The sequence below is a fragment of the Polypterus senegalus genome, chromosome 3 (assembly GCF_016835505.1).
Source record: "Polypterus senegalus isolate Bchr_013 chromosome 3, ASM1683550v1, whole genome shotgun sequence".
In the NCBI taxonomy this organism is placed as follows: Eukaryota; Metazoa; Chordata; class Cladistia; order Polypteriformes; family Polypteridae; genus Polypterus; species Polypterus senegalus.
In genome coordinates, this window is record NC_053156.1 from 33,156,416 (window position 1) to 33,290,556 (window position 134,141).

A 134,141-nucleotide genomic window follows, 5' to 3' on the forward strand; every position below is an offset into this window, starting at 1 on the left:
GGGAAGGGGAGAAGATAGTAGATTTTGTCATGGCATCTGATTTGGAAAAAGTTAACAGAAAGTAAATCAGCTTGTGAGGAAGGGAAAGCCAAATACACTTTTTAACGTGTAGAAGAATGAGATAAAGAATTGTAAGGTCATAAATGGGTAGAGTGTGACAGTGTAGTATAAAGTGGTGATGACTGGGAGATCAGAATCAGCAGGAAAGTAAAACCAGAGCAAGCAGCAGCAATGACAAAGGGGAAGAGATTAAAAGAGAAAGGGCTTAAGAACAGGTTTGGGAGAAAGTATTAAATGAAGTGCAATCAACTGAGAATGTGGAGGAATGAAAGGAGAAGAACAGCAAAGTTATATTAAGTGCAGTTGTAGAGGTGTTATGAAGGACAACAGGTAGGATCTCACCTGGGGACAAAGAGATATGGTGGTGGAACAGAGAGGTGCAGGGTGTGGTAATGGATAAGAAAGAGGCAAAGAAGACATACCAGTCAGGCAGGGAGGAAGACAGAGAAATCTATAGGCAGACAACCAAGGAGGTAAAGAGGGCAGAGGCACAAGAGACAAGGCACAAGTTTTGGAAGTAGGGTATGAAAAGTTGGAGACAAAACAGTAAAAGAGAAGGAATTTTAGAAAAGCAGAGACTAGGAACACACCTGGAAAGGCTGACAGATAAAGCAGATGAAAGATAAACAAGGTGGAGTCTTGTGTGAGCATGGTAGGATCAAGAATAGATGGGAAAGGCACTTAGAAAACCTGTTGAATAAAGAAAATCCAAGGGTTAAGGATGGAGTCCCAAGTGAAGGGCTAGCACCAAGAATAAGGAGGAAGTAAAGGAGACATAGAAAAGAATGAAAAATGGAGAGGGAACAGGACTGCATGATATTCCAGCAGACACATGGAAGAGTGTAGGAGAAGAGGGAGTAGATGTGTCATGGGGTCTAATGCCGAAGATCTATAAAAAAGAGAGAATACCAGAGTTGGAGAGGCACCCCATTTATAAGGAGTAGAGGGGTATTAAGGATTGTGGAAACTATATAGAGATTAAGCTGAAATGAAAATTCGGGAAAGGGTTATAGAGAGAAGGCTTACTGAAGAAATCACCATAGAAGAGGAGCACTTTGTTTTTATTCAAGGGAGAAACAGCTCATAGAGAAGAATTGAAAAACATAAAAAGGTTTGCATATGGTGTTTATTGATTTGGTGAAGGCTTACAATAGAGCACCACATCAAGAGGTCTGGAGGTGTACGAGAGAGAAAGGAATACCAGAGAAGTGTATGAAGGAGTGAGGACTCGGGCTTAGAGCAGTGTTACGGTAACAAACAAGATCCCAGTTAGAGGAGGTCTAACCAGGAAACGTCTTTAAGTTCCTAACTCTTTGATCTGGTAATAGTCATGGGATAAAAGATCAATCCCTTGATGCATGGTTTTTACTGATGATTTTTGCATTGTGTAGCACTGCAAACAAAGAAGTTGGGAGGAAGTTGGAAGAATGGGGAAGGGTTTTGGAAAACAGAGAATTAAAAATTAATAAGAAGAACAATGATCAGGATCCAGAAGTTAGTCTATAGGGACAGCTCTTGAAAAGAGTGGCTATATTTTAATGACTAGGGTCAGGAGTGGGCCAAGATGGCGAATTACATGCAGAGATAACACATAGAGTGCAGTGTGAATGAAACAACTGGAAGAAGGTATCAGGAGTATTGTGTGATCGAAAAATTAAGGCAAAGGTTAAAGGTAAGATTTGTAAGACTATTGTAAGACCAAGATTGATGTATGGTGCTGAGACATGGACAGTAAAGGAAACTCTGGAGAAGAAGTTAGATATGGAAGAAGCGAGAATGTTAAGATAGATGTGTTGAATTTATAAAAGGACAGAATAAGAAATGGGAAATGCACAGGTACAACAAAAGTGTGTGTGATATCTAAGAAAGTACACGACAGCAGGTAGAAGTGGTATGGACATGTGACGAGGAAAGACAATGAATGTGTGTGCAAAAGAGTGATGGGAGTGGAATTACAATGGAAGAGAAAGTGAGGGAGGCCAAAATGAAGGTGGATGGATAAAGTAAAAGATCTGAAGGAAAAAGGTACTTACTGTGGAGGATATGCAGGACTGAAGAATGAATGTTGATCAAGGATATGCAGGACTGTATGAAGAATGTTGATCAAGCACATGGACCCCACACAGAAGTGGGGAAAGATGAAGAGGAAGAAGAAGAAGGTGAAATACAGAAGCCCCTAAGGACAAGGCAGTTGTCCCAGTAATTGTACTTTCTTTGTTGTGAGAAGGGCTGCCTCTTTGAAGCAAAGCTGTGAAGGATCCCTGTTGAAAATATATTAGAAAATGTATGTGTGGTGTAACCTTAAGGTGTGTTCAGCCATGTAGTTAACTGTTAGAGAATTTTCCATTTTGTTTATCTGCAGTGCCTATAAAAAGTATTCATTCTCTTGGAAGTTTTCACATGTTAGTGTTATACAACATTGAATAACAGAGGATTTAATTTGTCTTTTCTGGCATTGATTAACAGAAATACTCTTTAATATCAAAGTGAAAACAAATCTTGCTATAGTTTTCTAATTTAATTGCAAATATAAAACAAAATGCTGTCTTTGGTCAAATATCTCTGATTTAATGTCACATGTCCCTTTTTCTAAAATTCTGTTTCCCCCTTGAACTTTTCTCTTAAGGTCATGTCACATTATGCAATTTTTTCCAGGTATTTTCATTCATAATCTTTGAGAGTTGGTGGCAGTCAGTGGCATGATCCTGTGAAGCTTGCTGCATAACGTGACGTGACCAGAGCCAGTCAATCCATCAGGCAATAAAAGCATCATCTGAGGGGACGCTATTAATAAAAGTTAAGGAAGTGCGCTCTTCGGACAATGAAGGGAGAGTGTCAACCGACTCTGATGATTCTGAGTGGGTGCTGCTACCTGATGGATGCCATTTGTTCCTGCTCCACACAAGAAAAGGCGCATGCTCCTTCAAGTCCATGGTGTATGCACAAATGGGTGCCATTGGTGCTACTTTATTGTCACATGCTACTGATACAAAGGGGAGCTCGAAACCCCTCCACTAAAGGTCATCGAAGCCTAATAATATCGACTAGCTATTATGGATAACGAGGGGCGACATCTGTCCACCCTTACCAGGAAAAACAGTTTTAGAAAATTAAACGAGATGAGATGAAATCAGCACTGAATCAGTAGCAGTAGGAGCTGGCATTCCATTATTATTATTATTATTATTATTAGGGCTAAAAAGGGGCTTCAACCAGCAAGCACTCCACATGTCCAGCAACTAATAAATATTCCCTGACTCATCCCTCAAACAAATTCAATTTTGTCTTGCGTGTGAGAGCTGACAACCAGCGAATGCTCATCCTGAAGTGCAATTCATATAATGCAGCAACTCTGAAGAAGGAACATAAAAACAATAGAGGCTTGTCTGTCTGAAGTCTTATGTTTTATGTACCACAACAGAATGGAAAAAGAAAAAGGGGTAGAGATTGCGGCTGAACTCACTATACCCTTTAACCTTTCATAGAGTGTCAGCTAAATAAGGCAGCTGTCAGATAAAGGGATGAGCACGACTGTGCTAGAAAGCATTGCCCAGCAATTTTGCACTCTTTCAAACTGACATAGTCTTGAGATGAGATCGGCAACTGTGTTCAGCAAGTCTGACATACCCAATGACTAGGAGTCATGTAATGTGACATCGGATTTACTGGGCCACTCCAGTTTATGCCTACATTTTACTCAACTGTCTGCATTTGCCTATTTTAAAAGAAACTTTAGCCTCCTGTTGCGAGTCTTCAGATCCTATTCCGTTTACCCAATGGAAACGTAATTAAAATAAAAGGCACTACATTTTGTCTGAGAGGCGTAGTTGGGTCGTCAGGAGGACGGGCGTTGATGCCGCCTTCTGCAAAGCAAGGCATTGTGAGTAGCAGGAAATAGAAGAGAAAGGCGTGCTTTTCCTCACTATCTGTTTAAAGTATTAGTTACAAGGTTACATTGTGAGAAACCTCCCTATGAGTAATGTGCATCAAATGAAGTAACATACGTTCTGTTCATTCATTCTTGTTTCTATTACATTGTTTTCTTATAAAACTGCTAAAAAATTAAATGAACATTTTTAATGAGAGTATAGCATCAAGTCAATGATCCTTCTGGGTTATTAATCTGGTCAGTTAAGTAGCAGAGGAGGTTGTTAATCAGTTTCAGCTGCTGTGGTGTTAATTAAATAAACAACAAGTGCACTAGAGGGGCAACAATGAGATGACCCCCAAAAGAGGAATGGTGTAACAGGTGGAGGCCACTGACATGTTTTACTCCTCATCTTTTCTGACTGTTGTTTCACTAGTTTTGCATTTGGCTATGGTCAGTGTCACTACTGGTAGCATGAGGCCATACCTGGACCCTACAGAGGTTGCACAGGTAGTCCATCTTCTCCAGGATGGCACATCAATATGTGCCATTGCAGGAAGGTTTGCTGTGTTTCCCAGCACAATCTCAAGGGCATGGAGGAGATTCCAGGAGACAGGCAGTTACTCTAGGAGAGCTGAAGAGGGATGTAGAAGGTCTTTAACCCATCAGCAGGACAGACCAGTATCTGCTTTGGACAAGGAGAAACAGGATGAGCACAGCCACAGCCCTCCAAAATGACCTCCAGCAAACCACTGGTGTGACAGACATGAAAGGGTCTGGAGAAGCCGTGTTATGCTGCCTGTAACATCGTTCAGCATGACCGGTTTTGTGGTGGGTCAGTGATGGTCTGGGGAGGCATATCCATGGAGGGACACACCGACCTCTACAGGCTAGACAACAACACCTTGACTGCCATTAGGTATTGGGATGAAATCTTTGGATACGTTGTCAGACCCTATGCTGGTGCCGTAGATCCTGGGTTCCTCCTGGTGCAAAACAATGCCTGGCCTCATGTGGCGAGAGTATGCAGGCAGTTCCTGGAGGATGAAGGAATTGATACCATTGACTGACCCCGACGCTTACCTGACCTAAACTGAATAGAACACCTCTGGGACATTATGTTTCAGTTCATCCGACGCCACCAGGTTGCACCTCAGACTGTCCAGGAGCTCAGTGGAGATCCCCCAGGATACCATACGTCGTCTCATTAGGAGCATGCAACCCCGACGTTATCAGGCATGCATACAAGCATATGGTGACCATACAAACTACTAAGTACGATCTGGAGTGGCTGGAATGAAATTTCTGCAAAATGGACTAGCCTGCCGCATCATTTTTTCATTTTGATTTTTGGGGTGTCTTTAAATTCAGCCCTCAGTAGGTTGATAATTTTCATTTCCATCAAACAATGTGGCATCCTTTCATTCCTAACACATTACCTGGTCCATATCAGTATAGATATCCAGCAGGATTTTTTTCCCACTGAGATCGGATATGTTTTCAAAGTGTTCCTTTAATTTTTTTGAGCAGTTTATATGTATGTGTACTTCAGAGCCAGTAAGTTATGTCCTTGTCAAAGTTAAATAAGTAAAAAAACAAAGTAATTTTGTTATATTTTTGAGAACTTGAATTACCTCTACAGTTCTTTTAAGGCACTATTATCTAAGAATATTTAATTGATTAATAACATTTATAATTCTTACGTTAGTAATATTTTTAACGCAGTAAAACGCTTCTCAATAGTGCCTTCAGTAACAATGGTGCCATCTACTGACCAATTTCAGTATTGCAACTTTGCAATAATAGTACTGTATTTGTTTAAGACTTTGCAACGTTATCTATAATTTTCTTTTGTGTGTACTTTTGGAATTAAGAATTAATAGTTTAATTTCTAACTTTCTGTTGTAGACCACACATATAGTATATGTACACCAATATCTGCATATTAAGGTTTGGATCTGAAATCTAAGGAAGCTCTGAACCGCACAGTGAAAAAAAATTATGGGATAACCCTTATCTCGTACGTACGTGAAAATATCTCGTACGTACAAGATACTTTCACGCACGAGATGTTTTCACGTACGTACGAGATACTTTCACGCATACATACGAGATGTTTTCACGTACGTACGAGATACTTTCACGTACGTACGAGATGTTTTCATGTACGTACGTGATAAACTTAGAGATAAACTTAGATTAAAATATTACAAAAGTGTGCTTCGGGGCTTGCTAATTACGACCTTACCAAGGCTGTGGTGCTTCAGTTTGACGTCACTTCCAACGCTTGTAGCGCGGTGATATAAAAAAGCAGATGGATGAGCTTTTATTTATTAAAGGAGTGTGGGATGGTTAGAGTTGGGTTTAACAGCAGAATGCAATAACTACATCAGGTAAAGCCCAGAACGTCAGTCACGAAATGCCCATTGCATACCCCATTACACTATGGTTAATAGTAGGCTTGTGGGAGGGTAAGGGTTTAGTTTACAGGTATTCGTCTGCACCTGAGGAGATATGGTGTTTTGTTTCTTCCTGGGAAACAATTTAGTACAACTTACTATCTCGTGCCCACCACTTACGAGTTCATTTTGCACAATGCAACGAGTGACCCCGTGTGCCAAGTTGGCCAGTGGATTTCACTAGGATATTCAAGTTTGGCTTTTTAACAAGGGTACATTTCTTGTCTGAAAACAGCGGGAGTTAAAGTGGCCCGATTTGGATTTAACTCTTTAGATGTATGTTAAATCCCACAGTTCACTGGTGCAGATAAGCGATCGAGTGTGCCAGGTTTACCAGAGAATTAAATTAGTGAACCCGCTTTGAACTGGGTAAACTTCACACGCAGTAAATACATGAAATATGAATTCCTTTCGTAACTTGTGCGAATAACGAGCTGCGGGCTAGAAAGTAAATGGCTAACTAATGTAATTTCCTTTTACTATAAATTAGTGCATTGGTTAGCGGTGCTGCTTCGCGGATTTAACGATCTGGGCTTGAATGCATAGCCTGATTTTATAAACTTGCCAATATTAATTTCTGTGGACTGTAACTGTATGAGGAAAACATCAGACTGTTCAGTGATATGTCCTGTAATAAGTTCAGAAGCAGACAACAAAAAGGTTTGGGGTTTTCCAGCCCCTTATATTGTCGACACTCCAGATTTTCACAAAACAATAAATCGGTCAAACATAAACAATTCAAGCCGGAAGTGCAGGAATGCTGGGAAGGAGTGATGGATGATGGGAGACAATGACGTCATCAAAGATGGCGGAGGGAGGGCAGAAGTAAACGTAATGCGGTCAGGTCTTATGGCGGAGTGTTTTTGGGTCTGGAAAACAAAGAAACAAGGTTATTACCCCGCCATTCCCCGCCGGCGAACATCCTTCGATGTGTTCTAAGATCAGTCCGCGACCTCCTACTCGCGCATGTGTGACATGACCCCCCCCTCAGCCCGAAACCGTCAGGACCGGCGGACCGAACCGAGAGGTCGTGGATACGGGAGAGAGCATCGGCATTGGCCTGAAGGCCGCCACGGCGATAAGTGACCGTGAACTTATAAGGTTGTAAGTCCAAGAACCACCTAGTGACCCGCGGATTCGACTCTTTATGTAAGGACATCCACTGCAACGCAGCGTGGTCAGTCACCAGAGTGAACTCGCGACCCAACAGGTAGTACCGGAGATAAGTCACAGCCCACTTTATGGCCAGGGCTTCCCTCTCCACCGCCGCATACCGCATTCCAGCAGTTTCCGGCTCAGGTACATTAGGGGGTGTTCAACACCATCGATACTCTGGCTCAACACGGCACCCAAGCCTGTGTCCGAAGCATCGGTCTGGAGAATGAACGGAGCTCCAAAATCCGGAGTCCGCAACACCGGTGCCGACGTTAGGGCCTTCTTTAAGTCACTGAATGCATGTTCTGCCATATCGGTCCATACCACGTGGAGAGGAGCACCTTTCTTTGTTAAATTAGTCAAGGGTGCTGCTCTTTCGGAGAAACGGGGTACGAACCGGCGGTAATACCAGCTAGCCCCAAGAAAGCCTGCACCTGTTTCTTGGTACTCGGACGGGGCCATTCCAGGATGTCTTTAACTTTGGAGCATTGTGGTCTCACCTGTCCTCGTCCCACTAGGTACCCTAAATATTTGGCCTCCTGTAAGCCAAAGAAACATTTTCGGGGATTAATGCGGAGGCCGGCGTTAGCCAATGTCGCGAGGACAGCTGAGAGCTGCGACAAGTGTTCCTCCCAGGCGCCGGAATAGATGACTACGTCATCGAGGTAGGCGGCACTATAGGACTGGTGGGGCTTCAACACTCTATCCACCAGACGTTGAAAGGTAGCCGGTGCCCCGTGCAGCCCAAATGGGAGGACCTTATACTGCCAATGCCCGCTAGGGGTGCTGAAGGCTGTTTTTTCTTTTGCGGATGCCGTTAAAGGAATCTGCCAATACCCTTTTGTCATGTCAAGGGTAGTCAAGTATCGGGCGGCACCTAGCCGCTCCAGAAGGTCATCAATGCGGGGCATCGGGTAAGCATCGAATTTGGAGATCTGATTCAGACGTCTAAAGTCATTACAGAACCTCCATGAGCCGTCAGGGTTGGAAACAAGGACGATTGGACTAGACCAAGGGCTGTTACTTTCCTCGATTATGTCCATATCCAACATCCGTTGCACCTCCAATTCCACTTCGGCGCGTTTTGCCTCGGGGAGTCGGATGGCGTGGACAGTTTTAATAATCTCCTGCCGTTGTGAGGGGGTAAGCTCTTTACCGAGGTTAAGGGCGTTCCCGCCAGCGAATAAGGAGAGGGACCTACTAGCATTGGGAGGCTCTTCCCGGTCTTTCCAAGGCTTTAATAAATTAACATGGTAGATCCTCTCGGTTGGACGACGATTAGGTTGGAGAACCAAATAGTCGACCAATCCTTTTCTCTCCTTAACCTCGTATGGCCCTTGCCAGTAAGCTAACAATTTAGAATGGGATGTGGGAACAAGTACCATCACTCGATCCCCCGGACGGAGGACCGAGTTACGGTTGTAACACCGGACCTGAGCTGCCTGCGCACGAGTCACGTGATCTTTTAGGATTGGTTTAATTTTTTCGAGCTTGTCACGCAGTTGCGCAACATACTCGAGCACATTTGAGGAGGGCAGAGGTTCTGCCTCCCAGCCCTCTTTTAGGATATCCAAAAGTCCCCGGGGCTGTCGCCCATACAATAATTCAAAAGGGGAGAAACCCGTAGACGCTTGGGGTACCTCCCTGTAGGCAAAAAGGACGAGCGGTAGGAGCTGGTCCCAATTCCTGCCATCGGCGCTGACTACCTTACGGAGCATCTGTTTGAGCGTCTGATTAAAGCGTTCAACCAACCCGTCCGTTTGGGGGTGATAGACAGACGTCTTCAGGTGCTTTATCCTGAGTAATCTGGCAACTTCCTTGAACGTATCCGAAGTGAATGGTGTACCCTGGTCCGTGAGGACTTCTTTGGGAATACCCACTCTTGAAAATAAATTAACCAATTCCCGTGCGATATTTTTTGTAGTAGTGGAGCGCAGGGGAACCGCCTCTGGGTATCGGGCGCATAATCAACCATGACTAATATATATTTAAAGCCACGGTTTGAGGGTTCCAGGGGTCCCACTAAATCTACCCCTATTCTATCAAATGGGACGTCTATTAAAGGAATAGGGACGAGAGGAGCACGGTCCCTCCTCGGAATCTGGCGAATCTGACATTCCGGACAGGACTGACAGAAACGCCGGACCTCCTCATTTATCCCAGGCCAATAAAAGCGGAGTTTAACTCTCTCCAATGTTTTTTCGGCCCTAAGATGGGCGCCTAAGAGGTGAGCGTGTGCTAGTTCACACACCTCCCGCCGCAAGGTACGTGGCACTAGCAACAGTTTCCGCACCTCACCCACGTGAGTTGCCACCCGATACAACAGATCATTTTCTAACACAAAGAAGGGCTCGCGTGGCATGGAACCATCAGCATGTGTGCTACCAGGAAGAACAACTGCATTCCGGGCAAACCTTAGGGAATCATCATTCCACTGTTCTCTTTTAAAGGACGCAGGTGTAGACCGAAATTGATGATCCAGGTTGCTTAACGGATCATGAGATGGGTTTGGCGGAAGTGTCCCCCGGCTTGTCCCTTCCCCGGCGGATACTTCCGGGTCAGAGGATGTCACTCGAGAATCCACTCCCGACACGCCTGCGCCATCTTGGCTTGCCCCTGTGCATGGCGTGGAGATCGCGGGAAGGGCACCTCGTCCCCTCATGGCTAGACCCAAAGAGGCTCTGGGAGCGGCGTTTATCCTACCGCTGCTAATTTTGGACCAGTCTTGCCCCAAGATTACCGGATAGGGGGGATCAGGCAACACCGCGACCATCAAATTGGACACCTGCCCCTTCCAGGTAACGTAACACTGGGCGGATCGATACGTTCTGGTCTCACAGTGTACACAAGTGACTTGTAAATGTTTCGGGAGCCACTGTCGTGGTAAGACAAAACGGCGAGAAACAATGGTAATGTTACTGCTGGAATCGAACAAAGCCACCACCGAGTGCCCATTAAGCAACACCACTCCCGTATTCGGACTTGCCAGCGGGTGAGACGGAGTACAGTACCTTTCCTTCGTAGCCCAGGTGCAGTCCATCGGCTCCGATGATGTGTTGAGGGGGCAGGTTGGCAGCAGATGGCCGGTCTCTCCACACTTGTAACAGCGTGGGGAGGCCGGCTTTTCTTTGAATTTCTGCGGCGCTTCCGCAGCGCGTCGAGAGGGCTCGGGGTGGGCCAACCGTCCCTGTCGGTTCCCACGCGCTTGCCGTTCCGATCCCCCGGATCGGTAGACCGCCAGTTGACGTTCCAATACCTCCAGGAGACCTGACATTTCCTTATAAGGATGTGACCGGACCTGCTGGGCGAGAGAACTAGGTAGGGCGTTAACCAGGCCTTCACAGGCCACTTGTTCTACCACTTTCCTGGCTTGGGGGCCCTCTGGCCGTAGCCACCTCCCGATCTTACCCCAGAACTCGAATGCCTGCGCTTGGGCCGGCTTCTCTGGGTCAAACTGCCAGGTTCTCCATTCCGCCGCCTGCTGGCCCGGTGTTATGCCGTAGCGGGCCAGTATCTCCTTCTTAAGGACGTCATATTTGGCGGCCTCTTCCTCGGGGAGGTCGTAATAAGCGCGCTGCGCGGGACCCTTCAGGTAGGGCGCCAAGATGGACGCCCACTCGGACCGCTGCCACTCGTTCCGGGTGGCCGTCCTTTCAAAGATCCCCAGGTAGGATTCCACATCATCGGATTCCGTCATAGGTACCAGGGGTGGCGGTGTATGGCGCGGACGCTCCGCTATAGCTCTCCGGGCTTCGGCCAGCTGGGCCCTTGTTAAATCCAACTCCCGGTTGGTCGCGGCCTGGGATTGTTGCAGTGCCGCGAGTTGGGCGCTCATGCCCTGTAAGACTGCATTCAGGTCTTGTCCTTCCGACATTTCCCTCGGACAACGATCCTGCCGACTACGCCAATGTAATAAGTTCAGAAGCAGACAACAAAAAGGTTTGGGGTTTTCCGGCCCCTTATATTGTCGACACTCCAGATTTTCACAAAACAATAAATCGGTCAAACATAAACAATTCATGGCGTCGCGGCCATTTTTATAGGGGAGGAGCCGGAAGTGCAGGAATGCTGGGAAGGAGTGATGGATGATGGGAGACAATGATGTCATCAAAGATGGCGGAGGGAGGGCGGAAGTAAACGTAGTGCGGTCAGGTCTTATGGCGGAGTGTCTTTGGGTCTGGAAAACAAAGAAACAAGGTTAGTACCCCGCCATTCCCCACCGGCGAACATCCTTCGATGTGTTCTAAGATTCGTCCGCGACCTCCTACTCGCGCATGCGTGACAGTCCTGTTTCCAGAAAATGATGTACAGTAGCACGCGATGGCATTTGGTGCTCATCTGAAAGAATGCAGTGCACACGCAGTATTGGCAGATGTGACCTTAAAAGTTCCTGGTGCGCAGGCTATGGTAAGTGGTGGGCACGAGATAGTATGTTGTATGCATGAAATTGTTTCCCAAGAAGAAAAAAAAAAACCAGATCTCTTCAGTTGCTCCGTACAAGTGTGCAGACGAATACCTGTAAACATAAAGCACGTAACTAAACCGTTACCCTCCCACAAGCCTAATCTTAACCATAGTGTAACGGGGTATACGATGGGCATTTCGTGACTGACGTTCTGGGCATTACCTGACGTAGTTATTGCATGCTGCTGTTAAACCCAACTCTAACCATCCCACACTCCTTTAATAAATAAAAGCCCATCTGTCTGCTTTTTTATTTTACTGCGCTACAAGTGCTGGAAATGACGTGAAACTGAAGCTCCATGGCCTTGGTAAGGTCGTAATTAGGAAGCCCCGAAGCACACTTTTGTAATATTTTAATCTAAGTTTATCTCGTACATACGTGAAAGTATCTCGTACGTACGTGAAAACATCTCGTACGTACATGAAAGTATCTTGTACGTACGAGATGTTTTCACATATGTACGAGATATTTTCATGTACGCATTTGAATAAGGGTTATCCCATAATTTTTTTCACTGTGCGGTTCAGAGCTTCCGTAGAAATCTGCTTTCAAAGTGTTTTAATCGACAGCACTGCACAACAAAGATTTTTCTGATTGTGACAGGTACCCACTGGGTATGCACAAATATAGTTTTGGTTTTACTGCATCACATAGTAACTCTGAGAAATAGACATTTATATGTTTACTGACAATAACGTATTAAGTCACGTTTATGTTTCGCATAAGCTATTGAATTCAACAGAATTAAAAATGTTTTGCTCCTGATTTTCCTTTGTATTCAATGACTGGTGCATCACGTTGCAGTGTCCAACAGTAGTCAGCAAGCACTGTTGGATTCCAGTTGCCCTGGTATCGTTTCTTCATCGTAGCAAACCTTTCACCGTGTTCATCACTGACAGCACCGAGATTTGCAGGGAAGAAGTCCAAGTGTGAGTGGAGGAAATGAATCTTTAGTGACATGTTGCACTTCATTGTCTTGTATGCTTTGAGAAGTTTGTCTACCAGCTGAATGTAGTTTGGGGGTCTGTAATTACCCAGAAAATTTCCAACAACATCTTTGAAGGCTTTCCAGGCAATTTTTTCCGGCCCATCTAACAGATCTTCAAACCACTCGTCACTCATAACATGTCTGATCTGGGGGCCAACAAAAATGCCCTCTTTGATCTTGGCATCAGGTATTCTTGGGCACATCTGTCTTAAATAATGAAAACCTTCACCTTCCTTGTTCAGTGCTTTCACGAAATTCTTCATTAGTCTCAGTTTTATGTGAAGAGGAGGCAAAAATATCTTTGCCGGGTTGACAAGTGATTCATGTACCACATTTTTCTGTCCTGAAACTAACTTTTTACAGAGTGGCCAGTTCTGTCGAGAATAGTGCAACTCTTTGGCATGGCTGTCCAATTCACAGATGAAACAACAGTACTTTGTATAGCCGAGCTGCAGTCCTAGTAACAGAACAACGACTTTAAGATCTCCACAGATATTCCAGTTGTACCTGCTATACTGGACATGCTTCAGCAACAGTTCCATATTCTCATATGTTTCTTTCATGTGTGCTGCATGGCCAACAGGTACTGAAAGATAAACGTTGCCATTGTGCAACAGAACAGCTTTCAGGCTTAATATTGACGAATCAATGAAAAGACACCACTCTTCCGGGTTGTGATCACAACCCAAGGCCGAGAACAATCCTTCAATGTCACAACAGAAGCAAGAGACTGTCAACTTTTGCAAAAAATTTGGTTATATCATGATGTCAGCCTTGAAACACAGACATTTTCATACCTGGTGACAGCAAACACCATTCCTGTAGTCTCAAAGCCAGCAGCTCGGTTTTTGCTTTTGACAGACCCAAATCTCTGACCAAATCGTTCAATTCGGACTGTGTTATCAGATTTGGATCGCCTGATGAGCACAGTTCAAAATCTGGGTCAATGTCACTGTCGGTACCCTGCATTGCAGTTTGTTTATCTAGTTCGTCTAAGGTCCAATCCTCTGGTGGTTTCGGAATTGGAAGACTGTCGTCATGTGGCACGGGTCACATTGCTGAAGGCAGATTAGGACATTCAATTGACTTCTTGTTTTTGGCAGAGAAACCAGCCACATTAGTCACACAGAAGTAACAGTCCGTCACATTGTCTTTCTGTTCTTGCCATATCATCAGAACAGCAAAGGGCATCGTCTTTCGAGTGTCTCTGAGCCAGGCTCTTAGACTGACAGCACATGTCGCACAAAAATGTGTGGTGCCCATTCCTTGTCTTGATCACCAGTTTTGCAGCCAAAATACAAATGATAAGCTTACTTCACAAGAGCAGTCATCCAGCGACTCTGAGTCACAAGTGTATATTTGCCACAGATATAGCAGAATGTATCACGGCTGTTACGACATTGACAAGACATATCGGCCAACACCAAAACGTCTACGAGTATAGCATCAAGCTTACTTACTGTTATATTGCTACAGATACTATACTTTACTATACTGATACTATACAAACACATTGACTATCTATATTAACCAAATGAGCAGGTTCGGTGTATCCAAGCCACCTTTATAGCATGCTGAGACAGCGTTAAGCTCGTTCAGACCTGCCCAGGATGTCAACTTCCATAGAACAGCTTCCAACCTGGCCTGATTCCATGCTTGGACATGCCCAGGCTGCAAAAACCATTGTTGGTAAGTCACTTACGGGTAGAGGTGGGTGGTAGTGAGTTACATTTACTCCGTTACATTTACTTGAGTAACTTTTTAAAAAAATTGTACTTCTACGAATAGTTTTACTGCACCATACTTTTTGCTTTTACTTAAGTACATTTGTGAAGAAGAAACGCTACTCTTACTCCACTACATTGGGCAACCCTCAACTCATTACTTTTTTCCATTTTCACATTACACTGATTTTGCAAGAGAGAAGTCACCAGTGGATCTACTTCATGACTGTTTCACCAATCAGACTTAGCAACAATAATCACATGACTCCATTTCACCATTCAGACATAACCACGCAGTCACATAACCACACACAAACTTCCTGCGTCTGCCCCCTGTGAGAGACTTTTTAGTCATGCAGGGCTCCTGTTCACTGCTAAACGGTCACAGCTTCACTGCAGGAATCTTGAGAGCCAACTCCCACTGAAGTTTAACCATCACTTCACTGAGTGAAGAACAAGCACATTTTAACCAAACATGCACAGACAGTCACGGTAAATTGAGACTTCTTGTATGTGCACAAGTGTATGATGATGCCAGTCCCCTACAGACTCCCTCTTCCCACATGGGAGTCTGCTGAACCCACACTGTCGATAGTTATATAAATCCATAAAAATCATTGTGAAAAGTAAGGATAAAAAAATTAATAAATAAATCCGTTAAAAATCCAAAGTTAAAATGCAGACTAACTCATCTTGATCTCAGCCCACCTCCTTCTCATTTTCCTGGCTCACCCATTGCTCGTGTAACAGGTGGAGACTCAGCAAATAGAAGCTCCTTTCGGCTGCCTTCAGGCATCACAGCCAGACCGTCCGAGGTCAGCTCTCCTTCCTTCCTTCCTTCCTTCACACTTACGTTATCGCACCTCAGAAGCCTAGGGAGGGTACCTGCCTTGCTCGCCACACTCAATATATATATATATATATATATATATATATATATATATATATACATACACACACTCCCATCTCAGTGGGCCTTAATCACACGGTGCAGGAAGCCAATGAAGCAATTGAGAATGATTGCACCCACACATGGAGGTGCGACTCGCTCCAACTACCTTATTAACTCCCCGCGGTCATGCAATTGCGCCCACGGCTACACCACAAAGTGCATATGCAGTATTATACTGTAATGTAGTGTACAGTATATCTTGTCACTGTAAGTAGTTTGCACTGTTCAAACATACATGTTACCTACTGTAGGTATTGGCTTCAAGAGCTTTGTTGTGAGAAACTGAGATTTGGAACTTTGTGTTATTTGTGTATCTTTATTTTGTAAAGATGTTATTTATTTTTACTCATTTTTTTACTTTATTATTTGGAAATAGGAGAATTTGCACATTATTTTATATTTTTGTCTGTCTTATTACAACATTTCTAAAAAATAAATAATTTATTATGTTCAAATAGTTACTCAATACTTGAGTAGTCTTTTTACCAAATACTGTTTTACTCTTACTTGAGTAATTTTTGGATGACTACTTGTTACTTCTACTTGAAGTAACGCTACTCTTACTTGAGTACAATTTTTGGCTACTCTATCTACCTCTGCTTACGGGAGCAAAAATGTTTGGATACAAATATAAGAAAAAATCATGACAAAACTGAAATGGTACTTAATGGGTAAATTATGATGTGATATTCATGATCAGCACCCAAGAATCTATAAGAAACACCCAGCAGTGTTCGAGAAGCAAAAACTTTGTTGTGCAGTGCAGTCTGCTGTGAATGCCAACTATTGCTGCACAACCAGACAAAGTCCTTGAATTTTGCTCTTCTACACATTTAGAAGTTTCAGATGCAAAGATAAGTAATAGAAAGATGTGACAACAAATATGCAACAAATTTCAATATATATCCTTCCATGCCTCCTGTTATCTCCTTGCATTATCAAAGAAATAATTGCAAACTTCTGTTTTTTCACACGGCTCATTAGGGACGGGTGGGACCTGAGATGGGTGTCTGCAGGCTGTTCATCTTTTGTTTCTTTCCTTTATTAGTGTTAAATTGTTTTTAAGAAAATGGAACCTGTTAGTTTCTACAGTCGTGGCCAAAAGTTTTGAGAATGACACAAGTTTTGGTTTTCATAAAGTTTGCTGCTTCAGTGTCTTTAGATCTTTTTGTCAGATGCTTCTATGGCATAATGAAGTAGAATTACAAGCATTTCATAAGTTTCAAAGGCTTTTATTGACAATTACATTAAGTTTATGCAAAGACTCAATATTTGACGTGTTGGTCCTTCTTTTTATTCACCCTAGCATGTTTTCAATCAACTTCTGGGCCAAATCCTGACTGATGGCAGCCCATTCCTACATAATCAATGATTGGAGTTTGTCATAATTTGTGGATTTTTGTTTGTCCACTCGCCTCTTGAGGATTGACCATAAGTTCTCAATGGGATTAAGGTCTGGGGAGTTTCTTGGCCATAGACCCCAAATTTCAATGTTTTGCTCCTCGAGCCACTTAGTTATCACTTTTGCCTTTTGGCCTGGTGCTCCATCATGCTGGAAAAGGCATTGTTGGTCACCAAACATTTCTGGGATAGTTGGGAGAAGTTGCTCTTGGTTTTGGTACCATTCTTTATTCGTGGCTTGGGATCTGGGCATCACCAGTGCAGAGCTTGCTCAGGAATGGCAGCAGGTAGGTGTGAGTGCATCTGCATGCACAGTGAGGTGAAGACTTTTGGAGGATGGCCTGGTGTCAAGAAGGGCAGCAAAGAAGCCACTTCACTCCAAGAAAAACATTAGGGACAGATTGATATTCTGCAAAAGGTACAGGGATTGGACTGCTGAGGACTGCTGGGCTGAAGTCATTTTCTCTAATGAATTCCCTTTCTAATTGTTTGGGGTATCTGTGAAAAAGATTGTCAGGAGGAGAAAAGGTGAGCGCTGCCATCAGTCCTGTGTCATACCAACAGTAAAGCATCCTGAGACCATTCATGTGTGGGGTTGCTTCTCAGCCAAGAGAGTGGGCTCACTTACAATTTTGCCTAAGAGCACAGCCATGAATAAAGAATGATACCAAAACATCCTCCGAGAGCAACTTCTCCCAACCATCCATGAACAGTTTGGTGACAAACAATGAACAATCCAGAATGATGGAGCACTCTGCCATAAGGCAAAAGTGATAACTAAACGGCTCGGGGAACAAAATATCGAAATTTTGGATCCATGGCCAGGAACCTCCCCAGACCTTAAAACCATTGAGAACTTGTGATCAATCCTCAAATTCTGACAAACTCCAAGCTTTGATTATGCAAGAATGGGCTGCCAACAGTCAGGATTTGGCCCAGAAGTTGATTGACAACATGCCAGGGCGAATAAAAAGAAGGACCAACACGGCAAATATTGAGTCTTTGCATAAACTTAATGTAATTGTCAATAAAAGCCTTTGAAACTTATGAAATGCTTGTAATTCTACTTCAGTATGCCATAGAAGCATCTGACAAAAAGATCTAAAAACACTGAAGCAGCAAACTTTGTGAACATGTATACTTGTGTCATTCTCAAAACTTTTGGCCACAACTGTAGTGTCTTCTTCTTTCTAATTGTATTAATGTATAGTATACAGTAATCAGAAGCCAATTAAAGTCTAACAGAATGTCAGGTTATATAGGATCCAAGGAGGTTCTGTTCAAGCTTTATAACACACTGGTGAGGCCTCATCTGGAGTACTGGGTGCAGTTTTCATCTCCAGTCTACAAAAAGGACATATCAGCGCTAGAAAAGGTCCAGAGAAGAGCGACTAGGCTGATTCCAGGACTACAGGGGATGAATTATGAGGAAAGATTAAAAGAGCTGAGCCTTTACAGTTTACGCAAAAGAAGATTAAGAGGTGACATAATTGAAGTGTTTAAAAATTATGACAGAAATTAGTCCAGTGAATCGAGACTGTTATTATAAAATGAGTTCATTAAGATCACGAGGACACAGTTGGAAACTTGTTAAGGGTAAATTTCACAGAAACATTAGGAATTTGTTCTTTACACAGAGAACCAAAGGCACTTGGAATAAGCTATCAAGTAGAGTGTTAGACAGTAAGGCGTTAGGGACTTTCAAAGCTTGACTTGATGTTTTTTTGGAGGATTTAGGTGAGCTTTGTTGGGCTGAATGGCCTGTTCTCGCCTAAATTGTTCTCGTGTTCCCACTGTGGTGAAGCCGCAGTGGACAGAAGAAAACAACTGAATGTAATGAAAATGCGATTGCAAAAGAAAAAAAAGAAACTACACATAATTATTAAAACTAACTGCTGGTTTTATTTACTAATGTCAAAAATGTCTATCATTTTCAAGCTTTGTCAAGCACTGTGCTTCTGTCTTTGGCAAATTGCCTGGTCATTGAGATGCTCCTCCTCCCATGGCAGCCATGTAACACCAGACTTCTTCAGGACCTGCCCTACAATCTTCCATTAAATGTAACAAGAGTTCAGTATGGACTCACATTTCCAGCCATTAAGATATCCAGCAAGGCTTTCAGTTAGTTTGGTGGGTGCTCATGCGAAAGGAGAGTCTGGGCTTTGGTTGAAGCTCGCATCCAAAAAGATAGCAAGGGTGCCAAATGAAGTAAAAATGACAAACAGCCAGAGGAAAAGTCGGTCAACTACCATGGCTATATAATGCCAGTCTTCTTTCAGCTGAAAGTCAAGAAAAGAAAGTAGAAAAGGGAAGTCAATTGGACTTGTGAAAAACAACATGAAAGAATTTTGTCTTTATTTATATATTGTGGTCGACATGTCTGTTGAGTATTACTTGTCCATCACCAAGGAAACTTCAGGTTCATGAAGCCACCAAGACAACAGGAAGTTTGCAACTCATTTGTTACCCGATGGGTGATGTGAGGAACATTCTAACCTGGCCACTGACCTGGCCCTGTTACTGCTTGTTTGCTGTGTCTTTGTATATTCAAGTGGTCGCTCCTGTGTGAATAAACACCCTGTCTGTTTCTGACTGGCATAAAGTTGGTTTTTATGAAGTCTTTGGACTCAGCGTCTTCTCTTGGGTATAAGACAAGGACTCACACGTCACAATATGTAAAATGAAAAAGTAGACCCTTAAAGTGGTAAAGTTAGAGTATTTACTTGGGTCATTCTCCATGAAAATCACTAATCGTAGATGAAATAGAACACACGCGTAACAGAGTCTCAAGCCTGCATAAAAGGGACTCAACTTTTCAGTAAGTATACAATGACAGCTCTTGCTCCACAAATGCAATGACCAAATGGCACTCAGCAGTGTCCTGAAACCACGTACTCTGTAGCAACGTCCACAAGATACCACAGGTTACCTGATCATGTCTGCAAAGTACATGTGGACAGGATTAGTAGCTCCCAATAAACCCTTAAAGATCCGTGCAATTAAAAAGAGATGGTCTTGTCTTCTACAGCCAGGACCTCAAAGTTAAATCAGTTTTCAAACCTACTTAAACCGATCAGTAACATCTGAATCAAAACCTCAACCAACACTTAATGGACATACTAGGCCATTTTGGCTAGTGCCATTAACTCATCATGATCATGTTTTTATACAGAGTGAGTTTCCCACAATTACTAAGTAAGTTATCTCATGATTTACATAAAAATGAACAGCTTACCGTATCATGGCTCTCTTGCTTCTTGAGCTGGTCTCCCATGTCTATAACAGCATCAATGGCTGACTTGAGGTCGGGAGGGAGTATTAAGCAATAGTGGTGGCCATCAACATACTTCTGCAACTCAATGGAATTCCCTAACCTTTGGACAAGAAGAGAAGTTATTTTTAAAGGTATAATGCATACTACAACCAACCCTGTCAGCAAAGAAGCTTCTTCAACTTGATTAGCAGTTGTAGGATTATACAGGTAGCTGGCTATGAACTGAAAAAACTGTGTAAAATACAAGTAAGTTCGAATCATGACCTATATTCATTAATTTAACAGACGGTTCTGTCAAGGCAGTGGACCAAAGGTATGACACAGGGACAGTAGAAGGACCAGGAGATGACTATAGCCAAAAAGAATAAATTTGGACGTGAGTGTCAGTAGGCTTTGTGCCCTAGGAACCAAGTTACCCAAACTATTCTATAACATTTCAGTTATTTAACACTATGAAGCTGATCTTTCTGATCATTAAATAGGTCGTTACGATAGCAATCGATGAGAAGATTCATAATTAATTGCAGAATTTACGGTATTTGAGGGTTCCTCTAAAATTCCTCTTTCTTTTACATGATTTGGCTTAAAAATAATCAGCACATTGTCATCTCATAACAGGCTTAAGTTTCGTGTTTGGTATTTTTCCATCTAGCCGGAAACTGTGACACATAAACAGACACACACACAAAGATACAGACACACACACCCATCATTGAGATATCAATGTTTTAGGTATCAGAGGACCCTAAAACACCGAGATCCGTTGAAACTTTTTTGACAAATCTAAAGCTTTTGCTACTCCCCCATCAACGATAGGTTATGGTGGGTGAGGGCACAAAACTAAAAAAATCAAAAATTGAAAAAAGGAAGTTAACAGATCAATCATCAAAATCAATCAGTAAATGAATGTCTTTTACACAAAATCCTAATAAAGTGTCACACTTGTGACAACACACTCCTAGCAATGTTCTGTCATGTAGAATCACCACAGCCACAAAATGACAGCATCCACACAAAGCAAAACTGTGATATTATAAAATACAAATATAATGATAATAAAAAGAAACATGGTTATAAACAAAGTATATCACAAAATCAATGCTAAATGTGATTTCACTGAAATTAAAAACTTTATGTAAATGCAATGGTGGACAGACTGGCATCCTGATTGGGATTCATACAAATACCTGTCAAATTATACAAAGAGTATATGACATGTGTTTAGCCCTAATTGGGGCTCATCAGGTGTTAATATATATACACATATATAAATATATATATATATATATATATATATATATATATATATATATATATATATATATATATATATATATATATATATATATATATATATGACATGAGCTTTGTTAGTTCAGTTTCTCTGTGTTGTTTGTAGTGATTTCTACACAGTGCCTTTTCACTAGTGCTAGCAAAAGCATAATGTCCCCAGAGTTGCAGTGCGATCTTTTGCCTTTTAATTACAGCTAAGAAGAGATAACATACTGTACATTTGTTTAATGAGACTCTAGGTGTCTTAGGCTTTTCCCACATGCAATATCATTAAAATATATTCAGAGTTCCATTGCCTTTTAAAGCTGACAAGAATCACAGATTCCAGAAGTAGAATGTTCTGTTTCATTCTCAGGAGAAATCAAGTTGAGTGTAAAATAGCTCAGATTACAGAAGGGGTTCCTGCCAGAGTTATCAGTCAATAAAGCCCTTATCTTATTACATTCAGACAACTGACTCACTGCCAACATTTACAGAGTATGCTGTATGACCATGTCAGAGCGCAATGGTGGCATGTTTTTGCGGCACTGATAGATGTGGCAGCCATTAAGGGCAAAATGAGTTTGACTAATGAGGTTACTGACAGACACGAGTTAGGATGTGCTGTTAACAATGAGCTCTTGAAGACCCCGAATGGCTGCCAGTCAAAGGATTGTAAAAGATACACAACCAGCAGGGTCGTATTTCTCAACAGTAAATAACCCACTCGCTATCTGAAGTGCTTTATATTCCAGTGGAACCTTTTGTCTAAACGATAGAAGTGCTAAAGGAGGACCTGAGGTTAGTACATAGCCCAGACACTATCTGTGAGCTTCATTCCACATCTTTCTTTTCCTGTCACATCGCTCAATAAGATCAAAGACATTTGCAGGAATTGACAACTCTGTTCTATTTGTATGGTCAGGAGTATGAGAGTGCCCTAAGGTGGATTAATATCACATTTAGGATTAGACAGGCCCTGTACAAAAAACGGAATTATTGCCAATCTGTTTTTAATATCTGACAATATGTTTAGTATATATATATACTCAGCAAAAAAAGAAACGTCCCTTTTTCAGGACTGTGTATTTCAACAATAATGTTTTAAAAATCCAAATAACTTTACAGATCTTCATTGTAAAGGGTTTAAACAATGTTTTCCATGCATATTCAATTAACCATAATCAATTAATTAACATGCACCTGTGGAATGGTCGTTAAGACCTTAACAGCTTATAGAAAGTAGGCATTTAAGGTCACAGTTCTAAAAATGCAGGACACTAAAGAGACTTGTCTACCAACTGTGAAAAACACCCAAAGAAAGATGCCCAGGGTCCCTGCTCATCTGCGTGAACGTGCATTAGGCATGCTGCAGGGAGGCATGAGGACTGCTGATGTGGCTAGGGCAATAAATTGCCATGTCCGCACTGTGAGACGCATAAGACAACGCTACAGGGAGACAGGAAGGACAGCTGATCATCCTCGCAGTGGAAGACCACGTGTAACAACACCTGCACAGGATCGGTACATCCGAATATCACACCTGCGTGACAGGTACAGGATGGCCACAACAACTGCCCGAGTCACACCAGGGACACACAATCCCTCATTCAGTGCTCAGACTGTCCGCAATAGGCTGAGAGAGGCTGGACTGAGGGCTTGTAGGCCTGTTGTAAGGCAGGTCCTTACCAGACATCACCAGCAACAACGCCACCTATGGGCACAAACCCACCTTCGCTGGACCAGACAGGAGTGGCAAAAAGTGCTCTTCACTGATGAGTCACGGTTTTGTCTCACCAGGGGTGATGGACGGATTCGTGTTTATCGTCAAAGGAATTGAGCACGTCTGGGACCTGTTGGATCGCAGGGTGAGGGCTAGGGCCATTACCCCCAGAAATGTCCAGGAACTTGCAGGTGCCTTGGTGGAAGAGTGGGGTAACATCTCACAGCAAGAACTGACAAATCTGGTCCAGTCCATGAGGAGGAGATGCACTGCAGTACTTCAAGCAGCTGGTGGCCACACCAGATACTGACTGGTACTTTTGATTTTGAGCCTCCCTTCATTCAGGGACACATTGTGAAACATTTTTTAGTTTATGTCTTATGGTGTTGACTCTTTTAGTGTTCATACAAATATTTACACATTAAGTTTACTGGAAGTAAAAACAGTTGAAAGTCAGAGGATGTTTCTTTTTTTGCTGAGTATATATAATTCACTAAGGCAAGACAACCATGGAAAGCACGCCGGAAGGGGCGTGGATTCACTAAGCCGCCGATAAGTGAGACACCTATGGCGCACGCAGGAAGGAGCCACGCCCACCAACTCCAAGACCATTGGATACGACGACAACTCACAGAGCCACGCCCACCAACTCGGACGCGACGACACAGAAAAACCGGCGTCATTTATATTCGTCTGTCGTAGAGGTCACACGCAGCTCCGACCCACGTTGACTGTTAATAGAGGCATGTTTCACGCGGAGGTGAATCGCTATGTGCGGCGTGTAATACTGTTTGCGAGGGGTATCCCATGGGATCCTTAAAATGTTCCTTTACAACTGAGGTTAAAACACAATGAAGTGAGCAGTCTTTAAAAGCCGAGTTTTCAGTTACGACACATGACTGCGTGCACCATAGCAAACTGTTTTACATGCTACATACAGCAATTCGCATCCGTGACAAACATGCATCTTTTTAGATACTCCTGCACTTTGTACACACCCCCCTCCCACTGTGGTTGGGTGTCTTGGTGGATTATATATAGAAAGGCAGCCAAAACTGCACAGAGCAATGAAAAGTCTACGTGAGTCACAGGTGCATCTGAACTGTACAAAGACGACAACGACTCGAGTGACGAGTTGGAGGTGGGCACATGAGCAGGCGGTGTATACTGAACGAGAAATCAGCAGACTAGCATGACGGAGGGAGCGGAGTGGATGTCCTTCTCCTCTCCTCCCGTTCCATCCTGAGCGCCGCACGGACGATTGTGTGTTGGTTCGTTCCGTGCATTGGTTAAAACCCAATGAAGGAAGCAGTCTTTAAAAACCAATAAGCCCTGTGCCTCTGTTTCATTACCGTCTCACCTGCTTCACCAATGCAGGCCCCGCAACATGCGATCCGGCAGCCAACCGGGTAACCAAAGTCTTTGGGTTTAAGGGGGGAGTATGGTTACAAAGCTGAAACTTAAAGGAATTGACGGAAGGGCACCACCAGGTGTGGAGCCTTTCGCTTCATTTGACTCAACACAGGAAACCCCACCCGGCCCGGACACGCACAGGATTGACAGATTGATAGCTCTTTCTTGATTCTGTGGGTGGTTGTGCATGGCAGTTCTTAGTTGGTGGAGCGATTTGGCTGGTTATTTCCGAAAACGAACGAGACTCCCGCCTGCTAAATAGTTACACGACCCAAAAACGGTCGGCGTCCAAATTCTTAGAGGGACAAGTGGCTTTCAGCCACGTGAGATTGAGCATTAACAGGTCTGTGATGCACTTGTAATTGAGGAACTCCAAGCACTTGATGAACAGATTCAGAAACTCCTGTCCCGACGGAAATGCCTGAGAAATCTGAAGGCCCGGCTGTTGGATAAACCGTCCTTGCCATCTGGAACCGGCGAAACATCAACCCCGCGTTGTGCCGACCTCACCCCAGCGTCTCGTAGGGCGCGCCGCTGCTGACCTCGGTGGATTTCAGCTATGCAGGCGGGGTTCAAGGCCAGAGCACCTCCATCGGCACAGGCGAGCATTTTATCTCAGAACCGGTTTGACCCTCTCCGCGTCCCCATTTCGCCTTCAGCACCTGGTGATGTATTAGTGGTAGGTGATTCTATCGTTAGAAACCTTAATGTCGCATGCCCTAATGCAAAATCGTTTGTTTCTTGTTTTCCCGGTGCTCGTGTACGAGATGTAATGAAACGTGCGCCAGCAGTCTACGAGAAACACAAGGAGAGGGCAGTTGGATCAATCGTCTTGCATGCCGGCGTAAACGATATAAGGCACCGACAATCAGAAATCCTGAAGGCTGACTTCGCAGCTTTGATTAAAGACACGAAGGAGAGGACCCCATCGGCAAAGATCTTCGTTTGGTCCACTACCTCTCGTCAGACGATCCAACGAGTACTACAGTCGTCTGCTAGGATTGAACAACTGGCTACAGGGTTTCTGCAAGAAAAAGGATGTCGGTTTCATCAACAATTGGAATCTCTTTTGGAAAGGCGCGTCTCTTCAAGCGTGATGGCCTGCATCCGAACAGTTTGGCGCCGGGTCCTCTCCGAAAACATATCGAAGGTAATTCGTTTTCTTGACTATCTATCTCTGCTCTTAACCCCTTCCGAAATAATACTGCTGTGCCAGGACATGATGAATGTTTAATAGAGTCTTCCGTTAAAGTGCACACCATTAATACTGTAATAAGCAATCTCAATGCACGTAGAAAACCTAGGAAATACGGCATAAACTCCAATAATCTAATTAAAATCACTATTTTAGAGGAACAATGTATTAAAACTATAAAACAGATCACAGATTAAACAAAAATACACACAGAGCGGCTAATAATAATAATTTAGTTCCTATTCCAAATAACAATAACGCACATAGTACTCATCTCTGCACCTCGAAACATTAAATATGGCACTATTAAATGTTAGAGCTTTAACTAACAAAACGTTTTTATCAACGATCTTATTAGTGATAAAAATAGATCTTATTGCACTAAATGAAACATGGCTTGAATTCAGATGCGGCAGTTTTAATCGAATCTGCCTCCGGATTACAGTTTTACTCGCAAACCGCCAGGGAAAAGGGGGCGGATTGGCTAACATTTACTCGAGCCATTAAAATGTAAAGATGTCAGTTTTGGTAAGTTCAAGTCCTTTGAGTATCTCGCCGTTGTTATTCATGGAGATTCTCAAGTTCTAGTACTATCCGTGTATAGACCTCCTAAATATAACGCGTCGTTTTTTGAGGAATTCTCTGACTTAATGTCAATTTTAATTACTAACTATGACACACTCCTAATAGTTGGCGACTTTAATTTTCATATAGATAATCAGTGTGATCTAAAAGTAAAAGAATTTATGAACCTCCTGGATTCTTTTGATTTGAGACAACTCATAAATCAGCCTACACATAAAGCAGGTCATACATTAGACTTAGTGATTACTAAAGGACTGAAAGTTGATATAAAACAGATCATTGATATTGGTCTATCAGACCATTTTCTTCTACTTTTAATATAGAAATAATGATAAAAACACTCATGAGAAGCATATTGTTAAAAACGCTTCTTTGATTCGCAGCAGCTTTAAAACTTACAAACATTTTAAGCAATCAGTCCGTTTATAGTGCCAGCTATAATAGCGAGGACAATGTAAATAGTAAGGTGGAAAGATTTAATTCTAAAGTGAGAGCTGCTGTTGACATAGTTGCACCTGAAAAGACAGTGAAAAAATCTTCTAGCATTGTATACCATGGAAGACCCAAAGAGTGTCTGATTTAAAGAGAACATGCCGTAGAGCTGAGCGTCAATGGAGGAAGACTAAACTTACTATCCACCACGAAATATTAAAAGTCAAAATAACAGAATACAATCACACTGTCCGTCTTGAGAGACGCTGCTATTTCTCAAGATTATAAATAACAATGCTAGTAATCCCAGAGTCTTATTTTCAACAATTGATCGCCTACTAAACCCAGGTAGCTCAAAGGAATGCCTCCTAAGTGCTTCCAGTGAAACCTGTGAGGCTGTCGCTGTATTTTCAATCAAAAATTAATGATATTAGAAATAACATAGTATATCTCCCCAACACTAAGGATCCCCCTAAACCCCAACATCCTGTTATAAACAAATTAAACTCTTTCACTAGGATAGATTTACCTGATTTACAAAAAATAATCTCTCAATTAAAACCCTCCACCTGTCCTTGACCCGATACCAACAAGGTTTTTCAAAGAAGTATCAGGCGTGCTAATTGATAATGTTCTTGACATAGTAAATTCGTCACTAGATACTGGGGTCTTCCCAGACTGTCTTAAGACTGCTGTAGTTAAACCCCTACTTAAGAAACATAATCTTGACCCTCAGCTCTTGAAAATTTTAGACCCATCTCTAACCTGCCTTCTTAAGTAAAGTTCTGAGAAGGCAGTCATTATGCAGTTAAATGACCACCTAAATAAACATGCTATTCTTGATAAATTTCAGTCAGGTTTTAGAACAAATCACAGCACAGAAACTGCACTCGTTAAAGTAGTAAATGACTTGCGGGTAAATGCAGACAGAGGCCATTTATCTGTTCTCATCCTCTTAGATCTGAGTGCTGCATTTGACACCATTGATCACAACATTCTTAGAAATCGCCTTAGTCAATGGGTGGGCCTCTCTGGCAGTGTCTTAAATTGGTTTGAATCCTACCTGACAGGGAGAAAATATTTTGTTAGTTGTGGGAATTACAACTCGAAGACACATGATATCCAATATGGTGTTCCACAAGGCTCTATCCTGGGTCCGCTGTTATTCTCAATCTACATGCTTCCGTTAGGTCAGATTATCTCAGGGCACAACGTGAGCTACCACAGCTATGCTGATGACACACAGCTGTACTTATCAATAGCACCTGATGACCCCGATTCTATTGATTCACTAACACAATGTCTGACTAGTATCTCAGAATGGATGAATAGTAATTTTCTCAAGTTAAATAAAGAGAAAACTGAAATTTTAGTGATCAGCAATAATGGATACAATGAGGCTATTAGAAATAAACTGGATACATTAGGATTAAAAGTCAAGACGGAGGTAAAAAGCTTAGGGGTGATTGTTGACTGTAATCTGAATTTTAAATCACATATTAATCAGATCATTAGGACAGCATTTTTTCACTTAAGAAACATAAGTAAAGTTAGACCGCTTATATCACTGAAAGATGCTGAGAAATTAGTTCACGCGTTTGTTTTCAGTCGACTAGATTACTGTAACGCACTCCTCTCAGGACTACCCAAAAAATACATAAATCACTTGCAACTAGTGCAGAATGCAGCTGCTAGAATCCTAACTAGGAAAAGAAAATCAGAACACATCACACCAGTTTTGATGTCACTACACTGGTTACCTGTGTCATTCAGAATTGACTTTAAAATTCTGCTTATGGTTTATAAAGCCTTAAATAATCTCGCCCCATCTTATATATCAGAATGTCTGACACCTTATATTCCAAATCGTAACCTCAGATCCTCAAATGGGTTTTTTTCTCTAGGGATGCTGCCTACTGGGGTTTTTCCTTTCCTTTCCGCTGTTATCATATGGCTAAAGTTAGTCAGTCAGTCATTTACCAACCCTCTATATACTAACACAGGGTCACAGGGGTCTGATGGAGCCAATCCCAGCCAACATAGGGTGCAAGGCAAGAACAAAGCCCGGGCAGGGTGCCAGCCCACCGCAGGATGCACACACATACACACACCCCCACCCACTAGGGACAATTTAGGATCGCCAATGCACCTAACCAGCATGTCTTTGGACTGAGGGAGGAAACCCACACACACAGGGAGAACATGCAAACTCCATGCAGGGAGGAACCGGGAAGTGAACCTAGGACTCCGTACTGGGAGGCAGATGGGAATATGATGGGATATTACTTGTATCCAATGTTACATACCCTGCTGTTTTTTTTTTTTTTTCCCTGAGACTCTGTGAAGCACCTTGAGTATGGGAAAGGGGTTGGGAGCACAGATTGATACAGCAAACTGCCGCACCCACCACAACAAACCACCTCAAGATCCCAATTTATCCCAAGTGGAAAGGTGCTATAAAAATAAAATGGATTATTATTATTAAAGACATAAATCGTTTACAACTAATGCAGAATGCAGCTGCTAGAATCCTAACTAGGAAAAGGAAATCCGAACACATTTCTCCAGTTTTGATGTCACTACACTGGTTACCTGTGTCATTCAGGATTGACTTTAAAATGCTTATGGTTTATAAAGCCTTAAATAATCTCGCTCCATCTTATATATCAGAATGTCTGACACCTTATATTCCAAATCGTAACCTCAGATCCTCAAATGAGTGTCTCCTTAGAATTCCAAGAACAAAACTTAAAAGAAGTGGTGAGGCGGCCTTCTGCTGTTATGCACCTAAAATCTGGAATAGCCTGCCAATAGGAATTCGCCAGGCTGATACAGTGGAGCACTTTAAAACACTGCTGAAAACACATTACTTTAACATGGCCTTTTTATAACTTCATTTTAATCGTAATTTAACTTAATCCTGATACTCTGTATGTTCAATTCATCATAATAACTATTCATGGTGGTTCTAAAATCGGTACTGACCCCTACTCTCTTTTCTGTTTCTTTTTCCGGTTTCTTTGTGGTGGTGGCCTGCGCCACCTCCACCTACTCAAAGCTTCATGATGCTCCAACAATGATGGACGGATTAAAAGGAAGAATTCAACGTTTAACAACAACAACAACATTTATTTATATAGCACATTTTCATACAAACAGTAGCTCAAAGTGCTTTACATATTAAAGAATAGAAAAATGAAAGACACAATTATAAAACAAAATAAATCAACATTAATTAACATCGAATAAGAGTAAGGTTCAATGGCCGGGGGGACAGAAAAAACAAAAAAACTCCAGACAGCTGGAGAAAAAATAAAATCTGTAGGGATTCCAGACCATGAGACCGCCCAGTCCCCTCTGAACATTCTACCTAACATAAATGAAACAGTCCTCTTTGGATTTAGGATTTTCACGGAAAGGCTTGATGATGATGGTCACGTAGACTTCTGCCTTTTAATCCGTCCATCATTGTTGGAGCGTAGCGTGTTCGTAGCGTGCATTGTTGCAATGTTACTTTTCTTGGTGGTTTATTAAATTACGGATTTTCAAATGTTTATTTTTTCCTCTGTGCTTAAAAATCATTTAAAAAGCGGCCTGATTATGCGGCTTATGCTACGCCACGGGTTGGCTAGTATTATATACTTATGTGTTGCTGTTATCATCACTCACATTCAAAGTAGTAACAGTAGTAGTACTGTAGAAGTCATATTGTTGCATGCACAGAGTACAGTGAAATTCTTACTTGGTTGTCAGTCCACCATGATTAACTCTTTCAGGGCTGATGTTGAATTTGGTCGAAATTCAGGGGTAGAGGACGGTAATCGGCTGTAAACTGCGAACAAAACTTGCTCTTACTTTTTAGTTCAACTCTCTTTGCTTGAAGGAAAGTTAAGTAGCTTTGCTGATTTGACCTCGATTCCCTGTGATTGCATTATTACCAAAGAGCAAACAGCCTCTAAAATGGCATTGACATCTGGCAAGACTAAAGCAAATGTGCAAAGCAAAATTCTCCATGGACGTTTTACGTATTATTGCTGAATTGGACTCAAAGTTTGATGCAAGTGATCTGGACGAAAGTGAGGTACCAGCATCAGCCTATTGGTCCCCAGCTGATCATGGTGCTGAACATGTTCATGTTAGCTGATACGCCTATAGCAGCATTCACCTAGGAGGACCACCACTTATGATGACAAGAGGTACAAACCATATTGCGTCACACCTCAAATGCTGTGTGAAGATAGAGAGGTAGCTGGCCCACCGTGCATTTCTACTGGGCATCGAGCCACCCTTGCGCAGCCACTGCTACCAGAGAGAGAACATAGCAATAGATGTTTTATGTTGATTTATATGTGAAACCTGTGCATTGTGTGCTTTACAGAAAACTGAGTTTTTTGAAAAAAAAATATCCAACCCTCAAAGAGTTAACAAGAATCTATCAATTTCTTATCCTGAACTATATCATTACGATGATAGGATATGATAGGAAACACAAATTAACCAATAACTCAATTTACAAACAACACTCAAGAAAACCGCATAAAGATACCTTGGAAAATGGGAACCACGTAAGAGGATGTTTTAGAAATTATATCTCTCATCACACATACGTGTCTAAGTGTCACCTTTCAGGTTCATCAGAGGAAAACAATACTATTTAGGGATGCCACGGGGCACAATCACTAACTCTTCTTTTTCCTGTTTCACCCACAGCTCCAAGAAAAGACCCAATGAAGGCAACTGATTCCACCCCTTCCTGCCCATGCACTGTAAAAGCAGGTCATAACCAGAATGAGGCCTCTCATTTGATAAATAAGCCACCTGCCCGATGGAGCTCTGACCCTAACCGCTCTTAAGAGCTATTTACCCACAGGCTAATAGCTAAATTGTCCTTTCACTTGTTATTTCGATTCACCTTATTATTTTGAGTAGCCTGGCTGGCACCCAGACATTACATCTGAAGTCTTCTATTGCTGACAGTCAATGACACTCCACACTTCAGCTAGTTATGTAGCTGTTGCTATCATGATATGTTATGGCAACACAACCATACGAGATAGATAAAAGCATCTAGAGGAGTTTGTCCAGCACATGAGAAGGTTCAAAAACAGATCTTGTCACTCAGAGAGAACATGCCACAAACACCTGGAGCATGATGGAACATTTTGTACTAAACACTTAATTTTTGTCATGGTACCTGTTAAGCTTGGGTAAGATGAAATCCTGGTCAAATTTGCGGACAAAATACTTGTCTGAGCTGCACTTAGTAAAGCGAAGGAGATTGTCCTTTTTTGATAATACATTCTCTTTCTCCTCTTCTTCCAAAGGCTCCTCTGGTCTTGGACGCTGCATCCCCAAATATTTGGGCAAAATATGAATGAAAACCTTTGAGAATATGATAGGAAGAAGTTAGGTCTGAATCATTATTTGTACCAACAGTTCACACCCTATCTGATAAATGTAATACTTCATATCACTAGTTAACATTTCAATCAGCATCTAACAGTGCAATGGTCTAAAAAAAAAAAAATTCTCTCCCGTCAAAAATAGAAGGTGTCCTTTATAGATCTGAGGGTTTTGAATCAAAATCTGGAAACAGAATTTCTCTGCCACATCCAGTTTTTGAGAGATGAAGGTTTAAAATAAAAAATGCACTATTTTAGAGAAAAAATAATGAATTAAAATGAATTAGATTTGAAAAAAATAATTACAGTTATAATTGATTTAAGTATAAAAAAGCAGTGATTTTCCTATTATAATCCTCTGAAGGTATTTCATAGTAGAATGACTAACAGACGTCTGCTCATATACAACAAACTCACTCCACTTTCCATTATAATATTGGCAGAGATAATATAATATAATATATATATATAATATTTCCTCCATTTAAATGATGTCCTGGAAGAACCTCTCCTCATGTTCATCAGAGAACATCCCCATGCTCTCAGGGAAAAAAATCCAAATGAGAGGTGTAGGAAGTGGAGTTTTAAAGACTTGTTGCACCCAAGTGTTAGTTTGGAAGAGACAAGCTCCTCACTTAGTTCCTCTCCGTTTTCTCCCTTTGTATGACAAAGACAATTGTGGCACGTGCTTTTTTTTTCAATGAAGGAAGTGTGTTTAATCTTTTACCATTTATTTCCCTGTGACCTTGTCAAGACAATGGATGGATTAACCCAAGCTTGTGCTTCCTGTAAAAAGCATTTTTTGGACAAAAAAAAAGAATATTTCAATTTAAATATAAATGGAATATATATATATATATATACCACTGCGCCACATATGGGCGGCACGGTGGCGCAGTGGTAGCGCTGCTGCCTCGCAGTTAGGAGACCCGGGTTCACTTCCCAGGTCCTCCCTGAGTGGAATCTGCATGTTCTCCCCGTGTCTGTGTTGGTTTCCTCCGGGTATTCCGGTTTCCTCCCACAATCCAAAGACATGCAGGTTAGGTGGATTGGCGATTCTAAATTGGCCCTAGTGTGTGCTTGGTGTGTTTGTGTGTGTCCTGCGGTGGGTTGGCACCCTGCCCAGGATTGGTTCCTGCCTTGTGCCCTGTGTTGGCTGGGATTGGCTCCAGCAGACCCCCGTGACCCTGTATTCGGATTCAGCGGGTTGGAAAATGGATGGATGGATGGATATATATATATATATATATATATACAGTATCTCACAAAAGTGAGTACACCCCTCACTTTTTTGTAAATATTTTATTATATCTTTTTATAGGACAACATTGAAGATATGACACTTTGATACAATGTAAAGCTTGTATAACTGTGTAAATTTGCTGTCCCCTCAAAATAACTCAACAAACAGCCATTAATGTCTAAACCAGTGCAACAAAAGTGAGTACACCTCTAAGTGAAAAAGTTCAAATTGTACCCAATTAGCCATTTTCCCTTCCTGGTGTCATGTGACTCATTAGTATTACAAGGTCTCAGGTGTGAATGGGGAGCAGGTGTGTTAGATTTGGTGTTATCTCTCATACTGGTCACTGGAAGTTCAACATGGCACCTCATGCTGCCTCGCAGTTAGGAGACCCGGGTTCCCTTCCTGGGTCTTCCCTGCATGGAGTCTGCAGGTTCTCCTCATGTCTGCATGGGTTTCCTCTGGGTACCCTAGTTTCCTTCCACAGTCCAAAGATGTGCAGGTTAGGTGCATTGGCGATTCTAAATTGTCCATAGTGTGTGCTTGCTGTGTGGGTGTGTGCCCTGCGGTGGGCTGGCACCCTGCCCGGGATTTGTTTCCTGCCTTGTGCCCTGTGTTGGCTGGGATTGGTTCCAGCAGACCCCTGTGACCTTGTAGTTAGGATATAGCAGGTTGGATAATGGATGGATAGATATATTTATATATATAAATATATATATATATATATATATATATATATATATATATTGTCACACATGTGCGCTTAGGAGACAGACACAGGTGAGTGATTTATTGACAGATGGGGGTTGTTTTATGGTACTGATGCCTCTCTCTCAATAAACCAAACATACCTGCAATAACCCACATCTCAGAAAATGGCAACTCCACTTCCACATTTCAAATGTCACTTCTGGCTTCGGGTGATGACGCCACTTCCGGTCCAGCTCTGATGAGATCACCTCCGACTTCTGATGATGACGTCACTTCCGGCCATCTCTTGAAGACATCACTTCCGGCCTCCGATGATGATGATGATGTTACTTCCGGTCCACCCTTGATGACGCCACTTCCGGTCCCCAATGATGATGCCACTTCCGGTCCAACCTTGATGACGTCACTTTCACACTTTCACCTTAATCTTATCCGGCAGCCATTTTCTGCATAAATAGCCATTTAACATCCTCTGCAGTTGCCAGATGTTTAGATTTTTTTCATCAATTGACCAACCTTTTGCTAGAAGCAATATACGGGGCAATTCCCCAACTCTTTATATTTGTTTTGTGTACGTTCATTCGTCACAATGTATATGTATATATATATATATATATATATATATATATATATATATGGAATGAGAAGAGAGAAAAATAATACTAATTGAGAACAACAAAATGTGTAGCAAAAACTTGATTTTTGGCTGTTTTCACCTCAACAAATATTAAGTACAGGAAGACTGTCATTTCTCAGCTCAACAAATACAGTACCCTCATAATACTTGGGACAGAGACATATGTTGCTTTAATTTACCCCTCTGCACCACAGTTTAAAATAAAAAAAATCAGATTTGATTAAAGTGCACATTGCAGACTTTCATGTAAGGGGATTTCATACATTTCAGTCACATCATGTAGAAATGACAACACTTCTTCTACCTGGTCCCCCCATTTCAAGGCAATATCATTTTTGGGATGTTTGTGATTCCTCAGGTGTGTTTCATTGCTTTATAAGAATCCTTGGCTTACTTTTACCCTTTGGGGTCTGTAGTTGCCATTGTTCAACATGAGGACAAGAGCTGCACTGATGAAAGTCAAATAAACCATAATGAGGCTGAAAAACAAGAATATAACCAATGGTAAAACCATAGGATGGCCAAAATCACCTGTCTGGAATATCATTATGAAGAAAGAAAGCACTGATGAGCTCAATAATCACAATAGGACTGGTAGGCCAAGGAAGACCTCCTCTTCTGATGGCATGAGAATCCTCACTATGGTAAATAAAAAGCCTCTAATGCCAGTCAGACTGATCATAAACAGTTTTCAGGAGGTAGATGGGGATGCGTCAGAGACAACTATCAGCAGAACACTTAATGAACAGAAATATAGTGACCACACTGCAAGATGCAGGCCACAAAATCAGGATGATTATATTGCAGTTTGTGAAAAAGGACTTAAAAGAGCCTGCAGAATTCTGGGAAAAGATCTTTGGGCAGACGTGGCAAAGATGAACCTGATCAGAGTGATGGCAAAGCAAAGTGTGGAGACAAAAAGGAACTGTCCAAGACCCAAAACAGACCACCTCATCTGTTAAACAGGGTGCTGGGGGTGTTATGGCTTGGACAGGTGTGGCTGCCACAGGTACTGGCACACTTCTCTTCATCATTGACAGAACTGCTGATGGTATTTACACATCAAATTCTGAGGAGTACAGAAACATCTTATCTGCTGAAGTTCCAGTAAATGCCTCCAAATCCATTGGGTGGTGTTTCATCCCACAATAACCTAATGATCGTAAACTTTCTGCTAAGGCAACACAGAAATTCTTCAGAGCTAAAAAAAAAAAATAATAAGATGTAAATGAAAACCTACAAGAATATGATAGGAGGAAGAGTCATGAATCATTCTCAGCAGCAACAGTTCATAACCCATCTGCTAAATGTAATACTTCATATCAGTAGTTAACATTTCAATCTGCATCTAAATTGTGCTAATTACACTGCACATTCCATTGATGGTGCCCTGAAATGGGGGGCCATGTATAAAAAGTGTTGTCATTTCTACATGGTGTGGCCAAAATGTATGAAAATACCCTTAAGTGAATGTCTGCAATGTTAAACTGTGGAGTAGAGGGGTAAATCAAGGAAAAATGTGTCTTTATTCCAAACATTATGGAAGGCACCATACTTCAAATAATATTCTAAGCAAGAAGCACAGTTATACCATCCATCCATCCATTATCCAACCCGCTATATCTTAACTAGAGGGTCACAGGAATTTGCTGGAGCCAATCCCAGCCAACACAGGGCGCAAGGCAGGAAACAAACCCTGGGCAGGGTGCCAGCCCACCACAGCAGTTATACCATAAAACAAATATTTTCTTTAAAACAGCCTTTTTCATTGAATCTGTTTTCTCACAGAAACAGTTTGTGGTAAAGGAACTCAAATTTCAGAAATGGATTCAGCGCACCCAAATCTATAGAGCACAACGATTATTTGAACAGGAGGATTTTAGTACAGACCGGTGTTGTTATCTTTCACTGATGTATTTAAACACAGCTTACAAAAATGAGCTTATAATCTGTCTTGATCTTACCCATTACACTTTGTACAACCTACCTTGCGCACCCAAAGAGACATGTAGTGGGTATTAGATGAGCGATGATGTAAGTTGAGCACTACCACACTTAGGATGACTGAGAAGGTCACGAGGATCATGGTGAACATCAAGTAATTGACAATAATTGGAATGCCTAAGGAGGTTTCAGGGACTTTGTTTGCCAAAAGCAAGAGAAAAACAGTGAGAGCCAGCAAAACCGAAATCGATAAAGTCATCTTCTCTCCTGCAGGTTGGAGACAAAAAATGAGAGCAATCAGAACATGAAAGCAAAGTTATGAGGGATGGGACTGCAGGGCTAGGTATTAAACGGGGATCTGTGACACTGCAGTTCATATTACTTAGATGTCAGCACTGGAAAATTGAGCATTCCTGTGTGCTTGGGTCAGTTAGAATAAAGATGTTAGTGAGTAGAAATGCATAATATGAAACCTTTCTTTTAACAGTGGCAAACTTTTGACAAAAGAATAAACCCAATGAAATGTATTTGTGAGTACAGGCTTAGCACATATTAATGACTATAATGTATTAACAGTATACTGCTAAACTATATTTACCGTACATACCTAAAGACACAATTTACATTAAACACATAGTGAAACAGAAGCAATCTTAATGACTGATAAAATCAAATCCATTAACATTCTATTCATAGCCAAAGATAACACTACTGAGATCTTCCATAGCACCATATTACAGTTGGCTGAAAATTAGAAAATAATCATTTGTCTTTTATAGTCTCTAGATTACTTGTTTTATTTTCAGTATTCAGATTAAATAATAGGATAGCACAGTGACGCAATAACAACAACAATTGTTGTCCTCCCGGCATGGAGTTTGATTGTTCACTCTGTGTCTTGTGTTTGCGTGGGTTTCCTCCCACTTCCCAAAGACAATGCTAAATTGGTCCGAGTGTGGGGTTGGTATGTGGCCTTCCCATAACTTCACTGTAATTAAAATCCTGATAAACTCTATATCCGACTCATTATAATAACTATTCATGGTGGCTCTAAAATCTGTACTAACCCCTACTCTCTGTTCTGTTTCCTTTTCTGGTATCCTTTTGGTGGTGACTTGCGCCACCACCATCTACTCAAAGCACCGTGATGTTCCAACAGTGAATGATGGATTAAGAAGAAGTCTGTATGACTATCAACATCAAATGACTCCGTGAGAACCCTAAATCCAAAGAGGACTATTTAATTTATGTTAGGTAGAATGCCCAGAGGGGACTGGGTGGTCCCGTGACCTGGAACCCCTGCAGATTTTATTTTTTTCTCCAGCCGTCTGGAGTTTTTTTTTTGTTTTTTCTGTCCATTCTGGCCATTGGACCTTACTCCTTTTCTATGTTAATTAATGTTGTCTTATTTTAATTTCTTATTTTGTCTTTTATTTTTCTTTTCTTTATTATGTAAAGCACTTTGAGCTACTTTTTGTATGAAAATGTGCTATATAAATAAATGTTGTTGTGTGTCTGTATGAGTGTGCATGTGTGTGTGTGTGTGTTCGATCTGCAATGGACAATGGGTTTGTTCCTCCCTTGTGCCCTTTGCTAGCTTGGATAGGCTCCAGCACCGCCTGCCACCCTATTCAGGACTAGGTGGGTTAGAAAACGACTGACTAACTGATTAATTAACAGTGTAGATATCCATACCACTTCCCAAACCAAGATTCATAAACAGCAGGTCCATCGCATAAAGGGATCATTTTCCTGCAGATCATCTAATGTGGTCTACCTAATTCTCTGCATGAAATGTCCTGACACTGCACTCTATCTGGGAGAAACTGGACAAACACTCCACCAGAGAATGAATTTACACAGGTTCCACATTAAACGTGGCAACACAGATGTTCCTGTAGCGGCCCACTTCAACAGCCATGGACACTGTGAGAGGGACTTTGAAGTCACCGTGCTTATGAGTAACTTCAGAACACAGCAAGAGAAAAAAGAATGGAAAGTCAAACTCATGCTAAAATTTAATACATTACAACATGGTTTGAAAAGAGACAAGAGTTTTATGACCAGGTATGAGGATTGTTTCCATCACTGAATCAGACAACCTGTCTATAGACCCACATTGTATGGAAAAACTCATCAGAAACTTTAAAAGACTTTGTTGGACAGTTATCTTGTCCAAAGATCTTGACCATACATTGTTCTTCTCTCTTGTTAAATGAATCTTTCATGAATTTTTTACATTTAAGATGTCTCACTTAAAGATTTATCAATGTGGTTACTTGTCCTAGTGTGTATATTAACACAGGGAACTCCAGTTTCTGTATTACATTTTGCCTGAAGAAGGGGCCTGAGTTGCCTCGAAAGCTTGCATATTGTAATCTTTTTTGTTAGGCAATAAAAGGTGTCATTTTGCTTGACATTTTCCAAGACAAATTTATTTCTTCAGATTCATTATATAAATTCATTTGCAATATAAATTATAAATATAATTTATAAATAAATATAAATCAGCAGTGTGTCTGTCTGCGGAGAGAGTGTCGACCTCGTCAAGAGGTTTGCTTACCTTGGCAATGACATTCATGTCTCTGGTGACTCTTCATATTGAAGTCAGTAGACAGATTGGGAGAGCATGAGGTCGCTAAGAAAGGGCTCGTAAGACCCTCATTGTTGGGGACCAGGCCAAGGGGTCGCCCACGTAACACCTGGCTGTGGAAGATAGAGGGTCATTTCCAGAAGGTGGGACTCGACCGTGTGTCTGCTTGGGGGGTTGCCAACAGGGATCCTGAGTTGTTTTGTCATGTAGTGGGTGCGGCAACGCACTGTACCAGTGCATGCTCCCCAAATTGACTTGACTTGTTATTAACACTCACCTATTCTGTTCCTTTTCTCTGTATCCTCATATGGCACTTGGTGCCACCTTCTACTGCCTAGTTGTGTGTCTGCCTATGGAAAAGTCAACTCAGATAAAGGAGCACTGGAATCATGGAGCAGAAGAGTCCTTTCATCAGATTGGCCAGCCAAACACTGACTCTGACTCTAAGCTGTAGAATGACAAATGGAGGGAGTTGGCTTGTGGGCCGAAGTCACCAGGACTCTGACTGTGTATGGCATGGCTGACTCCATTTCTACAATCTGGTTTTGGTTCTACAATTAGCTGATGGACCAATGTTGTTGTTTTTGTTAATTTGTTTCTACTTTGCTTTTGATGTATTTGAACAAATCTGTATCATCATGCAGTATGTGATTGTTCTGCATTTATTTTTACATTTTGCCTTGAGAGTTGTCACGGTGGTCTGTGCCTGCTCTTGGTGACGAGAGCTATACAAGAACAAAGTAGTTTGTACTGCTGTATTGTATTCCTGGTGTGGCCATGATAGATTGGCCATCTAGCTTTGTGATGAGGATTACTTGTGTTCTGTTTTCTGTATTGTATTTACCCCATTTGTCCATTGTCACAATTCATGGCAGAACATAACCGCTGCAGAGACAGAATTCAAGAAGCAAAACCAGGATTAAAGGCAGAATATGGTATAGTGCTGAGGGCTTGTTGGGTTGTCATAACTCCACCAATGATGGAGGTTATGAGTAGACAAGTGAACAGGAAACAAATTCTTACCTCAAGAAAAAAAAAAGTTACAAGAATCTGTGATAAAATAATTATTTCTAGATTTATTTCATTATACAGTAATAAGGATTCCTCATAAATATAGAACACATGTTTTCTTGAATTTAAATTTTTGCTGCTTTAAAGTGGACATGTACCAGTTTTAAGGCTTTTTCATTCACTTATGTACTGTTTAGCCCCATTGTGAGCTGCAAGTACAGACAAAGTACTTTTAAAATTCTCACTTCTATGTTTACTTGTGTTCTGTTTAGCAGTTGCATAATGGAGGTAATCTGTCGCACACCATTACAATCAATGCTAGTTATGACTCTTGTCCACATCAACAAGGAGGATACCGTGTCTTTTTTTAAAATGTGATATGTTGTATTTTTTTCACCTGAAGACATACGAAAATACACCATTGTGCAAATTGCAGGGGTTTCTCAACAGAAAAAAAGCTATTTTCATGCAGATGATTTTCAAACGCTGCACCTGCTACAGAGTTTTGAGTAGGTATTTGATCACTAAGATTGTCATCATAATTAGCAAAGTGACTGTCCTTATACCAGTACAAACACAACACACGTCTGATGGCTCAAGAAAATACCTACATGTGACAGGGAATGAATCCGGTTATTTTTTTTTTCAATAGATATCTTTATATAAAGACTAATTGACAGATAGACGCATGAAGAATTATTACACAGAAATGGCACCAGAGGGGAACAAAACACCCTTTCTTTTGTGTCAAAGGTACAAAGGTAGGTGGAAGTGAAACACCATTTGTGAAGTTACTGAGATCTTAGGCTTGGAGAAGTAAAACAGTTAAAATAACTCCTCTGTCTGGATTATGGGATTGTCTTGCATGAAGTGATCATAAAGGAACTCCTGAAGCAGAAATTATTAATATTGCTAATAAATATTGGTGTTGATTGGCAAAAGTGTTTTTTGCAGTACATTTGATTGGTTCGCTGGTGACCTTGTCCACTGAATTTTTCTCGGAAATTTGCCATGCTGTCAGCTTATTGGAACATGTTTTTTCCATGCCCCATGATGCCTTGAAAGGCCAGTGTGACATTATAGAGCTGTTGCAGCCAATGTTGGATAAGGATGTCACTACTTGATCCATGCTACCTGCCTGATTTGTGTTGTACAAACAGTATGTAGAACTTTCATGAATGCAATCACATTTTACAGGTTTGTGCATGCATGCATAATTTACAACACACAAATGCATGATGCCACGGTGTTCTAGCTGGATATGTAGCATTGATTTTTCATTTAAAGGGTACTCTAGCTGATCATAATGGCAATATTATGAAAATACTTAATTGTTCTGCATAGATTAATTGTACGTTGTGTTTTCAGAGCCCAATTAAATGTTTATTCTCCTCGCCATATAGTGCAGACCAGGAGCTTCATGCATAACGGTGTGCGTAGAATTCACACTAAAACATGACGTATGGACAAAAGTGGAAATATGCGTATGTACAAAAAATCCAGATGCATAAATCTGTGAGTATGCTAACCTCCATGTTCTTCCGCTACATAAATCCCAGTCAGTGTGAAAAGTAACGCATGTGCACGCACACACACCTGCTGTCTCACCCCATCTCCTCCCAAAATTAGGCTTCTTTGAATATGCAAATCAATATAAATAGCCCTTAATTTCAGCGTTCTGTGCAAAGACAATTGTAACAGCACTGGGAAAAATAGAAGAATTTCAGCGAATACCAAGTGGAGGCAAGGAAAAGCACACTATTTGTTGGTTTAAACAGTGATATAGACAACAAAAGGAAGTTGATCAAGTGACATAGAGTGTCGGAGAAACTCAAAAGTTCACAAAGTCGCACAGTGCCCAAAATAAAAAAAAGTTGTCAGATATCAAAGTCACTGTTAAAAGGCGAGTTGTAGCCCACCATCTGAGTGTCATGTGGAAGCTTATTTAGGTACAAAGAAAAGAAAAAAAAATAGCCACATAGTGGGAAAAAAAGCTTGAAATGTCAACTTTAATCTCAAAATTTCCACTTTAATCATGTAGTTTATTTTGTCATTAAAGTAGAACGTGATAAACTTCATCTTAAAATCATTTAATTTACTAGATTCTCAAATACCACTGTAACTAAAGTAGCACGTTAAATGTTTTTTTTATTTGATCTTCTACGTGTTCTATGTGTGTGAATTACTACGTGTTTCTTAAATGGAATTTCTCTTCCTCTGACAGGACACAAAATCCATTACATTCATGATATTACAATTATCTGAATAATTTAAATACTGAGATGTATACTTGATATCATTTTCATGATGACAGGAATTAAAGCATGTTATTAAAAATTAGAACACGATAGCACAGTGATAGTGACGAACTGGCACCCCGTCCAGAGATTGTTCCTGCCTCCCGCAAGATGCTTGCTGCGCTGTGCGTGACCTTCAATGAAATAATTTATTGCAGCAGTACTGTCTCTCTCAAATGTACTAACCACCAATTCCTGTCCTTCCTTTTCTTTCTCCAAGTACCCAATTGCCACATAATTAGCTCTGTAATAGATGTAAAGCAATCCGTAAGCTGAGAATGCAGATTCTTCAAAACTTTTAAGGAACATTGAAATATCTTCGTAGTATACACTCACCTAAAGGATTATTAGGAACACCATACTAATACGGTGTTCGACCCCCTTTCGCCTTCAGAACTGCCTTAATTCTACGTGGCATTGATTCAACAAGGTGCTGAAAGCATTCTTTAGAAATGTTGGCCCATATTGATAGGATAGCATCTTGCAGTTGATGGAGATTTGTGGGATGCACATCCAGGGCACGAAGCTCCCGTTCCACCACATCCCAAAGACGCTCTATTGGGTTGAGATCTGGTGACTGTGGGGGCCATTTCAGTACAGTGAACTCATTGTCATGTTCAAGAAACCAATTTGAAATGATTTGAGCTTTGTGACATGGTGCATTATCCTGCTGGAAGTAGCCATCAGAGGTTGGGTACATGGTGGTCATGAAGGGATGGACATGGTCAGAAACAATGCTCAGGTAGCCCGTGGCATTTAAACGATGCCCAATTGGCACTAAGGGGCCTAAAGTGTGCCAAGAAAACATCCCCCACACCATTACACCACCACCACCAGCCTGCACAGTGGTAACAAGGCATGATGGATGCATGTTCTCATTCTGTTTACGCCAAATTCTGACTCCACCATTTGAATGTCTCAACAGAAATCGAGACTCATCAGACCAGGCAACATTTTTCCAGTCTTCAACTGTCCAATTTTGGTGAGCTTGTGCAAATTATAGCCTTTTTTTCCTATTTGTAGTGGAGATGAGTAGTACCCGGTGGGGTCTTCTGCTGTTGTAGCCCATCCGCCTCAAGGTTGTGCGTGTTGTGGCTTCACAAATGCTTTGCTGCATTCCTCGGATGTAAAGAGTGGTTATCTCAGTCAAAGTTGCTCTTCTATCAGCTTGAATCAGTCGGCCCATTCTCCTCTGACCTCTAGCATCAACAAGACATTTTCGCCCACAAGACTGCCGCATACTGGATGTTTTTCCCTTTTCACACCATTCTTTGTAAACCCTAGAAATGGTTGTGTGTGAAAATCCCAGTAAGTGAGGAGATTGTGAAATACTCAGACCGGCCCGTCTGGCACCAACAAACATGCCACGCTCAAAATTGCTTAAATCACCTTTCTTTCCCATTCTGACATTCAGTTTGGAGTTCAGGAGATTGTCTTGACCAGGACCACACCCCTAAATGCATTGAAGCAACTGCCATGTGATTGGTTGATTAGATAATTGCATTAATTGCATTAATGAGAAATTGAAAAGGTGTTCCTAATAATCCGTTAGGTAAGTGTATGTTTAATTATTCTATCTATCTATCCATCCAGTGTCGCACCAGCTCCAACAAGTGTACAGTGCGAGGCACGAACAATACCTGAACAGGGTGCTAGCTCATTGCTACCGCTGTCCACCATGTCCTCACATAATTATTAACAATATAGATTATTTAAATGATGTTCAAATTTTATCTGTATAATGTAATAAACATTTTGCTGCATTTCATCTTAAAAATGATATTGTCATCATCTATACTAATAAAAGGCAAAGCCCTCACTCACTCACTCACTCACTCATTCACTCACTCACTCACTCATTACTAATTCTCCAACTTCCCTTGTAGGTAGAAGGCTGAAATTTGGCAGGCTCATTCCTTACAGCTTACTTACAAAAGTTAAGCAGGATTCATTTCGAAATTCTACGTGTAACAGTCATAACGGTCGACAACGTCTGCCATGTTGAACTTTCTTATTCATGGCCCCATCTTCACAAAATTTGGTAGGTGGCTTCCCTGCGCTAACCGAAACCAATGTACCTACTTATTTCAGTGGTATGACGCCACTGTCAGCTGCCATATTGAACTTTCCAACGTCACTAATTCTCCAACTTCCCGTGTAGGTAGAAGGCTGAAATTTGGTACTATTTCGGTGGTATGATGCCACTGTCGCCCACCATATTGAACTTTTCAATGGTCTTTGGTACTTATGGGCCCATCTTCAAGAAATTTGGTACGTGTGTTCCCAACACTAACTGAATCCTACTTACGTACATATATACGTCCATAGCCTGCAGCTCAGTCACCGTGTGAGGCGGCATTGGGTCCCCCATTCCAACGCCTCCCACGTTGTTGGCTGCCTGCCTATATAAGGCCGTCCATCGCTCCAGTCTCTACATTCCCTTCCTTGCTTCGCCACAGGATTCACGTCTCCCTGCTGATAACTACAGCCTTTTTATTTAATCCACGGCTTCTCCGCTGTCTTATTGCTCATTTATTACGATTATAGTTATTGTGTAAGTATTTTAGACTTACTTTACATTGTTCAGGTACCCATTTCCTTTATCATTCCAACCGTACCCCCATTAACATGTCTATCGAGGTGATCACCATCGATCAAAGAACTGTCACTTACCGAGTGGTTTCCATGCCTGGAGATGGCACCTACCTTTTCCATTCTCTTTGTTACATATTGAACGGCCAAATCAGGCTCACTCTTGATATCCGGAGGAACATTGTGTCTTATGTATTGAATGACTGGGACAGGTTCAAGGTGTGGACTGACGACGGTACAGGAAGATAATTATACTACACAGGAGCACTATAAGAGTGAAATGCATCTGCATGTGAGGTGATAGTGGCCGCTGAATTGTTCGGTTGTCGCTTTCAAGTGTATCGAAATGGCCAAATATTTTACACCTTTCGACAACCGCCAATGCCTCTAAAACATCTTAAATTGACAGGTGACGATTTCAGTAGTCGACACTTTGATGTTTATAAATGTTTAAACTCTCAAAAGCTGGATGTGAAGTTATCGATGAAATCGGTTGTATACTTACAACGCTTGACAGATGCCGAATGTCTCTTCCACACAAGTCCTACAAATACTATCATAATTAAAACAAACCATGAAACTCAAACCCATTATGACAGCAGCAATCCAAGCTGTGAGATTTGAAACAAGATTACTGTTCACATGGCCAACTGTACGTTGCATGCTTAAGTGTATGCTCAGCGCACAGCTTGGTCATATTACAACAGGAGGGCCGAACTCACAATGTGGTATACAAACAGATCCTTAACAAATAATTATTGGTATATTTTCCCTCAGTTTAGGTTTAATTTTCTTCTTAATAAAAATTTTAAGGCAGTACTTTGCCGCTGCGAAACGCGGGTATTTTGCTTGTATGTAAATATGCGCCTCATAAAGTGGGTAATTGTACTTATAAGTGCAAACAGTTCTACAAGGAGCACTTGACTGATTGAGTGTGTTTATAGTTCTTGAGATGAAACTGTTTCTGAACCGCAAGGTCCCTACAGAAAAGGCTCTGAATCTTTTGCCGTATGGGAGCAGTTCAAATAGACAGTGCGCATGGCAGAGGCAGCGTGTGCTTGATGCTGTATCCCGATAATTCTCTTTCTGATCAGCTGCTGTAGAGCTGTGATTCCATACTCAGATACAGTGCAATAAATACCCTGAATAGTTTGGCCATTCCATCGTTCATTATATTGTTACAGGTTAATTACAATCAGATTCCTTATGTAGATCTGCATACACCAAGGATTTAGCTAGCATGAAAATGTGCTACATTTCAATTTTAGTTTTTATATATCACGATATGAGCGTGGAAACGGGAGCATGCAACATTTTTGTGCGTATGCACTTTTTATACATGAGGTCCCACGTGGTGACAGAGACAGCCTCCCCGAGTATATAACAGTATAGTATGATCCCTTGCATTACAGGCTCTGTGAGTGTTAGTTAGTAGTAGTGACAAGAGCACAGGGAAAACAGACAGAAATAAGGAACTTTGGCCACACAATAGTTGGTCCAGCATAGTTGACACATGCATATTTAACCTTCAGGAACACTTAAATGACTATCGCACAATTACAATCCATTCAGAACTAGCTCAATTCTGCCTTCTTCTGTGACTTTAATGCATTTTGCTGAATTTGTCAAAATTCCAGGACATTTTTGTGTATATGACAAACTCAAGGTAAAGCAAATTAATGGGGCTTACTCATCACTACAGGTTTCTAGTCACATAATATTTCACAGAACACACACTAAAATTTGTTACGCAGGTGATTTAGTAACCAAAAATAATTGTTTCAAAAATTAAAAGGTTTTCTTTTTTTGGAGTGGAAAACAAGCAATACTGCTTCCTAAAGCCTTGTTCACACTTTACGTGAGTTCTATTCCACAGCTGCGTAGCACATATAATCCACACTACACCTGTAAATTCAGTTCTGTCTAGGCCTTTTGTTCACTTCACCACTGGGGAGAGCAGTACATTTTTGTTTAAATGTAACATGCTGCATATTTGTTCACCATAGATCTATATTTAATCACTAAATGACAGGCAGTGGCATATGGAATTACTGCATTGTGATTGGTACAAATTTCACTGGGAGTGAAATGCAATTTATTTCTCAATGCAAAACACTGCAGATTCAGTTTTGCATGAAGTATAAGGTGGAATGCGGGCTTGTAATTTGGAGTGGTGGCTCTCTGGCTAAAGGATTTGGGCTGGTAACTTAAAGGTTGCTGGTTTAAATCCCAGCAGTGACAGAAGGAATGCTAATTGGTTGGGCCCTGGAGCAAGGCCCTTAACCCTGCATTCTGCCCCCAAACTCTTTGAAGAGTAAGTTGGGGTATGCGAAAAATGACAAATATCTAATTCAAGAAATTATATATAGTTATTAAAGGATAAAAAGTCACTAAATTTTGAACACTACTATTAATGAGTGATAGATTGATTGTTTGAAGCAGTTATTACAAAGATATAAATCTGCTAAAACTGTTTTTCATCATAGATATAATAAATAGCTACAGTATTGCTAGTTTTAATACATAAGGAACCACATTGCGTATTGCTGCTACAGAAATACATGAGGAAACAATCCAAGCTAAGAAAACAGGACCATATTTATAAAAGTTTTTTGGTGATACACACAAAAGGGTTATCACCTGCGTCTGGTGGAAGGTAGAAAACGAAGATTGCAAGGATACTGATGAGGATGCAAGGTGCTATGATGTTAATGATATAGAAGAGGGGCTTCCGCTCAATGATGAGGTAGAAAGTGATGTCCTCATACAGATTTTCTCCAATGTTCTTTCGAGAAGGCTTGTGACGAATTTGCCACTCACCATTTTCTAGAGAGCAAAAGAAAAAAGAGCTATTACAATTAAATTGTCTTTATGAGTTCTCATGTGGTGAGAAGTTAAGCAAAATGACACCTTTTATTGGCTAACTAAAAAGATTACAATATGCAAGCTTTCAAGGTGATCAAGCCCCTTCTTCAGGCAAAATCTAAAACAATATCCTTACACTCATTATTTCTACTTTTAAAATATACAATATATATATATATACACTCGCCTAAAGGATTATTAGGAACACCTGTTCAATTTCTCATTAATGCAATTATCTAATCAACCAATCACATGGCAGTTGCTTCAATGCATTTAGGGGTGTGGTCCTGGTCAAGACAATCTCCTGAACTCCAAACTGAATGTCAGAATGGGAAAGAAAGGTGATTTAAGCAATTTTGAGCGTGGCATGGTTGTTGGTGCCAGACGGGCCGGTCTGAGTATTTCACAATCTGCTCAGTTACTGGGATTTTCACGCACAACCATTTCTAGGGTTTACAAAGAATGGTGTGAAATGGGAAAAACATCCAGTATGCGGCAGTCTTGTGGGCGAAAATGTCTTGTTGATGCTAGAGGTCAGAGAAGAATGGGCCGAATGATTCAAGCTGATAGAAGAGCAACTTTGTCTGAAATAACCACTCGTTACAACCGAGATATGCAGCAAAGCATTTGTGAAGCCACAACACGCACAACCTTGAGGCAGATGGGGTACAACAGCAGAAGACCCCACCGGGTACCACTCATCTCCACTACAAATAGGAAAAAGAGGCTACAATTTGCACAAGCTCACCAAAATTGGACAGTTGAAGACTGGAAAAATGTTGCCTGGTCTGATGAGTCTCGATTTCTGTTGAGACATTCAAATGGTGGAGTCAGAATTTGGTGTAAACAGAATGAGAACATGGATCCATCATGCCGTGTTACCACTGTGCAGGCTGGTGGTGGTGGTGTAATGGTGTGGGGGATGTTTTCTTGGCACACTTTAGGCCCCTTAGTGCCAATTGGACATCGTTTAAATGCCACGGGCTACCTGAGCATTGTTTCTGACCATGTCCATCCCTTCATGACCACCATGTACCCATCCTCTGATGGCTACTTCCAGCAGGATAATGCACCATGTCACAAAGCTCGAATCATTTCAAATTGGTTTCTTGAACATGACAATAGATAGAGTTGGATACAGCCCTGTTGGGATCCGGGGTGGTGCAGCTGTTCCTGAGCCCGTGTGGGCGGTTCTTCTGCCTCACCCGGAAGTGCTACTGGAAGTGGGGCAATGAGCACCTGATGCAGATCCAGGTGACTTATATAAGGGGCCAGCAGACATTACTCGGTGAGCCAGAGTTGGGAGGAGGGAGACAAAGCTTGCCGAGAAGGAGTGGAGAAGAATAAGAAAGAAAGAAAGAAAGAAAGAAAGAGAATATGTTGTGCCTGTGGGAAACAGGGAAGAAAATAAAAAGCATTTGTGCCTCTTGCATCTGTCTGTGTCAGGTTGGGTGGCTGGTACACCCTCTAGAGTTGTCACTATATATATATATATATATATATATATATATATATATTTAATGCATTGAATGTAATTACCCCGATCTACAGACTGTCAAATAAACGAACCACACGGCGTGGTGCAACGTAAGAGGCTTTGCCACTGCCACCTGAGGTTTGATTCCCGAGAGGGATTGCAGTGAGTGTATACGCCTGATGACCCCAGAATTAGGGCGAAACATGTGCCGTGTACTCTTTGTATTATTTTACAGTTAAAACTATATATATATTTATATATATATATATATATATATATATATATACAGTAATCCTCGCTATATTGCGCTTTGACTTGTGTTTCACTCTATCGGATTTTAAATGTAAGCACATCTAAATATATATCACAGATTTTTCGCTGGTTCGCGGATTTCTGCACACAGTGGGTCTTTTAATTTATGCTACACGCTTCCTCAGTTTGTTTGCCCTGTTGATTTCATACAAGGGACGCTATTGGCGGATGGCTTAGAAGCTACCCAATCAGAGCATGTATTACATATTAACTAAAACTCCTCAATGCTATAAGATATGCATCCCGCGAGGAGCTTCATTGTTTGCTTGTCTCTGCCTCTCTCTCACCGTCTCTGACATTCTCTGCGCCTGACGGAGGGGGTGTTTGCACAGAGGCTGTTTGCTTAAAAGATACTGACGCTCCTCTAAAAAAATGCTGCTTTATTGCAGTGCTTCGGCATATTTAAAAGCACAAAAGCACACGTATTGATTTTTTGATTGTTGCTTTAATCTCGCTCTCTCTCTCTGATGTTCTCTGCGCCTGACGGAGGAGATGTGAGCAGAGGGGCTGTTTGCTTAGAAGATACTAACGCTCCTCTAAAAAATGTCGGGCAAACTTAAAAGCACAAGTATTGATTTTTTGATTGTTTGCTTTTCTTTGCGAGCGCGAGCTCTCTCTCTCCCTCTGAAATTCTCTGCTCCTGAAGAGAAGAAGATCTATTTGCATTCTTTTAATTGTGAGAAAGAACTGTCATCTCTGTCTTGTCATTGAGGACAGTTTAAACTTTTGACTAAAGGGTGTTATTTCATGTCTAGAGGGCTCTAATAATGTTAACAGTGTGGGAGAGTTTATAAGGGCTTAAAATATATAAAAATAACTACACAAACATATGGTTTCTACTTCGCGGATTTTCATCTATCGCGGGGGGTTCTGGAACGCAACCCCCGCGATCGAGGAGGGATTACTGTATATATATATATATATAATATACAGTATATACATACATATATATTGTAAGCTGGAGGGCTGATCGCACCCTCAGAGGACACAGACGCCCCTGGGAAAAACCCAGAAACACAGTCTACCTTCACATTACTCCTTACCCTTCTTACTTGCACTGTAATGCGTGATAAACCCTTCGCGCGGTACTCCGCTTACTTAAAAGCCTTGTACAGCGCCTGTCAGCTTTGGAATTGATTTGTTTTGTTTTCTCTCTCTCAGACATTTCCTGCTCCTGACGCATACTCCTTTGAAGAAGAAGATGCATATCATACCTTTAATTGAGAGACGGAATTGTCATCTCTGTCAAAGAGCAAGTTTTAAAATCTTTAGGTTTAGAGACAAATGTTTGTTTACAGTGTTTGCATAAAATTCTTCTTGTCTCTACAACCTCCTGTGTTTCTGTGCAAATCTGTGACCCAAGCATGACTATATATATATATCTATATATATATATATATATATGGAAGCGAAGGTTTGTGATACGGTTTGCATATTTGTAGTTGCAGATCCACAAAGGGAGAGAATGAATCACGTATTATAGAGTAGTTTTTTATTCCTCAGCTTTCAGCTCCTGCCAGGAGGCGTCATCAAAGGATAATAATTACACATACAAGAATCAAAGGTAATACATAGCAAAATTAGGTGGGGCGTGGTTTGGGGGTAGGTAAGTGTGTGGTGCGGGGGACAGGGGGTAATGAGGTGGGATTAGGAAGGTGTTGGTCGTAAAGTTTTATTTATTATGAGGATGTTCTTCTTCTTAAGTTTGCATATGCTGGATTCAAGTCCAAATGTCTATTAATGCCGTTTTCGTTTGATAGCCAAGATTCAGCCAGCTCTCTGGCACTTTTAGTACTGGTCTTAAATCTTACTTGTACATTGTCCCAGTTAAATTCAACAAATTCAACCGGACATACATTTAAAAGGTGAATCTCTCGATCTATGTTTTTACCCTCACCTATGGTGAAAAGCTCTGGGTAGTAGTCAAAAGAAGTAGATCATGGATGCAAGCGGCAGAAATGAGTTTTCACCACAGAGTGTCTGAGCTTAACCATAGAGATAGGGTGAGGAGCACAGACTTTTGGGAGGAGATCAAAGTAGAGCTGCTGCTCCTCTACATCAAAAGGAGCCAGTTGAGGTGGTTCAGACGTCTGATTAGAATGCCATCTACATGCCTCTTTGGGGAGGTGGTTCAGGTATGTCCAACTAGGAGGAGTTCTCAGGGCAGACCGACAACATGCTGGAGATATTCTATCTCTCAGCTAGCATGGAACTTCTTTAGTATCCCCCTGAATGAGTTGGAGGAGGTGGCAGAGAAAAGGGATGTCGGGGCATCATTGCTTAGACTGCTGCCCTTGTAACCTGGAACTGGATAAGCAACAAAAAATAGATGGATCAATGCCTTCTTCTTCTAAACTGCATTTAATACTGCTTTGTATCAGTTACAAGCAAAGGTGACTTGTACTTTAAATAACAAACCTCATCACCCATGGGCCTTTTGAGAATTATTGATCCATCCATTTATTTTCAAACCTACCTAATCCATTTCAGGGCTGTCTGGGCTAAAGTTATTCCAAGCAACATTGAACTCAGGACATAAACCGTCACTGGACGGGACACCAGTGGTTTTACTTTTCATGAGGAAAATTTGAGAATGCTTGTGAGAGTACCATTGAGCGTTCAATGTGATTCACTCACCAGTAAAGGCATTCTCATCAATGATAATCTCTCTTATCTCCTGTTTGTTTTCATCCAAGGCATGCTGAAGATCCACTTCTGAGGCATCGTAGGTGTAGGAACGAAAAACCATAGTGCAATTCTGCCAGTCAAAAGGAAAGTATGTCACCTGTTCCAAAATCAAAAGGTTTAAAAAAATAGAAATGAACACCCAATGTAATTAATACAACATGTCACCTTGCAACTTTCCAACCAGTTAGTACAAGGGACCTCCAATATAGACAACGTGAACTCAGTCCATTTTGTAAACACTTCAAGGGCTTTGACAACCACTGCACTGCCAGCCTACTTGGAAAGGGGTCTCTCTTTTAACTGCCTTTCCCAAGGTTTCTTCCATTTATTTTTCCCTACTAGGGTTTTTTTTTTGGGTAGTTCCCTTGTCTTCTTAGAGAGCCAAGGCTAGGGGGCTGTCAAGAGGCTGGGCTTGTTAAAGCCCATTGCTGTACTTCTTGTGTGATTTTGGGCTATACAAAAAATAAATTGTTTTGTATTATATTGTATATTTTAGTGGTAACCTTGGTTAAGCAAACAATGTGCCTCGAATAAGTAATTCCTCATACACAGCTATGCATATACTAGTTAACTCGTATGCTGATCTACCTGTTTACTTACAGTAGGTGCAAGTATTACATCTTTGTGGTAAATTACACCTTTGTGATAAAAATCTCATGATAGAAGTCAATCTGTTCATATCAGAAAAATCTAAAAATACATTGTCTACTTTGGCAATACCTAGTATGCTGTAGAATATGTTGTAATATTTCAGACAAAATTAAATACATAAATACAGAAGTAAATAAAAGTATTCTACTGTGAAATGTGAAAACAAATAAAGAAAAAGAGCATGAAATGTGAGTGTAAATAAATAAATGCATCAAGAAATATGTTTTTGTTGCTTTTTTATTTATTTTTATTTTTATCAATAATATTCCTCCAAACACAACTTGAAAATGATAATGAAGTGCTTCGAAAAGTTAGTCATGTCACACATAAAGACTAATCTCCCTGCCTCCCTTGACCCTCTTCAGTTTGCATACCATTCAAACAGGTCAACTGAGGATGCCATATGCTCTGCCCTTCACCTCTCCCTGAAACATCTGGATAAAAAAGACACATATGTCAGGATGCTATTCATAGACATTAGCTCTGCCTTCAACACAATCATCCCTCCAAAGCTGGTTGTAAAACTGAGCAGGTTGGGATTGAACACCCTCCTCTCCAATTGGATCCTGGACTTCTTGACAGAAACGCCCCAGTCAGTTCGGATAGGCTGCAACACCTCCAGCAACATCACACTGAGCACTGGAGCTCCGCAGGGTTGTGTGCTTAGTCCACTGCTGTTCACCCTGCTGACTCACGACCGCACAGCCACGCACAACACCAAACACATCATCAAGTTTGCAAATGATACAACGGTGCTGGGACTGATAAGCAGGGATGATGAAACAACATACAGAGATGAGGTGGAATGACTGTCTGCATGGAGTGAAGACAACAATCTACCTCTCAATGTTGACAAGACTTCAGAAAATCACATCCTGCCCACATTCCACTTAGCATCAACGGTTTAGATGTGGAGACTTGTTAGCAGTACCAAGTTCCTCGGTGTGCACTTAACTGAGGAACTTACGTGGACACATAACACCTCATCACTAATCAAGAAAGCCCAGCAGAGACTACACTTCCTGAGGCAGCTGAAGCGAGCAAGTCTTCCCCCTTCCATCCTCATCATGTTCTACAGAGGTACCATTGAGAGTGTTCTGACCAGCTGCATCACTGTCTGGTATGGCAACTGCAACATATCTGACCACAAGCGCCTGCAAAGGATAGTGAAGACAGCAGAGAACATTACTGGGGTGCCTCTCCCTTCACTACAGGACATATTTTACAAACGCAGTGTCCACAAGTCCTGCAGCATTGTAAAGGACCACTCACATGTAATTTTCACACTTCTGCCATCCAAGAGAAGATACTGCAGCATCAGGGCCAGATCTGGCAGGCTGCAGGAGAGTTTTTACCCCCAAGATGTCACACTCCTTACCACCATGCTGCCCCCTGGGATCTTCCACACTGCCTCAACCACCTCTAAAAACAGAACTTTTATACATGAAAACCACTGTCCTGCAAAGATGAGTGGGCATGTAGAAAAGAACTGAAAATCTCATACTGACCTTTAAGTATTTTGACACTCTTGATATCCTTCTGCTGTGAAACATTCTGACCTGTCATTGATTACACATGTCTTAAACAACTATTATCATACACTGATAATTTCTGTATTATCTATATCTATTATTTATTTATTATTTTACATATCTATTGACTATATTTATGTATCTAGATTGCAAATACCATACATCGCATCAATTTTCATATTGCTAACTACACGTCAAAATTGCTGCTACTTCTTTGTCTTGTCTTTGAATAATGTCTTGTCTTGTTTGTGTTTTAATTTTTAATTTTAATTCTATTTTTAATTTATTATTTGCACGTCATGTTGTTACACTGTGGATCCTGAGCTTCACAATTTCATCTATCTGTATACTTGTATATGGTTGAGATGACAATAAAGTTCACTTCATGTTCAAAAACGGGGCACTCACTGTGGACACCAAGGAGGACCCCCCTCCACCCCACCTAGGACTCCAAACGGGCTTCAGCTGGTACTGAGTATGATGTCATAACTTTCTTCAGCCATCTTAACTCAATTCACAGGCCTAGAAACCTAAAACACCAGCAGTGCCTTTCCTATCTATCTATCTATCTATCTATCTATCTATCTATCTATCTATCTATCTATCTATCTATCTATCTATCTATCTATCTATCCATTATCCAACCCGCTATATCCTAACTACAGGGTCACAGGGGTCTGCTGGAGCCAATCCCAGCCAACACAGGGTGCGAGGCAGGAATCAAACCCCTAGGGACAATTTAGAATCACCAATGCACCTAACCTGCATGTCTTTGGACTGTGGGAGGAATCCGGAGCACCCGGAGGAAATACACACAGACACGGGGAGAACATGCAAACTCCACGCAGGAAGGACCTGGGAAGTAAACCCAGGTTTCCTTACTGCAAGGCAGCAGCGCTATCCACTGCGCCACCATGCCGCCCAAAATAAATAATAAAATCTATCTATCTATCTGTACTGACCATCTAAGACAGGTTGTAAGCTAATAGGTTGATTTCTGGAAGTCACTTTCCATTAGATGTATTCATCATTAGTGTTTCCACTACACAATCTTTTGGAATGCATTTTGTAATGCATGTAACAATTAAATGCATTGCATTTTTGATTCCAACAGGTAGTGCAGCATAAACATTAGTGCTGCTTTTATGAACCCCATACCAAACAGCATATAACATAAACATGACAAACTGAAAGACAACAGATAATCAGACAAACACAAACAGACATTTGTCTATTTATAAAGTTGGCCTTTTGTTATGTTGTTGTATAAAGGGGTTTATTCTCTGAAAACAGCTTAGTAACTTTTTCTATGGAGCTCTGAGTCTTTTTGATGGAAACTTCGAATAAGGTTGACATTTAAGTTCACACTCAGGGTGACATTTGCAAGTAATCTATCTATCTATCTATCTATCTATCTATCTATCTATCTATCTATCATATAGTGCCTTTCACATCTATCTATCTATCTATCTATCTATTATATAGTGCCTTTCACATCTATCTATCTATCTATCAATAATAATCAATAATAATGATACATTGAAGTCATCACAGTAAGTTCTGAACAAGGATCATACATAAATCATAAAGTGTTAGGTGGACAGCTAAGACAGTATAATAAGACATACTTGCATAGTGGATGAAGCTCCTACCTTAATCGAGCATGAGCTCCGGTAGATGGCCGGTGGAAGCCAGTTTACTGTCCCGTCACTGGAGACAAGTACGTTAACATAGAGTGCCACATCAAATTGTCCATCATTGCTGCAGAATACAAAATAGGTCAGTAACCAGAAATGTTTCATACTGCACGGTCTGTTCAGAAGTCTACAACATTCTGTGTCTTTTATTTCATTATCCATGCTTTTACATTCTAATTCTAACATGGTAAACTTAAAGTGTATAGTTTTTTTTTGCTATTTTCGAGTATACAGTACAACTAGAGAAATAAAAAAATAATAACTTGCATGATAGGTTGATTTTAGCAATCCTTTCATAAAGAAAGAATGTACACATGTTTTGAGGCAGATGCGGCATCACCAGGTATATGTGCAATGTTTGTAACATAACCTGCTTAATCCAATTCAGGGTAGCTTATTCCAGTAATAATGGGCAGGAACCAAACCTGGACTGAGTGCCAGTTTATCCCAGTCTTACATTATGGGCCAAACAGGACCAATTTCGAACCACCAATAAACCTAACGTGCACATTTCATGTGGGAGGAACACTGGAATGCCAGCTGGAAAACCTATGGAGACATAGAAAGATCCTGCAACTTCCATTGGGACAACAGCTTGGCAGGAGATTCAAACCATAATGTAGCAACTTTAAGTGCTGTGCCACCCTGCCAGCAATTTCTGCTCCCTTTTAGATGCATTCATATAAAGTGTGAAACACGTTCTTATCATTGTTGTGCCTGTCTGCTTGTCCAAAAGGAAACAGTTGAGTTCCGCAGTGAATTTGATACACTTCTTTTTCCAGAAAATCTGTAAGAAATGTTTAGTTTTCGATACTTTACAAATTTAAAAATAACAAAAAAAAAATTAGCAGGTTTTCTAAATGATCTATTTTAAAACAGACATTTTGTGTGACCTCAAATCCTAAATAATTTACTGTTTCAAATTTACGTTACGATAGGTTATTTTATGATATGTATTTATATGAGTCTTTTTGATGAATTAAGCAAAAATTAACAAACGCTTCAAGTTAAAAAACCAAGTCATACTACACAATAATGTTATACCAGGGGTACTTTTTTGAAATTTTAAAAACTTAAAAAACTTCAATTAAAAAACATACCAAGCCCTCTAACTGTATGTATAGATTTGTGTGTGAGTGACCTCACAACCCAAGTTTGGTTCATACTTTGTACTCGTGTTATAAACTTTGGCTTAAATGTGTAGTTTTCTGTTGTTGTTTCTACATATTTTTGTATATTGTATTATAAATTTTGTTTGTTTTTGTCTTTTTGTAATATTATGATATGGTTTCTATGTGATTTCTTCTTCTTTTGTAAGTCGCTTTGGATAAAAGTGTCTGCTAAGCAAACGTAAGATGTATATGGTGTTGTTCATTATCAGCTCTGTGTCCAGTATGTGGAGCCTAAGGAGGCGAGGCCATCAAATTCCTAAAATCCTGTTTGTGCTTTGTCATTCTCAAGATCAGGGCTGAAGTTTGGGGTCTTAGAGCCATATTCTATTTTGGAAGCCATTTTGCATACCGTTGTTAGGGTCACGCCCTGCATTTCTAGGGGCGTGGTCTCCAGGGCTGTGAGCTAGAAATTCATCACCAGACAGGATAAAAGGTCAGTGTTTGCACTGAGTTTTATCTGACCTGTGAATAAATCCTTCTAAACCTTTACTGAATTCTTTTTGTGATTTATGTTCATTTCTTGCCTGGTTTTTGACTTCTTGCCTAAATTTTGACTGCGATTTTTGCATCTCGTCTGAGTTTCAGTCGCTTCATTTTATTTTGTTTTCATTTGTTTGCCTTTTTGAATGCATCTCCCTGTTTAACTTAAGAAATTCGTTATGTGTTTTCCTGATGAGTCAAGACAGTCATTCTGGGGTACTGAGTTTTGCTTGATGTGGGAAAAAATGAATTTAAAAAATTTTAGCATAAGGCTGTGTAGATGGCACAGGGGCGGGACAGGCATTCTGCCCAGAAGAGGGGATGGTTTGTTACCCAGGGACGAGGCTCCTAACAGGCAAACAGGAATCCCAGCCTGGGAGGAGAAGGGATCAGACCTGGAAGAGAGGGCCAGATAGGATGAACGGACAGCCCATCAGAACTAGACGATGTCACTGGGGACAAGGACCAAGGAATCTTAAGCAGTGAATGAAACTACTTGTCTGGGCGAGGAGCGGGCAAACACTTAAAGAACAAGAAAAAAGGTTAGCATGTTCTAAACGAAATAGCTACACTAAAAGAATCTGTAAGAGGGCAAATCACTTAGACAAATGTGGATACACTCGTGAAGTGTCACCTGGAGCATGTTTAGGGGATTCTAAGAAATTATGAGGTTTCATTAGCCAAGGTGAGCTGGTTTTCAATTTAATGCATAAAACATACCCAGATGATCAGGCCTCCACATCACTTTGCCTGGTTTGGAATGTAGAGACTCAAACTGCACATAGTACTTCAGAGAAGACCTCACAAGTGCATAATGTAACTTAAGCATAACATTCCTTGACTGTACACATCATGCTCTATAAGTGAACATCTTATTCAAAGTCATTATCACTTCTGTACACCATTTAGACGTAGATAATAATGAGTCCACAATGGCTCCTAAGCCCATCTCATGAGTCGTATTTTCAAGTTTCAAACTTGACTGAAAATTCAAATCAAACACTTTTTCTTCCTACATGCAATACCTTAAAAATTGACTCACATTACATTTGAACTTCCCAAGTCTGTTTTTTCTGCATGTCCTTCTTTAATGGCTCACCGAATTCTAAATGACTTGCCATACCACCTAATTTTGTACCATCTGCAATCGTAGCCAGCTCGTTATTTATATTCTTATTCTCTTATTGTTAAATTAAAACTGGCTAAGACAATACATGGGAGTGATTTAAACAACTAATAATATATTAGACACTATTGTTAAGGCTTTAAAATAAAAAATGAAAGGGCATTAAGATCAGTGTGTATAGCTCCGTAGTCAATCAAAGCATAAATTACCAGGGGTGGCATGGTGGCACAGTGGCACAGTGGTAGTGCAGATGCCTCGCAGTTAGGAAACCTGGGTTCACTTCCCGGGTCCTCCCTGAGTGGAGTTTGCATGTTCTCCCCATGTCTGCAGGGTTTCCTCCAGGTGCTCTGGTTTCCTCCCACAGTCCAAAGATATGCAGGTTAGGTGCATTGGCGATCCAAAATTGTCTCTAGTGTGTGCTTGGTATGTGTGTGTGTGCCCTGCGGTGGGCTGGCACCCTGCATGGGGTTTGTTTCCTGTGTTGGCTGGGATTGGCTCCAGCAGATCCAAGTGACCCTGTAGTTAGGATATAGCGGGGTGGATGGATATATAGCCAGGATGAGGAAGACATAACTGAATTTGGAAAGATGTAACTGAATTTTGGAAAATGTATGGCCTAATACTGTATGCATATTTATCAAATGTTTTCCTCAAAATAAACGTTCAAACCTAATGAATCCAAGATGGTAAGCAATGAATCATATGTCATGCTCCCTACCTACTATTCTAAGGAGTGGCAATTACATTTCTTTTCTGGATGTTATGCAGTTATCTTATGTGCATGGCCTACTAGCTCATTTTCTTGGCTTTTTATCTCAAGCTTGTATTTTATTATCTTGTAAGCTTCAGACAATGATTTCATTTTTAATATTTAGTGTGTCACATGCAGGATATAATTACCAGTATTTCATTGCTTTCAAACATCATTAGGTTAATTTTCCTGAGTTATGATCTCTTATAGTTTACTATATCATGCCCAAGCCCAATTTACAGCCTCATTCAAGCACACTGTTCTCTTCATCCATCCATCCATTTTCCAACCCGTTGAATCCGAACACAGGGTCACGGGGGTCTGCTGGAGCCAATCCCAGCCAACACAGGGCACAAGGCAGGAACCAATCCTGGGCAGGGCGCCAACCCACCGCAGGACACACACAAACACACCAAGCACACACTAGGGCCAATTTAGAATCGCCAATCCACCTAGCCTGCATGTCTTTGGACAGTGGGAGGAAACCCATGTAGACACAGGGAGAACATGCAAACTCCATGCAGAGAGGACCCTGGAAGCAAACCCAGGTCTCCTAACTGCGAAGCAGCAGCGCTACCACTGCGCCACCGTGCCTCATCACTGTTCTCTTTCACACAGAAAAAATAAAAAAGATTTATGTACTAAACTTATGGTATGTGGATAGTCTGATAATGTCTCCCTTATTGCAAATTTCATTGCACTTCAGGTATACGTTTGTATTGATTTTATATTGTAAACACTGTTCAGAGGATTTTCAGGTAAAGAAGACAAACGTTTCGGGGTCAGGTAGCTACAATCAGTAATCGTAGAGCTGGAGAGTGTCAACGTGTGGCCTGTTGATTATCACATGTTATTAAGAGTCTCACTATACTCTGTACACATGACAGTAAAGACCTATAATTATATTGACTAAGAATCCTACAATTCAAGGTTTACAACATAACATACATTTTCAAATCTCCTTAATCCATTTCAGGATTAAGCCTAACCCAGGGATTACTGGTTCATGGCATAAACCAGTTCCAAACAGAACACCAGGGGCCTCCTGTATAAACGGTGCGTACGCACAAAATTGTTGCATTCTCCCGTTTCCACATTCAAATCGCAATGTATAAAACCTAAACTTGACATAAATCCGCATACATTTTCACGCCAGCTCAATTCCTAGTGTACGCAAGTTCTCCGATCGGTTTTGCAAACTGGTGACACCCAGAGTCAAAGCAGTAATTTTGTTCAAGTGTGGTTTCCCTTTCTTTTATAGATGCACATCCCTGACGTGGCTTTATAAATACGCTGAAATTAACTGCATATTGTTTATTAGTTTAAGGTATCTGATTGTAATTAACATGTAACAATATAATGGTCCACGGAATGGCCAAACTATTCCAAATACCATAGCTGCTTTAGTGTTGTTCCTCTCAATACACCACTCAGACTATTTATCCCACTGTATCTGAGTGTGGAATCACAGCTGTACAACACTGATCGGAAAGAGAATTATCGGTATACAGCATCTAGCACACGCTGCCTCAGCCATGCTGCCTATTTGAACTGCTCGCATGCAACAAACGCTTCAGAGCCTTTCCTGTACGGACCTCATGGTTCAGAAACTGTTTCATCCCAAGAGCTCTAAACGCAATCAATCAGTCCATCAGGTGCTCCTTGTAGAACAGTTTGTACTTATTAGTACAATTACCTCACTGTAAACTTGCGATACAGTTATAATATTGCACAACCTGAGCCACTTTATAAAGCACATATTTACATATGATGACATCATTTTTAAGATGAAATGCAGCAAAATAAGTTTATTACATTATATAGATAAAATGTTAATATCATTTAAATAATCTATACTGTTAATAATTAAACATGTGAGGACGCGGTGTCGGAGTGCTAGCAAGGAGGTGGCGCCCCGTTCAGGGATTGTTCGTGCCTCGCACTGTATTCATGATGGGACTGGCGTGACCACGGATGGACTAATGGATGCAATAATTAAAAATGTACTACGAAGATATTTCAATGTTCCTTAAAGGTTTTGAAGAATCGGAGTTCTAAGCTTACAGATGGCTTAACGTCTATTACAGAGCTGATTGTGTGGCGATTGGGTATTTGGAGAAAGAAAAGGAAGGACAAGACTTGGAGGTTAGTACATTTGAAAGAGACAGTACTGCTGCAATAAATTATTTCATCAAAGGTTGCGCACGGTGCCTCTTTTGTGAGGCATGAAGAATCAATGGACAGGGTGACAGTTCGTCACTATCACTGTGCTATTGTGTTCCCATGTTTAATACATGCTTTAATTCCTATCATCATGAAAATTATATCAAGTATACATTTCAGTATTTTAATTATTCAGAGAGCAGTAATATCATGAATGTAATGGATTCTGTGTCCAGTCGGAGGCCCGTTTAAGAAGCACGTAGTGATTCACACGCATAGAGCACATAGAAGAACACATACAAAACAAAACATTTAACGTGTTACTTTAGTTATGATGGGATTTGAGAAACTAGTAAATTAAACGTTTTAAAGATGAAGTTTATGATGTTCTGCTTTAATGACAAAATAAACTACTAAACTGACATTTTGAACTTTTTTCCCACTGTGTGCCTTTTTTTTTCTCTGTACCCTAATAAGCTTTCATATGGTACTCAGACGGTGGGCTACGACTCACCTTTTCATGGCGACTTTGATATCTGACAACTTCTTTTTTATTTAGGGCACTGTGCAACTTTGTGAACTTCAAGTTTCTCCGACATTCTATGCCACTCGCTCAACTTACTTTTGATGTTTATACCACTGTTTAAACCAACAAATAGTACATTTTCCTTGCCTCCACTTGGTATTCACTGAAATTCATCTATATTCTCCCATGCTTTTGCCATTGTCTTATCACACAGAACGCTGAGTTTAAGGCCTATTTATATTGATTTGCATATTCAAAGAGGCGTAATTCTGGGAGGAGACGGGGTAGGACAGCAGGTGCATGCATGTGCGTTACTTTTCTTGCTGACTGGGATTTATGGAGCGGAAGAACGGGGAAGTTGGCGAACGCACAGATTTATGCATCTGGATTTTTTTGTGCGTACGCACATTTCCGCTTTTGTCCTTACACCATGTTTTAGTGTGAATTCTAAGCACAGCGTTATGCATGAGGACCCTGGTCACTCAGGGTCAATTTTAGAATCATTAATTAACTTTTTGCAGATTTATAGGAACATAAATTTGACAAACAAGAAGAGACTATTCTGTCTATCGAGCTCGTTTGTTTAGCTAATATGTCACCCAGATTCTTCTTAAAGTTTGTCAAAGTTCTTTCTTCAATTCCATTTCTTGGTAGTTTGTTTCAGAGTCACACAACTCTTTGCATAAAGAACTGCTTCAGTCCAAAATGCACTTCTCCTTCACTTTCACTGATGTCCTTAAGTATGTGATTCTCCTGGATCTACTTTATCAATGCTTTAAGAATTTTTAAGACTTGGATTAGGTCCCCATGCAGTCTCCTCTGTTTGAGACTAAAAATGTTTAATTCTCTGAGTCTGTTACAGTAGGACATTCCCTTTAGTCATGACGTGTACCTGGTTGCTCTCCTCTGCCAGCTTCAACTGCTGCTATGTCTTTCTTCTAATGTAATGACCAGAACAGCACACAATACTCCAGATGTGGTCTTCGTAGTGCATAATGTCCCTTGACTTAAACTCAGCAGGTTTTATGATATAATCTTATATTTTACTAGGCTAAGTCACCTTTTAAGGCGACCGACTTTTAAGTTGACCACTTCTTAAGGCAATTCAATATGTAGATCAATTTGATGTTTTATACAAACTCATTAATTTGGTTATATTGCATTTGAGCGGTATTACTTTAATACTCATAGTTTCTGTTATTTTTGTGATGAAATTTGAACTTTTTTTCTATATTGAGGTCGCTCTTTTGAACCCCCCTGATATTTACTATGCGGTGTGGCATTTGTACTCCATCAACATTAATTATTTCCAGAGACATAATTTTGTCTATTTTTTCGGGCGCATCACGCACAAAAGCAAGGGAACGATGGGAGCACCAGAACTCTGCTCACATCATGTCGCTTCGTACCGCAAGCTGCAAGTAGTAAGTCTGTGATAAGCGGAATACCGCTAAGCTTTCCACTCACGGGACAGAAGGACAATCCCGACCGCTTTTATATAGTAAGAAAGAAGAAGAAGATATCGCACAATCCCATTGTGCATTGCAAAATGGATGGGGCGTGTGTGAAACTCTGCGCCTGCGTAGCACTCACGGGACGGAAGGACAATCCCGACCGCTTTTATATAGAAGGATGATTTGACTTTTTAATTACTTCTGTAATTCACCTGCACATGCAAATGTCCCATGGCGAATGGCCAGGTATAGGATTAGAACCCAAGAAGCTGGTCACTGTGCCACTAAATGCCCTGCACTGATTGTTAAACTTACAGTTTTTTGCTTCTGTTGATACTCACTTATTGATGAGGTAAATATCCGGCCGCCACACTTTTGTTGAAGGTATTCGGAGGACCTGGATATTATCATATTCAGAAGGCTCCCATGAAAGACGGTAATCAGTCCAGGCCTGAAAAAAGAGAAATGGTTGCAGTGGAAAAATGTTCAGATTTTTCATATATTGTAATCAATAATGTTGATTAATCTTTAACATGATGCAGTTTGTTGCTGTGCAATATTTTCTAGAAACTAATACATCTAATATGAAATTAATTTGTAGCGGCTTAATGTTATAGTAATGCAGCACCTGGTGTGGGAACTATAGGGAATAGGAGCTTCTCTGTGGGAATTACATGAACTTTCTCCTAAGTGGAAGGTCCCATTAGGACAATTCAAAGATAACTTTTGTTATCTAAATTTCCAGTTATGTTACAGTTCAGCTGATTTGATCTGAGCAGATTTAGGTTAGAAGCAGATATCCCCAAGTGGTATAAAACCACCACCATCGTACCCATGTCAAAGAAGTCCTTTGTCTCTTATCTTAATGACTGTTACCTCATAGCACTCCCAATTTTTTCAAATTGAAAAATAAACAAAATTAAAAAGATGACTCTCAACGGGAAATGATCAACGAGAAAAGAGCATACAAAGCAAATTTAGAAAATGGATGGACACATGGATAGATTGAAGAAAAGGTCATTTCATGATAAGACCATTGAGTCCATCACATTCATTCAATTGGCCAACAGCAAAATTCTCCCAATATCTCAACCAGATACTTTTTAAAAGTTGTCATAGTTTTTGCTTAACTTCTATAACTTGATCATTTGTTCGAGATTCTCATGAACATTTGTGTGAAGGTGCTACATTTCTACAGTGCTCTAATCAGAAGGTGTTTTCCCTTTTAGGTACTGGGAAATATTCATCTCTAATTATAATATAAAGATCTCTCTTTATATTATCAGTTTCTGGCAATATAATCCAAAGTGTGTTCTGAGCTCATAAGGGGGACTCTTCACAGCTCAAGTGCCAAACAGTACCTTAGAATGCATGTCTCCTACTTTAAAGCCAAGCATGTCAATCAGCTTACTTCCTTATTTAATTACAGAGATACAGAGTTTACTCACCAAATTCAGAAACACGTTTGTAGTCATTTCTTCATTTTTTTCATTCTGCAAAATCAAAAATATAACATGTTAGGTCAGGTGTGACAAATCCATTTAAACAGCAGCTTGGAGAAATTGATTTATTTTGCATTTATTTATGCTAGAAACGTGACATTCTGTAAATCTACCAGTGCAGGTATCACCACTGTGCAAAACACACACAATACACACACAAACATACTGTATATATATATATATATATATATATATATATATATATATATATATATAGGGGTGAGCAAAAATAGGCTTACAGTTGTGAGTATGTGAAACATAGTTTTTCCTTGTATTATTATTTATTTATTAATTATTGTATTATATTAGATAGATAGATAGATAGATAGATACTTTATTATTTATTTGCATTATTTATCTTCTTCTTATTATTATTAATGTTTGCTTGATTGTAACAATCATAACCTGCATGTCTTTTTCCATACAAACAATTGTAAACCTACTGTTGCCCATCCCTGCATATATCTGCATGTCTTTGGACTTTGGGAGGAACCTGGAGCTGCATCACAAGTTTTACAACACCCACATGTTTACAATGTTTATTGAAATTTAAACAGTTCAAGTCCAGTGAATAACTTGAAATGGTAGACAAGTAAACAATAAACTGCCAGAGTTTTAGGTTATCAAAAACTGAAAAACCATGAAATTTTCAGAATTACCCAGAAAGGCTTTTTTGTTAACAGCTTTCAGCTTTCTGAGTTAGTTAGGCCTTTAAAACAAAATTAAATAGTTCCTACAGATGTTTCAAGTTTTGAATTTGGTAAGAGTGGCTTTCTCTTTACCACTTTCCCATAAAGCTTCGACTGGTGAAGCACCCGGCAACAGTTATTGTCTCTGTAGCTTGTAACTCCTTTGGAGTTCTCATAGGTCTGTTGGTTGTCTCCCTCGTTTTTAGTGGATGGCGTGCTCTAACGGATTTAAAACTCTGCTATAATTTTTCTATTTCTTAATGACTGATTTAACTCAGTGACTTGGAATGTCCTTGTCTCCATACCATAACTTGTGGTTTTCATGGAGATGCTGGGAGCTTTCTTTTGTCTTCATTGTGTAGGTTAGGCCATCAAACTGACTTACCACAAGTTCCAGGTGCATTGGGATTAAAATTAACCAAAAATTCCAGACAGATGATCACCATTGAGCTAAATTGGGGACATCTAAAACCAACTGGCACCACCAGTGTGGATTTAGGGTGTCATATTAAAGGGGGTGAATACTTCTGAGATAACTTTTATTGTGTGTTTTATACTTGTCAATAATTAAGAACATTTTACACAGATTTGTTTTCACTTTAACATTAAATCTGTTTTCCTACTGTCAGTGTCAAAAAAGGAATTTAAAATCTGCTGCGACACAATGTTGTATAACAATAAAATGTGAAAGCATATGAGGGGTGAATCATTTTTAACAGACATTCTATCTATCTATCTATCTATCTATTTATCTATCTATCTATGTAGTGCCTTTCCCTTCTAGATATCTAAGAATGGTTCACTATAATAATCTTAAGTGCCATCATCTATAATGTAGCTGAAGGTTGTGTTGTGAAAGCTTTGTAAAAATTAACACGTTTCTGCAATTCCAAAGACTTTCAGAGATGTTAAATGAATGTTAATTTATTTGAAGAAACACCAAAGAATTATCCCATAGCTATTAACTATTATAAGACAGCGGTCCTTTTTCAGTTTCTCACCAGACTAACGAGCTGCGACAGGGTCATTCCTACTCGAACCTGCACCCGGCTGTTCACAGTTTCAGCTGGTCGCACCTTCAGGTTGTAGTTCCTAAGCAGATGTTCCATCAGACTTTGCTCCACATCAGAAGCACCTGCAACTGGGAAATGTGAAATCATTTTTATATAATATGTTTTATGGTGAAACGCTTATGAAAATACTTCACAGTGCAACAAAAATAATAAAGCAGGCAGTAATGCTTTAGTTTAGGCACTGGAAAAAAAGAGAGCAAGCTATTTCTGATCTATCCTTTTCATCCCCACAATTGTAAGTGCTCAAACAACTATAGGGTTCATAACCATAACTCCGGGCAATATTGGAAATTAAGGTTAAAGCCATCATATATAATAATGTACAAACTTAATTTAAGACTATAAAAGGACAACAAAAGTTCAGAAGCAATGATACTATGACCAAACAGTAAACTTTGTGAGCTGGAATGTCAAAGGTCTCAATCACAAACGAAAGAGAAAGAAAGTAGTCTCTTAACTAACAGGTCTAAATACCAAGATAATATTTTTACAGGATACTCACTTAATCAACAAGGATCAGTTTTGGTTGCAATGAGACTGGACTGGCAACTATGTAAAGAAAACTAGACATGTGGGAATCTTAATTCAAAGAACAATTTCATTTGTCGTATCAGATGTAATATCAGATCCTAAAGGGCAATATGTGATGGTTATGGGTAATTTATTTAATTCTAAAGTGATTTTGATAAATGTCTACACATCCAATGTAAATGATAGAGACTTTATCCAAAATGTATTTGTATCCATTCCTAACTTGAACACTCACAAAATTATAATGGGCAGAGACTTTAATTGTGTTGTAAATCCAGACCTGTATAGGTTATCAGCTACAGGGATGACAACATCTAACACTGCAAAAATAATCACACAGTTTTTAATTGATTATAACTTATCAGACCCATGGAGATTACTAAATCCATGCTTAAGAGCATAATCCTTCTTCTCACCAGTACATCATTGTTACACAAGAATTGATTATTTCTTTATAGATAACAATTTCTTGCCCATGATTAAATCTTGGAAATACAATGCTGTTGTTATCTCCGGACATACCCCTCTGATCATGGAGCTCACAACACTATGCCCCACATACTCATCTTGCAGCTGTCGTCTTAACCCCCTGTCATTAGCTGACAAGAACTGTACAAAATTTATATCCAAGCAAGTTGATTTTTTTTAGAGACAAATGCCTCCTCTGAGGTTTCTGCAGGAATACTTTGGGAAACTCTGAAGGGATTTTTAAGAGGACAGAATATCCCACAAAAATAAATTGGAAACCAAGAAGGCCTCAGAGTTAATCAGTGAACTTACAAGAATAGATCAAGAAAACTGCAGGGGCCTCATGTATAACGCCGTGCGTAAAACTCGCACTATAACATGAAGTAAGCACAAAAGCCAAAATGTGCTTACGCACAGAAAAATCCAGATGCAGGAATCTGTGTGTACTCCAACTTCCACATTCTTCCGCTACATAAATCCCGATCAGCGTGAAAACTAACGCTCATGCACACGCTTTATGTAACGCCCCAACTCCTCCTAGAATTACGCCTCTTTGAATATGCAAATGAATATAAATCGCCCTTAAGCTCAGCCTTCTGTAAAAAAGACAATGGGAAAAGCACGGGGGAAAATATAAGAATTTCAGCGAATACCAAGTGGAGGCAAAGGAAAAACATACTATTTGTTCAAATAAACTGTGGTATAATCAACAAAAGGAAGTTGATCGAGTGACATAGCGTGTTGGAGAAACTTGAAAGCTCACGTTCAAAAATTGCACAGTGCCGGAAATAAAAAAGAAGTCACATATCAAAGTCGCCATGAAAAGCCGAGTTGTAGCTCACTGTCTGAGTGTCATATGAAAGCTTATTAGAGTACAAAGAAAAAAAGGCACACGGTGGGGAAAAAGCATGAAATGTCAACTTCAATCTCGACATTTCCACTTTAATCACGTAGTTTTTATTTTTATTAAAGTAGAACATCATAAACTTCATCTTAAAATCATTTAATTAACCAGTTTCTCAAATCACATCGTAATTAAAGTAGCACGTTAAATGCTTTGTTTTGTATTTGATCTTCTATGTGCTCTATGTGTGTGAATCACCACTTGCTTCTTAAACCGGCTCTCTTCCTCCAACTGGACACAGAGTCCATTACATTCGTGATATTACAGCTCTCTGAATAACTAAAATACTGAGATGTATATGTGATATAATTTTCATGATGATAGAAGTTAAAGCACGTTATTAAATATGTTTTTCACTTCGATGAAATAATTTATTGCAGCAGTACTAAGGGGCTCTAGGCTTGTGGTGGCACTGGGCAGAGGAAGAATCGGTGGCTCCTTAGCCGCCAATGTCAGTAAGGTAGCTTATGCACGGTGGATGGCCACATCCATTGCAGACACTGCATAGCCGCCCCGTGCTCATGACACAAGCATTTAACTTTTGCCGAAATTTGTTGCTGCGTTTTTAGCTGTGTTGTTATTTTCTCTTTCTGTTTTATATTCAATATATATTGGCGTAGCCGTCACTGCAGTCAGTGCTTTCTTTCCCCAAGTAACCGATAGCCACACAATCAGCTCTGTAATCGACGTTAAGCCATCTGTAAGCTTAGCGCCGATTCTTCAAAACATTTAAAGAACATTGAAATATCTTCGTAGTACATGTTTAATTATTCTATCCTTAACGACACCCCCAGTGAAGAATATAGATTATTTAAATGAAGTTAAAGTTTTATCTGTATAATTTAACAAACATATTTTGCTGCATTTCACCTTAAAAATGATATCGTCATCATATGTAAATATGCGCTTTATAAAGTGGCTCAGGTTGTGCGATATTATAACTATAGTGCAAGTTTACAGTGGGGTGATTGTACTTATAAGTACAAACAGTTCTACAAGGTGCAATTGATTGAGTGCATTTAAAGTTCTTCGGATGAAACTGTTTCTGAACTGCGAGGTCCGTACAGGAAAGGCTTTAAAACGTTTTGCAGTGGCTGAGACAGCGTGTCCTTGATGCTGTATCCTGATAATTCTCTTTCCGATCAGCTGCTGCTGTGATTCACACTCAGATACAGTGATATAAATACTCCGAGTGGTGCAGTGAGAGTAATATGGAAAAAGATGATCCGCTGTGGCAACTCCTAACGGGAGGAGATGAAAGAAGAAGAAGAAGAAGGAGAAGTGAGAGTAACAACACTAAAGCAGTTATGGTATTTGGAATACTATGGCTGTTCCCTGGACCATTATATTGTTACAAGTTAATTACAATCAGATGCGTTACACTAATAAACAATATGCGGTTAGTTTCTGTGTATTTATAAAGCCGCGTCATGAAAATAAGGTGTAATCACACAGGAACAGTAGCATTGCTTTGACGCTGGGTGCCGCCAGTCTGCAAAACTGAGCGGAGAACTTGCGTACGACAAGGCATGAGGTACCGTGGAAAAGTGCGTGGCTTTACGCCAAGTGTAGGTTTTATACATCGCGATTTGAACGTGGAAAAGTTCTTACGCAACATTTCTGTGCGTACACACCGTTTATACATGAGGCCCCAGGTCTCCAAATGAGGCACTTTTTAGGAAAAGACAGATTTTGCAATCAGAACTTAACCTCTTAACAATAAAAGAAACAGAACAACAAATTTTTAAAATGCAACATCATTAATATGAACATGGAGAGAAGGCTAACACGATCTTAGCGCAACAAATCCATAAGCAGGAAGTTCACAGTGCAATATCGTTAATTACCAACATAGACAGAGAAATCATTGGCCGTGAAAATATACTACACACATTTAGAGACCACTATAAGTCCTTATATTCTACTTGGTTTAAAGAACACAAGGCACAATATAATGCTCTTTTTGACACATTACGTATATCACAGCTAGATACTCTAAGTGCAGAGGAATTGGATAAACCTCTGACACTGTAAGAATTAATAGATGCTATAAACTCACTACAGAGTGAGAAAGCACCAGGGGCCTCATGCATAACGCGGTGCGTAGAATTCACACTAAAACATGTCATACAGACAAAAGCGGAAATGTGCGTACACACAAAAAAATCTAGATGCAAAAATCTGTGCGAGCGGCAACTTCCACGTTCTTCTGCTCCATAGATCCTGGTCAGTATGAAAAGTAATGCATGTGCACGCGTCTGCTGCCCACCCCAACTCCTCCCAGAATTACACCTTTTTGAATATGCAAATCAATATAAATAGCCTTTAAGCTCAGCTTTCTGTGAAAAGGCAATGGCAAAAGCACAAGGAAAAATAGAAGAATTTCAGCGAATACCAAGTGGAGGCAAGGAAAAACGTACTATTTGTTGGTTTAAACAGTAGTATAACCAACAAAAGAAAGTTGATTGAGTGACATAGCACATTGGAGAAAGTCGAAATTTCAAGCTCACAAACTCGCACAGTGTCCGAAATAAAAAAGAAGTTGTTAGATATCAAAGTCGCCGTGAAAAGGTGAGTCGTAGCTCACCATCCGAGTGTCATATGAAAGCTTATTAAGGTACAGAGAAAAGAAAAAAAAATAGAGACACAGTGAGAAAAAAGCTTGAAATGTTAACTTTAATCTCGAAATTTCCACTTTAGCCACGTAGTTTATTAAACTTCATTTATAATTGTTTAATTTACTAGTTTCTCACAAACCGTCATAACTAAAGTAGCACATTAAATGCTTTGTTTTGTATGTTCTTCTATGTGCTCTATGTGTGTGAATCACTACGTGCTTCTTAAACAGGGTTTCTCTTCTTCCGACAGGACACAGAATCCATTACATTCGTGATATTACAGCTCTCTGAATAATTAAAATACTGAGATGTATACTTGATATCATTTTCATGATGATTGGAATTAAAGCATGTTATTGAACATGGGAACACAGTGGCACATTAATAGTGACAAGCTGGTGCCCTGTCCAGAGATTGTTCCTGCCTCCCGCAAGATGCTTGCTGCAATTCCTGTCCTTCCTTTTCTTTCTCCAAGTAACCGATTGCCACACAATCAGCTCTGTAATAGATGTTAAGCCATCTGTAAGCTTAGAACACCGATTCTTCAAAACCTTTAAGGAACATTGAAATATCTTTGTAGTACATGTTTAATTATTCTATCCATCCAGTGTTGCACCAGTCCCAGCAAGAATACAGCGCAAGGCACGAACAATCCCTGAACTAGCTAGTGCTGTGACACCATGTCCTTACATGTTTAATTATTAACAATATAGATTTAAATGATGTTAAAATTTTATCTGTATAATGTAATAAACATATTTTTCTTCATTTCAAATTAAAATTGATGTCGTCATCATATGTAAATATGTGCTTTATAAAGTGGCTCAGGCAATATTATAACTGTATCGCAGGTTTACAGTAAGGTAATTGTATTAATAAGTACAAACAGTTCTACAAGGAGCATTTGATGGCCTGATTGAGCGTTTATAGTTCTTGGGATGAAACTGTTTCTGAACCGTGATGTCCCTACAGGAAAGGCTCTGAAGCGTTTGCCTTATGGTCACAGTTCAATAGACAGGCAGCGTGTGCTTGATGCTGTATACCAATAATTCTCTTTCCGATCAGTTGCTGTAGAGTTGTGATTCCATACTCAGATACAGTGGGAAAAATACTCTGTGTAGTGTATTGAGAGGAACAATGCTAAAGCAGCTACGGTATTTGGAATAGTTTGGCCATTCCGTGGACCGTTATATTATGACAGGTTAATTACAATCAGATGCCTTAAACTAATAAACAATATGTGGTTAATTTCAGTGTATTTGATAAAGCCACGTCAGGGATGTGGATCTAAAAAAGAAAGGGAAACCACACTGGAACAAAAGCACTGCTTTGACGCTGAGTGCCGCCAGTTTGCAAAACCGAGTGGAGAACTTGTGTATGCCAAGCTTTTAGCTGGTGTGAAAATGTGCGTGGCTATACACCAAGTTTAGGTTTTATACGTCACGATTTGAGTGTGGAAACGGGAGTATGCAACATTTTTGTGCCTAAGTGCCATTTATACATGTGGCCCTATGTCCTGCTGGCTACCCTGCTGAATTTTATAAAAAAAAATTCAGTTAAGTTAGCTTCCTTCTTATTAGCAACATTTATAGAAGCCAGAGAAAAAAAAAATTCTACCTCAGATTATTCGCCAAGCATTAATTACCATTTTTCCTAAGAAAAATAAGGACTTATTAAATGAGCATCATACAGACCAATCTTACTTCTGAATAATAATGTTAGGGTACTTTCCAAAGTTTTTGCTAGAAGGATTGAAAAACTGCTCTCTTCAGTATTTATTAAAAGTAGACATTTGGCTTCCAATCTTTGATGCCTATTTAATGTAATATATTCACCGATAAAGTCTAACACTCTGGAGATCATACTATCTTTGGATGCAGAAAAAGCATTTTATATTGGTGAGTGGAATTACCTTTTCACCACTTTGCATAAATTTGGTTTTGGCCAGAACATTTGTGCATGGATCAAACTACTGTATACCAGTCCAGAAGCTTCAGTTTGTTTTAACAACATTTGTAACAACTCTAGGGGGAGTGCCAGCCACCCAGCTTGACACAGCCAGACACCAGAGGCACACTTATAAAAACAAAGATGTTTTTTATTTTTTTCTTCACTCTTGTGGGACATTTTCCACATCCCCACAAGCCCACAACACAGTCCCACAAGCACAATAGCACAATATCAGTAAAATCTTCTGTCTCATTACTCACAAACAAACAAAATCATAAATTTCAGAATTAATTGCTTCTAGTAATTCATGTTTTCTATTCTCTAGCTTTAATAATTCTGCCCAAGCTCATGATAATTCTGCCACTTTCTTCAGTTCTGGAATTTACTCAAAGATTTTACATTTCTTTGTGTTTATTAATGTGATTATTAATTTGGAATTAAACAAGGCAAACTATGGTTGTGCTATCAAACCTGAAGTTTATAAATCATTTTCTCCAACTTCTTTGTCTATTAGTAAGGAAGTTACTTGATTCTCTGTTTTTTTTGTGTTGTTGGTTCAAGTCCAATTAGCAAAGTAAATAATAGTTGTAAACCATCTTCATCTCATACAGGCTCCGTGTATACATCACTTATAAAACAAAGTTGTCCTCTTATCTTTACAGTAATCCCTCCTCGATCGCGGGGGTTGCGTTCCAGACCCCCCCGCGATAGGTGAAAATATGCGAAGTAGAAACCATATGTTTGTATGGTTATTTTTAAATATTTTAAGCCCTTAGAAACTCTCCCACACTGTTTATAAATATTCTCCGCACAGTTATACAGTAAACCCTCGTTTATTGCGTTTAATCTCCTCCAGACAGATAAATGAATTTCCACGAAGTAGGATTCTTTATTTATAAATCTAATATTTTCGCAGTTAGAGCATAGAAAACCTGTTTACGACCTTCTAAAATGTTTGTTAACATTATTAGAGCACTCTAGAAATGAAATAACACCCTTTAGTCAAAAGTTTAAACTGTGCTCCATGACAAGACAGAGATGGCAGTTCTTTCTCACAATTAAAGGAATGCAAACATATCTTTTCTTCAAACGAGCGCTGTCAGGAGAGGAGAGTGTCAGAGAGAGAGAGTAAAGTAAACAATCAAAAATCTATAGGTCTGTTGCGCTTTTAAGTATGCACGCACCGCGATAAAGCAGCCGCAATGAAGGGATCAATGTGAAGGTAGCTTTTTAGCATTTTTTAGAGGAGCGTCCGTATCTACTAAGCAAACAGCCACTGTGCAAACAGCCCCTCTGCTCACACCCCCTCCGTCAGGAGCAGAGAATGTCAGAGAGAGTGAGAGAGACAGAGAAAAGCAAACAATAAAAAATCAATACGGGGTTTTAGAGCTTTTAAGTGTGCGAAGCACTGCGCGGGAAGCATATCATATATCATTGAGGAATTTTGTTTAATACATAATACATGCTCTGATTGGGTAGCTTCTCAGCCATCCGCCAGTAGCGTCCCTTGCATGAAATCAACTGGGCAAACAAACTAAGGAAGCATGTACCATAAATTGAAAGACCCATTGTCCGCAGAAATTGGCGAACCAGCGAAAAATCCGTGATATATATTTAGATATGCTTACATTTAAAATCCGCGATGGACTGAAGCCGCGAAAGTCGTAGTGCGATATAGCGAGGGATCACTGTACTAATAAAAGGCAAAGCCCTCACTGACTCACTCACTGACTGACTCACTCACTCATCACTAATTCTCCAACTTCCCATGTAGGTGGAAGGCTGAAATTTGGCAGGCTCATTCCTTACAGCTTACTTACAAAAGTTAGGCAGGTTTCATTTAGAAATTCTATGCGTAACGGTCATAACTGGAACCTATTTTCGTCCATATACTGTATACCACCATAGCCTGCAGCTCGGTCGCCGTGTGAGGCGGAGTTGCGTCTCACATCATCATGCCTCCCACGTAATTGAGTGCCTGCCCATATAAGGTAAATATTCACGGGTGAAGGACTGTGCTTAGCACATTCATAAGTGCAGCTACTGCGGAAACCCTCTGACGCTGAACAAGCCTTTGTACACATATCAATAGGAAAGCAAGGTGTAAAGCTTAAGTTTAAATTATGTTCATGGACACGCTGCCGGTAAATATTCGCAGGCAAATCCACAACTTAATATCGGGAATGCCTATTAAACATCTTAGATTCACAAGTACCAATTTGGGTAGTGATCACTTTGATGAATGAAACCTGTTCAAAAAACGCATTACACAATTAAGTAAAACAATATGAAGCGAGTGACGCATACAAGCATATTCATAAGTACAGCTACTGCGGAAACAAAGCACGGTGTAAACCCAAATAATCTGTCCGCTTCCTTGCATAGCTTTTCTGATGGTTGTGCTGCTTCCATACATGTATTTTCGTATTAAAGCATTTAACCAATCATATTTCAGCCATCATTTGTTGCCAGGCAGAGAAGCCTTCACAATCCGTTCTGCAGGCCCTCTAACACAAAATAAATGTCGATTAAACTATTGCTTCAACCAATCAGATTTTGAGTTGGTGTCAGTAAGGCCCTCTAGCAGGTATACGGCAACGTCACCGTATTCAGACCCATTGATTGGATAGAAGCCGATATGAGGAACTCTACGAGGCCACTGAACGCACCGCAGGCGCTCCGAGCGCAAGATCCTCACGCGCACTACCGCCAACTCCATGGCAGGATTCTGGACAATATTATTTGCCAGACACAGACCAGATTTCAAGACCACGAAAAACTGAAGTTTGTCATGCTCCTCGAGCCCCAGAAGTTTCGGGAATACAAGAAAAATTCCCCACATGCAGCCTTCTCCAGTTTAACACAGAACCACGGCTAAAAACAGAACTGACCGTAATGTATGCCATGGATTATTTTGCAGGAAAATCTCCCACTGATCTCCTTGACTTCCTTCATCAGAAAAATCTGAACGAGAGCATGGGGCAGCTGTTCACATTGGTATATTTGGCGGTGACCATGCCTGTGTCCACTGCTTCTGTCGAGCAGACATTTTCAGCCCTAAAGCGAATTAAAACTTATGCCAGAAATACGACAGGGCAGGTTCGACTTTCAGCATTAGTTTCGATGGCGATAGAAAGGGACTTTTTGATGGAACTGAAGCGCACGGATAATCTGTACGACAGAGTAATTGAACTGTTTTTGAGGAAAGAGAGGAGGATGGATTTTGTTTACAAATAATCTTAATTTTGGGTGAGTAAAATGTTGCGATTTTCCTAAATAATATTGCAAGTTTATCAGTTATTATTGATGTTTTTTATGTGTGTCGCGGCTTCAGTAGAAAGGAATTTGCTCACCCCTGGTTTGTCTATTCAATAAAGGCATTAATTGTGGCTACAGTAGGTATCTATCTGCGATGCAGCGGCTCTTTATACTGTATTTCTGCATATTAAGATGGTTTTTATAACCATAAATTAGTTTTTGAGGGGTGGGTTGATTCAGACGGAGCAGTACTGAAGGCCTAGGTGTGAAATACACGGTCCGCCACTGTCACCAGATGATATGTAAATTTGATGAACATTACAACCCAAAAATAAATTAAACTGTAGAGAGGTTCAGATTATACTTCTCCCAGTGCGTCTCTCTAAACCCTCCGTGCGGGAACATTATCATAAGGCTTAACAATCTTATTGTTACACCTTCTATGTGCACCCAACCGTCTTTATTACGAAGTCTTCCTTGCTTTACCGCTGGCTGCTTCTTTCCATTCACCTTCCTAGCTCTTTATTTAAACAGTTTTCCTTCTCACTTTTCCGCTCCTTCGCTGTCTTCTCCCTTTTCGTTCAAAATACGCGCCTCCTTGCCTTTTTACAGTGAGCTTCCCCTTATGTCACACCATGGTACGTTTAGCACAAGTTAATAGTGGGAATGCCTGTTAAACAGTTTACATTCACGAGTAGCGATTAGTGTAGTGAACACTTCAATAAATGAAACCTGTTATCTTTACAACGGTTGACAAACACGGAATGTAACTTCAAAACAACACGTCCTCCAAATACGCACCTGATTGAAAGAAATAATGATAATCAAATCCTTGATGACAGCAACACTCATAACAGTGACAAAACAATTACATTGACAATCAGGTTATGTTAGGTTATGTATCCTTTTCTTTTTCATAACTTCTTTAACGCACTATACTTCTCCGCTGAGAAGCGCAGGTATTTTGCTAGTAATAAATATATTAAACTAGCATAGCAAAAAGCCCACTTTTTAAAATAGGCTCCAAATATAATGGTAAATCAATCTGTTACAATTGTGTCCAGCATTTATGAACCTCTGTTCACCAGGTAACCCTTATATCCATCTTTCTTTGTGCTACAGCCTTCATAATTCCTGGATGTATGAACGCATGCTGCACGGTTTACTATCTTACACTGGCGACTTTCTTTTGTTCATCGAACATTCTTGCACCCTTGTGGATGCCAGATGACATTACCCCGGCAAGGGTACAGACGCCTGACCTATTTAGAGGCACTTCCCTATTTTCAAGGTTTGTACTTTTCATTCTAAAATCTGTTGCTGTTAGATGTATTTCAAAGAAAGTTGGCCTAGATCCAGATTGTTTAGCTAATTATAAGCCCATTTCACAACTTCTTTCCCTTTCCATTGTTCTCGACTGTGCTATGGCCGTAAAACTGCACACTCACATTCATGTAAATACTCTAGTTGAACAGCTCCAGTCTGTAATTCTCTCTAGTCACAATACCATAACAGTTCTGGTAAAGACAATTAGGACAATCTAGACGAGATCAGGCCATTCAGCCTAACAAAGCTCGCCAGTCCTATCCAGTTATTTCTTCCAAAAAAACATCAAGTCGAGTTTTGAAAGTCCCTAAAGTTTTACTGTCTACCACGTTACTTGGTAGTAACACAATTCCAAGTGTCTGTGTTTCTCTGTGCATAGAAAAACGTCTAATTCCTTTCATAATTTTAAACACTTCAGTCATGTCTCCTCTTAATCTTCTTTTGCTTAAACTGAAAAGGCTCAGCTCTTTTAATCTTCCTGCATAATTCATCCCCTGTAGCCCTGGAATCAGCCTAGTTGCTCTTCTCTGGTGGCTAAGGATCTGCTGATGACTTGGTTTGCTGAACCTCAGTGCTGCTGTTTGGCTTTGGTATTTCTATTTGACAGACAGCAGTTTTTATTGTACTATAATGCCTTATTGCAAGGTCTTCCAAACTCTGTTCAAAAGCAAACTGTAGTATTTTCAGAACCCTACTGCTAGGCTCTTCATTTACACCAAGCCCTGAGAACATATTACACAGTACATTGGCTCCCAAATGAATCCTGCCCACCAGCCCCAATCATTTGATGTCAGTCCTCTATTTACTTTTCCTGGGACTAGGAAGACATACTATGGGTGGGGTGATAGAGCTCAAGCCTTGGGGAATGCTCGACCTCAGAAGCTCAGAGAAGTCTAGTGAGTACCAGTTTTTAAAAATAGTCTTCATACTTATCTGTTACTAAACATTTTGTATAATCTATTATATATTTATATCTGTTTTTGTTAAGCTTTGTACTGCATCCTTGAACTCTGAGAAGCATCTTATAATAACAATTATTATTATTATTATTATTATTATTATTATTATTATTATTAATTCTTCTGACCTGATATAAATATCTTATATATATAGTTTTAGTTTGTCTTGTATACTTGTATTTTCAAGCTCTAATAGCCAATCATAGAAAGTTAATGATTTAAGTTAAGGTCATATTAGTGTTTGCTTAATTTGAATAGAATACCATTTTCTCCCGTAGTAATAGATTATGGTATAACCTTTCCCCCCTGTAAGTTAGTATAAGATAGAACTTTCTAGCTATAACAGTGTGTTAATTAAGTCAGTGTGTTTTGGAATAGGCTCATAGCTAACATGGACTAATAGACCCATTTTTACAGTTTGTAAATGGGATAGGTATACCGTTATCTGACCGTTAAATAAGGTTCAACTGTGTTAGAAAACTTAAGAAACAAACAAGATATAAAAGCTTTAAACAGATCTTTTCTTAAATCAGAACTGTTTGTTACTTTTCTCTATTTTTGTGTGAACTGTTTTACTTTGAATTTTTTTAAAACAATATTTTGTGTGTGGAATCATTTCAATGTGTCAGGTTACTGCCAGAATCCCATGAAGCAAACTAAAGCTGCAGAATTTTGGTAATTTTGGGTAAACGCACCTACACAAACCTTTGGATAAAAATGCTATGTTCATTTACAACCAGAAAATAGTCAGTCTTGTGAGATGTTTACATAAAAAGCCTATCTCACACCGCAGACACTCTCAATTCTCAACTGCGATATTCAATATTGGCTTAACTGAATTACTGCAAAAACATATTCGGCAGAAGACAAACAGGCAGTTTCTGCAGAAAGTTAATCTCATCGGCTTGAGTCAGACAGAGGATAACAGGATGTCAAATTAAAAGTAACATGGAATGCTTTCTGTGATGTTACTCTTCAGCCCATGTAAAGTACAAAAATGAAGGCAAAATAAATTGGAATGAACAAGTCCACCCAATGATCTATGCATACTTCACTTATTCAAATTTCAAATTAAATGATTGGAACACTTCAGAATAATTGTTATTAATAAGTCATGAACAAACATTATCTGATGTTAATAAGATTATTATTTCAATGTACATTCAAATATTTATTTATAAAGTCATGTACAAATGATTGATTAAATAGATAATAATATATTTTTTACCTTTCAGTAACACATTTCTTTTTCATATAAAGGTTGGTTGTTCAAGTCAATGGCTTTATTGTCATACCATTCATATACCGTATTGCAGCATACAATGCTACGGAATAACATGCAACAGGTAAAGAACTATACTATCCATCCATTATCCAACCTGCTATATCCTAACTACAGGGTCACGGGGTCTGCTGGAGCCAATCCCAGCCAACACAGGGCACAAGGCAGGAAACAAACCCTGGGCAGGGCGCGCACACACACTCACACACCCACACACCAAGCACACACTAGGGACAATTTAGGATCACCAATGCACCTAACCTGCATGTCTTTGGACTGTGGGAGGAAACCAGAGCGCCCGGAGGAAACCCACGCAGACACGGGGAGAACATGCAAACTCCACGCAGGGAGGACCCAGGCAGCAAACCCTGGTCTCCTAACTGCGAGGCAGCAGTGCTACCACTGGGCCACCATGCCAATGAGAACTATACTATGCTCTATATATATTATATTTATAGATGGATAGCTAGATATTTTGGAATGCCTCGGGGTCCTCCCAGAGGAGCTGGAGGAGGTGGCTGGGGAGAGGGAGGTCTGGGCTTCCTTGCTTAGGCTGCTGCCCCCGCAACCTGACCTCGGATAAGCGGTGGAATAAGAATAAGACAAAACTATTGTGTAAATCGTAAAGAATACAGATTAACTTGCTTACTGAAGGTAATTCCTTAATATAGAGCAAGCAGAAAAATTAACACAATTATGTACACTGAACAATTGAAAATTAATCATTCATTGAATACAGAAAATCTATTAGCAAAAAATACATAGTGACACTAAATGCATTGCCACACATGGCACATCAGAGGACTGCCTCACGGGCTCAATTGAGGTATGTGATAATCCACCCGGGCGAGAGGCGGCGCTTTCGCCAACATTCTCTACTTCTTCTCTCCCACAAACTCAGAGAAACCGTCCAGTAAGGGACGCTATAAAGAAGCCCAACTAACCAGAAGGAGTCATCAGTTTTTCCTGAGAGGGAACCACTGGACGGAGCTCCCCCAGAAATGACCTCTGTCTTACTTTGAAAGCCAAGAGCTTATTTTGTGTTTTGTGCCCAAGTAGCTGTTTTCCTTTTCACCTTAAAGTGTATTTTGAGTTGGACTTGCTGTAATTAAACAGGATGACCTGGTTGGTGTCCCAACTTTTCATTATTGCCTGTACTCTCATTCCTGATCATGACCACAGAAAACTATTTATTATAAAGGAGAAAAGAATTTTACAACAAATTTGTACTCTGCCTTCTGTCTTTTCGTCAGAGCCACGGTCTCCAAACCATCCAACATAGCTGGCCTCACTACTGTTTTATAGAACTTCCTTCCTTTGCAAGTACTTTTCTATTACAAATCACTCCTGACACTCTTCACCACCCAGTCCACTCTGTCTGCACTCCCTTCTTCGCCTCTCTGCTGCACTCTTCAATGCTTTGGATTGTTGAAACCAGGTAGATCAAATCATTGAGCTTCACCACCTCTGCTGTTTGCAGTTACACCCTTCCACCACCTTTCCTCTCATTCTCTCGCATGTACTCTGTCTTACTCCTACTGACTTTCATTTCCCTGTTCTCCACAGTGTACCTTCACCTCTCCAGATTTGCCTCAACCTGATGTCTACTCTCATTACATATCATAATATCATCCAGCAATATCATAGTCCATTGAGATTGCTGTCTGGCCTCATATGTCAACCTTTCCATCACCATTGCATACAGGAAAGGACTCAGAGCCGATCCTTCATGTAATCCCACTCTCAACTTGAATTAGGCTGTTATTCCAACCGCACACCTTACCGCAGTCACACTGTCCTTATACTTATTCTTTACAACTCTCACATACTTTTCTGCATCTCCCAACTTCCTCATGCAGTACTCCTCTCTTGGCACCCTGTCATATGCTTTTTCTAAGTCCTTCTGACCTTTTCTGTACTTCTCCATCAATGCTCTTAAAGCAAACATCACATTTATAGTACTCTTTTCTGGCATGAAAGCATACTGCTGCTCACAGATCACCAGATCTCCTCTAAGCCTAACATTCATCACTCTTTCCCATATCTTTATGGTGTGGCTGATCAACTCTATACCCCTGTAGTTACCGCAGCTCTGCACATCTCCTTTGTTCTTGAAAATTGGTACTATTATACTTCTTCTCCACTCTACAGGTATCTTCTTGCTTTTCAAGATTTTGTTAAACAATCTAGTTAGAAACCCTACTGCTATCTCACCTAAACATCTCTATGCTTCCAGTAGTACATCATCTAGACCAACTGCTTTTCCACTTTTCATTCTCCTCATTGCTTCCCATACTTTGTGATTTACTATCTCCACTTCATCCAACTTACAGTCTCTCATTTTCTGTATTTAAAAGTCCTTCAAAGTACTCTTTCCACCTTTTCAACACACTCTCCCTGCTTATGAGCAAATTTCCATCTGCATCTTTTATCAACCCGACAAACAGCAGGTCTTTCCCTGCTCGCTCCTTGTGCCTGGCCAATCAGTGCAATTGCTTTTCTCCTTTCTTTGTATCCAGCTTCTCATATATCTCTGTATACGCCCTTTCCTTAGCCTTCACCACCTCGCTCTTCCCCTTTTACCACATCTCTTTGTACACCTGTCTGCTTCTGCAATCTCTCTGGTTATCCCAATTCTTTTTCTACCACTTTATGCTTTCCTGTACTTCCTCATTTGACTACCAAGTCTCTCTGCCTTCCTACCTCTATTCAGATGTCACACCAAGCACCTTCTTAGCTCTCTCCTCTACCACTTCAGCTGAGGTGTTCCAGTCATCCATCATGTCTTCACCCCACTGAGCACCTGTCTCATTTCTCCTCTGAATTTCACACAGTAGCCTTCTTTCTGCTTCCACCATCTGATCCATGGTTCTGTTCTCACTCTCCTCCTCTTTTTCACCTCAAAATTCATCCTGCATACCACCAATCGATGCTGTGTAGATACACTATCCCCTGTCACCACCTTACAATCTCTAATCTCTTCAGATTGAATCTCATACATAGGACATATTCCACTAGTGTGCGCCTTCCTTCACTCTTATACATCACTCTGTGTTCCTACTTCTTAAAATATCTATTAACTAATACCATTTTCGTCCTTTTTGCAAAGTCAACCACCACTTGACCTTCAACATTACTCTCCTTAATGCCTTACCTGCCCATCACCTCCTAATCACTGCTGTTCCCTTTTCCAACGTGCCCATTAACACTCACTCCAATCACCACTCTTTCTTCTTTGTGTATACTCTCCACTATTTCATATGACTCACTTGAGAAATCTTCTTTCTCCTCCATCTTACTCAAATCTTGCTTGCAGAGCACATGCACGGATGACATTTAACATTACCACTTCAATTTCCAACTTTATGCTTAGACATTCTCTTCACCTCCAAAACACTCCTAACATACTCTTCTTTTACAATTACCCATACCCTGCTTCTCTTCCCATCCACACCATGGTAGAACAGTTTGCACCCACCTCTGATGATTCTGACCTTACTCCCTTTACCAGTCATAGTGCCATCATTCAAAGTTCCAACTCCATACTCTTTCCCTTCCTACACTCCAATTGTCTTTGACCCCACTTTTTCCCTCATGTTCTTCTTCACCGTCTTTGCTCAGCAGTAGCATAGATTCCACCGACACCTGCAGGAGAGCAGCATCAGTGCCAGTAGTTGTTAACCTGGGCATCTGGTACGGACATTCTGTTTCTCATCTGCCTTTTTTTTTTTGGCATAGGTTTTATGCTGGATGCCCTTCCTAATACAGACCTCCCCAATTTACCAGGGCCTGGGACCAGCACTAAGACTGCACTGGCTTGTGCGACCCTGGTGGCTGGGTTATATACAAGTTATATTTATAAGGTTCCAGTAAATTGATAAAATGATACCCACTTTCATTTTTCCATGTGTCTTTACAACAAAAAACTTACAAAATTTTCAAAAATGACCAAAAAAAAATATTTCTTTCATTGTTGTTTGAGTTATATATTGCATATTGTAGAGACCACCTCTCAAACTAATGACTAGTGAACAGGTATTTATTAGTGTTATTGTGGGGTTTATTTAGTTTTACATTTTAACATCGGATTGACCATCTCTGGATTGGATGATTTTTTAACCTTTGTGTTCACCCTTTTAATAGAAAGCTAAAGAAAATAGAATGCTAGGTTATATAGCACAATGTGTGGAGTACAAGTCCAAGGAGGTTATGCTTAACCTTTATAACACACTGGTGAGGCCTCATCTGGAGTCCTGTGTACAGTTTTGGTCTCCAGGCTACAAAAAGGACACAGCAGCACTAGAAAAGGTCCAGAGAAGATCAACTAGGCTGATTCCAGGGCTAAAGGGGATGAATTATGAAGAAAGATTAAAATTGCCGAGCATACTCAGTTTAAGCAAAAGAAGATCAATCATGACATGATTGAAGTGTTTAAAATAATGAAGGGAATTTAGTCCAGTAGACCGAGACTCTTATTTTAAAATGAGTTCAAAAAGAACACAGAGACACAGTTGGAAACTTGTTAAGGGTAAACTTCGCACAAACTTTAGAAAGTATTTCTTTACACAGAGAACCATAGACACATGGAATAAGATACCAAGTAGCATGGTGGACAGTAAGACTTTAGGAACTTTCAAAACTAGACTTGATGCTTTTTTAGAAGAAATAAGCAGATAGGACTGGGCTGACTGGCCTGTTCTCATTTAGATTGTTCTGATGGTCTAATGTTCTAAAAGGAGTGTTGTTATAATATTTATAAATCCCTTACACATCACCATTTCTTACAATTTTTCTATAAAAATAGAAAAAGCATACAAAATAATATAAAAATATTGTGATTTTATTACTGGATGCTAACATCAGTATGATTTATTTTGGAAATCTTAAATTAGTTTAGAATTCTTTACAATTATTCCTAAGTCCAATGTTTGAATTCCTTGCCATTTTCTGAAGCATCTGTGTTTGAAATGCTGTATTTTACTGTTCAGGCTTAACATATACCTGTATATTCCACAGGATTTTCTAAAGTTTATGAGCTTAACGACTCTCAGGGTTTTACCACAAGGTTTCAGGAGGGGGGAGCATTACTGAACAAATGGAGACGTGCTAAGGACTGCATCAGGTAGAATGACTTGTGTGAAACAAAGCGAAGCTCTGTATTTTAATACTGTCTTGTTTATTATGGCACTAGAGGTGGTCATGTGTTATAAAATGGTTATACATGCATGTAAAATTCTTCAGTACTCAGGCCAATACAAAAAGTTACTGCTAAATTTAAATGATTATGCAGTGAAATCCAGTGAAATGACTTATTTCAAATTTGCAGTGATGAATTTGAGAATGTTATGTTATGGTATGCTATGTTATGTTACTTAAGTTATTTGATTCTACTTGGGCACTACAGATACTTTTAAACAGCATATTAAATATATATAAATATATATATATATATATATATATATATAAATATATATATAAATATATATATATAAAACAGTATATAAATTTATGTATAGCAGAGTAATTGCTAATTTGCCATGAAACAGAATTAGTTTGAAAATGTTATGTCATGTTAAATTATGTTATTATTATTATTACTAGTATTATTACTATTAACTATACTATTAACAATAATAATAATAAAGTGAAGCACGGTGGCATGGTGATAGCAAGATTCACATTCCGTGTCCTCCCTGCATGGAGTTTGAACGCCCTCCCCGTTGTCTGTGTGGGTTTTCTCTGGGTGCTCCATTTTCCTCATACTGTCCAAAAACATGACTGTTAGGTCAGTTGGCCCCAGTGTGTTTGTGTTTGTGTTTGCCCTGCGATAACTGGTGCCCTGTCCAGGGTTTGTCCCTGTTTTACTCCCTGTGCAGGCTTGGATAGGCTTCAGCTCCCACCGAGTGACCCTCTTCTGGATTAAACATGACATAATATTGCATTTTATTTAATTGTGCCTTTCTAGACAGTCAAGGACACTTTACAAGATAAAACCACAAAACAGTACAATTGCGTAAATTAAACAAATGTTAAAAAATACAATGAATAAGTAATGAGAACAATTTAAAACAGGGGGTGCCAGCTCCGGTCCTGGAGGACCACCGTGGCTACAGGTTTTCATTCATTTCATAGCCCTTTTCTTAATGAGTGGCCTGTTTTTGCTGCTAATTAACCTCTTTTGAATTAATTTTAATTGACTTGCTCTTGAAGACTAAGACCCCTTAATTGTTTCTTTTTCCTTAATTAGCTGCCAAACAATAATGAGATACAAAGTGAGCCAAAAACAGCTGGTGTCCATCATCCAATATCTAAAAATATAGAACGATGAAGGTCTAAGGAATGTCAATCTGCTCAGGTCCACAAAACAGTGCTCTTAGAAAGAGAAAACCAACAGTTTCGGAAATGTCTGCCATTGCACAATAAGAGTAAAACACAAGCCATGGAATTAAAGAAGAGGGTTTAATTAATGACAAGACTCGACGCCTAATTAAGCAACTGGTTGAAGTGAAATTGGTTGGAGTTTGAGGCCCTGACTTAGTTGGTCTTCTGTCGGCTCACTCACTTCACACTTCATTTCTGTTTAAGTTAAGAAATGAAGCAATTCAGAGGAACAATGAAGAAATTCAGGAGAACAAATCTTAAAAAACAAGTCAATTAAAATGAATTCACAAGAAGTTAATTAGCAGCACAAATAGGGCACTCATGAAAGAATGGGTTAGAATGAAAACCTGCAGCCACGGTGGTCCTCCAGTGCCGGAGTTGGCGACCCCTGATTTAAATGGTTAAAATTTTGGCACTGAGCAAGAGGTTTTGAAAAGGTGAGTTGTAAAGTGTTTTCTAAGTTAAGAAAGAGAATCAAAGGTCCAGATGCAATAAGGAAGGAACTTCCAGAGCTAAGGAGCAGCATAATAGAAAGCCTAAAATGTCCTGGAAGACGGGTGGACTGTAGGGACAACAAGAAGACCTGAAGTAAAAGAGTGCACTGTGTGGACATAATCTTTTAAATAACTGGTAGCAAATCATGGAGTGTTTTGTAAGTGAATACAAGAATCCCAAAATCAATGTGGTACTTAACTGGAAGCCAATAAAATTTATATAGAATAGGGGTAATGTCACCTGGATCCTTAGTTTGACTCAATAAGCATGAAGTAGGATTCTGAATTAACAGCAGCTTGTTTTCAAGTTCAGTTGAAAACAAAATAAAAAAAGGGTTCCAATAGTTGAACCTTGATGTGATGAATGCATGAATTAGTGTCTCAGCCACAGAGTATGACATTACGAAGGTCATAAACATGTTAGGTTAGGTTATTTTATGTAAGGTTTTGTTAGGTTAGGTTAGGTTAGGTTAGATTGTGTTATTTGATTTCATTTGAGCGGTGTGGATACTTCTAAGTATAAATAGATATTTCACACAATATAATTAGTCTGAGAATGTTATATTATGTTATTTGTTTCAACTTGGGCAGTATGGGTACTTCTAAAGGGTAATTTAAATGTAGCAGAGTAATGGCCAATTTGCCATGCAATATAATTAGTTTCAGAATGCTATGTTATGTCAACTTAAGTTATGTTATGTCATGTTATGTTATGTTAGGTTAGATTAGGTTATGGTTAGGTTTCATTACGTTATGTTAGCTTATGTTATTTGATACCACTTGGGCGGTATGGATATTTCTAAACCTTAATTTATATTTAAATATAGCAGAGTAACTGAACATTTTCCATGTAATATAATTAGTTTAAGAATGTTTAGTTATGTTAAGTTATGTTACATTAGGTTAGGTTATTTGAATAAAGTTGGGCAGTATAGGTACTTCTAAACATTAATATAAATAATAGCAGATAAACTGCAAATATTCCACATAATATAATTAGCACTATTATTTATGTTTGCATTGTTTGTGCAGTGTGTTTAGTGCCTTGTATATTATTCCTATACAGCAATAATGATTAATAGTGTGCCTATTGCTGTTACCATAATAATTATTGAGCATTATTTTTTACAGTTTAAACAATTCATTTTGTATTGTTTCATATTGTTTAAAGGTTTTACAATTTTGCATGTTGGTTTACAACAATAATTGTCCTGTAAACAATTTAAGAGTACACAAAGTGTGGTAAATAAGTAAAAGAGCAGTACAACTGCACAAAAAAACAGCATTTGCTACTCCATCTGAAATCAAAGACTCTGCGTGGCTATTTTAGCCTAGTACAATGATTTTAAATCTTACCTGCAAAGCTCAAAACCCAGATTTCCAATATTGTCCAGTATAACTTCTTCATATTCAAAGAAAAGTATACATTAGTATATAAATTTTTGGAGTGCAAGTGAGTACAAAAATCAGTCATAAACACCGTCTTTTAAGAAGCAGTCCAAATGATAAAAAATGAAGTTCAAGGTGATAGATGACAATTTATGGCTCTTCATGGCCTCAATTAAGAGTAAGCCATCAGCCAGAGGATTGTTGGCTGGGTCCGTGTATGCTCCCAGGCTCCTGCTGATTGGTGGGCCGTACGCTGCTCCCTCCTCAAAACACAAGGATTGGCCTCCAGTTGCTTGCTTGTATGGAATGCCTTGTGTTTTTGCAGTCCTGTGGACGGGCACCTCTCCACCTGTTTCAGAGGATTGAACCGGGAGACAATTAACTATTTTGGGACAGTAACAAAGGGTCTGCATGGAGGAAAGGGTGCCCGTCAGATTCCAATCCATGAGCTCAGCATTAGAGAGAGAAAATGAGCAGAGAAGTCAGGCGCCTGGATTAGCTTACATACTTTTGCCTGTTGGCACGCACAGGGTGCCCTCAAACTCAGCCTCTTCAGCGAAAAAAAAAAAAAAACAACACAATCACATTCCTTCTCTGAAGTTAATTTTCACAGCGTCCTGTTAGAATAAGCAACACTTGGTAATCTAACTTAATTAAAAGAAGAGGAAAGGTGACGAAAAGCAAAATTGTACATCAAGGGCTGAACACAGATGTGCTCCTGGCAGTGGAAAAGCAGATGACTGCCAGTCACCGCTTATCATTCAGGCCATGCTGCTCATGTCGCAAAATTAGGAAAACTACACATTATATGAGAAGTCATTATGAATAATACTCTGGCTACATTGTGGCATGTTTTGTAATAGCAGACACTAATAAAATAAATAAGCATTGATTGCTCGAATGAGTTTTAAATTCCTTGTGGAGAATGTTCTCTGTATAAATAACTACCTAGAAAACTGACTGAATTATAAATCCCTTCATCATTGTGCTCAATGTCAAAGGCTCTTTGTAAGAGTGTGCACCAGGAAATGAAATTCTGGAGATGGAATGATTGATTTGTAAATCACTCTGTGAGAGTGCTCACTATGAAATGAACTATAGTACATATGACATACGCATTGAATTTTGATTCAGTGTTTGGACTATCATCGTGACAATCCAACGTATAACTGCCTGTGATTGAATTTTGTTTCTTTCTCTCTGTTAAATAAAACAACTTTTTTGAATGTTTCGCTTTGAGATTTGCTAACTGTCTTTGCAAAAGCTATTCAAATGGGAAACTGTTATCATTTTAATACGAATGGCAGATCAAGATCTCCTTTGTTGTCTAATGTCATCCGTAGGAGATGTACTACATTACCTTTCTTGGATACATTCTTGGAGGAAGACTGGATGGTGTCAACGGTTGTACATATTCTTCGGGATATTGTAAGTTGATATTTTCATCTTCTGCACAATCACCACCAACTGTTTCAGCATAGTCTATTGATATGCATTTAACCAATTTGCTGTGTAACTGATCGACATTTTTGCCGTTAATTCATTTGACTTCATTGTTTCTCTGCGCTAGGATTGCCTGTGTACTCATTTTGACTGTTGATAGCCCTTAATGATGAAATTCTTCAATAAGATTTGAACATAATACATCTTCTTTATTTGGGAACTTAAAGTGAGGAAAACATTAAAACTTATATGAGCTGAGAGAGCAAGAACTGTGTCTGTCACAACTATTCACACGAATGAGAGGTGAGAGTATCGTGTGCGTGGTTGAATATGGTTGAGAGAAGTGCGTGACTTGAAAAAAATCTCATGGCCAAAGTCTCTTTTCACGGGACTTGAAAAAATCTCTTGAAAAAAGTATTGTCTCGTCCCAGGATTTTTTTTAATATAATAGAGAGAATTGAACTGTACCTTTCCTACAATTTCATCCCAGTAATACACTAAAAGTTCAGGATAGCTGTATGGTAGGTAGCAGGGAGTCTTTTTATCTAAGGAGTTGTTTTTTACAAGCATATATGAGCAAGTATCTTTTTGACATAACATAAAGCTGCACATTAAAGAAACAATCTGTTCTTAAATCACTGCCTGTAATTTTCATTGTCTGACCTTGACTTTTGTGCATGTCCATAGTAAAGTAAATACAATTAGGAAACTGAAGTAACTGACTTTATGGATCTGACAAGGTTTGTGCTCAGTGAAAATAATGAACTGTTGAAGTTCACAAGTTTGCCTCTGGGAACAGTACTGAGGTGATGTGTACGCTGCTTTTTAAATGTAGGTCCACATTTAATTTATCCCTAAACAATCTGTTTGTTTGCATCCTTGATTTGGGACTCAAAATGTAAGAAAATAATGTGTCACATGCAAAGATTTCTCAAAGATGCCACCTTTGAGCTGCCCTGAAAAATGTAGCCTATACAGTGACTGGTACCAAGATGAATGTACGTACCAAATTCCATATAAATCAGTTGAGCTGTTCTTGAATGATGCCAGGACAAATGAGCAGACATTCTTAAGTTTATTTATATAGATTTGCTTTGGCAGAGTGTACACTATAACTGGAACTCTGAGAACATGTAGGGATTTGATCACTTTATAATAATACTCTCTGTCATGAGTACTGAGAGTGTGCAATATGGCATGAGCTGCATAAGAAAAACTATTTTTGAGAAACTGATCTTCACATCCCTTGGTAATAATACTTTTTGTCAATGACTGTGATAGGCAACATCATGTGTAATTTTGTTTACAGTTTTAATAGCAGTAGCAGATGTGGACATATTTGTCGGTCCCCTTATACCTCATTGAAAAAGTGCTGACATAAACTCTCCTGAAAAGTGATGACATAAAAAGCAATTATCTCATGTATACCTGCATGCCTTTGATAAGTCATCGAGTAAAGCAAAACAATGTGACAAGAGACCAAGTGTTGCTTACTCTACAAAAATATTCTAAAATGGCCTGGACACATTTGTTGGTAGCCCTAGAAAAGATCTTAAATAATTGGATTCAAGTGATTTTTCAAATAAGCTGTTTTCTTGAATTAGTATCACACACATCTCCAATCGTGCATTCATTCATTCAGCAGATTTAAATGGAGAAAAGTCATCACTCTGCTGTTTGGTATCATTGTGTGTCCCACACTGAACATGGACCAGAGAAAGAAAAAGGGAGAGTTGTCTGAGGAGAACAGAAAGAATATTATAGACAAGCATGTTAAAGTTAAAGGCTAGAAGACCATCTCCAAGCAGTTTGATATTCCTGAGTCAATAGTTGCACATATTATTAAGAAGTTTAAGGACCATGGGACTGTAGCCAACCTCCCTGGATGTGGCCGCAGGAGGAAAATTGACCCCAGAATGGGCAGAAAGATAGTGAGAATGGTAGACAAAAAGCCAAGGACAACTTCCAAAGAGATGCAAGCTGAATGCCAAGATCCAGGAACATCGGTGTCTTTTTGAGTGACAGTGGGCTCAAAGGGAGAGGACCACTGTTGGAAGAAAAACATTGTTATAAATGTTGGTGTTAAAGTGCAACCATCTACAAACAGAAAGAGATTGCACAAAAAAGTCTTTGCTGTCCAAAAAGAACTTTAGGGTATATCTATCTATCTATCTATCTATCTATCTATCTATCTATCTATCTATCTATCTATCTATCTATCTATCTATCTAGTTAACCCTAACCCTAACCCTATCTATCTGCACCTTTTCCAATCGAATAATGTCGCACAAAGTAACAAATAAATTACAAATTCATGAAGGGATGACAGTAAAAGATAAAAACAATGCAAAGAATTTTGCAAACTGATATTTTTGAAGTCTTTTTTTTATTAACTTGGTAATGACTTGAGATTACAAGTTATTTTTTTATATAGTGCTCTTCACTGAGTGCAGGCACAAAGCTCTGTAAACAATTCTCAGTTAAAACTCAAGTATAGATTATTAAATACAGAACTGGTACAAATATAAATGCAGATTTGTTATAACACACATACAACAAAGTAGATACTGATTAAACATAAATAAAAAATTATTAATATCCATCCATTATCCAACCTGCTATATCCTAGCACAGGGTCCTGGGGGGTCTGCTGGAGCCAATCCCAGCCAACACAGGGTGCAAGGCAGGAACAAATCCCCGGGCAGTGTGCCAGCCCACCGCAGGGCACACACACACACCCCCCAAGCACCTGTCCATTAATTAATTGATGAACTATGGCCTGTTGACAATGGAGGAGATTACAATTATAAAAGAGAAAGTCAGAAACAAACAGATTCTGAAGAAGAGCATTCCACAAGCTTGGAGACAAGACACAGAAGGCTCTGTCACTCATAGCAGAGGTCAATCAGAGTTGGCAGATGAGAAAATATAAGTGTAGGAGATTGGAGAGATAAAGTGAACCTTTTTAACTTAATGTTATCCTGATATGACTCCTATTATAAGTGGTTTGTATTTAGATGGCGGCTTGCTAAAGACAAGTAAAGGTCTTATTTAGTTCTTTCAGGGTACTGCAAACTTAACGGCCACAGCACAGACCTTGACACAGTTTAATGTAAAGGTCTAGGGGTGAAACTACACACACAAAACAGAACAAAAACAAGACAACAGGGAGACAGCAGGAGGAATGGAAGAGAAAAGGAAAAACAAACAAGGACAGGGCTCTGTTACGATCTTAATACCATGGAAGGTACTCAGGGGGCATCTTCATAAGGGTTATCTATTTTGCCAAAAATATTCCTACCTAAAAATATGCATATATTCAAATGTAGGTTAATAATGTGAACATTTCCATATGATTACAAGGATATTATTAATTTTTGCCCATTTTTGTTTTTGCTATTTTGTTATTTTATATCATTTTCCTCTATCATTGTTAAGCAAAAAAAAATAATAAAAAGCATTTATCTAAACTAGAAAACAGATCTGCACAAACATTATAAGACTGCATGGTGGAATGCAAAATGAGTGTGTTGTGATTTCTAAACTTACAAGATATATGAAAATACTGAATGAGGCCTAAAAAAGTGTCTGAAATGGAGCCTCGGGCTTTCTTAACTACAAACCAAAAACAACAAAACGATTCTCAAATTCAGCCCCAGGCCTAGCACTCAAAAAGGGCCTGTTATCTGAAACAATAAGGTACAAACAAGGGAAGCCTAGGCTCACCAGAAGGGATTTTTAATTCTGTGTATACAGAAAGTGTAAATACTGGTAGCCTCCTTAGCATTATGTTTACTCTTGGAAAAACAAGTCAAAATATTGAATTTTTCAACAAGAAAATATGTTATTACGTGTAACAGAAATATGTCAATACCAAAATGTCAAAATAAATGCAGTAGAAAAGGTGTGTCTAGTGTCCACTGCTGTACTGATGCAGATTTAGTCCTTGTCCTGTGACATGTTTTGAAATAGTCGCTAGTGCACAGCCTGAACAGTAGAAGTGTGTTTCTTTGCTCATTTGTCTTATATTTTTAGTCTCTTGAAAATCAGAGGGTAGAATGTCAGTGCCTGATCTGCACAATGCAACCATTGTGTTATTGCAGACTAACACAGCACAAGGCTTATTGACTTCTAGATTTCCCCTGGCACAAACATCTACAATTACCGCATTGTGAACAGTGCTTAGGGGGCTAACCTCTTGCTTGTCCTTACACTTGAACACAATTATTTTGTCTTTTTCTCACACAGTTACTGTCACATAATGTTGAAGCTTCACACAACTGAAATCACCGAGCATATGATGTCAGTTTGATCATACATTGCAGTATCATGTATCAGTTTCACTTTCTCTGTATTACTGTATGATGACCAGTTCACACTGTCATCACTAATGGTTGATTTGAGTAGTGGTTCAGTTTCAGTTCATTCTAAAACTGTCTTTACAACTTTATTTTTGCCATTTGTTTTTCATTGGAGGCTCTACCCTACTCATGAATATCAATGAGTTAACTTAGAGTTACCATACAGTGGTAAAAAGGATAGAAGCCAGCACAACTAACAAGACAGACAACTGATATGCAGAAACAGATGTATTTTAGGTGTCGATCAGTGCAACAAATGGCAAAACCTGTGGGGTGACCTGCTAAAGATGTAAATAGCATGGCCATTTTGTGAAGATTTGTTGCAGTGCAAGATACACAGAGGTACATGAAGTAACTCCTCCTAAATGTTACGGTGTTGCATGTACAAAACAATATTAATATATCAGAGAAGATCATGTGCACTGTTTCAGTTACTGCTGTATCAAATACAGAAGAAATTTCAGTTTGCCTGATACTTGATATTGGTTCAGCTGTCTCTATTTTACCTGAATCTGTTTATTCTAATTATTTTGCAAAGGAACCACTTACAGCACCAAAACTGTGACTAGTTAGTTACCTAAGAGAACAAATTCTTGTTCTTGGATGCCTTCCTGTGACCCCGACTGTAACACACAGGTCCAATAAAGGTAAAGGAAGGAACACCTATACTGAACAGAGATCTTTTTGCTGCACTTAATATGCAATTAATGGATTTATTACATTGCCCTTTACTTCAGTGCAGCCAGTGTCAGCAATCACATCATCAGTTAACAGCAGTGCTCTGGGCAGTGCGAAAGATTTTGTGCATAAAATAAAAATCCGAGTAGATGTGAAGCCAGTCCAACAGAAATTGCGACGCTTACCTTTCTCAATCAGAAATGCTATTTCAGAGGAGTTAAAGAAGCTGGTAGAACAAGATGTAATTAAAAAAAGTGCAGTCATCTGAGTGGGTTTCACCAATTGTAACAATAAAGAAAACCAATGGGATCTGTTTGTGTGTTCATTTGCGTGAGCCTAACAAAGCAGTTGTAATTAACAGTTATCCAATACCAAGTATGGAGGAAATATTAGCAGAATTAAGAGGTGCAAAAGCATTTTCAATGCTGGACCTTGAAGGTGCCTAACATCAAGTACTTTTTCATGAGATCTCATTGCATTTACCACACATAAAGGTTTACTACATTTCAAATGTGTACCTCATGGACTTGCTTCGGCACCTATTGTTTACAGGGGATGATGGCTGTCAATTTTAAGAAATCGGCAAAGAGTAAAGTGTGTGGCCTGTAGGCAACACAGACACAAATTTTGCACAGAACACAAGTTTTTATTCTGTTTGTAATGCTTTCCAAATTGTTTCCCATCAGTAAGCACAGTACATAGCACCAAGAACAAAGCACACAGCACTTTGTCTTCTTTTCATTTCCTCTTCTTTCTTTCTCTCTCTCTTTCTCTGCCTCCTCCTTCCTCCAGAAAGCTTTCTCTTCTCCTTCCCCACTTTGGCTCTTGGAGCTGAGGCAGCTGGCTCCTTTTACGCAGCACCCGGGAGTACTTCCTGTGCCCCGTTAGAGTGGTCCGGAAGCACTTCCCGGTTAGGTGGGAGCCAGATGAAGTAAGGCTCAGGAGTCCCTGCAGCACCCCCTGGCAGTGCCTACGGGACCCAACAGGGATAAGTAACATAACTCCCTTCTCCCATGAAGCCCTGTGGGAATCTGTGATGCTGTAGCAGCACAGGGGGGATGCCATCTAGCATCCCGGGGGAGATAATGTCCTAAGCACGGTCTATCCCCCAGGTCCTTCCAGCATAAAGGTGTCCCATGAGTCACAAGTGTTATTTGGACAATATTACTGTATATGGATCAACTCCTGAACTTCATGAAAAACACCTTAAAGCTGTCTTGTACTGCATTAATGAAGCAGGATTACAACTGAATTTTTCAAAATGTCAGTTTAGGCAAAACAAATTGTCATTCTTAAGTCAATATCATTTCTCAAGAAGGCTTAAAGCCAGATCAAAAACAAGTGAAAGCAGTTATGAAAGCTCCCGCACCCTCTGATTTGCAGGCATTACGTGCCTTTTCAGGTCTCACTTCTTGGTATGCTAAATTTATACCTAACTATGTATCAGTGGTAGAACGACTGAGAGCATTACTTCATGGAGCTTCTGCTCTTGCATGGTCTGATGCAGCCCAACACAGCTTTGATATTGTAAAAAATGAATTGTAAATTGCTCAGCACTAACTCTGTTTGTTGTTATACAGTACAATGCAATACAATGCAATTTATTTTTGTGTAGCTCAAAATCATACAAGTGCTGCAATGGGCTTGAACAGGCCCTGCCTTTTGACAGCCCCCCCAGCCTTGAATCTCTAAGAAGACAAGGAAAAACCCTAGCCGGGAAAAAATGGAAGAAACCTTAGGAAAGGCAGTTTCCTAAGAGAGACCCCTTTCTAGATAGGTTGGGCATCCAGTGGGTGTCAAAAAGAAGGGTGTCAATACAATACAATACACCGAACAGAACACAAGTAATTCTCAATACAGTATAAAAACATTACAAGCACGGAGCAGAATTTAACAGTGGATGACATCACAAAATACAATTTGGATTTGTTCAGAGTCCTGGACACCTCAGCCATCAAGCTGCCCTATTGGCCATTCCACAGCTGAGACAGCACTGGGCCACAATCACACAGTTGTCACTACTGATGCTTCAGACTATGGCTTAGGTGCGGCCCTTACACAGATTCAGATAATAAAGAGTAAACCATATCATTTGCATCCAGAACACTCAGCGAAACAGAATGAAAAATACTCAACAGTGGAGAAAGAGGCTCTGGCATGCATATTGTGGTAGAAATCAGCATCTTATGAAAGAAACTTATCCTCTAAGAAGATATCTGATAAAACCTTTTTAGTCAGTAATCAGGCAGGAGAAAAGCCTGTCTAGCTGTGTCATTTATTTCACCTGCAGCACCAAGCTGATAAGGGAGCGTCTCTCACAGCAGTCTGTTATAGCATGATGAGAAGGATCAAACATTTAAGGTGTAGGTCTATTTTATAAGCAACTGAATTTATATAACAGTGTCAATCAATGCATACATTTTCTTTGGTTGGTTTGTTGGTTTACACCCAAATAATCTACAGTGGTGTGAAAAACTATTTGCCCCCTTCCTGATTTCTTATTCTTTTGCATGTTTGTCACACAAAATGTTTCAGATCATCAAACACATTTAACCATTAGTCAAATATAACACAAGTAAACACAAAATGCAGTTTTTAAATGATGGTTTTTATTATTTAGGGAGAAAAAAAATCCAAACCTACATGGCTCTGTGTGAAAAGTAATTGCCCCCTGAACCTAATAACTGGTTGGGCCACCCTTAGCAGCAATAACTGCAATCAAGCGTTTGTGATAACTTGCAATGAGTCTTTTACAGCGCTCTGGAGGAATTTTGGCCCACTCATCTTTGCAGAATTGTTGTAATTCAGCTTTATTTGAGGGTTTTCTAGCATGAACCGCCTTTTTAAGGTCATGCCATAGCATCTCAATTGGATTCAGGTCAGGACTTTGACTAGGCCACTCCAAAGTCTTCATTTTGTTTTTCTTCAGCCATTCAGAGGTGGATTTGCTGGTGTGTTTTGGGTCATTGTCCTGTTGCAGCACCCAAGATCGCTTCAGCTTGATTTGACGAACAGATGGCCGGACATTCTCCTTCAGGATTTTTTGGTAGACAGTAGAATTCATGGTTCCATCTATCACAGCAAGCCTTCCAGGTCCTGAAGCAGCAAAACAAACCCAGACCATCACACTACCACCACCATATTTTACTGTTGGTATGATGTTCTTTTTCTGAAATGCTGTGTTCCTTTTACGCCAGATGTAATGGGACATTTGCCTTCCAAAAGTTCAACTTTTGTCTCATCAGTCCACAAGGTATTTTCCCAAATGTCTTGGCAATCATTGAGATGTTTCTTAGCAAAATTGAGACGAGCCCTAATGTTCTTTTGCTTAACAGTGGTTTGTGTCTTGGAAATCTGCCATGCAGGCCGTTTTTGCCCAGTCTCTTTCTTATGGTGGAGTCGTGAACACTGACCTTAATTGAGGCAAGTGAGGCCTGCAGTTCTTTAGATGTTGTCCTGGGGTCTTTTGTGACCTCTCGGATGAGTCGTCTCTGCGCTCTTGGGGTAATTTTGGTCAGCCGGCCACTCCTGGGAAGGTTCACCACTGTTCCATGTTTTTGCCATTTGTGGATAATGGCTCTCACTGTGGTTCGCTGGAGTCCCAAAGCTTTAGAAATGGCTTTATAACCTTTACCAGACTGATAGATCTCAATTACTTCTGTTCTCATTTGTTCCTGAATTTCTTTGGATCTTGGCATGATGTCTAGCTTTTGAGGTGCTTTTGGTCTACTTCTCTGTGTCAGGCAGCTCCTATTGAAGTGATTTCTTGATTGAAACAGGTGTGGCAGTAATCAGGCCTGGGGTGGCTACGGAAATTGAACTCAGGTGTGATACACCACAGTTAGGTTATTTTTAACAAGGGGCAATTACTTTTTCACACAGGGCCATGTAGGTTTGGATTTTTTTTTCTCCCTAAATAATAAAACCATCATTTAAAACTGCATTTTGTGTTTACTTGTGTTATATTTGACTAATGGTTAAATGTGTTTGATGATCAGAAACATTTTGTGTGACAAACATGCAAAAGAATAAGAAATCAGGAAGGGGGCAAATAGTTTTTCACACCACTGTATATGTCTCTATTATAAAAAGAAATCCTGGAATGCAAAAGCAAGGCTAGGCTACGATACGTGATCTTCTCTCGGAAGACATTTAAAAGACCTGCGAGACAAAAGGACCGTAAACATGAGGTTTGGTGCCAAGTGATGGTGCCAGGGCCATCTCGTGGGGATGTGGAACATGAGATTCTTGCAAGACACGCCCTACTTACAACAGATATCATACAGGAGCACATGCATCAAAAACCAATCAGTCGTGTAAAAGCACATAGTGCACACACATTCTGTGCTCTCAACATATATAAAGCGTATAAGGACAATACGGAGAAGAGACACCCAAAATATCATTGGAGAGAAAAAAAAAAGGCAGATACATTATGAAACCAGTATTGTAGCGTCCCAGCTAGGTTGCGGCCGTTTTGGTTTTAAGTGACTGTTCGGTCCGATTGACGGAGGGCGGAGTACAGCACGGAAGACTGATAGTGGGGTATTGATTGATGCGGTAAAGCGGGGAGGGGGGAGCGGGGCGAGACGCGGCGGATGAGGGGTTGGAGAGGGTGCTAGAAAGTTGTGTTTGGGGTTACGAAGTCAGCGATTGTTCAAGTAAAACTTTTGTGACACCTAATCATGTCAGTCACTACAGTATCAAAGAAAAGATAGAAAACATTGCAATGCCGCAAAAGAAAAGATGATTAACCATCAGAACCAGGTGTAATTGAAAATGGAGCAGGACAAATCGAGGTCAGAAATGAAAGGCAAAGAGTAGAGTCTTTTCGCATTCGCATCATTCTTATGCACAAAACGTGGATTTACACAATAATAGACCATACATTATGAGAATCTGTGGTCCCGCAACAATTAAAGCAACGACAAGTTGAATTTCAAAGAATACACAATTCAGTCAGGTGTATACTGATGATCACATAGAAGCGATGCAAATGTTAACAGGCAAAAAGAAAGGCAATATATATATTCCGTGAATAACATTACACACCAAAGGAGATCGTGATATGCCATTCGTATTAAAATGTTTACAGTTTACCGTGAGAATAGCTTTTGCTATTAATAAATCACAGGGACAAACATTAGAAAAAGTCGGATTATTTATAAGGAATCAAACAATAGTCACTCACGGGCAGTAATACAGTGTCACAATGTGTCTCCAAAAAATATTGTTTTCAATGAGGCTTTAAAGTAAAAGTGCAAATACTGAAATTGAAACAATTCCAAAAAAAAAAAATTAAATTGCATATCCGATTAACCAAACACAGGGGTTGGCGAGCGAAGACCCCTAGTAAAATAAAAGTCTATTTTAATACATTCTGGTTCTTCTTATACTCTTTGGGTTAAGCCACCACCCATGAAATTTCTGTGTATGTAACAAGTGTCCATTCTGGTTGCTCACAGGACTTCTTAGTCATCTCTTAGTCATCCTTCAATACTTTTTGTGTATTATACCAACCTATCATTCTGGTACATCCTTTGTTTACTTGACCATCTCAGTAATTTTCAAAACTAATTCTTATATTTCGATGTACACTTCAAACCAAAATACTTAACTAGTGTTACCTCTAAATTATTCTCTCACATTAGGGGCTACAGAAAAGCGGAGAACTTACTTGTGGGATCGTCACTTTACTTTAAAGACAGATCATAGCCCACTGACGACATTATTGACAAGTAAAGGACTAGGAAGAGCAGGAATGTGCATAGTGTGGAAGAATAATTTTAGGGAAACATAGCATTCATCTTAAAGAAATAGCATAAAGGCTTAATAAATGTCAGAAACCTGTTCAGGCACACCAGGAAACCAGATAAAGGTCAAGTGAATAACAAAATGTACGCTGAAATATAAGAATTGGTTAAGGAAAATACTGAGATGGTCAAGTAAATAAAGAATGTACCAGAAGAAAGGTTGATGTAATATACAAAATGACCTGAAGGATGACTACGAGATCATTAAGCAGATGTCCTATAAACAAGAATGGACTGTTGTTATATGCACAGAAATTTCAAGGGTGGTGGCACAACTCAAAGGTATTAGAAGAATCAGAATATAATATAATAGATTTTTATTTTTATATAAATCATTTGGGTGTAGACCAATGAACCAACCAGAGTAAAATGTATGTATTGATTGACACTGTATGTACAGTAAATTCAATAGCTTATAAAATGAACCTCTATCCTTTGTTTCTCTGACCATTCTGATCATTGTGACCAGGCTGTAACAGACTGCTTCTGAAGAATGCTCCCTCAAAGGCATATTGCTGACGAGTAATTACAAGATACAATGAATGTCTTTTCTCCTGCCTGATTAGTGATTTGTCCTGTTAGATGATGTTTCTTTCTTTAATAAGATGTCACATTTCGACCACAATAGCTAGATGATCAGCCAGACTTCTAAACTTCAGATACACCATTCAGTATAAACCAGGCTGAGAGATTATTACAGCTGATGGTTTGTCACAGCTACCTTCACCTACAGAAATATTGTATACCTGATGAAGTGGTGGCACCGATAAAGGCATTCCCTTCTATTATTACACTGGAGGAATTAAAAAATGCCTGCCTTTTATTTTTACAAAAGAAATGGCCAAAATCTGAAAAAGTCTGGATCCAAATCTTCAAGTGTATTTCAGAGTGAAGAATGATATCATTAGTGGATGGTTATATCATTTGTGGATCTCATTGCTTGCTGGTGCCACAGGACTTACAGGACAGACTGATACGTATTGCACATGCAAGTCATCAAGGAATTGTCAGAACAAAGTAAAGATTAAAAGATCTGTTTAAGTGGCCTAGAATGAATGCCCTGGTGGAAGCTGAGATTTGTTCATGTGTAACATGTCAACTTTATGACAAAACAGCTATTCTGCACATTCCTCCACTTCAGCCAGTATCTTTTCCAAACTTTGCATGTGAGAAACTTCAATTGATATTGAGGGACCATTTCCCAGGAGCCCTGGAGTTTCGTTTTGTAATATCTGATAGATTATTACAGCAAATGACCAGAAGTGGCCTTTGCCTCTCAAGTAACCTCTCCTGCTGTAATTGTGTTCCGCACATCAGTTTTCAGCAGAGAAAGATATGCAAAGGAACTGATTTCTGATAATGGAACTCTCTGCAGAATTTTAAAACTTCCAGGGAGAAAGAAATATAACACACATGAAATCACTATTATACTATCCAAAGGCAAATGGTAAAACTGAGAGATTCCACAGAAATCTCAAAGAAACAATATTAACCACCAGCTTTGAAGGAAAACTTTGGAAAACATTCATTTGGGAGTTGTTAATTATCGAGCAACTCGCCATACAACAACTAAGATATCTATGTCAGAACTACCTCATGGTATACAGAAGCATTAAGTGACATATCAAAGTGTTTAAAGAAAACCTAAAGCCTGACACACAGAAGGAAGCAATTACAATGCAGTAAAACAAAAACAGATTAGGTCAGGTTGGGGAACATACAATGTTACAGAAAATTGTGACACCAACTACATGAAGAAACTCCTTGGGATCACAGTTGGCAACCCACCAGGCAAACACGCGGTCCCGTCCCACCCTACAGTGCCAGGATGCAGTCGATGGCAGACCTCTTAGGTGTAAAACCAGACTGCTCCAGTCACTGGGAGATGAATAAGTGATCATGGATCCTATTAAGGATGACCCTAGCGAGGACCTTACCAGGAACTGAGAGCAGTGTTATGCCCCTGTAGTTGCCGCCATCCAGGCGATCACCCTTCCCTTTCCAGATAGGGACAAGTTCCATTTTCCAGTCAATTGGGATGACGCCGTCTCCAAAATGGAAGCAAAGATTGCTTGTAATGCCAGGAGGACTGCCTTACCACGAGCCTGGAGAATTTCACCCCACATACCACAGATCCCTGCAGCCTTCCCTAGCATGAGCTGGTTCACCACCTGTGCAAACTCAGTGAGATTGGGTTGTTCGCTGCTAATTGGAGGATCAGCTTCAAGAACTGTGCATCCAAAGATGTGGAACGTCCTAGCCGGAGGATCAGCTTTAAACAGCTGCTCAAAGTAGCCAGCCAATAGGTCACAACTGCATCATCATCTGTAAGGACCATTCCATCATCCACCCTGACTGCGACTCTCCGAGGAACAGATTCAGGATGTGTGTCACTAGACCATAGATGGAATGTCATTTGCTCACAGTTCCTCTAACAAACACCTCCTTATCTGACCTCAGAGCTCTCATGGCTGTCCTTCTCAGTTCCCGGTGCAGACTGGAATTACCATCAAGCCATGCACTATGACTCCACTCAATGACATCCAGGGTGTCCTGTGAGATGACTCAGTTCATGTTTTGTTAGTTTACAAAATATAATTGATACAAGTTTTACTTTCTGTTGGGGAAATATATGATGTTCCAGCAGTGTTCAGTAGATGGCAGCGTGCATGAGAGTTAAGGGGTGGTTGTGTAAAAGGAGGGAGAAGAGGAGAACTCGGTTGTGTAGTGGACTGTTGGATTGTATACGCTGAGTTTTTGAATAAAACCGTTTTAAAAGGCCTACTATATGCTGCTTTAACTGACTGACTACACAGCAGTGCCCACGGGGCTAATAACCTGTCTTGTGTCATTTTCTTCTGGGACTGGCACTAACTCTAGGTGACCATAATCACGGACACTCATCAATCCACCTATTTTCTGAAAACACACATAGAAGTGAGAGCTATGGGTAGGAGTGCTAACTATTTTGTTGCCCATTAAAATAATGAATGCAGAAAAACTGACAGAAGAGAATTCTCTTATCTTTTTGATTTTCTTAATATTACTCTTGTATTCGGTTCGCCTTCACTAAGTTTCCCTAACTAGGTGTTGAATCTTTCACCTTTGTGGTCCGCTTGGCTCGTCCACTTGTTTTCCCTATCTCATCCTGTCAGGCTGTTTTTGTTATGCCCAAGAAGAAAGAGTTCTGCGGCGGCCACCTGTTCCCACTGGTCACATGAAGTACAAACGTTATTTGACAACAATAGAGGATTAGCTGGGAGTAGCCAGGCATAATAGTTTACTGATCCTCAGTCTGGCGGGAGACAAAAATGAGGTCAGGGGGTTGGCACCTGCTGTCATTCCTGGAGTCACCCTTTTCCGCACATCCGTTTGCAGCTCATGCTCACAAGTATTTCCCCCCTCATTCCTTCATCCCTTGTCCATTCCAGGCATTGGCCAAGATTACTGGCTGCATACCACAAATGCCAACTAGGGAATGTCACAGGCAACACGTTAGCACTTCCAGACAGGCCGGCAGCACTTGCTGAGCTCAGCTGTCTGCAGTGCATGGCACAGAGTGTGACTGGCAACACCTCATCTCTCCACATTTCTACTTAATAGATCCCCCTAGAGTCATGCCAGGGGTACAGTTATAATAACCCTTTTGCAATGTGATATGTACTGTATATGAACATACCAAATGTAATATACATTCATTATTTTATGGGTAACATGAATGTACAGTATATATATTATGTATGATGTATGTATGTATCAAAAAATGATTACAGTAAAAGACACATTGCCATTAATTCCCCTAAAAAATACCACCAACCCCCTCACTTCGAACACACTTATCCCATCATTTTTTCTGAAGCAGTTCTGGAAGTCATCTTTCTTAAGTTACTTTATTTGTACTGTTTGAACATTCTTCAACATTCACTGTATTTTTTGATCACATATGCAATTTATATCGAAAAATTTAAGTGGGAAGAATACTTGTGCAGTAATAAGAACAATAATATATATGAAAGTATTAATAATGACTCTTGAGATGGACTGACATCCTGTACAAGGCTGGTTCCTGTCTTGGCACCCAGTGTGGCTAAGATAGCTTTTGAACCCCAGTGAACCCAAATAGAATTAAATTAGCTTAAGAATGTTACAGTATGTTATGCTATACTATTAATACATTTTATTTATTGGGAAGCATTTTTGTGTAGTGACCAGCACAGTTATAAATGTGAAAAAAGTCATTTTAACTAGCTGCAATGGATTGGCAACCTGTTGTTGGGATAGGCAGCTGCTCCCCACACTTAATTGGATTAAGTGATTTGAGTCCCATCCTCCCTCACGGTTCCTTCCCAGCATTCCTCCACTTCCGGCCCCTCCTCTATAAAATGGCCGCCGACGCCTCTGAAAGGCGTCGCGCATATGAACTGTTTTGTTTATATTTTGACCTGTTCTTTTTTGAAATATTGTGGATTGTCTGCAATATATGGGGCCGGAAAAACCCCAAACCTCTGTATTGTCTATTGCATCTTTTACTGTATATATATATATATATATATATATATATATATATATATATATATATATATATATATATATATATATATATATATATATATATATATGTATATATATATATATATATATATACTGTATATATATATATATATATATATATATATATATATATGAAAATATAATGTTATGATATATACATATACATATATATAGTAACCAGTTGGGGGCACCACTGAGCCTCCAAACCACCAGACATAAGTTAACGGCAGAGTCCTGAGTTCAAACACAAGATATTCTTTATTTTATAATACCTCCACCAATCTCCAAATTCTCTTACACAGTAGTACAAAACAACAATAATTTTCTTTCTTCTTACCACAGCTCCCTTGAAGCCTCATCCACACTCCTCCTGACTTTGAATTCCCACACAGGAAGCTCTTCTTTTATACCAGACCTGGGAGTACTTCTGGTGCCACAGCTTTGTCCACTGGAAGCAATTCTGGGTCAGACAGAAGCCCTTTAAAGAGGTTATAATGATCCCCTGCTGCCTCCCCTGGCAACACCCAAGAACCCCAACAGGGTGGTCCCTTGGGACTGCAATTTCCAATGAGATGCTGCTACTGTGTGTATGTGTTGGGTTGGGGGAATACAACTTTGGGAAACAGACACCCTCTGTAGTTCCACTGTGGCCTCCCTTCCTAGCCAGAGGCCAACTTCCATCTTGGTCTGGATGTCTAACCCACATCCATGGCATTCACAATAATATATATATATATATATATATATAATATATATATATATATATATATATATACACATATACATTTTTATGTATTTTATATAAATTTATTGTGATAAGGATTTGGCAAAGACATCGTAAAGGTTTGGGGCAGCCACCCGTATATTGATCCACAGCTCCAAAATAGGATTAAAGATGAACAGAGATGTTCATTGACCTGAGTCCAAAACAGAACTGACTGTATGGAGGCAAGATGGCGGCTTTAAAGGCCAGAACAGGAAGTGACATCATCATCGTATACAGTATATATAAATGAGGTAAATGAGCTTTTTCATGTAGTCTTTCTTTTCCTCTTTAGAATGAAGGAAAAATGAAGAAACCTGATGTCACATCGCACTGTCACATCCATCCTTTCCTCCCAGCCATAATGAAAGTGATGATCACCCAGCAGGATGCGTCATTCAACCAGAGTTGCACGGATAGACAACAGAATCCTTATACACATCAGCAAATCTTTCTTTAAGAATTTAGACTTAATCATAACATCTGGAATTTGAAATAGCCAAACATACTAAAGGCGACTCTATAAAGATCTAAAACAGAAGGTGGCATGGCACTACCTAACTTTTAAATTTACCATTAAGTGGGAAATATATACACAATTAAGTCTTGTAAATTGGCAGAAATTCACAAATATACACCAGCCTGGTTTGCAACACATATCCTTCTTTCTATGTCCTGCTCTGTGCTCTAATCAATACTATCATCAGTTTACCAGCAAACCAGTCATCTACCAGTTACTTACAATATGGAACCAATGAGTAGCTCTTATCTGTTACTCCTTTACATGATAATCACCTTAATAAGCTTTCTCAGTCCTACTCACTATTTAATTAATGTCACAAAACACATTAGTAAATGACACGAGAATCTGTGAAAGGGTAAACAGTTTTTCCATGACCAGGACAGAATCCATATTGCTCGACTTAAAAATGAGGTTACATTTTCATAAAAAGTATTTATTTGAAAACACTAGGGAATAATAAACTTAGAGATCTTCACTTCATATAAAAGATATTTGGATACTATGGACAACAATACTGCAGCTTGTATCCTTTATAAGGGCTAGGTCTACAGTTTGTAAAGACATAGAGAGAAAGGAACCATATAAAACCCCTGGCATGAGAACAAAAACAGAGTTTCTTGTAGCAATAATAATAAGGGCTTATTCACAAAGGTTCAAAAATAGGCAACCGAAAAGCTAGGGCAGTATTTATCAAGTATCTCAGAATTACTAGTAGAAATTTCATTAAAATGTAACTAGCAGAAGAACTACCTCAAAACAGGACATGAGAAGTATTTACAAAGTGCCCTAGTAAGTGCTTCAAGTTTTTAACACTCTTCTCCCAGGATGGTCAGCTGACTTTGCTCACTGCTGCGTTTAGTCCGACTTTCATGTTCAGACCACAAGCAAGGCCTTCCGTGCCGCCATGAAGCTGCATCCACTCTGAAGATAAAACGTCCATCAAGATAAGTGCACCACTTTCCTAAAAGCTGGTTAAAACAGTAAATTGGGCTATAAACAGCTTTATCTGTGACAGGCCGTCTATCCTTCTTATTGCATGGTGCACCTCACCACAGGTGTTGCTAGAATGGACATGCCTAGTGCCACCTACCCATGGCATGTTCTAAGTCACTAAGGTCACTCATCTTTTTCTGTTCTAACACTCAACTGAAGCTTGTAGTGCTGGTTTGGCTGCTTTATACCACACACTGCTATCATGTGACATATAATATGATGGGATGTATAGATATTATAAAGTGGAGGTGTGTATCTGATAAACTGGCAACTGAATATGAAAGTAAAAACAAGGATCAAAACTGATGTAAAAGAATGTGAAAAACAGTTAAAAAGAACAAAATTGAGAAACCATTAAAGAATAAGTTTGGTATTTTTCAAGTCAATTTTACTTTTTCACTCCAAGTATCCACAGACCCTCCACATCCAACAACTGATAACAGTGCATTAATCATCATCATCACTTGAGCAGGAATCTGCTGTCTATAAAAGCACCTTCAGCTACATGATATTGTATTGTGGTTTTAAAAAACATATTTTATGTACACTACTAGTACAGGTAATTACATTCTGTTGTCACAGTTAACTATGAATATGACACACATTGACAAAAAATGTAATTAACAAAATTGTAATAACAAACTCTGATGCAGTATTTAATTAAGAATGGTCATAATTTCAAACCAGCTAACCAAGCACATGAGTCTTAGACCTTACAGACATTTTTGTACTTGTTTTCTTTATTGTGACTTTGTACTGGAATAAGTGGCTCTATTAAAAGATGGACAGTCAGATTTTTACCTTCATAATTAGTGGTATCTCATATTATATTTGTTCTCGAGTATCCTAACCCCTTACATGTAGGGACCACCTTGCCACATTTTCTGAATATTAGAAATGCCGTAGACAAGTTGTAAGGCTGTACTACAGAGACTCGTTTGGATAACTGCAGGAGTACTTCTTGTTTTTGTTACCTGTATTGTATTTACTGTGTTATTGCTGTTATACTTCTGTCAAAAGTCTGTAGGAGATCTGCACATAAAAGTCTTCTTTACTGTGGACACAAGGCAAGAAGGCCGAACTTGAATTATTGATCAAGCTTGACTGACTGCATGGTCTCCTGTTGTTTGTCAAATTTCGTATGATCCTCTGTTGTCATTACCTGCCTGCTTAATCTTCACTTTAGCACCACCTTCTGGCAAGATGAGGATTTACATGCTAGTTATCTCAACTGATTATGTGCATGCCTCAGATGAAGACAACTTGTTATCCATATCATGTCTAGAGTTTTGTTCTTGAAGAGGACACATGTCTGCACTTCTCTTATCTTGTACCATTTCAAAATGTGTGTGTGTGTACACATTATGTAGCATTTTACTGAATCCAGTTAATCCATTTTGTGGGTTGTGATGAGAAAGTGAGTTCATTTACAGGTAGGGATTTTTGTGCTCGTGTGCCCCACTTGTTTGCACGTGAGCAGAAAAATCCCTACCTGTAAATGAATTCACTTTCTCATCACATCCCACAAAATGGATTAACTAGATTAAGTAAAATACTACATAATGTGCACACACACACACACATAATATATTGTGAAGGTGCACGTGGGCGTAGTAATTGCTACCCACTCCATCCTGGATTACATGCTCTTCCAATACACTAGGATGCGGCATCCCTGGGCGACGCCACCTGTACGGACACCAGCAAGGCATACAGGGAACTATAATCCCTAGGGAGTCCCCTGATCCCTACTTTGTGGGGCTTCCTTTTGACCTGGAAGTGCTTCTTATAGACTATGCATATGCTTAGTGTCGGGAGGAAGAGGACAAAGCTTGCCCTGAGGAGGGAAAGGAGAAGTATTATTGTGATTTGCAAAGGTATTTTGTGCGAATAAGCCCTTTATTGTACTAGGTCTTGTGTCATGGTCTGGGGTGCTGCAACACCCCCTACTGGTGCACTGGGTATGTGCTGCTGAATACTTCTCAACACAGTGCAGTTAACTATTAAAGGTTTCCTGATGGATATCTTTGTTGTGGACCAGTCTTTACCCACATTGCACAGAACAGCATGACAATATATGTTAGATGAACGTACCCAGACCAGATCAGCTTTAGGAAGGTCCACGGTCAAAGCAAGACTTAAGTCAGCCTAAAGCCCAATGTTCCAATATGCAACTTTTGCAGTGATATTTATTCATTGTCTTCATTTACGTAAATTTAGTGAGTGGGAGACAATCAGAGACGTCTCCTGTGAATTGACTCACTCTAATTAGTCCACGGCTCGCTCCAATAAAATCAAACCTAATTCATTTATTCTTTATTTGGAGGGGTGGGTTGTGTGTGCTGGAAAGCTGACAGCCAATGAATGCTCATCTAGAAGAGCAAAGCACAGAATGCAGCAATGAGGAATGACAAACACGTCATTTTTTAAAGCACACAAAAAGAAGACATGCTTGTCAGTCTGAGGCCTAGTGTTTACATACCTAAACAGAATAAAAAAAAAAATGGGCCAACACTGCGTCTGAACTCACCCTCTGTACAGCACCAGCTCCGTCAGACAGAATGGTGGCTGTTGACCTTACAAACAGAAGAGAAACTTGTCTATCTGCTGTCTCGTGTTTAACATATTATAACAGAATGGAAAAAAGAAAATAAGGGCCAAGTCAACAGCTCATTGCACCACGCCGGCTCCATTAGGGGTGAGTACAAGTATGCTATAAGATTGGTGCTCAGTCTTGAAAACGTGAAACAGTCTTTGAACTTCAGCTCTGTAATTTGACATGGCTCAGAGACTGCGGTTGGCAAATCTGACATAATCCATGGCAAAAGTCAGTTTCCTGTGCATTCCAGAATGTCTCAAATGTCACCAAAACTAGGGAGACGATATACTCAGGGCAGGTATGTCACGTGCTAATACTGCAAGTTAAGCCACTCTAATGGGAGAGATTAAAACAGCTGAGCCTTTACAGTTTAAGCAAAAGAAGATTAGGAGGTGACATGACTGAAGTGTTTAAAAGTATGAAAGGAATTAGTACAGTGGATCGAGACTTGTATTTTAAAATGAGTTCATCAAGAACACGGGGACACAGTTGGAAATTTATTAAGAGTAAATTTCACACAAACGTTAGGAAGTTTTTCTTTACACAAAGAACAATAGACACTTGGAATAAGTGACCAAGTAGTGTGGTAGACAGTAAGACGTTAGGGACTTTCAAAACTCGACTTGATGTTTTTTTGGAAGAAATAAGTGAATAAGACTGGTGAGCTTTGTTGGCCTGAATGGCCTGTTCTCGTCTAGAGTTCTAATGTTTTGTCAGCAGGAAAAGTTTTAGGAGACCGACAGATGACTGTCCAAGAATCGGACCAACACATAAGACAGGTCTATCTGTTATTAATGATTCAGATCTGCGACCCATACAGCTGCAAAAACTGCCAGGAGACACAGAGTCATCATCAATGGCGGACAAGCTTTATGATGCTGGTCTTAGAACATGGAAACCACTCAGAGGCCTTCTGCTCACTGACCTTACAGCAGGACTATAACACGCGGCACACAGCTGATATTGTCCCAACTGTGCTGAAGAATGAATGTTTCGGTGTGGCCCCTGCCTGCTCTCCTGACCTTAATGGAATCCCTAGATAAAAAGCATCTATAAATGTGCCCTTCTGACTGTCAATGGAAAACAGCTCTTTAGGCCCATTTGTTTATTTTTACATGGGTACCCTGCAATCCCACTTCTGTTCCATACAAACATTCTACAAAAATGTCTGCCTTCACTTTCAAGGGCGTAATGTGAGCTTTTTAAAATAATTTTCTTGTTGGAAGTGTGAGGAAGTGACAGACCCAGGGTGTTAAATAAACCAGAAATAAAACAGCAATTAAATTAGGGGAACCAGCATTTACGTTTATGACATTCACACGTACAGTATAAAATCAAAGAGCCAACTCCCTGTCTGCAGACACAGCACCCTGACTCACTAATGTCAGTCCAGGGAGATTACAAGCTGTGAATGCACCTAATTAAGACACAGTCTTCTGTCTTTAACTGTCTTTCCTTTTCTACGTGCAAATTTTGTTTTTATTCATCCATATATATATATATATATATATATATACACAGTGACTGCAACACATGAATGGCAGGGATGAATAACAATGGCTAAACAAATGGATGGACTGATGGAAAATTATAACAGTTATTATAATACCAACCAGTTAATAATATTTATAATGATAATAATGATGATGATGAATGAAAAACAATGGATGATGATGACTAAACAAGTGGATGAAGTGATAGATAATAAAAGTAATTATAATATAAAACAGCTAATAGTTTGCTTTCCAGGATAATAATAATAATAATTTTAATAATAATAATAATAATAATAATAATGACAAATCTAATGGATGGATTGATGGATGCTAATAATAAGTTATTATAATACTAACCAGTTAATAATATTTATAATGATAATAATGATGATGATGAATGAAAAACAATGGATGATAATGACTAAACAAGTGGATGAAGTGATAGATAATAAAAGTAATTATAATATAAAACAGCTAATAGTTTGCTTTCCAGGATAATAATAATAATAATTTTAATAATAATAATAATAATAATAATAATAACGACAAATCTAATGGATGGATTGATGGATGCTAATAATAAGTTATTATAATACTAACCAGTTAATAATAAGAAGAATGTATTCATTAACAATAATAATAATGATAGCAAAACTAATAGATGAACTGATAGAGGGTAATAATAGCAATTATAATATTAAATGGCTAATATAATTATTATTATCAGTATTATTATTATTATTATTATAGTTATTATAATACCAACCAGTTAATAATAAGAATAATGCATTCATTAATAATAATAATAATAATAATAATTAATAATAATAATAATAATAATAATAATAATAATAATAATAATAAATTAAGGGATGGATGGATAACAATGACTAAAACTAACAAATGGACTTATGGATGATAATAGTAATTATAGTACTAAATGGTGACTAGTAAGAAGATAGCATGGATATAAATAATAATAGTATTTATTTATCTATACATTTATATACTAAAAGCTGTCATAACAATAATAATAATAATGATGGATGGATAGAAGGATTGATAATAAGTAGTAATAATCAGCTTATTAGCAACTTTTAAGAAGAACACATGAATGGGTAATAATAATAATAATAATATGTAAACAGTTATAAAAAAAAGTACATGGATGGAGAGCAGTAAGAATGATGATAATTAAAGGCTAATACAAATAATTATTTTAATAATTATAGTCTTTCCTAACGACACCACCACACGACTGATTTCTGTGCTGACCCTTAACAAGTCTCTTAATTTCTCTGTGATGAAATTGTAATAAAGCAATAACAAGTAGTCATACTATATTTGTGTAATTGTAAAGCACCTTAGAACTGTGTTCACTAAAATAAAATCCCTTTTTTAGAATAAATGTAATCAATTAATGTAAACATTAATGAATAGGATTATTGGATTAATGGACAATAATGATGACACTGAGTAAACAGATGGTTCAGGCTGTCGTTTTATTTTGTAAGATTAAAATATTATGACAATGTTATAGCAAGGAAAAATGTTGACTTTTTTCCTATCAATAGTGTCAAAAGTTTCTGTCTTCAAGATGACATCACAATGATTTAAAAATAACTCAACATTAAATTGCTTCTGTGGAACATGGAATCAGTACAATCAAAATGACAATGAAAACATTAAAAAGACTTTACACTTTGTATAACATCTGACATTTTATATTTTGCTTCATATACATTATATTCCTCATAAATATGTCATATTAATAATATGGTTGCATTTTTACCTTTGACTAATGTTATGATGTACAAAAGGAAAAAATGCAAACTTCAAGAGCGCACCAAAGCCCAAATTGCACACAGGTAAGTCCAGGAGATCAGGAGGCCATTAAACAGTGGGCTCCTCACCTGTTTAAATCTTCAGTCCCATTTCTTTTATTCATGTGTTACTCCTCAGGCAAATGGGTCCTGAGGGGTGCTGTTGAAACTGGCATCCATAAATATAATCAGAGTGCCCACTGTGGTGAAGATGACAAATATCCAGAGGAAAAGTCGGTCAACCACCATGGCCACATACTGCCAATCTTCTTTCAGCTTGTGGAAAGAAACGAGAGTCAGGAAAGGAAAGCCAGGCAGGATGGTAGAAGGAGGAACAACAAAACAACAGAAGAACGAAATGAAGAGTAGAATGAAAGATAGAAAGCAAGTAAATGAGGTGAACAGAAAGTGCATGATGAAATAATGGAGGGCGGATTTAACAGCTCATATTCTCTCATCTTCTTAATTTATTTCAGGGTTACATGTGATAAAGCCATCTCAGCCATACTGGGACCAAAGCAGGAGTGCCACCCATCATTCTGCCCACTCACACACACCCAAATGGGACCAATTAGCCTATAATGCATGTCTATGGCAAGGTGGGAGGCAAAGTGGAACAACAAAAAGAAAACATGCAAACTCTAACTCTGACTCAATGTGAGACCCTGAGCAAGTCACTTAAACTGTTTGTGCTACAACTGTAAAAAAAAAGAAAAACATCTTTAACCAATTGATCTTGTAAATTACCTTCGATAAAGGTGAAATCAAATATACAATAATGAATAATAAATATCTATGCAGACATCTGCTGGACATGGAATTTAAATCTTGTAAACTGGATCTTTTCCACCATTGACTTATGGGTAGGTGAAGTCCACCCTTGTGGCATCAGGTACATAATGGTGGTCATGCCAGTCCATCACTGGACACTAACCCACTATCACCAGGCCGGTTTTCAGTCAATAAATAATCTACCATGTCTGGGAGGAATGACAGTCTTCTTCTTCTTGTCCGACTTCTATGTGGGGTCAATGAGCTTGATCAGCCTTCTCTGAACAGCTCGGTCCTGCACCTCAATTCCCGACAGACCATTTTTCTTCAGATCTTCTTTTACTTTACCCATCCACCTCCACTTTGGCCTCCCTCACCTTCTCTTCCCCTGCAATTCCAATCCCATCACTTTTTTTCCCACATATTCATTGTCTCTCCTCATCACATGTCCATACTTCTAATCATCTGTCCTTTTTGGTAACTCCACACATCCATCCCAATCTCAGCTCCTTACACCAATGCTGGTTCTTCCACGGTCTTATAAACCTCACCTTTAACCTTTACCTTAATTCTTCTAACACACAGCACTCCTGATGCCTTCTTTCAATTGTTCCGTCCAGTCTGCACTCTTTGGGTTATCTCTGCATCTAATTCTTCAACATGGTCTACCAATGATTCTTGATATTTAAGTGTATCCACTCACTTTAATAGCTCTCCCTGCAGGTTAACTTCTGAATCCTGAAAATCATTAAACCTCAGATATTCTGTGTTCTTCCTATTTATCTTCCTGCTCCTATCTTCCAAAGCCCTTCTCCATTTTTCCAACTTCCTCTCCACTTCCTCCTTTCCTGTGTTACACAATACAATGTCAACAGCAAAAATCGCTCACCAGGAGGATTGGTCAACACATCCATAACCAGATCAACGAGTTAAACACTTGAAGAAGATCCCTGGTGCAGATCCACTCAAACTGGCTGCCAGCAGAAAATCAACACGCAAGTCTCACACGGGCTGCGATTGGCATATGACTTAAATTACGTTTTGTGTTTAATACTATAAATGCATTTTAAAAATCTTGTTTGAAATCAAGCATATTTAAGTATTGCACCCTTGCTTTACCTGGGCCTAACCTATCTCCAAAAACTCAGCAGGATTTTTCAGATCACAATCTTTTATTTGCACATCTCTTCTAGGAATGGCTTATTTATAATTTTGGTCACTTATTTTGAATTACCATCAGTGAAACGGTATAATAAAAATATAAACCTTGGCAGTGACATTCATGTCTCTGGTGACTCTTCCTATGAAGTCAATAGACGGATTGGGAGAGCATGGGTGGTCATGTGGTCGCTGGAAAGGGGTGTGTGGCACTACTGATATCTATGCAAAAGGACAAAGGTCCAAGTCTTTAGCGTTCTGCTGCTTCCTGTCTTGCTATATGGTTGCGAGACATGGACGCTATTCAGTGACCTGAGATGAAGACTGGACTCCTTTGGTACTGTGTCTCTGTGGGAAAATCCTTGGTTACCATTGGTTTGACTTTGTGTCAAATGAGCGGTTGCTCATGGAGTCCTGAATGAGGCATATTACCTGCATTGTGAAGGAGCGTCAGTTACGGCACTACAGCCATGTGGTGTGTTTCTTCGAGGGTGATCCAGCTAGCTGGATCCTCATTGTTGAGGACCTGAGTGGCTGGACCAGGCCAAGGGGTCACCCACGTAACACTTGCCTGCAGTAGATAGGGGGTAATTTCCAGAGGGTGGGACTGGACCACACGTCTGCCTAGGGGGTTGCCAACCGGGATCCCAAGCTGTTTTGTCGTGTGGTTGGTGCGGCAATACACTACACCAATGCATGTTCCCCAACTTGACTTGACTTGACTTGAAATGGACTACCTTCTGTTCAAAGATTAACAATGGCCAGTTTCTTGGGTTCAAACTGTTCCCATGTATGCATGATCTTTTCTTGGGTAATCCAATTTTCTTTTCCCGTACCCAAGTGTATGTAGGTTCGTAACTGCAAACTGACCCTTGTGAGTGTGGGTGGACCAAAGCCAGCCATTTGAACTCTGGGGTCAAGTTGCCTGGAATAGGTCATATTTTGGAATTTGTTGGAGGCCTCTCGTAATAGACTATACTCAGATTCACAACGTAGATAACCATTTCATAATTGGTATCTACCATTAAGAAAAGTACCTAAGAGGTTTAGTTGGTACCTTTTGTGTTAGATGCAAATAATATGAGATTTGTGTCCGTGTATTTGTGGATTGATCGGTGTCATTGAGCACGTTGAACTGACTGTTGTTGCCTGTTTAAACACTGAATATGTAAAAATTGTCTGTGATACTTCTAAATTAAGAAGATGCGTGTAGTCCTTTGTGAAGAGAGAGAAGAGTGACTAGGTTGATAAAAAGAGTGACTAGGCTGATTCCAGGACTGCTGAAGGTGAATTATGAAGAAAGATTAAAAGAGCTGAGCCTTTCCGTTTAAGCAAAAGAACATTAAGATGAGACATGACTGAAGTATTTAAAATTATGAAGGGAGTTAGTCCAGTGGATCGAGACTATGACTTTAAAATGAGTTCAACAAGAACACAGGAGCACAGTTGGAAACTTGTTCAGGGTAAATTTTGCATAAAACTTGGGAAGGTTTTCATCACACAAAGAACGATAAACACTTGGAATAAGCTACCAAGTAGTGTGGTGGGCAGGAGGGCTTTATGGACTTTCAAAACTCAACTTGATGTTTTTTAGAAGAACTAAGTTGATTGGACTGGTGAGCTTTGTTGGGCTGAATGGCCTGTTCTTGTCCAGATTGTCCTAATGTTCTAACTAAAAATAGTACATGAATTGTAACAGGCTTAAAAAAAAAACAGATGCTTATTTGCACTCAATATCAAATTGACATACTAAGGCTATGTCAAGATGAACACATTTTCATTTAAAAACTGAGTTTTTAAACAAAAAGGATCTCTTTTGGAGTTCCTCAACAACACGGTGACACAGTTGGAAAGCGTTTGAAGGCTAAACTAGGAAGTTTTTCTTCACGCAGAGAACCACAGACACATGGAATAAGTGACCAAGTAATGGGGTAGACAGTAGGAACCTTCAAAACTTGATATGAGTTTATTTAAGAAGAATTAAGTGGAATGGATTGGTGAGATTTGTTGGGCTGAATAGCCTGTTCTCGTCTAGATTGTTTTAATGTTCAAAAGTAAATAACATCCATCCCCAATCCTTAGCTCCTGATTGAATACTGGCTACTGAATTAACACCTCACATAGTTTCAAAATATCTGTAGCAAAAAAGTGGATGAAACCTAAGCATACACTTTAGTAATCCACTGATTGCACAGAGCACACTCTTTACTGCTTTGCTGTGTGACTGAACCATTAAAAGGAGCAGCACGCCGTGCACCACATGTGCTTCTTGCCTTACACCCAGTGCTGCTGCGATAATCACTGGCTCCCAGTGACTCTGAACTGGGCAGATTAAAATTAAATGTGCCTTAATACAACGTATACTCAGCTCTTTTTAGTTGCTTACCCCTGTGCATGATAACCCCTTCCTCATTAGCTGTTACTAGACGACTGGATGATGTTGCACCATCATTAGCAGGCATATTATTTTTTTCTGCGAAATAACACAATGATTCTTTTTCCATATATCACTACTTATGTGCTTATTGTGTAATCCTGAAATTTTTCACAGAGAGATGAAAATTTTCCTCTCGACGCCCTTTGCTTCAGAATTGGGTTCACCCAATTTGTGCGATCGTGCCTCTTATGACATCTGCTCTTCGGTACTGTGATCACCACAATTAAAAGCACTAAAGTCATAGAAGATATTCTTGAAACACAGCACTCTCTTCACAACCCGACAAAATGGAAATTATGTCATATTTTCCCTGCAAAACGCTTCTTTGTAAACCCTGGAAGAAAAGCTTGAAAAACAGTTGAAAAACTGTTGAGAAATGCTAAACAAATGCTGGAAATTTGCAACATGGAAGTGTGAATGGACCCCAAGTGCAATTACAATTGGGAAACGAGCAGGGTGGGGGTACCCCTTGTTGAAACAACGTAATGGGAATGAATTTCACACAGTTCTGACAATCCCGTTCAGTGGAATATTGGGGAGAAGGGGATGTTATACAGTGAGCAAGTCAGTAGCGGAAAAATTTTTATGTTTATTTTCTATACTTCCGACCCTGCAAAGGCCAATTCTGACTCACTGACAGCGACCCAAGACCCATCAGTGGTTGAGAGACATTGCTCTACTACGCTGCCAGTATAAGTTCCTCTCGCTCCCTCTGACTTTCGCTTTCCCATCAAGGTCTTTTCCCCTACTTGGTACCTTTAATACCCATGGCACCCTGGTTCTATTCATGTGATCCTTCAGTTGGTCTAACTCTAATGCAATTTAAGAAATCTAGGCCATCATGAAGAATCCACTGCGTCCACTGAACAGTGTCATCTCCAGGCAGAGGAGTAGCTTCAGCGACAGACTGCTGTCACCGTCCTGCTCCACTGACAGACTGAGGAGATCGTTCCTCCCCTACACTATGCGACTCTTCAATTCCACCCGAGGGAGTAAATGCTAACATTATTCTAAGTTATTGTCTGCTTTTACATGCATTTTTATTACTATTTAATTTAATATTGTTTTTTGTATCAGTATACTGCTGCTGGATTATGTGAATTTCCCCTTTGGATTAATAAAGTATCTATCTATCTATCTATCTATCTATCTATCTATCTATCTATCTATCTATCTATCTATCTATCAACAGAAACATGTCTATTCATTCTCAAACCAGGCCAGATCATATTGGTATATGGTGGTCTACTTAATGGGCTGTTTTCCGACTAATAATCCTGATATTGCTTAGCACCTGTCACCAGTCGACTCATTGGGTGACATGGTGGCACAGTGGTTAGCACTGTTGCCACAATGCTCCCTAGTGCTAGGTGCCTTCTGTGTAGATCTTTGAGTTTTCTCTGTATGTCTATGCCCCATAAACCCAACATGATGCCATTTGTTGACTGTAAATTGTCCCAACATGAATGAGAGTGACCTGCAATACACAGTTGCCCCATTCTGACATTGGTCCCATTGCTGGAATGAACTCCGGAATTGGGGCCCTGATTTGAACTGAAATGTGAATTGGCCATATGTCAGTGTTAAAATTACTGGCCATTTATTGCTCTGATTGACTATTTAAATTAATCTGTTTATGTGCACAAAGTAGTTTTTAAAATCTGTAATTTTCTTGTTACAGCACCCTGAGCCTCTTCTCAGTGAAGCATGCGATGCAAAAATAAATAGAAGATAAACTAAACGGATGGATGATCATAGTACATCTGGGCAATCTGCACCAAACTACCAACCATCCATGCCTTCATAGATTTGTGCCACATATTGAATGAATCCTAATGAGCTTCGCCATCTCCCACATACAAAGCGGGGCAATGCTTAAATGACTTTAGAAAAGGATTTGAAGACAGGAAACCGTGAAGTAAGGTCAGAAATGGTCAGGTCTTTCACCAGTCAATGGCTTGTATTTTTGTGGCTTATGACATTCAGTCCATATTCTTGTCCAAATGAGTTAAGTGTCTGATGAACGTTTTCTTTTATATGTTGTTAAAAGCACAGCACTTTGACTTTTTGATTTTCCCATTCTGATTAACATGACAGGAGTAGGTATTTCGCATGATGTTCACCCTGGTGAGCTCCAACATGCAGTGGCTGAACCTCACGCTATTAATTTTGGTCATTTGCTATAGTGCCTTCTGATGATGAATGTTGGTAAAGGAATTATATAAAATAAATATTAATTGATGTGTGTTATTTATAATACAGCTTAAAATATCTTTGGGATTTATGATGGTGCAGCAGTAAGCGTTTTGTGATGGTGATTAGTATAATGTAATATAACTTAATATGATGTGATATATAAGAGCTTATTTATATCTCTGTCTGTACATATTTGGAGAAGCAATAAAACAGGATGGTGCCGTGTGTACTACTACTGCTGCTTCACAGCCCCAGACTCGACATTCACTTTAGAAGAGTATTCTAATTTCTAATATCATAGTATTGTCCTTTGAATAAGCAGAAGATTGTCAGTCAGTTCAGTCTAACCCTAAGCATGTTATTTAGCCTGTCTGAGCTCCAGCTGTACAAAATGCAGGGAAATAATTGTAATGAAGACTGATATTTGAATTAAGACAATAAAATATTTAACAAATAATAAACTATAATCAAATCTTTCCACACCATACTTAGTGGCTAGTACTGACGCCCCTAGCTATGAAGATCTGAGTTCAAATCTCACGTCTCTCTGTGAGCAGTTTGCATGTTCTCCCTTTGTCGGTGTGAGTTATCGCCAGTTTTCTTCAAACAAGAATGCAGGTTAGGGTTGATAGGTGACCCTGAATTGTTCCTGCACACATTAGAGAATTTAGACGTGCGTGTGTGTGTGTGTGTGTGTGTATATATGTGTGCTCAAAACCAGCAATTCCACACTGAGATAAACAGAATCAAAAGTTCAGCACATTAACAGATAAAAACATGAAAACCATATTATTATAATTTTGGGAAAAAATTTAAGCAGCCAAGTATTAAACCTATAATAAACTTTGCTCTGTGTGTTATACACAAGGTGAGCCAAACATTTAATATGAAGGGCTGTACATCTTACCGCTCCATCATCTACTTCTGCCTGCAGCTGCTCAGCAATGTAACTTATGGCATTCATGGCCGACTTCAGGTCAGGAGGTAGAGAGACATAATGACTCGGCCCGTCTATGAAGCGTTTCAGGTCAGATGAGAAGTTCTCTGCCTGGTACCTACAGAGAAAAAGAGTTGACAAAACAAAAAGCAGAAAATAAATGCATGCCTGGGAGGCACAGTCATTAGTTGTGTTTTGCTAGACTGGGTTGTAAGCCCTTCCCATTCATAGTGAAACTGTGTCAGCTATAATAATATGGGTGACAGAGTGGCTACTGCTGCTGCTTCACAGCTCCAGGACACTGGATTCAGATCCCAGTCCAGTCACTGTACCACTGTATGCCATGCAATAAAAAGAAAGAAAGAAAGAAAGAAAGAAAGAAAGAAAGAAAGAAAGAAAGAAAGAAAGGTAGCATATTTGATTAGTGCTACTGCCTCACAGCTCTAGTAGACTGGATTCAGATCTCAGTCCAGTCACTCTACCACTGTATGACATGTAATAAAAATTAAAAAAGAAAGAAATGAAAAGATACAAATAAAGAAAATAAACAAATATAATAATAATAATAATAATAATAATAATAATAATAATAATAATAATAATAATACGAAGAAGAAGAAGAAGAAGAATGGTGGCATATTTGATTAGTGCTGCTGCCTCACAGCTCAAGGGTTCAGATCCCTGTCCAGTCACTGTACCACTGTGTGACATGTAATAAAAGGAAAGAAAGAAAGAAAGAAAGAAAGAAAGAAAGAAAGAAAGAAAGAAAGAAAGAAAGAAAGAATGGTAGCACATTGATTATCACTACTCCAGGAGACTACATTCAGATGCCAGCTCAATCATTGTGCAGCTGTACCAACTATAATAATGATGATAGTCAAAGTATTGGTGGCATAGTGGTTAATACTACTACCTCACAGCTCCTGGAGACTGGATTTTGATCCCAGTTACACACATATATATATATATATATAACAATTATAATATTAATAATGATGATGATGCAACAATGATATTGATGATGGTGTCTGATTTGCTATAGTATTGCTCTGTCACTGCCCAAGGATGCTGGATTAAGATTCCAGCTCAGTCACTGTGCAATTGTGTCACCTATAATGGTGGTGATAAAATCAATAATGGTGGCTCAGTGGTTAACATTTCTGTCTCATAGTTCCAGGACACTGACTTCAGATCCTTACCCATTGACCTTACCACTGTGGCACATATAATAACAATAATAATAATAATAATAATAATAATAATAATAGTCACACATTTCATTAACACGTCTGTGCCATTGACCCAGAAAACTGAATTAATATCCCTGCCCAGTCACTTCCACATATATAATAATAATAATATTAATAATAATCATCATCATCATCATCATCATCATACTCATAATAATGGGATGTAAGGCTTGGACTATATCATGAACAATGATATTGCATCTGGAGGATTTTGTGCAGTTGTGGTCACCAGAAAGTCATAGCAGCACTTGAAGCTGTACAGAAGAGGGCAACAAGGTGATATCCAGGACTTAAGGACAGACATGTCATATTCTGACAGACTGAAAGAATTCCACATGTTTAGTCCTGAGGAGAGGAGACTGGACCTAATCCATGTCTTCAAAATCCTCAGAGGCATTAATAAAGTACATCTAGCAACATTCTTTCAGTTTAAGCTTAAGGGTGCATCACATACTCAGGAATATCAGAGGAAATTAAGAGGAAGAGTATTTAAGACTGATGCCAGCTAGCGCTTCTTCACGCAAAGAGTTGTTGGACTGAACAAACTACTAAGATGCAGAGATGAAGCAGAAATCTTCACAACCTTTAAGAAGAAGCTGGATGAGATATTGGGACAGCTTAGCTATTACCTAAACAAACAGGCTTGATGGCTTGATCTCATTTGTCAAATTTCTTAGGATATTGTGGTAGCACATTGGTTAGCACTGCTGCTTAACAGCCCCAGAAGACTGGTTTCAGGTTCCAGGCCAGTCACTGCTCAGTTATGACATCCACCAATTATAATAATAATTATGTGGTACAAAGGTGGCAATGCAGTGCTGCCTTTCATCTTAGGGTTTGAATCTGGCTGATCACATTTGCCTATTTACGCTCTAATCAGACCAGTTTATTATCATCATTCAACCAGACAGACTGATTTTTTTCTGCCATCTTGATAGCTGCATTTCACCAGGCAGTGATTAGCACCAGTGGACAAATTACAAAGTCCATTAAGAAAGCTAGGAGGCAAAGCATTTAGAGCCTGGCCTGGTGTTGTCTGTGTGGATGTTGTGTGGCTTTTCCTTTCAAATCCTAAAACAGTTAGATTAGGGTAACTGCTGAATTTAAAATGAGTGCAGGTGTGTGCCGACCCTATCTAGAGCAGGTCCCTTCCTTTTGCCCAATGATAGACTGTGTTAACCTGAAATATGGCTTAAGAAAGAGATGAATAGATGGATAATGTATGCGTTGTGTAGTGGCTGGTGGTCACTTTTAGACAGATGGGCCCAGTGTATAGTTGGGCATCTTCTCTAAGACTTTACTTATCTCATATTTCTGTTCATGCTCTTTCATTTCATAGAGCAGCATTTTCATACACAGTCTGGAAGAACCTCAAAGGCTACACATTTTCATTGTTGCTCTTCCTATAATGGTACTTGTTGTACCAGCCTGGATGCCTCCATAATGGAAGGACCAGAGGAGAGTGTGCTCAGGGCATTATCTCCCCTGGAACACTAGAGGTCAACCCCCCTGGGTTGCTGCAGCATTATGGATTCTCACAGGGCTTCATAGGAGTTTGAGTTTGGCACACCCTTGTTGGTTCAATGAGTACTACCACAGTGTTCTGCAATGGCTGCCGAGCACTACTACACTGGGCTTCTGCCTCACCCAAAAGTGCTTCTGGACCATGCTAACACACAACCAGATGTACTCCCAAGCGCAGGATAAAAGAAGCCTGCTGCTATTCAATCAATCAATCAACATTTATTTATATAGCACATATTCATACAAAAAATGTAGCTCAAAGTGCTTTACAAAATGAATAGAGAAATAGAAGACACAATAAAAGATAAACATAAGTCAACATTAATTAACATAGAATAAGAGTAAGGTCAAATGGCCAGGGTGGACAGAAAAACAAAAAACTCCAAAAGCTGGAGAAAAAATAAAATCTGTAGGGGTTCCAGACCAAGAGACCGCCCAGTCCCCTCTGGGCAAGACCCAGTCCGCTATTGCTCCAGGAGGCAGAGTTGGGAAGAAGGTGAAAAGGCTCGCTGGTGGAGGAATAGAGGTGGAAGGAGTGACAGAGAAGAGAAAGACAGAGACGAAGAGAAGAAGTGCTGTATGCCTTTTAATAATTGTTCTTGGTACTGTGTGTTTGCAAGTGGGAAAAGTTGAAGAAGAGCTTCCCACAACAAAATAAAGCCTGTGTTGTGTTGAATTTGTGTCCACGTCAGTCTGTGTTGGGTTTGGCTAGTGGGTGCATCCCCCAGTGGCCACACTGTCAAATCTCCGAAAAGAGATACCCACCTTAGCACTGTGTGGAGATCTGTAACACTGTGGGGTTAACTACTCTGCTAAACTCAGAAGGAAGCTTGCATCAGGTGCTGCTCAACTGTCTTTGAACAGTAAGTGTAAGATGCTTCATACTTCTTTTTAAGTCTTGAAAATTTAATGCAATGTATCCTTACTTATGAAAGATTCAGTCTTTCTGCCAATTTTCTCAGTCTCTCTAGATAACATCTTTGTACAACTTTATGGTTTTGTGAAACATATAACGAGATCAGTCACTGCATTCTGGTACAGCAGGGGATGGTTTTTGCGTTGCACGGTGATGAATAGCACATTGAATAAATAAATACCCCTCTAATGTTAAACCTTCTTTATATGGTAATACTTGGCCAACCAACTCCACCAACATCTGACTCCACCCCATCCATGGCTCCACAATGGGGAGGGCTGGTGTTTTGGTGCCCATCACACTGTGTGGCACTACCACCTTTCTGAAGCAAATACATGGGATGTGGCAGGGTCAGATATATGGCCGAGTGTAACCATATAAGGAAGGTATGACATTAGATGTGTCTTTATTTATTCAGTTTGCTAAAACTGATATTGTTTATCTATTCGTCACCAAACAAGGTAAGTACCGTCCCTAATGTACCATAATGGAGTGGCAGATCTCATTATCTGCAAATAATCACCTCATCCCCACTCGTCTCTGCAGCTGTGACATCACAACCTCAATCACAACAGCTCACTTCTACTGCTCCTTGAAATCGAAGCGGGTAAGTGACATGATGTTCATGTCTAGATAGCGAAAAAATATTAGCAATTTAACTTATTGAAAAATCTTATGAAATATGGCTAGCTGACACTCCAGTGACTAAACGTGTATTCAGTATTTCCGTTAAACGTAAAAGAACCTCACAACTGCATTATCTAAAGGTTATTTATATCTAAAGATAACTTATTGGCAAAGCACCAGAATGATTAGATATCTAATGTGCTTGGATGCAGCCAACAATTTTAACTTGCGACTTCAGCACAAATTTGAAATGTCCATCGGGTACTTCTTTGAAAAATATTTAATGTTTAACAAATTTAAACTTCAAGTAGCCACAGACCCTAGATGAACAGTAAATGACTCTTTACATCACTTGAAATGGAATCTGCAGTCTATGAAAGCAACTTCAGTTACAATATTAGAAAATGGTATTAAAAACATATTTTGGGTAAAGTGCTGACAGCACTGTGAGGATTCTGTGTTTTGATTTCTCCAGTACCTTCAGTACCGTCTAACTATCAGAAAAACTCAGAAATATGCAAGTGGCTGAGCCTGTGATGTTCTGGATGATGGACTATCTGTCAGGCAGGCCGCAGTTTATGAGACTCAAGGACTGTGTCTCTGATATGGATGTGAGCAACACTGGAGCACCACAAGGAAAAGGCCTGTCTCCTTTCAACTTCACTCTGTACACCTCAAACCATAAATATAACACTGGGTCATGTCTCTTGCAGAACTTCTCAGATGATTCTGCATTTATGAGGTGTATTGATAAGGGGAATGCGACAGAGGAGAGGAGTCATGTGAAGAACTTTGAGAATTGTCAGTAAAACCAAGGAACTGGTTATTAACTTTCACCGCACCAAAGAGCCTCTGTGTCCAGTCACTATTCAAGGAGTGGATGTAGAGGTGACAGGTACTAGGGGGTCCACATCAATGACAGGTAGGACAGGTCACAGAACACAGAGGAACTGTATAAAAAAGGGCAGAGCAGGTTCTTCTTCCTTAAGAGACTACATTCCTTTCATGTGGGAAATTACATCCTTCACATCTACTGTGACTCTATGATGGCCAGTCTGGGGTGTGCTGGGCAGGTAACATCACTTCAAGAGAGGCACAATTAAAGGACACACTTTGGGCCCCCTGGAGATCCTTGCAAAGGAGAGAATTAAAACAAAACTGAGTGCCATGATGAACAATACTGCACAAACTTTCTCTGACAGACTTTCATCTGATAAATCATTCAGCAGAAGTGTGTCAAAGAACACCATGAGGGCTCCTATATGCCAACAACGATATGGCTGCATATTGCATCACTCGAACTATGACAGCCAAGTCAGTAGTTTTCTTTTTAAGTTTTTCTTCCCTTTAAGTAATTGTGATGTGTGTTCAGTCCACAGTGTTGGTGTGTATGCATTTATTAATCTATTTATGTATTTCAAAAGATCTTCTATAAAAGGCTGAAGTTGTCCCTGAGAACAAATTAAGTTCTATCTATCTATCTATCTATCTATCTATCTATCTATCTATCTATCTATCTATCTATCTATCTATCTATCTATCTATCTATCTATCTATCTTTATACCCTTAATTACATTTTATTGTCACTAGTTTTGAATATGACTCACTGTGTCATTTCTGCTTGTCCGAGGGTCCCCTTCCAGGCTCATCCAAGGCTCATTCACAGCACAAAGATGCCACCCAATAAGAGCAACTGACTCTGCCCCTTCCAACCAAGAGACTACAGTATAAAAACTGAGGTCCTTCCGGAGGGACGTGTCTCATTTTGGAGTTGGTCCATCCCCAGGGTGGAGCTCTAACTCCAAAATGTACTGACTGCTCCACTGAGCTAATCTAATTTCTCTGAAGACAATGCCGCCTATGATTTTGTTGTTATTTAAAGCCATTGTGTTATTTTTGCTTTGTAGCATTATTAAAAGGAGCGACCCAGTTGGCTCCCCAACATTCTCTTGACTTATGTCATACCTTCCATGACCATAACCGTTACAAAAATGATTAATACACAAACTTATTATTAAACTATTTGATAAAGTGACTAGAATATTTCAAACCAGCTAACCAAGTCTCTGAATGCACCAGAATGTTACGCCATGTGGATGTTTTCTTACAAGTTCATTCTCAATGTCATTTACTGCACTGTTAAAATTCTACTCTTTCGGTATACGTTAGCCAGTCTTCCACTTTCACATCAAACATGCTAATATTTTCAATATATCCTAGCATTTTATTTTGGTAATTTGGTTGTTCTTTCAGTTTAATTGTTGTGCTTTATGTTAAAAGTCTCTTTGCATTAAGTTTAAGACAATCAACTCTCTTGACAGTCATTTTCTTTTCATTTTATTCCTTTTTAATCAATGATGTTTAACCAGCTACAGAGACATTTAAGTTCATCTTCGTCACCCAAATGTTCCGTCTCTCCATTCACTTTCTCAACTAAATTCGTCAAAACAAAGAAAATGTGTAAACTTCCTGTGCTCACAAAATGCTTCTGTTCTTTACTGTCCTATTTTTCAAAAAATATATTTTTTATCGGACTGGGTCCGGATCTGAGAGGGACACATTCCTCAGGTGGTAGTAGACCTTCAGAGGGACCAGGAGAAGCCGGCCATAAAAGCACCTTGTAAGAGCCTAGACAGGGTAGACACAGGCAGAGCACTTCAGAAGTGTTTCCCAGCTGTCCGGTTGCTGAGGACCAGGGCTCTTCAGGCATCTGGGTGCCCCCTGGCGGTGACCACGGGTCCCTATAGGGTTGAGCTTCCAAGCTCTGTTCCCATGGTCCCCATACCATCCAGGAAAGCTGCCCTCTTGTGGTCTGGAGGAGGCGTAGTCCCTCTCCCAGTCCTTCTGGGCGCCCCGGCAGGTTACCGCCCCCAGACGCTTGCCACAAAGGTAAAGTACCACTTCCGGTTAATGAAAATAGCCCAATAGTTGATAGAAATCTACATTTTGTACCTAATACTTGTATGCAAAATTTTGTTGGTGTAAGTGAAAGCGTACTCAAGTTATCGTGTTTACAGACACACACACAGATATAATTACAAAAATGGTATTTTCTAAGGAGGTCTAAAATGTCGAGATTCATGAAAATCTCGACATCAGATTTTTGGACGATTACAACATATACGAGAAAGTAAAAATGGACATGCATCTTTACTGTAGATGTTTTGAAGTAAAAAAGGCAGGCAGCTCAAGAAATCCTGTAGCTTCACCTAATATTATAAAATCTTGAAAGACCCAGCAGAGGGTGCTGTCATCCTGTGCTTTCATCTGATAGAGTGCTGCTAAAAATATATTTGTAAAAAAATCATTCAAAACTTCTTTCCACACTTAACTAATAGCTTTACATTTTGGCATATATTGTATCCTTGAATAAAAAACATCCAAGGCTTCCCAATCTATGACACGTACAGAAACAATCTAAATCCAAAAATACAAAAAAAATTAGGGAGAAACAGTCTTATGTTTAAGGTCATGTGTTAAAATCCTGTCGATGTCTAGTTTCACATCATCTTCGCTTACAGCTTGAAAACATATTTTGCTCTTGAGGATGACATTTCATGTAGGAACTGTAGCTAAGTCTGTCATAATGGATGGACTGGGTTAACGGACATACCAAGAGCAGTTCATTCCCCCAAACAAAAGGTGGCACTGTTCCTTAGGGCTGAATCCGATTAAGGCACCCGCAGTGTGACATGGGAGTTGGAGTCTGGAAACGCAACTCTGTTGGGGTCTTTGGATACTGCCAGTGGCTGCTGCCGGGGGAGAACTGCCCTGGTTTCCACATACCCCAAAAGTGCTCGGGCTGACCTGGGTGTAACACCAGAAGCAGTATCTGGTCAGATTTAAGAGATCCCACCACCTCATTTAATTGAGTCAGAGTCAAGAGGCAGCAGGCAACACTCTAAAAGAGGTGGAAGGAGGGAATTTAAATTTGTATATTGAGGCTGGTGATTGTATGGAGGTGATTAAATATCATTTATTTGAACTGCAATTGTGTTTGGGCATCATTGTGTCTGTGGTTGGTGGATCAGTGGTGCCCATTTGGTTTCACTATTCCCCAGGGGGAAATTGAAACAGTCACCAATGCACAGCCTGACATCACAATCGGGACAGTAGAAGTGTGAAGAGAAGTAGACACTTTTCTTATATACTAGCCAACCACCGCATAATTATGTATTGATGGGTGAACACCTCCTGAAAGACACAGTTGTCCAAATGGGGTTGGTTTTGAGGATAGGACTGTAGGTGAATGAAAAGATGTAACTCTAGAGAGGGCAACATACAATTACACGCTGCATACAGCGATTTACATTCGCGACAAACTGTTTTACATGCCGCATACAGTGATTCACATCTGCGACAAATATGATTCTTCTTAGATGGTGCTGTCACGTCCACCCATGCTCTCGAAGCATACACACTGCCTGGTAATGTGCCCGCTCGCAAGAGCAACCAACAGAGACCCGTCCACCAACTGCAAGACCATGGGACACCCCTCGCAAACTGTTCCACACGCCACATACAGCGATTCACATCCACGACATGATTTTTCCTAGATGGTTCTGTCGCGTCCACCTTCGCACTCGAAGCATACACACTGCCTGGTCATGTGCCCGCTCGCAAGAGAAACTCACGGAGAGCCGCCCACCAGCTGCCTGTGTGTGTCTCTCTGTCTGTCTTTTGCGCTGCCTCTGTGTGAACCGGTCAGGCACAGAGAAGGTCAGCTGGTGAGAGAGCGTCTCGACTGTTGCAGGGCCTGCATTGGTGAGGCAGGTGAGACGGTAATGAAACAGAGGCACAGGGCTTATTGGTTTTAAAGACTGCTTCCTTCATTGTGTTTTAACCTCAGTTTTAAAGGATTGTTTTAAGGATCCCATGGGATACCCCTCGCAAACTGTTTTACACGCTGCATATAGAGATTTACTTCCACGACAAACATGCCTCTATGAACAGTCAACGTGGCTCAGAGTTTCATGTGGACTCTACGACAGACGAACATAAATGACGCTGGTTTTCCTGTGTCATGGTGTCCCAGTTGGTGGGCGTGGTTCTGCGAGTTGTCGTCGTATCCAATGGTCTTAGAGTTGGTGGGCGTGGCTCCTTCCTGCGGGCGCCATGGCCGTCTTTCTTGTCGGCGGCTTAGTGAATCCACGCCCCTTCCGGCGTGCTTTCCATGGGTGTCTTGCCTTAGTGAATTATATATATATATAGATATTTTTTACTGTTTGTGCATGAGGGGGTAGAATGTCAATGCATAATCTGCACAGTTGATGTGCTTCTTGAGTTCTTGTAGGATACCACAGCACAAAACTTAGTGACTTCCACATGTTTCTTGACACGAACATTGACAGTCACTGCATTGCGAACAGTTATTAGGCGTCTAATGTCTCTCTTGTCTTTCTACTTGACTGCAATCATTTTGCCTTTTTGCCACACACCTCCTTGCACCACAGTGTACCTTTACACAACTGAATTCACCAGCAGCTCAGTTGTACAGTGCCGTATGCATAAGTTTTACTATCCGTATCAACATCTGATGATCAATTCACATTATCATAACTATTGCTTGATTCAACTAATAGTTCAGCTTCAGCTTGTTCCAAACTGGCATAACAGTTTCTCATTAATACACCATTCTGTTATAGTTGAAGGCTCAGTCCCACTCAAGAATATTGATGAGTTGACTTTGAGTGGCAAAATGCATAGAAATATGATGTTTTGCAACATGACTCTATTTAATAACTGTCCAGAGAGTTATTCGGGCTTAGCACTTTAAGGCTGATCATTACACATTACCCCCAAATTTGACTCAGAGTTAACCGTAATTACATAGTTTTCTGCCCAAGACACACTTGGGGTTAATGCCAAGAAAGTTAATATTCCTCACATTCAGCCTAAAGCAATCATTCTTCTTCTGTTCCTAGCATTTGTTCCTGCACTATCGCAGGGTTCTTAGCATTTGATGCCTTCCTCCACTTCTTTCGATCTAGGTCGTCTTCCGGGTCGACGTTAATCTCATTTTGTTGAAAAGTTTTGTCTATCAACTGCCATCTTATTCACTTGGTGGAAGAACCCCGACTGTGTGTTTGGGTGCAAATGAAATCAATAGTCTGTCTGTGAGTCATTGGCAAACAGAGATATGCTTTGCAGAAACAGCAAAGTCCAACTTGGTGCCCATAACACAATTTTCAGTGACCTTAATTGCTAAAATAAAGAGTAATAGATTTGTGGCCCTTCATTTTTTGTAGCAGCTTTGATTAATCAAAAAATTGCGACCACCAGGAATAGTTTTCTTAAATGAGAGTGAGAGATTTATTTAATTATTCAATCGTAATGAACAAGGTTTACAGACAAAGTTTAATTTTAACCTTAGCAACAGGTTAGCATTTGAAATTTTATACTTAGACAAAAGCAGGACCCAGATTTGGGAGAGCTGGATTGTGTACCTGTAATTCTTACACAAAACTGTTCTTAATTATTTCCTATTTTCGAAGGCACAAACCAATACCTCACTACCTCAGCCCTATGCTCTTAAATAACATAGTGTTAGACATGTTAGCAAATGATGCAGGGGCCTTGGTGCCCAATCACCTGGGGCCTCATGTATAAACGGTGCGTACGCAAAGAAATGTTGCGTAAGAACTTTTTCACGTTCAAATCGCGATGTATAAAACCTACACTTGGCGTAAAGCCACGCACTTTTCCACGGTACCTCATGTCTTGTCGTACGCAAGTTCTCCGCTCGGTTTTGCAGACTGGCGGCACCCAGCGTCAAAGCAATGCTACTGTTCCTGTGTGATTACTCATTATTTTCATGACGCGGCTTTATAAATACACAGAAACTAACTGCATATTGTTTATTAGTGTAATACATCTGATTGTAATTAACTCGTAACAATATAATGGTCCAGGGAACAGCCATAGTATTCCAAATACCAGAACTGCTTTAGCGTTGTTACTCTCACTTCTTCTTCTTTCAGCTCCTCCCGTTAAGAGTTGCCACAGCGGATCATCTTTTTCCATATTACTCTCACTGCACCACTCGGAGTATTTATATCACTGTATCTGAGTGTGAATCACAGCAGCAGCTGATCGGAAAGAGAATTATCGGTATACAGCTTTAAGGACACGCTGTTTCAGCCACTGCAAAATGTTTTAAAGCCTTTCCTGTACGGACCTCGCGGTTCAGAAACAGTTTAATCCCAAGAACTTTAAATGCATTCAATCAATTGCTCCTTGGAGAACGGTTTGTACTTATAAGTACAATCACCCCACTGTAAACTTGCACTACAGTTATAATATCTCACAACCTGAGCCACTTTATAAAGCGCGTATTTACATATGATGACGATATCATTTTTAAGGTGAAATGCAGCAAAATATGTTTGTTAAATTATACACATAAAACTTTAATTTCATTTAAATAATCTATATTCTTCACTGAGAGTGTCGTGAAGGATAGAATAATTTAACATGTACTACGAAGATATTTCAATGTACCTTAAACGTTTTGAAGAATCGGCGCTAAGCTTACAGATGGCTTAACTTCTATTACAGAGCTGATTGTGTGGCGATCGGTTACTTGGGGAAAGAAAAGCAAGGACTCTTGGGGCGGCCACGCCAATATATATCTATACTAATAAAAGGCAAAGCCCTCACTCACTCACTCACTCACTGACTCATCACTAATTCTCCAACTTCCCGTGTAGGTAGAAGGCTGAAATTTGGCAGGCTCATTCCTTACAGCTTACTTACAAAAGTTGGGCAGGTTTCATTTCGAAATTCTACGCCTAATGGTCATAACTGGAAGGTATTTATCTCCATTAACTGTAATAGAGTTTAGCTGGAAAGACTTGGGGGGCGGGGTTTCGTGTGACGTCATCACGCCTCCCACGTAATCACGTGAACTGACTGTCAACGCAGTGCGTAGAAAATCAGGAAGACCTCCAAAAAGCGCTTAAGAAAACTTGCATTATATAATTGAGAAGGCAGCGAAAAACAATAAGAAGCGAGCGAGTGACATATACTACCATATTCATGAGTCCTGCTACCTCGGAAAGAAAGCAAGGTGCAAACCTAAACTTTAAATTAAGTTCATAGACAGGCTACCGCTGGCGTTTCACATGCCCACGGGAATGCGGGATACAAGTTTAATGAGAGGACGAGG

At 39.8% G+C, this 134,141-nt stretch overlaps 2 protein-coding genes across 3 annotated transcripts in view; both read right to left on the reverse strand.

The window, feature by feature from the left end:
- Nucleotides 1–18,953: 18,953 nt before the first annotated feature.
- On the reverse strand, nt 18,954–89,566 carry LOC120525004 (acetylcholine receptor subunit beta-like). Of its 2 annotated transcripts, none has more exons than XM_039746924.1 (11): nt 89,082–89,566; nt 67,483–67,622; nt 65,739–65,783; nt 64,632–64,741; nt 56,574–56,682; nt 52,688–52,847; nt 48,037–48,222; nt 36,947–37,170; nt 32,161–32,348; nt 20,308–20,446; nt 18,954–19,351 (listed from the first exon to the last, which is right to left on the reverse strand). In XM_039746924.1, exons 1-11 carry the CDS (start codon nt 89,197–89,199, stop codon nt 19,211–19,213), a joined length of 1,560 nt encoding a protein of 519 aa, XP_039602858.1. In that variant the 5' UTR covers nt 89,200–89,566; the 3' UTR covers nt 18,954–19,210. The 2 variants fall into 2 exon arrangements, with proteins under 2 accessions (XP_039602858.1, XP_039602859.1); XM_039746925.1 differs by having other exon boundaries at nt 52,688–52,835; nt 89,082–89,565.
- Nucleotides 89,567–113,822: 24,256 nt separating this feature from the next.
- Nucleotides 113,823–134,141, reverse strand: part of LOC120525005 (acetylcholine receptor subunit beta-like) — a 94,515-nt gene continuing 74,196 nt past the window's right edge. Inside the window, exons 10-11 of the mRNA XM_039746926.1 lie at nt 121,627–121,774; nt 113,823–114,433 (exon numbers count right to left, since the gene is read on the reverse strand). Of these exons, the coding sequence (XP_039602860.1) occupies nt 114,293–114,433; nt 121,627–121,774 (289 nt within the window). The 3' untranslated portion in view covers nt 113,823–114,292. The remainder of the gene's footprint in view (nt 114,434–121,626; nt 121,775–134,141) is intronic.

Bases quoted from the DNA above. Each gene is read 5' to 3' on its own strand.
- LOC120525004 (XM_039746924.1), bottom strand. From the start codon at position 89,199: ATGACTGATTTTTGTACTCACTTGCACTCCAAAAATTTATATACTAAT. The intron at 65,784-67,482 runs GTGAGAAACTGA...TTGATTTTGCAG, and splicing joins TGTCGCAGCTCGTTAGTCTG to AATGAAAAAAATGAAGAAAT. The intron at 52,848-56,573 runs GTAGGAGCTTCA...TTAAACCTTTTG, and splicing joins GGAGCTCATGCTCGATTAAG to ATTTTGGAACAGGTGACATA.